Source organism: Balaenoptera physalus, assembly GCF_965194825.1.
Source record: "Balaenoptera physalus genome assembly, chromosome: 4".
NCBI lineage: Eukaryota > Metazoa > Chordata > Mammalia > Artiodactyla > Balaenopteridae > Balaenoptera > Balaenoptera physalus.
Window position 1 is genome coordinate 130,302,754 of NC_138891.1, and position 144,179 is coordinate 130,446,932.

Here is a 144,179-nt window from a genome sequence, read left to right on the forward strand (position 1 = left end):
TTTCTGAAAAAAATCACTTTTTCCTATCATATTGCATTTTGGGTTAAATTTAGTGTTATTTAAAGAATCATAAATTAGAACTTCAAACTATCTCAGGAAGACAATATTGTTGAGAACACGTCATTTAAACTTCTCTGAAACTACTTAAATTTCTTTCAAAAAATGTATCCGTTTAAAACCAAATAAAAAATTTTTTAATATTAAAAAAATTAAGCCTCCATTTCAGTAATTCCCTGGTTAAAATCGGGAGACACCCTGAACCTCGAAGGTGCCACCCAGCTCCCAGAGAGCATCATTCCTCCAATCATCCCAGCTGTTAGCAACATCCGGGAAATCCCAAGAGAGTAAAAGATAAGTTTTAAAAAACAACAACAACAACCACCACCACCCAACAAAAACCGTTATCTCAGCACCAGAGCTGCAACTGGCACGGCTGCAGGAAGCCCGTCCGAAAGACAAGCGCAGGACTCAGCCAGGGTCAGAATCCTTTCACCAGATCCGAATCCAGCTGTCCCAACTGCGGTTACGCTACCTGCCCAACTGCCCAGCGCTCACCACGTCTCCGACCCTCACGGGCTAGTGCTTCTGGGGCGCACCGACGAAGGCGGGGCGCATGCGTGAAGCGTCCTAGGGCTCCTCCCAGCTGCGTTCTGTAGCTGCACGTGCGGCGGTCCTGCACGGGGGAGGTGCGGGGTTGTAGGAGTCGGCCGTGGTGTCTGTTAAGGCCCAGCGCTCTTGGGAGCCGCTCGGGACCCCGGTTTCCGTAGGTAGCCGGGCACCTGCCTTTCATTATGAGCCGGAATCCTCCCTCGCCAGGCCCTGTTCCTCGAAGCAGTCCGCAAAGGGCATTAAAGCCTCCATCCTTACTCCACGCGGTGGGATCAGATTGCCAGATTGTGCTTCAGTGGAAGCACATGCTCCTTGTACCCCCTCTTGCAGAATTTTTGTGGGCCAAGTTTGTACTATGTAGTTGTAATCATTGTTTCGGGGGGCAGCGGACTGGCAAGTTATGTACGTGCACCTGTCCTTGTATGCCTTTAACTCTTGGCTGCCTTGTAGCTTTAATGGAATTCACGAATGATACATTATGTCGGGCTTCCCTGGTACACAGCTTTCTAAAACCAAAACCAAAAACGAAACGGTGCCACAGTTATTTTTATACAAGTACCGAAAGTAATCATCAGTTGTGCACCGCAGCAGATGCAGTTTTTTGTTTGTTTGTTTTAATGCAGTGTATCAAATTAATGTGCAGATGGTAGGACTGGCTTTGACTTTGTTACTCCAATCTGAACATTTGGGCTTGTGGGATTAATTTTAGAATGTTTAAATTTTGTTTTGTTTTACTTGACTCAATAATACTATTGTTTGTACAGGAATTACTTTTACAAATAAAAATGGACATGTAGTCAATGTTTCCTGCCCCCACTCTTGCGTTCTATAGATCTTTTAATTTTTAAACATGATTTGATTTGGGACTAAAAGTTTCTTTTAAGGGTTTATCATTATTTCTTTATAGATGATTCCAGTTCAAGATATTTTTCAGATTAATACATGACAAACTGTCACTGTGGAATAAAGATACATACTGAACAATTTTATATTTAAGGATGTCTATATATGAAGTACATAATCATTGGTAAAAGTCTAAGAAAGCTATATTGCCTCTAACATTTAATTATAGTTTCTTACAGCTTTTATTGTGTCTCTTACATTATATAATGTAGGCAGGACCACCTAATTTGCTGTTTTCTAATACTTCCATCCACTCTCCAAAAAAATTTATTAATCATGAGGTTGGAAAATCTGTACTTCTCTTGGTCACTGTGTTAATAGTCCAATGTCTAAATTTGACAGGTCTGTCTGGGAAGAAAACTTATAATGCTACATTATTGTAGTCTATGTTTTTATATTACACTTGAGATCTATATATTTACACATAACAATGTGTTTTTTATTAAAATAATGTACAAAGACTAAAAAAATTATAGCAATTTAGTCCTGCTGAAAGTAACATGTGCATCACCTGGCCCCTTTGGTGGCCTCTAGGGATGTCAGTCTCATGCTCTGTGGGGTATTTCACCCAAATCTGGAAGTGGCCGGAGTGAGTCAGAAACTAAACGACCAGCTGGTTCAGCTGGCTGTGTGGTGGCAGCGGAGGAAGGACTGGCATTTCCAGGGCAACTGACAGGGCACTGGGGAGGTGGGCAGCATGGAGGGAATCTGAGGAAGCACATAAGATTTGCAGCCAATATAGGCACTGTGCTATGAATACCATTTGGATTCTTATTTGTGTTTATATTTAAGATCTATCCACATTGCCTTGTTAGTTCTACTTTATTACTTTCGATTTTTACTTGGATAGTACGTAGCATAATGTCTTTACTGATTCACTTAGTGATGGGCACCTACATTGCCTCCAACTTTTTACTAAGATAAACAATGCCTTATGTCCCCCCACGCTCACCCCTCTACCCAAGTCTGACTTTTCAAGGAATACCCAACACACAGTACCAAGCTGAGTGCTAGCAATTAGTAAATATTTAATAAACACTTTGGAAACTGATTTATGGAGGGCCTCAAAATCCAGGTAGTGTGTTGACTTGACTCTAGGTCAATTTGCTGAAAATAAATTTACAGAAAGCCACTTCCAGAGAGAAAAATGTGTCAAAATCCAATTTTCCAAAAACGAATGCTCTAAATTACCAGTTTGATGAATAGTTGAGGCCTATTAAAAAGTTTGAGCTCTGCTCGTGCTTCAAAGCCTTCTGTGAGGTGAGCCAAGGAGCAGGGGCAGAGCATACGTATACAAAAATAGAGATGAACTGAAAACTCTGTTTAAGAAAAATTTCACTTACCTTTGTATCAAATGCCTGGGGCAGATGCAAAACTTATGCTTTGAAAAAAATCTATTTGGCAATCTTGCTTTTAACTGCTAGTAACAGGCAGAGAAATATACATAAAACTGGTTTTATTTCATAATAAGCTGTCTAGAGATAGGCAGCGGCTAGTGTTCGTCAGTAGTTTAACAGCTTGAGGACTGGCATCTCTGTGGCTCTCTTGGCCCTTCCTTCCCTCGTGGTTGAAAGGACTACTGCAGCTCCAGCCATCACTTTGGTATTTCGGACAGAAAGAGAGGGAAGAGGTGCCCTAGCTGCATCTATCATTTTAATCAGGGAAGCAAAAGTTTTCCCAAAGGTTCCCTGGCCCCCCCACCCAGCTGCAAGAGAGCCTGGAGAGAGTGAGCATTAAACTTTCCCAGGTTCTTAGTGGAGGCAGATAAAGGGGAAGGGGATTGGGAATAAGTGGCAAGTTATCACCAACACTATCGTCCTCAAATATAATTAACTTCTCTCTCAAAATAGGTAGTTTATATGTCAAGACATGTCTATCAACAATTTTAAGATTATAAAACTCAGTTCTGCATTCAATCATGAATATTTTTAACAGATGCATTTCAGCTATACTACTTTTCCTCTTTTTCCCCCTTAACATTTTAGAATGGGACTAAAGTGAAATTACTTAATCTTTCAAGAAAGAGTCGGGGAGAAAGTCAAAAGACCAACAGCAGCAAAACACTTTCAACTACTCCTCTGCTCATTGTCCTTCCACACCAAAGAACATCTGGAAAACATCCCCACATCCTTTGCCATTTAAAAACTGATACAGTTGACCAAAGTCCATGTGGTTTCCTCTGGCTCCATTAACACTGAATACTTTTTCTTCAAAAACTGAAAATTTTCTTTGTCTTTCCATTTCCTCAGTTGTACCATCAAAAGCAATGTCTTCTCGATGGCGAATTAAAATTCTCTTCCAGTTTAATTTTCTGAGTCTGAAAGAAATTTTCAGAGTAGAAATTTTGAAAATGTGTTGTGTATTCTAAAGCACTGAAAATAGAAGTTATAAAACAGATTTCTCAGTGCCTTTTCCTAGAAGTAAAGAAATCTACTTTTATCTCCCATGGATTTTATTTTAATCAAATATGATTCTGGTTATAATCCCACCCCCAAACTCACTTATTGCCATTATCACTGCCTCGTATTAGCATTTTAGAAATGTGGAAATTGCTGAATCTCGACCTCCCAAAGGGACTTCTCAGAAATGAGAAGATTAGAAACCCCCTTGTTTCACAGGGTTCACACAACTTACAGCATCACTAAGATGAGGGAAGAACCAGATCCATAGACATGGAGGGGACAGTAGACACCATCTTGGGCAGGGGCTCGATTTAACATCTATCTACAGAACATCTTCTTTGCGCCCTGTATCAGGCGAAGGGAGTGATGCTGATCATATGTGAGTGCTGTTTTAGACTGAGTGCCCATACATACTGATTTCCACATCTCTAGTGTAGTGTTTAGTACTAAAATTATTGACAAGGCATACAAAAGTCGTGAAAGCCAACCTTGACCAGAATTCTTCACAGGCACTTTGTGGGCCTTCCACACAAACAACACCAGGTTTCCCAGGCATGCTAAACCCGGATAGGGAAAGCTCCTTTGCCCACTCTAGAATGTTCTTTCTTTTGCATTTGTTGTAGATGTGATGGCTGTAGATCCAGAGTCTTGTGAGAATGAGGTCAACTGGCTGGACTGTACTTCCTGGAGCAGGGGAAGGTGTGGTGTCTTTGCTGACATAGCCAGAAGCGTGTTCTCTAACCCACTCTGTGGCATTCAATATACAGACATCTCCGAGACAATTCTTTTGTAGGTATGTGGTCAGATCTGTATTCAGCTGAGCCTGCTGGGATCTACTTAATAATACTGATCTGATGGAAAAGATACGGGATTAAAAAATTATATCAATTTTCTTGGAACAGAAAACAAACTTGAGAATTGCTTTTATTCTCAGATTAGTTTTGACCTCTAGAGTTGGCCAGTTTCTGTACCATACCTGACAGTAATTTCAGGCAGAACTGCAGGGTATTTAAAGGGAAGAACACAGGCCAGAGAAAACATCACCTGATTAAAAAAAAAAAAAAAAAAAAAAGGGGGGAAAAAATGCCATAAGTGCTGTTTTAAGTTGAGACATGTTTCAAAAGTAAACATGAAACATGCTTCCAAAAGTAAAATTGAATTACCATTGCTTCCTCAGATATGTCCAGGTTCATAGTGATAGTAAAGTAAAGTTTTGAAGATCGTCCTTCCATTGTCCTCTTTTCAATACAATCTTTTAGTTCTGCTAAAGCCAGCTGGTCATTCACTATGAGCTCATTCACACCGGGGAACATACTGGCTAGCAGGTCCAACTCAGAGAGCTGGGCCTCTGCCTGTTCAATCTCAATCATTTTTGGATATCTGTAGGTTTCTAGGAAGATAGGATAATAGAGACATTTACAAGTATTATACAATCTTGGGAGAACTCAATATAGGTACTTACTGAATATGGATACTTATTGAAAATTTGATTTCTTCATAAAATATGAAATTTAATCAGAGTACCTTCTGGTTATTCTACTTTCAGATGTAATATGCTAAGGACCCAAAGAAAGGGACAATCCAATGTGAGCCATAAAACTCTAATAATAAGCAGGCACCAAATTCCTCTGTTTCTAGATAGTTGATGTGGCGTCTTGAGCTGCCACAATGAGCAATTACATTGAAGTAAACTAATTATGTAGTCAAACGCCATATCAATGATATAACAAGGACAGAGGCTCTGATTGGTTACCTTGGAAAGTTAGAATGAAAAGAATAAGAGAGTTAGTTATGTGGATGGTTAATTTTTCCCTCTTAACTTAATATTCGTTAGTTTTTAAAAAAAGTGGAAGAATGTGAAAAAGAGAAAACAAAGGCTAATTATCCCACAGCTCAAGTAACCCATGTTAACATTTTTAAAAAAAGTACAAGATTATAAAATTCAAATGGCACAGAAAGGTTAAAAAATGAAGATACAGTTTGCTGCTGGTGATTGCTTCCCCTATCTGTCCAAGTCCCTGATCCAAGGCAGAGTTTTTGGTGTTTCAGAAACAGAAAACATTTTAGGCATTATACACATATGGAAAACACATGTTGGTATAATGTGTAAATAAACGTAGAGAATGAAATATATAATTAAAATGTATCTACAGGGGATCATATATACACATCTTTTTTCCTTACTTCCTATCCCTCTTCCCCCCGAATATATTTTGGAGATCTATTCATTGTCAGCACATATTGCTCTATCTCATTCTTTCTAGTGGTTGACTGTCATACTGAATCATGTAGATATGTCATAATTTATTGCGTTTGTTATCTACTGATGGGCACTTGGGTTGCTTCCAGATTTTTTCTATTATGAACACTTCTATAATGGTAGTTTATATATATGTATATATATATACATATATATATATATATAAGCATGTTGAACTGTGAATACTGTATATTCAAGAATCAGTTTGTAGAGGTGGCTGGTTGGTACAGCATTTAAAAATTTTGGTAGATATTGCCAAGTTGCCTTCCAGAAAGTTGCTACATGGAAGTTTAAAATTTTTACACAGTCCCCTCCTTTAAAAAAAATTCTTAATACATAGTCTTTTTATGGTGTTCTGTGTCTGTGTGTGCCATTCATGAGTTTTTATTTGTAAGGAGGCAAACTCACCAGCCTTTTCTTTTACACATTCTGGACTTTGAATCTTTGTTAGAAAAGTCTTCCCCACTCCAAGGTTATAAAGGTTACCAAGCTGCTAATCAAAATATGATTTAAAAAAATTTTTAGAATTTGATAAATTGATTTTAATTTCATTTGCAAGAAAAAGTGTGGGGCTTTCTAATAAAACACGAAGGCTGAGCACATGTATTTATTTCTCTTTCTCTCTTTTTCCCCCATTAAAACTACAGTAAAGGAACAGATTCTTAAATACAAAGGGAGAGGAAATAATAGATAAAAGCTGTCAACAAAATTCTGGAAGATGGAAAGGGGTGAATGAATTATAACTAACAAATTTCAGCTTTCTTCCCTCTGTTAACTGCTTGGTCAGGTGGGGAAGGGAGCTGCAGAACTTCAGAAAGGCTCAGTACTGTCAACACCAGCTACCTTGGAAAGCAGCAGTGTGTATGCAGTAGAAAACATGAATTTGTTGAAAGTCTAGAGTCTAGACTTTAATTAGACTCTAGTTCAGCGTCTCTTAATATTGGCACCACTGACATTTTGGATGAGATAACTCTGTGTGTGTGTGTGTGTGGCAATCTCTATCTTTTAATTATAGTATTTAGACATTTACATTTAATGCAATATTCATATGTTAGGTCTTAAGTCAACCATTTTGTTTTCTATCTCTTTTCCATTTCTTTGGGGTTTTTTTTCCTGCCTTTTTGAAAACATTTTGTCATTCCATTTTGGTTAATCTATGTTTTTGCATGTATTTCTTTTTTTTTTTTTATACATTTATTTATTTATTTTTGGCTATGTTGGGTCTTCGTTTCTGTGCGAGGGCTTCCTCTAGTTGTGGTGAGCGGGGGCCACTCTTCATCGCAGTGCACGGGCCCCTCACTATCGCAGCCTCTCTTGTTGCGGAGCACAGGCTCCAGATGCGCAGGCTCAGCAGTTGTGGCTCACGGGCCCAGTTGCTCCGCGGCACGTGGGATCCTCCCAGACCAGGGCTCGAACCCGTGTCCCCTGAACTGGCAGGCAGATTCTCAACCACTGCGCCACCAGGGAAGCCCCATGTATTTCCTTTTATAGCCTTTTTAGTGGTTACTCTAAATTATATATATATAACATTATATATATATAATTACACACATATGTATATACAAATTATAACAGTCTACTGGTATCATATGTTACCAGTGTCAGTAAAATACAGAAATCTTATGTCACTTTTACTTTAACTTCCCTCCATTAATAATATAGTGATCTTAAATTTTTCTTCTATATATATTTAGAATAACAGTGTAATAATTTTTGATTCAGCCATCAAATATGATGTAGAAAACTCAAAGAAAATCCATTTTATTCATTCATATTTTTGCTCAGTCATGATATTTCCTCCATAATTCCTTTATTGTTTCTCTTCTGTTTAGAAAACTTACTTTAGCCATTCTTTTAGGGTAAGTCTTCTAGTTACAAATTCTCTTAGTTTTCCTTTATCATAGAATGTCTTGATTTCTCCTTCATTCCTGAAGCATATTTTCACTGGATATAAGTATTCTGGGATGATAGTTCTTTACTTTCAGCATTTGAACAGTATTATGCCTCTTCCTTCTGGTCTCCACAGTTTCTGATGAAAAATGCTCTCTTATTTGAATTGTTTACCCTTATAGCTAAGGTTCATTTTGCTCTTGCTGCTTTCAAGACTTTTTTCTTTTAGTTTTCGGAAGTTTGACTATGATGTGTCTTGATGTGGATTTCTTTGGGTTCATCTTGCTTGACGTTAATCTGGTCTCTTGAATCTGTTTATACCTTTTGCCAAATTTGGGGAATTTTCAGCCATTATTTCTTCAAGTACATTTTCAGTTCTGTCCTCTTTCTCCTCTCCTTCTGGGATGACATGAATGTCAGATCTTTTGTTATAGTCTCACATGTCCCTAAAACTCTATTTATTTTTGGTCTATTTTCTCTCTGTTGTTCAGATTGGGTAATTTTTGTTGTAACTTCCAGTTTGCTGATTCTTCCTTTGCTCCTTTCCTTCTGGTGTCGATTCTATCTACTGTGTTCTTAATTTTGGTTGTTGTATTTTTCATTTCTAACATTTCTTTTTAGTTCTTCTTTATATCTTCTGTTTCTCTACTGAGACTCTATTTTTTATCATTTGCTTCAAGTGTGTTTGTAATTGCTTGTTGAAAACTTTTATGATAGGGGTTTTAAAATCTTTGTCAGATAACTCTCCCATCTCTGTCATTCTGGTATTGGCATCTATTGATTTTCTTTTTTCATTTAGTTTGAGATTGTCATTGTCCTTGGTATGATGAGCGATTTTGATTGAACCTTGGACACTTGGGGTATTAGGAGACTCTGGATATTATTTAAATCTTCCATTTTAGCATGCTTTTTCTGATAATGCTTCAGGAGGGGAAGAGGTGGGTGCTGCTTCATTACTACCAAGTGTGAAAGAAATCCAGGTTCCCTACTCAGCTTTTATTGACATCTAAGGTGAGTTGGGGAGTGGAGAGAGTTCTTCATTACTGCTGGGTGAGGCTGGGAGTTCTAGTGCCACTGTAGGCCTCTAAGGATACCTCACTGGCTGGGAGTGATAGGAGTGCCTCATTATTGCTCCCCAGGTGGCCTCCACTAACACCAGGGTTAGGGGTGGCTTTGTAAATGGTAGGTGGTGTTGAGAGCTCTGACTTTCCACTAGACCTCTCTGACAACACCCCAGAAGGATAAAAGAGGGTCCCTTGTTATTGCTGCATCACGTGGACGTACAAACTCTTCATGTGGTCTGACATGGACCTGACATGGGGCTGACACTGACACTGTAGTGCAGTCCTTGTTACTGCCTAGCAGGGAAGAAAGTCCTGGGTCCCAACTCAGACATTTTGGCCCCTTTCTGACAAGGGGTGGGCATTAGGTGCTTATTACAGTTCAGTGAAGATGGAATCTAGGCTCCCTTTGCTGGTGTTAGTAGGGGAGAGGCCACAGTGTTTTCGTGGGATTTGCCTGGTATACAGTATTTATTATTTAAATGTTTTCTGTCTTGCTAGACTGTACTTTTCTTGATACCTTATTAGATAGAGCAGACTTTTGTTAGGGCTTAAATTTTTCTTTTTTTTTTCCGGTTGGTACCCTTGGATTTCTGGATAACAATCCAAATATGACAGAGAGACACAAAGTGAGCAAATGCTGTTGGAAAAATGGCACCAACAGACGTGCTCAACGGTTGCCACAAACCTTCAATTTGTAAAAAACACAGTATCTGCAAAGTGCAATAAAATGAGGTATGCCTGTATACCCAAACAGTAGAATATTATAATTTAAAAAATGGATATTAACATTGATGTTCATTTTATATGGTTACCTAAAATAGTAGATTGTAGAGCAATATAAATAATCTTAATCAATAAATAATGATATTACTATTCATTCTTATACCATCACACATATTTGAAAAAAAATCACAAAGAGAAGTCACCGAACTATTAACAGTTGGCTAAATGTGGGTAGAGGGAAGAAGAGAAGGATTTTCACTTTTTAATTTGTGTGCTTCTATATTGTTTGATGTTTTATGATTAGCATGTAGTACTTCTAAATTCACCAGAAAAAAAATAAGGGTTACTCTTCCGAATGGAGAAGAAGAACTCAATCCCACTGTTGCAGAGGCAAACATGGCTTACCTTCTCAATAAGAATTTACTCCGTGAAATCAAACACCATTATTTCAGCTAGTGGTGCCTTCATGGAATTCCTTTTAATCGTTGGTAAAGGTTTATTGAGCAGCTACTATATGTAGAGTTTCATCCTTCATTCCTTCTTGGAACTTTCTATTTAGTTCGAAGATCAGGACTTATATCTAATAAAATACAGAACAATGAAGGTAAAAAGGCCAAGTGTTAAATGACCAGTATAGGTATTATCATGAGGATTAAGATGAGAGCATAATCAATGAAATAGGTCATCAGGAAAGATTTGAGGAAGGCAGCAGGATATGAGTTGAGCCTTGAAGGAAGGGTAAGACTTAGACAAGGGAGGAGGAGGCATAGTGGGGAGAGAGAACAGGTGTGCAAGGCAGGAAAGCACAAGAAAAACAGATAGGCCTGAACCTGTCCCTTCTTCACAAGCCCAACTACCAAGGTCTAATTCAGGGACTCATCATTTGGAATATTTCTTCTTGTGCTGGTTACTTTCTGATTATCCTCTAAATTCATTCTTGGTCCTTCTTTTCCCTGCCCTGGACTCTGGACAGCTGACCTCTATAGCCTATAGCACCCAAGTCTTCTGCCTTTCTTGTGGTTGGGTTCAGCCAATGCTCTGGCAGGAAGTGGGAGGATGGGAGGAGAAAGAGGCTAGGGTATTTCCTCACTACTCCTTCCCTGCTTTGGTGGTATTCTGACAATGGCTGTGACCCTCTATGACCAAGCTTCTGCAGGCAGCCCTTCTTCTTTAGCTCCAGCAGAACTTACAGCCTAGGGATAGTCATGGTTCCTTTAAACCTGGGCACACCTCTGTAAATAGCCCCTTTATTAAACAGCCTATTCAAAGTTTCAAAGTTGAGTGTGTATCTATTTCCTTCCAGAACCATGACTCCCCTTACCTGGCCTCCGCCTCTAATATCTCTCCATCAACCATCAATTCACACTCCACATTGTCATTATACTGATTGTATGCAGTATCTAATAGAAGTATACTGAGACAAGCAAGAGGGCGCCAACTATCTATTAGGGAAAAGTTCACATAATCGGTGATTGGGCAACAGTGTTGTGGTCTGGGAGAATGGGGTGGAGGTGTGTTAGGTTCCCGGGGGGAAAGGCATACTGGCTGATGACCCTGAGAGCTACCCAATAGAGTTGAGACAGGCTGGGACCTGGGACCTTTTGCTGCAGTGCTTGCACGCGGACAAATGTCTCCTTGAGCAAAAAAATACAAAGAAACTAAAAGGGACTAAAAATGACTACATGCAGGCGCAACTGGGGCAAATTATGAACAACATACAAAAAGACCAAAAACCCACACAGCACCACCAATGGGGTGGGCAGACCACCCCGACCCCTGGACCCACCGCTATCCTCACCCCATATAAGGAAACAGCTCCCCCTGCCCCCGGAGTGAGCAAGGGAACTTGTTACTTGTTTTCGCTCCCTCCTGCTGCAGCAGGGGTTCCAATAAAGCCCTGCCTGAATTTCTTGTCTGGCCTCTTATCAATTTCTGTTGATTAAGGAGGCCAAGATCCCTGGTCAGTAACAGAGAGAATTTATCCCAGTTCACCATCTGGCTGTTAGTTTCAAAGACACAGTATCACAAAATGCCAGCGTATTGAGAGCAGATCTACTTCCCAAAGGGTGCCTTGCATCATCCATTATAAGCCCTCTGAGAACATGTCTCTCTATTTATTCAAGTCTTCTTTATTTCATCCAATGTAGTTGGGTCATTTCTTTAACATCAGAAAATGGTATTTGGCCAACAATTTAGCTAGTTCACTCTATGGTACTTTTAAAGAGCAAAAAAAGTTCTTCCACTTAAAAAGAAATGCAAACTACTCAGAGGTGTCAGGTCAGTAGCTGCAATGGGTCCTGTCAAAAACACACCAAAGATTATGGGAATGATTAATGTGGTGGGGTGTTAACTTCACTAGGATTAACTGGACACGAATCAGGAAAATATGAAAATAACGTCATGTATACGATAGGCAGTCTCCACAGATCAGAGTATAAACCAATGCCAACACCACCTAATCATTCCCAATCCCAGTGGTTCTCAACTCATGTCCTTAAAACGCCTTACCAGGGTGTCAATGCCATGCTGGGAAAAAAAAATACATAAAGCATTGTGTGCTTAAATAAGTTCTTGAAATGCTGAATGACACAAAGCTCAATAGGTTTCTTTAGGGTGACCATGGGTCATCTTCTTGTCCTGACTGGTTTAGTATTTATCCTAGACAAAAGTGACCCCATTTGTACAATAAACTTTTTTTTTTTTTTTTTTTGGCCATACCTCGCTGCATGTGGAACTTCCCCAACCAGGGATTGAATCTGTGCCCCCTGCATTGGAAGCATGGAGTCTTAACCACTGGATCACCAGAGAAGTCTAGGACAATAAATTATATGGCACACTTTTTGTGTGTGATTTCTCAGAGTCTTTATTGTTAGATGCCAATATGCACCATGAATTTCTAACAAGAGGGTTTAGTATGCATAGTATCCCAAACCTTTCTGACCCTCAAACATTTTTTCCTAATGATATTTGCTCTTCTCTACACAGTTAGAACTGCACATGCCTCCCTCCTTTAAATATGTTTGCTTTACTCTCTAGTGACTTTGTATATTTTTATATCCTACTATTTTCATTTGACATCCTAACTTAATTAAGCATTTGCTCAGTTATTAAAAATATCTTCATAAATATTTAAAATTCCTGGATTATTGGAATTCCGTATCTTTTCTAGTCGTGTTGGAGTTGAGGAAACTAGGAAACAACTTGTTACATGGTTATTAGAGAAGGTGAATTTACTTTGGTTTTTTTATCATAGTGGTTTAAGTATGTACTCTGTTACCAGACTGCCAAGGTGCAACTCCTGGCTCTGCCAATTACCAACTGTGTGACCTTAGGCAGGTGGCTTAATTTTCTGTGCCTCAGTCTCCCCATCTCCAGAATGGGAATGACAGGGTGGCTGTGAGGATTAAATGAGGATGTGTGGAAAGTGCTTAAAGTAGTGCCTGGTAACAGATTAAGTGCCATAAAGTACTTGCTATTATTATTATATTCATTCAACAAATGTTTCTTGAGCACCTATTGTGCTGTCAAACACTAAGACTCTAATGGACAAACGTAACAAAAAAACTCCGCTCTCAGAGATTTAATCTAGTGGGAGAAGACCATGACAACAAAACCCACACATATATGTATGTCCAGTGAATAACGGTTATGAAGAAGATAAAGAAGGTAAGGCTCAAGTTGCAGGGTGGGTGGTTGAATTTTACACGGGGTGGCCAGGGACAGCCTCTCTGCTAAGGTGACTGCAGGGAAGAGACCTGAAGGCACTGAAGAAGAAAGCCATGTGTTTAACTGGGCAAAAAGTTTTCCAGGCAAAAGGAACAGCATGTCCAAGGTCCATGAAGCAGGATGGTGCTACACCAGGTGGCTGGAGGCGAATGAGCCAGGGGAAGGGTTTTAGGACACAAGGTTAGAAAGGAAGTATGGGGCAGTTCATGTTGGAACTCATAGGGATGGCTAGGATTTGGGATTTTATCCTGACTGATATGGAAGGCCACTGGAGGGGTTTGACTTATGAAGAGGCCCGCAGTCACTGCTGGGAAGAGGGTAGGGGAACAAGGATGGAAGCAGGGTGACCAGGTTAGGCACCACAATGATAGGAGGAGAGGTGATGGTGGCTTGGATTAAGGTATGGCGATGGAGGTGGTAAGCAACTGTTCATGTTCTGGACATAGATTTAGTATAGAACCAATAGGATTATTGATGAATTATATGTGAGCTGCAAGAATAACTCCAAGGCTTTAAGAAACTGGAAGAATGGATCTGCCATTTACTTAGATGGGGAAGATGATGGAAATGTGAAGTTTGGTTTTAGACATACTAGGTAATGAAGTGCCTATCAGGACACCTATTAAGCAGAGATGTCCAGCTATGAGATCCGGCTGAAGATATAATTTGGGGAGTAATCAACATTTATTTAAAGGCACGTTTGTTTACTCAGTCAGGGAGTGAGTGAATTTGGGAGGAGGCCTCATTGAGTTTGGAGGTCTGGAAGATGAAATGGAACCAGCAAAGTGTGGGACTAATAGACCTACGGGTGGACAACTACAGTGATGTCACAAGTAAGTGATTTGTCAAATTATTTTCGTAGATGAGATTTCAGTCCCAGAAACACCCTTATGAGAATTTTCTGACTCGAGATTTTAATGAATGCTGTAAGAACGCAGAATTAATCTTGAGTTTCCTGAGCGGAATCCTTTTTCCCCCCCTAAGTTTTTTTTTTTTTAAGGGCGGAGCGCGTCTCGCTGCCCGACTCCTAACCGTCTCATAAAGTTGCCAGGGCCACTACCGAAGCCAGACTCGCAGGGGCCCTCGCCCCTAACGACTGACCAGGCCGGGGGTGGGGGTGGGGGTGGGGGTGAGGGTGAGGGTGAGGGTTGGGGTGGGGGTGCGGGGAGGGTAAAGGGATGGGCGGGGCCAGAAAACCCCGAAGCCAGCTCTAACCAATGAGCGGTGAGAAGGTCGTGGGAAGGCGGTGCCATCAGGTCGCCAAGTTCCCGGGACGTGGAAGGGGCCGCTGCAGCGACGGACCCCCCTAATCCCGCTGAGCACCAGTGGACAAGGACTCACCTCGAGCCATGGACCCCCTCGGTGCTGTAACCCCGAGTTTCCCGGCAGTACGGACAGCTCAATTCTCATCCGGAGGGAGCCTCAGAATTCTAGGGCTAGGCAACCGGAAGTCTACAAACCGCTCTGGCCCGGCAGCCTGGGAAAGTGAGACCGAGTCCTCCAGGCTGGCGCATGCGCACTCGCAGGCCCGCTCATCCCGGAAGCCCAAGCAGAGACCAGTGGGATTCCTGGGCCCAGCTTCTTTCGTCTCGGTCGCGCAGTTTTTGTTCTACCGGATTGGCGTTTCCCAGCTGCTGCCACTGTCAGTGAGACGCATAGCCGGCAAGTTTCCTGAGTCAGGAAATGGTCCATTAAAATAACACTCCTCAAATTTGAACTCGCAGCGGAATCTTTCGAGGATCTTGATATAATGCAGATCGGGATTCGGTAGGTAGTGGTGGGGTCCCACTTTCTGCATTCCTAAGATCTTCCCAATCAGTAACGATCCTCCTGGTCCCTGAAGGACGCTGAGTAGCATGGCAATAGGAACAGGTGAGCGTGGATGCTGGCCTTGGCGACCTTAGGAAGGACCCTCTGCATGCACAGAAATTTGTCCCGGCTAATAAAAGGACAGTTTGAACGCGACTCCAACACGAGAGTAATTAAAAATGTTTTTCTTCACGAACTAAATATACACAATGCACTTTTTCCTTTACGTTACATATTCATTGTAGAAATCTCATAAATTTATAAGATTTGTAAACTGATATCCATTGATGTCAGGTACTATTGAAACTGCTAGGTGGCGTTTTTTTTTTGGGGGGGGGGCGCTCCCAGGAGCTCTGCTCCTTTATGTCTCAGAGCAGAAAGAATTCAGCCAGAGGCAAAGTGATGGATAAGAAGTGATTTATTAGAATAGGACGTTTGTGAGGCTTACAGGCGGGCAGGCGAGCGTTGTGCTGCTCCGAGTACTTCGTGGGTTACATTTTTATAATCAAAGGAAAAGTGGGGAGGGGGAAAAGACCAGCTTCTTCCTCATTCTTGAGTAGATGTCATGTTTCCATCATCAGCTCCTCCTCCAGGTTGGGCAGGGGCGTTTTTCTTGTCCCTACATGGTCAAGCTGGGACTGTCATGGCACTGTGGAAAAATTATTTCAGGTCTCAGTACAATGAGGGTCTTTCACTTTGAAGTGTCACCTTTCCATAAATTATTGTTTTTTATGTGTGCAGAGAGCATGTCCTAGGGGTCATTAACTTACTGAGCTCACTGGGCAGGATGTGGGTCTCATGCTACCATTGTTTTATTGTTTTGAGGCATGCCTCATTCTTCTGTTGCATGGTTTTGTGGTTAGGCAAACCTGCGTTCTTGAGTGATCATTAACTTACTGTGGTCTCCCAAAGCCCCCTAAAGTTCCCTCTTTATCTACAATCCCCTAATGGGGTTTCTGAGCTATTTGATTATCCTACTCTATCCCTATCAGTTTTTTTTTGAAGTAAAAATGAAATGAACATCTTAAATGTATATTTGCTGAGTTTAGACAAATGCAAACACCTCTGTAACTCAAATCCTGTTAAGATATAGAACATTACCAGCACCCCAGAAAGTTCCTAAATGCTCCTCCCAGTCAGTCCCCACCCAACCCAAGAGGCAACCACTACTCTGATTTTTTTTCCCACCACAATTAGTTTTGCCTGTTCCAAAATTTCATATGGATGGAATTACACAGTAGGTACATTTGTGTAAGGCTTCTTTCAGTATAGTTTAAAGAGTCATCCATGTTTTTGTGTGTATCAGTAACTTCTTTTTTTTTGCTTAGTTGTATTCCACTGTGACTATACCACAGTTCTTCCATTCCTCTTTTGATGGAGATGTGGGCTGTTTGCAGTTTTTTGACTATTATGAATAAGGCTGCTATGAACATTCTTGTACAAGCATTTCTCATGACTATATTTCTTCAATAAGTATTTATTAAGCACTGTGTTCCAAACACTTCCAGGTACTAGAGATACAGCCATGAACAAGACAAAGATGTCCCATTTCTCAAAGAGCTTATATTTGCTTGTTTCTGTGTATCTATGGAGGCAAGGGGATAGGCTGGGGGAGGAGGTAAATGTAGGTAACTATGAAAGAAAAATACCAGATAGTGATAATTGCTGGGTAGAGAAGTAAAATAAGGTGATGTGAGTGATCGGGTAGCTATGTTTCCTAGATTGCTCAGCCAATTTCTTTGTGAGGAAGTGACTTTTAAAGTGTGAACAAAATTAGAATAAGATCAAAAGGGAACAGCATTCTAGGAAGAGGAAGCAGGTGGTACAATGGCCCTAAGGCTGTTTTAGAATAGAAAAAAAAAAAGCCTATGTGCTGAATGAAGAAAACTTAAATTATATCAGCAGTAAAGAGCAGGAGAACCAGTTTCCCCTCAGATTTAACCATCGTTACTCTGGCCGATTGGACAGATTAGGATGCCACTTTCTTTTTATTTATTTACTTATTTATTTTTGGTTGTGTTGGGTCTTCTTGATGCGCGCGGGCTTTCTCTAGTTGCAACAAGCTGGGGCTACTCTTCGTTTCAGTGCGTGGGCTTCTCATTGCAGTGGCTTCTCTTGTGGAGCACGGGCTCTAGGTACGTGTGGCTCGCAGGTTCTAGAGCGCAGGCTCAGTAGTTGTGGCTCGCAGGTTCTAGAGCGCAGGCTCAGTAGTTGTGGCGCACGGGCTTAGTTGCTCCGCGGCATGTAGGATCCTCCCAGACCAGGGCTCGAACCCGTGTCCCCTGCATTGGCAGGCGGATTCTTAACCACTGTGCCACCAAGGAAGTCCCTAGGATGCCACTTTCTTAACCTAGTTTTATCAGATTACTAATAAGGATGAATATTTCTTCACATAATGCTCTTTTATTGTGAATTACCTGTTTATATCCCTTGCCTGCTTTTCTGTTGGCACCTGCATCTTTTTTTCCTAGCAATTATTGTGTCTTCTGCATAAGACAATAGTCCAGGGCGATGAGGCCCATGTTTCTTTCACTTTACAGAGGGCTTGGCACTTACCTATTTCTAACGAGTAAACAGTAAATATTTGTAAATTTTACCCTGTGTCGGCAAGGTTAGTTCAAGACTATTTACATACTCAACTTTAGAAATCGACTGGACAGAATTAGGGGAAAATGCGTGAACTTTAAATGTCCCCCTCTTAGCCAGCCTTCAGATGCGATGTGTTTGAGTAAGGTAACTATCCTGGAGACTCCAAATGTCTGACCACCACCAGGTACCCACACTTTAGAAGTATTTCAATAACCCCATAGCCACACGCGAGCGGGAAATACTCATTGACAGCCAAGCTTCCAGGGACTGCCGCGTTCAGACTTCCGGTGTGAGCCCCGCGCAGGCGCTGATTAACTGGCGTCAGTGCCGCCGGACCCTGGGGCCAAAGCCACTTCCCATAATGCTGCATAGCGGAAGTTGTTGCTTTCTAGGGGTCGCGCTGGCTTCCGCTCTGTCGCTTTCAATTCGTCACCGGGAGGAAGACGGAGCAGGCTGACCAGCCCGAGGGCCCATTAGGGGATGCAGTTATGGGCGCTGTCGCCGTGGGTGAGTTCTGCTCCCACTGCCTCGCAGTCATCACTCGCACGACTTCCTGCGCGCCGGGAGTCCGAATTTCCTGCCCGACTTCGTTCTCCTCTCGAAGGCCCTCGTCCTTAAGCACGTTCCCTGGCCTCGGCCGGGTACCGCGTTCTCATTGGCGTCATGTCCTGTCAGTTCCAGGAGCTGACCAATGAGTTGTTGGTGCGGGCGCCCTCCTCGACCCGGTGGACCCCGAGGTCCCCCCGTGGGTGCGGAGCAGTTGGGAAGGGGAGGTGTGGCGGGCCCACGCGGCTAGGGGCACCCTGTGGGTTGGGGCTGAGTTCGCTGCCGCGTCCGTGTGGTGGTTAGTAGGATAGGCAGCATCTGTCACCTAACCAAATCAGTGCTCCCAGGGTAGGATAAATCTACTCAAAACTTGAAAGCCGTGTTCTAGTCTTGCAAAGTTTTCCAAACGCTTGCATTTTTAACGGAACCGAGCAGGCATGGGAAGACTGGGAGGGCGGAGAGGGAAGGGAACTGGATAATATGAGAGCCGGCAAAACCGGCTATGATTTCAATTTTGTGTGGAGTCCTGCAAAAAGTAACGCTCATCTGAAGACTTGTCTGAAAAATTTTATAGATTTATTGATGTTTTATAGCTGATGGTACTCACAGTACTCTCTTCTCAACGACTCATTAGATGCCCTTTATAGTTGTCAAAAATTTATTGGAGGGTCTTCCCTGGTGGCGCAGTGGTTAAGAATCCGCCTGCCAATGCAGGGGACGTGGGTTCGAGCCCTGGTCTGGGAAGATCCCACATGCCGCAGAGCAACTCAGCCGGTGCACCACAGCTACTGAGCCTGCGCTCTAGAGCCCGCGAGCCACAACTACTGAGCCCACGTGCCACAACTACTGAAGCCCGCGCACCTAGAGCCCGTGCTCCGCAACAAGAGAAGCCACTGCAATGAGAAGCCCGCGCACCACAACGAAAAGTAGTCCCCGCTCGCCACAACTAGAGAAAGCCCGCACACAGCAACGAATACCCAACACAGCCAAAAAATAAAAATAAAATAAATTAAAAAAAATTTATTGGAGCTCTTTCCACATCATTGAAGCAACCCCCTTGCTGTCCTCTGCCTGCAGCAATTACAGTTCGTCTTTCAAGTTTTACTTTGGAGTCTGGGCTACTGCAGTCCTCAAACCAGATTTGCTAGTGCTGTCTTCACTACTGAAGATTACTTCATTCTTTACCTTTCTCTTTTTCACCGGAACTTGTGTGCTTCATTCTTATGTACCTACCTTTGCACCTAATCATCCTTAATGCCTCAGGTACTATTCTCTTTTTCTATTTCAATGCAAGAAGTATTTCTTGACCTACTATGTACTAACACTATGCTAAATGCTATAGGCGGTTCAGAAGTAATGCCGAAAACCATTTCTTGCTCCTAGAACTTCAGATTCCAGATAGAGAAATAACACATGTTCAGGTTAAAGATTTAAGAAGCAGCCCACTTATGTATCTGATTAGGGTACAAGATGAATAGTACACACTAGCTGGGGAAGTAGAGTTGAGTGGTTCATTTAGAGTAGAATGGTTGCCTAAGGCTCCATTGAAATGGAAATCTTGGAGAAATTGGGAAGATTTGGATAGATGGAGAGAACTCCTATCTGGAGATCAAAGGCTTAGAGGTAGGGGCAGGGTGTTTTGGAGTGGAGGATACCGAAGAGACTGGCTTGATTCTGTCTTGGAACCAAAATATCGGCGTTTTAGTTCCATCTCTGCCACCCTGTGATCTTTCATCGTTTTGCTTGAGTTGCCTTCTTTAGCGAAATGCTCCATTTAAAGGGTTTTGTGAAAATCAAATGAGATAATACTTATGAAAAGGCTTTGAAGATCAGAAGCACTATATGATCAAACGTTAGTGATTCTTTGTTGAGAAGTAATGAGAGTCAGGATTACCACAGCGGTGGGGACAATTTATAAGGGACCATGAGTGCCCAGCATAGGAGGGTGGGTTGAAAAACTGTTAAATACTTTGAATCAAGAGAGTGATACGACGAAAATGGCGTTATTGGAAGATATGTCTGGTACTGGAATGCAGCACAGATTAGAGGGAGTTGGATTGGAGGCAAGAACTTGGATGCTGTTTCTTTCCCCTAAAATCTGCAATTCTAGATAAGATAAATTATGTTAAATATTATTTTGGGGTGAGAAAATTACATAAAATATACCCTCATTTTATATATACCCATATAGTTGTGTTCTTTTGTTAGTAGTTAATTCATTTATTTTGTAAACATGAAACTGTTACGTTTTATATTATCTTTGAAAAGATTAACAGTTATTTAATTTGCCGCTCATTCTTCATACAAACCTTTTGGAATTACCTTTAGTTACCCTAACCCATTAAGAGCTAAAGGAGGAATACTTCTAATACTCCAAGCCAGAGCAAGATGACAGCTAAGTATCAGAATTAATTGGGAAGTGTTTTAAAAACGTATGTCCCAGGTCCTACTTTCCATTTATGCAATCAGAATTTTAATAAGCATCCCAGGTAAAATAATTATTTTAATCATTTAAGTGATTTTGACACTAAGTTATTCTAATGTATGTAAAATATACTTTTCATAATCGCTATTAGGTAGACCTGTATGTACTTTCAGTATTTTTCATGTTTTCTAATTTTTAATTGTTGACTAAGGAGGTGATTTGATATGAACTAGATTTATCATAGTAGTCCAAACTGATTTTGTCAAGAATATAATGTAAATGGTTGAGAATGCATATGTAATCAATTTTCAGCTAACATCCATAGGAAATCCTGGTGTGGAAAAATGCAGAACCGTGTGTCACTTTTTATATTTGGCTTTGAATTATTTTGTGAATTTTCTAACTCCCTCTAGGAGATTGTTTTCAGAATTATTTTTAATTTTCTTTGAGAAATATCAATCAAATTGCATTCCCTGCAGGAGCTAAGAAAGATGGCTTTGAAGGACGAGAAATTATCTTGTTTCAAAGTGCCACCACCATTCCACATTTATCTAGTGAGAAGTTGAATTCCTAATAATATAAGGGGCTGAGACTTTTCAAGATCTGTGTCAGAAGGTGTAGGTTCTCTCCTGACCTTTACATTTATTGAAAACCTTTTAACCTTACTAAGAATCAGTTTCCTAGGCTATGAAAAACAGAGGTAATACTCTACTTCAGGGTTCTCACTGAAAACTGGATGATACATGTGAATGGTTTTTGTAACTTAATAGACACACAAGATTATGTGGTTTAGCTATGTAACTGTCTCTGAGAGAACTGTAAAACATACTTTTTTTTTTGTCAAGCTAACTTTATCTTGTTTTCTAGATTGTTATTTTGTGTCAGTAAGTAATCCATAAAGTGCCAACATGGGAAAGAAACGGACAAAGGGAAAAACTGTTCCAATTGATGATTCTTCTGAATCTTTAGGTATATTTCACCAACTAAATCTTTAAAGTACTGTTTGTATCCCTAAATGGACATCTATTTTATTATGTAAAAATGGGATCAAAGTGTACATTATTCTGTAATTTGCATTTTAACTTAATCTTTGTATAGACATGTCATTTAATAGTCTGCACAACATTTTTAATGGCGTGATGTTTATTCCATTGATGTAAAAGACCATGGTTGCACATTTCATAATTTATTTAGGTAATCCCCTACTGTTACAAATGTAGATAAATCTTTAACTTTTCAGTGTTATGAATAGAGTCATAGTAAGCATTTTTATAGCTAAAACTGTGCACATCTGGTTATCTTCTTGGTACAGATCCTAGAATTAGAATTGCTGAATAAAATGGTATAAATATGTTCAAGGCTCTTTTGGATCTATTGCCAAATTGCCCTTCAGAAATGTTTTACTAATTTACAGGCCCCCTTGCAGCGTAACAAAGTGCCCATTTCTCTGAACCTTTATTGACACAGGTTAGTATCATTTGTAAAAATCTTTCCTGATTTGCTAATTGAAAAAGAGTATTTTCTTTTTTCAGTCTGTGTTTTTTTGACGACTTACTGGGATTTAGTAGTTTTTCACATGATCTCACTTGGATTTATATTCTCTTGGTGCACACTCAGTGGACATAAAGCTAATTGTGTCACTTGATGAGTTTCTAAACCTCCAGGGGCCCTGAAAGAACTGAAGCCCTTTAGAGTGGCTTGCGAAGCCTGTTAGTGATCTAGCCCCAGCGGGGGTTTTCAGTTTCAGGTCCAGCTGCTCGTTTTTAAACGTGTGTGACTGCCATTCTCAGGAGACAGCATGCACTTTTACATTTTACACCACCATCCCTTTGTTCATGAGATGTGGCCTTTTCAGATTGTTCTTTACTCCATGAGGTCATAGTTTAAACTATGAGCGTGAAATAAGAAAGACTTGAATCCAAATTCTGGCATAGCTGCTCAGTAGTTATGTGACCTTGGGCACTAACTTTGAGGTTTCTCATGTGTCATTGGGCATAGTAGAGTCTTCCTTCTGGGGTGGTTGTGTGGATTAAATGAGATAATGTAGCACAGTGTCACACTCATAGTTAAGTGCTTAATTAATATGAGTTTTTGTTACTGTAAATATCTTCCAAGATTGTACAGACATTACCTCCCCTGTGAAACTTTCGTTGACGTCAACCTTCTCGTGCTGCTATAACATGTTTCAGAGATTCTTGTACATTTATTTATTTATTTGCTTCTCCTGCTAGAATGTGTGCTGCTTAAAGAAAGAGCTGTGAGTTGGTCACTTTTTAGGTTCCCTGGCATCTATCACAGTGCCGGGTGTGCAGTAGTTGTATTGTTGACTGAATGAGGGACCTTCTCTACAAACCTTTTAAAATAAAGAGAATAATAGATGTGATAAATAAATTGAAGTGATTTGGGGTGGTGGTAGTTATACCTAGGACTTCAAAATTTGTATAAAATCTCTTTCTTACATAACCATCTTACAATCAAGTATCAAACAAAAATTTAACTTTTCAGGTTATCTAAAAATTTGTTTATAAATTCATTTTTGAAGTTCAAATCAAGTGTAAATTTTGAGATTAACTGAAGAAAGTCATATTTTACCTCACGTACTCCTTTATTATTTGTTTCAATAGAACCTATGTGCAGACACATTAGAAAAGGATTGGAACAAGGTAATTTGAAAAAGGCTTTAGTGAATGTGGAATGGAACATTTGCCAAGATTGTAAGACAGACAATAAAGTAAAAGATAAATCTGAAGAAGAAACAGAAGAAAATCCTTCAGTTTGGCTGTGTCTTAAATGTGGCCATCAGGTATGCTTAGATTTTGATTGATATGGGATTTTATTATTTAAGTATGAACTGATAAATTTATATAAGTATGAACTTATTTTAGAAGATATTGCCTAAAAGTACAGTATGGGTGACCGGGATGTTAGCTGGCATAGGTCATGTTCCCTGGGGAACAGATTCTGAGAGTGAGATTTGTGTGTAGGTGGTTTATTGGGGGGTGTTCTCAGGTACCACCCAAGGAAAACAGTGAGGGAAGCAAGTTTAGGCAGAGGGAGAGCAAAGAGGCAGTGCTACGGGGCCTCAGCTGATCCCACAGTGAACTCTGGCCTTCAGAGAGGTCCTGAGTTGAGGCAAGAGGCCAGGCCTTTGTACTTGTGCAAAGACCAGCCATTGGATATGGGCTCACTCTGGGGAAGGGGACTAACCTTGGGCAAGGCAGCTTCCTTCCACTGAGGATAATTCTTGGGGATGGACAGACTGAGCTGTGAGCTGTCACCAGGCCACATTTCTGGCTGCTGGGGGAATGAATACCTTGGGGTTGGGTGGTATGTGGGTTGCAGAACAGCTCACAGGTATTACCTTGGTACTAGAGGTCAGGAGAACCTCTTAGTCAACCTTAGTGGTGGTAAGTTTATATGTTAGGAAACTGGACTACAGGGCAGTGGTAACATTTTATAAAACTATAGTATAATATCACAACCAAGATACTAACATTGATACAATCCATCAGTCTTAATCAGGTCTCCCCAGTTTTACTTCGTTTGTGTGTGGGTATACGTGTGTTGTGCATGTGAGTATGTGTGTATTAAGTTCTGTACAGTTTGTCACCTATGTAGTTTTGTGTATCCACCACCACAGTCAAGGTATTGAATAGTTCCAACATTACATGGACCTCTTGTGTCGCCTTTTAAAGTCATACTTCTCTACTGCCATCCCTCCCCCCAGCCCCTCGCAGCCACTAGTCTGTTCTCTCTTTCTAAAATTTTGTCATTTTAAAAATGTTATATAAATGGAATCATGTAATATACAACATTTGGGGATTGGCTTTTTTCACTTAGCCTAATCACCTGAGGGTTTACCCAAGTCGTGTGTATCAATAGTTCTTTTTTATTGCTGAGTGGTATTACATGGTATGGGCGTACCACACTTTAACTGTTCACCTGTTGAAGGATATCAGGGCTTATCTCACTTTTTTGGTGATTATGAATAAAGCTGCTGTGAACATTTGTGTACCCGTTTTTGCGTGAACTTAAGATTGCATTTCTCTGGGGACAATGTCCAAGAGTGCAATTGCTGGGTAATATGATAAATAAATGTTTAGTTTTTTGGTTTTTTTTGGCTGCCCCACATGGCATGTGATCCTAGTTCCCGGACCAGGGACTGAACCTGTGCCCCCCGCAGTGGAAGTGCAGAGTCCCAACCACTGGACCACCAGGGAAATCCCCTTAAATGTTTAGTTTTTAAGAAACTCCCAAACTTTTCCAGAACGGTTGTGCCATTTTATATCCCTACCAGTAGCATGTGTGATCCACTTTCTCCACATCCTTGCCAGCATTTAGTATTGTCACAGTTTTTTATTTTAAACATTCTGATAGGTGATACCTTATTGTGGTCAGACAGTTAAAAACATTTTATATGCTAGTAAAGAACATATTTATTGTTTATTTATATTTGAAAAGTTTTCATTTAACCTGTTAGATACATGTGATGAGGATGAATATATTTTACTACTTCAAATTTTCCACAATACATTTCCTGCTATAAATTTTATCTATTTTGCTATCTTTTTAATTCCTAAGGGTAAGACAATGTCAGTATTAACTGTTAACTTTTATCCTAGTAGAGTTATCTTTTGCAGTGTTAGCAAGGGATTCTCAACTGTTGTCTTACGATAACTCATGTCATGTTTAAGTTTCAAATAATCTCAAATGGTGTTATAATTTTCAAAATTAATATCAAATGTTAATTAGTTTATTTTAGATTTAAATGTTGAGCGGGATAAATTAAATCAGTAGGTTTGATATCATAGTTAAAGGATTAGAAGCCATTGATAAATATTTCCCCTCTGAAGTATATTTTTATTAGCTACAATAGAAACAGGACCACTTATTGTAGTGCTATCCAAAGAGTTGGAAGCCTGGTTCAGATAGATACACAGTGAAGATGTATTTCTTAGCTGTGATTTAATCACCTGGAGACACACAATATGGTCGTGTTCTTTTATGAATATGCCTATGCAGATGTAGGTGAAATCTCCCATTTACTTGTTCAATTAATGCTTATTGACCTTCACTTTGCTAGGTTTTTGGTAATAGGTTAATTCTGTTTTTCATGCCTTCAGGATTTACACTCCAGGGGAGGAAGGATATCAACATTAACAACTTTAATATAAGGTAGAAAATAAGGAATGCCACCAGGAATTTATACCATGTTTTGTAGGAGTTTGTTTAGAGGAAGAATATAGTGTTTTCTCATCTTGAAGGATAAGCACAGGCTTCTGAGAGGAAGTGGCCTTTGAGCAAGATCCTGAAGACTGGGTGGGATTTGATCAGTGGCAGTAACGGTAAAGAATTTCAAGGCAAATGGAATAATGTGAACAAAATTGTATTGTGGAAGGGCTGTGGTTTTAGCTGGTAGATGATATTCAAATAGGAGATTATGGGAGATAATCCTGAAAAGGTGGATTGGGATCGGAGGGTATCAATTTTGGTGAGTAGGAGTTTAAGAGCATTTCATCCCTTTTGAATTGAGTATATGAACAGAGCTTTGTTTTAGGAATATTATACTGAAAAAATACGTATATGAAGAAAGGTTGAAGTTAGGAAAATACTTAGGAAGATGTTAAGGAGTCTGAACTAGAACTAGTGAATGACTACATTAGCATGGTTTAGTTGGGACTGGAAAGGACAAGTTGGAGTGCAAGAGTCCTAATGCTTGGGTTTATACACACCTTCTTCCTGAAATGTCCTCAGCTGCCTATTCATATTTAAGTTTTAACAAAATCTGGACTCTCTAGAGTCTAAAGTTTTATTTTCAAAATTATAAGAATGGCAGAATTTCTTGACCCACTTCCTTATTCATTGTAGATTATGAATTCTCTCCTGGTGAATTTTTGTGGCTTTGAGGTTTATGATTGTGATTCTCTAGGGCTGCGGCAGAAATTCTCAGGAGCAGCATGCCTTGAAGCACTATATGACGCCGAGATCTGAACCTCATTGTCTGGTTCTTAGTTTGGACAACTGGAGTGTATGGTGAGTTTCAACTCCTGTGCCCATTTGCTGGAAATCATTTGAAATGTTGGAGAATGGATGGAGGTGTTTGAAATGTTTAAAGAGCAAGAAAGTTAAAATTTTTGTAGTATTTGTTTAAATACCATCACTTTCAGAAGGCTAGAGAATGTGATGTTATGAGAAGCTTTTGCTTAGTATTGTACAAACACAAAAATTATAGCATGGAGAAGACATAGGAATTTTCACACTTGTTTTTCTTTCTTGTGATATTACAAAGTGAATGGTAGATTGTTTTTAGTTTAAAAATTGGGGGCTTCCCTGGTGGCGCAGTGGTTGAGAATCTGCCTGCCAATGCAGGGGACACGGGTTCGAGCCCTGGTCTGGGAAGATCCCACATGCCACGGAGCAACTGGGCCCGTGAGCCACAACTACTGAGCCTGCGCGTCTGGAGCCTGTGCTCCGCAACAAGAGAGGCCGCGATAATGAGAGGCCCGCGCACCGCGATGAAGAGTGGCCCCCGCTTGCGGCAACTAGAGAAAGCCCTCACACAGAAACGAAGACCCAACACAGCCATAAATAAATAAATAAATAAATAAATAAAAATTAAACTTTAAAAAAAAAAAAAAAAAAAATTGGGACACTCAGAGAGAGTGGCATGGACATATATACACTACCAAACGTAAAATAGATAGCTAGTGGGAAGCAACCGCATAGCACAGGGAGATCAGCTCTGTGCTTTGTGACCACCTAGAGGTGTGGGATAGGGAGGGCGGGAGGGAGGGAGATGCAAGAGGGAAGAGATATGGGAACATACATGTATGTATAACTGATTCACTTTGTTATAAAGCAGAAACTAACACACCATTGTAAAGCAATTATACTCCAATAAAGAGGTAAAAAAAAAAGAAATACTTAGAAAAAAGCATCAAAAAAAAAAAATTGGGACACTAAGAACAAATTCCAGATAAACTGAGAATATAGTAAATTTTGGCAGTGAATTTGCATGAAAATGTCAGGCTGGCATTTCTTTTAACCTCATTAAAATAAAATTTTACATCTTTAAAAACCATTTACACAGCAGTGTTCACTGAACATTTGTCAGTTGTAAAATTTGTTAATTTTGATTATGTAGGTCTGTAATTTGAAATATTAGAAAAAACTTTCACCTTAATGTTATAAATAGCCATTTCAGTAAAATGTTTGGAGTATTTTCACAGTATTTATATGTAGCTATAATTCAGGCTAACCTTATTTAACAGTAAACCAGAGTTAATATGTATAGTCTCCTTCAAAACATAGAATTTTCATTTTCAGTTTCTTTAGTAGAATAATTTGAGGGTTACACACTTTGGGTTCCATGAATTAAAATTAGTGCCCTTTTGTGGTTGTCAGTTTGTTACTTTTCTTCTCTGGGATCTTTTGGGACACAGGTGTTACCTATGTGATGATGAGGTCCAGTATTGTAATTCAAACCGATTGGGTCAGGTGGTTGATTATGTTAGAAAACAAGCCGGTATTACAGCTCCAAAATCAGGTAAAATAATTTGTTTCTTAATATATACTGTAATGTTGATTTATATAATCTGCTGATATTTAGTTTAACATACCGTAGCATTACATATAGCTGAATAACATTATGATTGATTTCAAACTATTTTTGGTTAAGAATGTAAAACAGTGAGAATATAGATAATTATAAGGAGTTAGAATTAGAAGGGAATCTGAGAAATAATATAGTCAAATGTGATGCAGAGTCTGGACTAAGTAATGGGCAGTAACACCCTATTCCCATACCCTGGCACAGGGGCTTAAGGGAGACCTGCCTTATAATGAATTTATTTTGTTACATTTGTTTGGATGATGTGAAAGTAAAGTGCCTGTAACTCCTTCAGAAGGCCAGATACTTCTCAGGTTTTTTTCATACATAATTAAATTAATTGGGTTGGCTTTCATCATTTACTTTAAAAGCTTGTTTAGATTTTTACAGTCACAGTGGTATCTTTTGCCAAGCCAGAATTGTTTGTTCCTAACTTCAGGATTGGTTTTTGACCCTCAGACTTCATTTAAAAATTTATTTCATGTCCACATTCTTTATTTGATTGCTTTATACTCTGATTTCACAGGGTAAGATATGCTCATTTGTAGAAAACATTTGTGCATTAAAAAGGGATTTATATTGAAGCATATACTGTTTGGTTTCATTTGTCAAAGTAATGCTTACATCGGTTCTGAATATTTTTTGTTTATTGGTTTTTCTCTCTTGATGGTAATTTACTTATATTTGTAAGAAAACATTTAAAATCAAACAGGTGGCAAATCATGTTATTAGGTAAAATTCACAAATTCTGGTCCCCAGTATAACTTTGCATTTGGTATGGCTGTTATACATTTTGCTAATAAGTCTTTTCTTCTTCTTCTTTTTTTTTTTTTTAAAGCAGCAAAAGATAGTGGTAATATTGAACTTGAAAATAAAAAACTAGAAAAGGAGAGTAAAAATGAGCAAGAGAGAGAAAAAAAGGAAAACGTGGCTAAAGAAAATCCTTCCATGAATTCTACTTCCCAAATAACTGTGAAAGGACTCAGTAATTTGGGAAATACATGTTTCTTCAATGCAGTTATGCAGGTGCCAATATTAATTTTTCCCCCTTTAAGGAAATCTAGTGTTTTCCTCGTAGGGTGTTTTTGCATATTTGCTACTTGTAGTCTTGAGCTTTTCCCTTGTAAGTAGTTTATTTCTGTGTTTTCAAAAAAGAACTCAAGGGAATGTTTACTTTGCATGACAGTAAAACACTGTGCTAAGCACTGGGGTGCAATAGGGCTCAAAACAAACATGGCCCTTGCCCTCAAAGAACTTTCACTTGGGTGGGGGAAACAGGAGAACCAAGTACAGAAACAAACACCTAGTTACACGTAGTGGTAAGTAGTGGTGGTGGTAGGGTAGCTACTTCATATTGGGTGGTTGGGAGAATGACCTTCTGAGGTGATGAATCAGCTCAGAACTGAAGTATTTATGAACCAATTAGAGTGGGGGGAAGAGCATGATACTACTTTTTGTTTGACAGTCCCAATAAAAGTTGCAGTGTTGATAGTGATTTTCTGTTTTGGTAGAATAGGCACTTAAAAAACATTTGAATGAATTGGTTTGCCTTTAAATAATTTTCCCTTTCTTTTCCATCCTACATTCCAGAATTTGTCACAAACACCCGTGCTTAGAGAACTACTAAAAGAAGTAAAAATGTCTGGAACAATTGTAAAAATTGAACCACCTGATTTGGCATTAACAGTACGTACTTTAAAATTTTCTTTTATTCAGTACTTTTCCCCTCTGAATAGCAGCATTTTAAATTATTTTTAAGAATTGATGCTCATTTTCACCTCTTTTGTTTATTTTGTTTTAAGCTACCAAGTTAAGGATTTTCAGGCTAATGGAAATTTATAAGGGGCCTTTGCATTTATTTGCTCTGTGTATGCCATGTACTGCTGTGCTGAGTGTTTGGCTTTCTTCTTGGGAATGCTGTTGATGTTTGTGAAGCCCTAGGCATGCATTCTTATTTTTAACATCTTTTCAGGTGACTTAAATGCTATAGAGCCAAATGAATTTTACCTTATCCATTTTTATTATTTACATTTTGCTTTGGCTCTTTCAGTTCCTAGGTAGTAAGTTCCTGATAATCTAAAACAGTAGAACTGAATTCTTTATCAAAGTCTGTGACCAGAAGCCTTCTCCATCTTTTGATGTACATTTTGAGAATTTAATTGGGACAGCTCTGTCAGGAACATAGGAATATAGGTTGACTAGTTACATTTTGATAAAATAAATGATTCCAAAATTTGACTGAAGAAAGTAATTTTTATTCCCATATTCAGGAACCCTTAGAAATAAACCTTGAGCCTCCAGGCCCTCTTACTTTAGCCATGAGCCAGTTTCTTAATGAGATGCAAGAGACCAAAAAGGGAATCGTGACACCTAGAGAACTCTTTTCTCAGGTCTGTAAAAAGTGAGTATCTGTTTTGATTGTGCTTTCAGTGCATCAGTAGGATGCTGGGAAATAATATGAAAAAATTATTAGCTTTAGAGTTAATTTGGTAGATATATGAAAGCATGGTTTATTTCATTTGGATTAAAAAATATGTACTTTGTATGAAAATTAAATCTACTAAGGATGTTGTTGGGCTAAACAAATTTTTGAGAAACTAGAACACGCCAAGATTTGGGATATGATCCTGAGATTTTATAAAAAATAGTTTCATTTTAGTAGACTCACCATTGGTTTTCTTTTTTCTTTCTTTTTCTTTTTCTCTTTTCTGTAGAGCAGTGCGATTTAAAGGCTATCAGCAGCAAGACAGCCAGGAGCTGCTTCGCTATTTATTGGATGGAATGAGAGCAGAAGAACATCAAGTTAGCATATTTTGACGAGTGTATTTTATAATCTGATCTTCATTAACTTCTTTGTCATTTGATGTCTTAAGAGTTATTAGAGCAGTCGAGGCCATTATATTAAAAAATTTTTTTTCTTCACCAGCCTTTTCTAATATACTTTAATTATTAGAATGAATGAAGGGAATTAGAAATGAGTCTCCTTTTCATAATGCTCTACTTTGCTTGATGTTTACAGCGTTATTGTTCTTTAAGGGTTCTATTGTACTAGCCTATACCAGGAGAGCTATAAGGTACTGGAAAATGTGTCTCCCCCAAACGACTCCCAGTTGCAGCGCACCCTTAACTCTTAATTCTGAGTGTGATTTAACACTGCTTTTTGAATCTAGGAAGTATTTTTATTTTGTAAGAGTCAGGGAACATTTGTTGTATTTTAAATTTTTTGTTAATTACCAGGATGTAAAGTAATTTGGGGGAATGTGGATATAATTAGTAATAACACAGTGATAACAACTAATATTTATGTTGTTCTTATTTTTTGTCAAGCACCGTTCTCAGTATTTTGTAAGCATTACCTTACTCAGTCCTCACAACCATGCCGTGCGTCATTTTCTCACTTCATAGATTATGAAACTAGGGTATAGAGAAGTTCAGTGCCTGGTTCAAGGTCATCCAGTAGTGATGAAGCTGGGCTTTGAGCACTGGAGTTTTTCCCTGTAGCTCTCATTATCCACTCTGCTTCTAGGACATGGTATTTCAGTGGTCTTTTCAAAGGAGGTGGGCATGTTCTGAAAAGCTTTGGTTTGCGTAGGTTAAAATCTTGAAATGATAAGATGGTGCCTTTGCTCAGGGGTTAGTGATTGTTTTTTTAAGTATAATTCTTTTTAGCTCCTGGAATTAATTTTGAAAATGTGATTTTAGAAATATTAATTTTTATTCAGTAAGTTTGGGGAGCTAATTAATTCTTGATCACTTTCTTGACTTGATTACATACTTTTTAAGGAAAATAACTATAAAATTTAATGGTATATATATCTATTTTATTACTTTTAGAGAGTGAGTAAAGGAATTCTTAAAGCATTTGGTAATTCTACTGAAAAACTGGATGAAGAACTAAAAAATAAAGTTAAAGGTAATGTCTGAATTTTTGAACTAAAGCACTATAGTTGAATTCCTCTGTGCTTTAGGACAAGATTGCTAGCCCATGTATTTCAAATCCACAGTTATTAATAATTTATATTATTTATATTATTATCCACAGTTATTATAATTTCTCTTTATCTTCGTTGATTTAAAACAATTATTCAATACTCCAAAGGTAAAATTTTATTTTTCAAAAAGTTAGACTTTATTTATTTATTTATTTGGCCACGCCACACGGCTTGTGGGATCTTAGTCAGAATGGCTAGTTCTCCGACTAGGGACTGAACCTGGGCCCCGGCAGTGAAAGTGCCTCGTCCTAACCACTGGACCACCAGGGAATTCCCTCAAAAGCTTAGACTTTAATTAGCAGTGATTGTCTTTGAGAGTTGTCAGCTGGTTTATTAATCATGGAGACAACTTTATTCTTATTATGTGACATTTAAAGATTTAGAAAAGGTCTGTCCAGTAGAACTTTCTGTGATGACGGAGCGCTTCCGTCTGCTGTCCGATACAGTAGCCACATGTGGCTACTGAACCCTTGAGATGTGACTGGTGCAACTAAGGAGCTAAATTTTATTTTCATTTAATTTTAACTAATTTAAATTTAAGTGGCCCCAGTGACTAGCAACTACTGTATTGTAAAGCACAGTTCAGAATCAACACATAGCAACTGTTTACCTCCTTGGTGCCCTTGGTGCTGGCCTGGCCAGCAACAGAGAGACAAAATCAAGCCTGTTCGCACTGTCTGTCATAAAATGTGTTTCTGTATAAATGACACCTGTCATTTGAATAAGGCCTACACATTTCATGTAATTAGAAAGTTGGACTACTAGGTAGTAAAGTTATGTCACCTTATGCTAAACTTAGCAAGGTTATTTCTGGGAACATAGAAAAATAAAAGGAGGATTTTGTCTGAAATACTCTCCTGAGGGCTTTTTGTTTTTGTTTTAAGTGGAGTTCACAAAGCAAGTGACTCCCAAACTTGCTGCCAGTGTTAGAATGTTAGAGCTAGAAGCGAGCTAAAATAGCATTCTGTCTATAGCTCGATCTGCTTGTTTTACTAGGTAAGATACTGATATACAGAAAGTCTCACTGAGTCGCAAAATTTATTTTCCACTGACTAGATCTTGGATAAGAACTTTTTTTTTCTTTTTCACAAGATGTGGTTATGTTCAAATGTGTTATGCTTAGAAGTGGAGTATATGCTGCTGACTGTAGCATAAAAATAAAATTGTGGTAATTATGAATAGAGAAAAACAAGTCAATAGGATAGGAAATTAAAATTAAATTTTAGGGTTAGATAGGTAAGTAAGTAGTTTTGATTTATTTCATTAATTATATAAGGATAATTGATAGACTTTTTCCCCTTATAGATTATGAAAAGAAAAAATCAGTACCAAGTTTTGTGGACCGAGTATTTGGTGGTGAACTAACTAGTACAATCATGTGTGATGAGTGCAGAACTGTAAGTAGATGTAGTGCAGACTGGATTTATGCGTTAATATTAACAGTGTACAGTTTATCAATTGTTTCTTTCGAAAACAGAAATGTCTAGTTAGTTTCATAAGACACTCTTTTTGAACTGTCCAAGTATGCATAGTTTTTTGCTGGAACTATGAGCACTCCTTATATCAGGAAGAAGTTATTTAATATTTTAATTGATTTCCCCTAACCCAGAGTCCTCAACACTGTGTAATTTTTCATTTCATTTTCCTAAGCCTTTATTTTAAAATTTAGCACCCCCACCCCCATGATTTTACTATATAATGTTTAAAGTGAATCTTTTCCTCCTTTTTACGTTTTCTTTTTTGGTTGGTTAAGGTCTCCTTGGTTCATGAATCGTTCCTTGATTTGTCTCTACCGGTTTTAGATGATCAGGTAAGACTATTGCGTTTATTTTATTTAAGTAGATTTTTTTCTTTCCTGTGCTAGATTTATGGGTGAGGGCTTGCTACCTTTTCCAAGCTGTACATTACTAGGCCAAGCATGGAGAAATATTTCTTAGTGTGTATGAGACAGAAGAATTTTAAAGATTTGAAAAGAGAATGGGATAAATATATATATATTTTTAAAGAGTGTGTCTAGAATTATTTATAGATAATTAACTTGATTAGTTTACATATCGGGAAATATTTACTTCATATAAATTACTATTTATTTTCATTATTTAAGATTAACCACAAATCCCTTACAGACTTAAGTTTATAAATGTTAAGAGAGTATCTCAGTTTTAAGCCATATTAATTTAGTTCCTATCAAGTAGTCATAGGAAAAAGAGAACATATTATGAGTATTGGATAAATCATTATTCAACTTAATATGAATTGGGGGTCCCTTTAAATCACTGTTACTTAGTGATTAAAGTCTTACTAAACTTACTCTGTTTTTTCTTTCTTTAAAACTGTCATTTGCGTGCAAAGAAAGAAAAGAATAAAAAGGAATACCTGTAGTGGGACATGTAAATCACTTACCAACAGAAAGTGCATTTAGAAATAGACGTAATTACAGCTTGATACAGCATGTGTCTAATACAACTCATTAAATTCCTTTCTATTACACTCATATGTTAAGTTCCCTTTTTTACTGTTTTATTTGTTTGTTTGCTTGTTTTCTCAGTATGTGAAGATTGCTTTCTGGTGTTTGAGATGAATGAATTTTGTCCTAGACATGTTTCCAAACATTGTGAAAAATAAATCTGGTGTAAAATAGGAGTAGAAAACTATTTAGGTAACATGAAATCTCTTCACCAACAATAGTAAAGTTTTATTTTTGGCCCATATTCTCTCCATATTTTAAGAGTGGTAAGAAAAGTATAAATGATAAAAATCTGAAAAAGACCATGGATGATGAAGATAAAGAAAGTGAGGAAGAAAAAGATAATGACAGTTATATAAAGGAGAGAAATGATATTCCTTCAGGAACAAGTAAGCACTTACAGAAAAAAGCAAAGAAGCAAGCCAAAAAGCAAGCCAAGGTGGGTAATTAGGAGGAAAACCATACTTTTCTCATTTTAATTTTTTGAACTATTGAGTTTAAAGTCTGAGTGACATTGGTAGACATGTCTGTTATTTTATATACAGCACTTTCATTGGGCAATTACAGAATTAGCTCATTTAGTATTCTCTGCAGTGAAGTTTCTCTGAGAATATGTGAAGAAAATGTGCTTTTTAAAAAAAATTCTGCATTACTTGTGACAACTTTAAAAAAACTTTAGTTCATTTTCAGTAATTTTTTGAGTTGCTAATACATTGACATTCAAAAAATTTTAAATATATAAATGTGTACAATAAAAGTTTCCCTCCTTGTATGACCTAGATACTACTTTCATTAGTTTCTTATGTATCCTCTAGGTTTTTTTGGAAAATATGATCAAGTACAATACAAATATGTAGTCTTGTTTTTCACTCCTTTTAAAAATTATGCACAGTGTTCTGGACCTTGCTTTTTGTCTGTTTCTACTTAGATTGTTGGAGATCTTTACATTTCAGGACACAAAGATTCCTTTTTTAACAGCTGTATGGTATTCTATTTTAGTAGTAAACATACTACTAAATATAGTATAATAGATGTACTATAGTTCATCTAACCATTTCTCTTTTGATTTAGGTGTACGAACACCTATAGTCTTTTGCTATGATGGCCAGTGCTGCTGTGAATCACCCTATACATATGTCATCGATAGGGCACATTTTGAGAAGAGGGATTGTATTTGTGGTTTGATAAATTAATTGCCCTCCACAAAAGTTGTACCAATTTATATTCCCACCAGCAACATATGAGACGTGCTTTTTCTCCTTATCCTTGACAGCAGAGTATTATCAAACTTTTAGATTTCTGCCAGTCTGATAGATGGAAAATAGTATCTCAGTGCAGTTTTATTTTCCATTTATTTTAATGTAAGTGAAGTTAAGTATGTTTTTATGTTTAAGGGCTGTTTGTATTTCCTTTCCTTTGAAGTATTTGCTTATATCCTTTCCCCATTTTTCTTTCATGTGTACTATTTTTAACTGAAGCATATCAGAAAATTTTTGTGTCCAGAGCCCTATGTGCTGCCCTTCAGCTTTCTGGTATTACGAATTAGCCTCACAGGGACTATCCTTTTAGTGACAACTCAAAATGCTAACCCCTTGAGTCTTTAGGAATTACAGTAACAGAAATCTGCGTAAAATGCAACCCCCCCGCCCCGCACTTGGACATGGGCAGCAAATGGCAAAGAAGGTGATTTAAGTGGGTAGAGTATTTTATTGTCGTCTGTATATGTGGCTTGCTTGCTTCTCTAGTTTTGGGCCATTTGTTTCCTGGAATGTTTTCCTCCATCCCTCTGCCCATCCTTGAATTTTTGGTTTGTTTTTATACATCCTTGAGTTTTCAGTTTATTTTTATCTTTTAAGTGAAACCTTGATCTGGTAATTATAACTCACATGGATATATCCCTTCCTGGTGTGTGTGTAGACACTTGCCCCCTGCTTTAATACATGGCTACTTGGGTTCAACAGCCTTACTGCTCTGTCTGGATCAGAGACCATGTCTTGCACATTTTTATTTGGCCCTGTGTGACAATTTTTTGATGATTGGTGATGTTTTATCCCTGCTTTCAATCAAAGAACTTTTCTTTTAAATTTATTTATTTAATTTAGTTATTTTTGGCTACGTTGGGTCTTCCTTGCTGTACGTGGGCTTTCTCTAGTTGCAGCGAGTGGGGGCTAGGCTACTCTTTGTTGCGGTGCACGGGCTTTTCATTGTGGTGACTTCTCTTGTTGCAGAGCGCAGGCTCTAGGAGAGTAGGCTTCAGTAGTTGTGGCATGTGGGCTCAGTAATTGTGGCTCGCAGGCTCTAGAGCACAGGCTCAGTAGTTGTGGCGCATAGGCTTAGTTGCTCCGCGGCATGTGGGATCTTCCCAGACCAAGGCTCGAACCTGTGTCCCCTGCATTGGCAGGTGGATTCTTAACCGCTGCGCCACCAGGGAAGCCCCAAAGAACTTTTCTCTATAATTTATTTGATCCCTGATAGTAAAGGAACTTTTAGGGTCGGAATTCTGGGAGTGAACTCTTCCTTATTAACTTATTTATTTTTGATTGATAAACAGGAAAACCTGATGTGATACGTGTACGCTTTTCCTCTTCCTCTCTCTCGTTGTTGTTTCTTTTTAATGTTTTGTACTTTTTACACAGAACCAACGAAGGCAACAAAAAATTCAAGGAAAAGTTCTTCATTTAAATGATGTCTGTGCCATTGACCATCCTGAAGATAATGAATGTGAAGTTGAAATGTCACTTCAGCGAGAAGTGGATATTAAATCCAACCATATTTCACAAGAGGAAGTTATACATAAAGAATATTGTGTTAATCAGAAAGATTTGAATGGCCATGAAAAAATGATAGAAAGTATAACTGACAATCAAAAATCCACAGAGGAAGTAGATATGAAAAATGTCAACATGGATAATGATCTGAACGTTTTGGCCTCTCCTGCTGAATGTACTAGGAACTTAAATGGTGCCTACATGAAGGAAGGGAGCAGTGGAGAAGTGGACATTTCCAGTGGATTTAAGAACCTTAACTTGAATGCTGCTCTTCAACCTGACGAAATAAATTTAGAGATTCTGAATGACGCTCATACTCCCGGGACGAAGGTATATGAGGTTGTAAACGAAGATCCAGAAACTGCTTTCTGTACTCTTGCAAACAGGGAAGCTTTCAGTACTGATGAATGTTCAATCCAACATTGTTTGTATCAGTTCACCCGAAATGAGAAACTTCGAGATGCTAATAAACTGCTTTGTGAAGTGTGCACACGGAGACAGTATAGTGGACCAAAGGCAAATATAAAAGGTATTCAGATTCTTTCACAGAAAGTAAAATTAATGTTTAGGGGTACATTTTGCACTGTATCAGTAGAGTACTACTGTTTAATTGTATCAGGGCTTGGATGGTGTCAATAAGTTCCCTTTTCCCAAAATCCTGTGTAAATATTTTTTTTTTAAATATTTATTTATTTATTTATTGGCTATGTTGGGTCTTTGTTTCTGTGCGAGGGCTTTCTCTAGTTGCGGCAAGCGGGGGCCACTCTTCATCGCGGTGCATGGGCCTCTCACTATCGCGGCCTCTCCCGTTGCGGAGCACAGGCTCCAGACGCGCAGGCTCAGTAGTTGTGGCTCACGGGCTTAGTTGCTCCGCGGCATGTGGGATCTTCCCAGACCAGGGCTCGAACCCGTGTCCCCTGCATTGGCAGGCAGATTCTCAACCACTGCGCCACCAGGGAAGCCCCCTGTGTAAATATTTTAATAGAAGGACGGATAAGCAGAACTTTGTTGATGTGGCTAGTACTCTGTGGCATCCAGCAGCAGTTAAAGTGGGGCAGTTTGTGCTCTGATACCACTCCCTGTAGGGAAATCATCCCACTGAGATGTTATCAGAGCAGGCTGCTTAACAGATAGGGGCTGTTTCTTTGTATCCTCAGTTTCCTGTCATTTGTGATGACCCTCATCTCCCCTGCATCCAGAAAACCACACTTTAATTCTTCAGCGGGCTGAAGTGACGTGCCCAGTGCAAGGTACTGGGAGGACAGTGCTTTCTTACCACCTTCATCAAATACAGAACAGAAAGATATTGATAATTCCCCTCCTACCCCTGCCCCCACCTTGTGTTTTATTTGATCTTGGGTAAGTGGGATAGGGAGGCATCATAGATTCCTAAGGATTCTTACTAGAATTGTTGAAACATTTAAAAAGTCTAGCTTTTTATTTATTTACTTGTTGATACAAAAAGTAAATTGTGTTGATTTTATAGCATTTCTGTCTGCTTTAGAGCCGGTGTAAGTGAACTGTGGTTTGCAGGCTAAATTTGGCCTGCTTCTTGTTTTTGTGTGATCTCCGAGCTAAAAATATTTTTTACAGATGAACATTTGAAAATGATTTTGTAGTAGAAAACATGAACTTTGAACCCTAATTGTTACCTCTCCAAAAATGATTCCATTCTTCTTTTCAGTAGACTGCAATCGTACTCAATTATTTTATTATAGTTTGAATTCTATAAAATTTGTGGAAATTTCCTCTTGTGTATTAATACCTACAAAATATCCTTGATTTTGCCTCTTGGTCCAAAAAGCCTGAAATATCTATTATTTGGTTCTTTCCAGAAAGCTTACTGATCCTTGCTTTAGATGTTGGAAATGGTTTTATAGCAGATGTGAATGCTATATGGGGGTCTAAAATGGTCCTCACACTGCTAAAATTACTTTCCTTCTGTAGGTGAAAAGCAGCATGTTTACACCAATGCCAAGAAGCAGATGCTCATTTCCCTTGCTCCTCCTGTTCTCACTCTTCACTTAAAGAGATTTCAGCAGGTACCCCTTGTTTGTTACCTAAAATTTGTTCTAAATATGTGACACCTGCTTTATTTGTTATTGTCCCAACATATTACTGTGTTTTTTTTGGCTTTCTGTTATTTCTTAATTCTAACTTCAAAGAAGTAGGAAAGTAAAATAATACATATGTTTATGTTACCACACAAAAGGGGTTTGATGAAGATGCATGTCAAGGTGGAAGAGAAATTTAGGCACAATCACGCCTCAGTTTTACTAGAACTCATGTTACTCTTTTTAGATATATTAGCATTTTACTCTAATCATATTTTCAGGTTTAAAGAAAAAAGACCAGTTTACTAGTTATATCTCACACTTGGGAAATTTAGTGATCTGTGTGGTATCTTATTTTTACTGACCCTTGATAAAAAGGCATTGATTGGTACCTTGGCTTTTCATCATTTTGGTGACTCCATCTTTTCTGGAAGACTTTTTCCTATGAGCAGTACAAGTTGTAAATTCAGTTCGAGTCCCAAAGTACCTTCATAGTGTTTTCTGTTCTGTGATTGGTATGAGTTTGACTAATTGGGTGGGTCTCTCTGAACAGTTCACCAAGCTTGGTTAGAAAGTGAGGCTGAAAGTGTGTGCTTCACAGAACAGTATTCTGCTGTTGCTGAGGGGTTTTTTTTTATGTTTATTTTTTACTTATTTGTTTTATTTTTGGCTGCGTCGGGTCTTAGTTATGGCACATGAGCCCTGTAGTTGTGGCACACAGGCTCAGTAGTTGTGGCGTGTGGACTTAGTTGCCCTGTGGCTTATGGGATCTTAGTTCCCTGACCAGGAATGGAACCTGCGTACCCTGCATTAGAAGGCAGATTCTTAACCACTGGACCACCAGGGAAGTCCCTGCTATTGCTGAGTTTTAAGCACTCGAAACCTCTTGTCTAATCTGGCTTTTCCAGATGCCTAAAGCAGAAACATTGAGAGTTTTCTTATAGGAGCAGCTATCTCAGTGTGTTGGACTGTGTGTGTGTGTGTGTGTGTGTGTGTGTGTGTGTGTGTGTTGCTCTTAGCAAAAACAAATCAACTGGAAATCAATTAGTAGTCAGGGAGATAGTCTTCTAAGCAGATTGAACGAGGGCTAGATGTTAGTGTTCTTCTGGGCATTGGGGTGGGACTACAGTTTACTTAACATGTACAGCTTTTCCAGGAAGAGAACTTAATCTATTATCCTTCTTTTATAGGCTGGTTTTAACCTACGCAAAGTTAACAGACACATAAAATTTCCAGAAATCTTAGATTTGGCTCCTTTTTGTACCCTTAAATGTAAGGTAGGTGGAACTTGCCTTTTTGGGAAAATCCTTTAAAGGGAAATCATAGCTTATTACCAAATACTCCAACAGCAACTCACATATCTATGAAGTTGATAGGAACTACTGAGTAGACTGGGTCTTTGATCTTTGTACCTTTATAATGTCAAGATCTGTGATGAATCATGTTGAACATTAGGTTGTTATTGCAGTTCAGCATTTTTTTGAACCCCCATTATTGTGGCAGACGTCTTAGGAGCTGAGGGCATATAACTAAAGATGAGCAGATATATTAATGGATAATCTCAGTTTAATATGGTTGAGTGCTAAGATTGGTATACACAGAGCCGGGGTGATACGCACTTAACCCAGCATGTTGGTGGTTCAGGGAAGGCTCTGGAGGTAGAACATGCCTCAACTGCGACTTCAAGGAGTAAGACTTAGTATGATGAATCAAGAGGAAACAAGTTTTCCAGGCAGAGGGAAGAGCAGGAGCAAAGGCAGAGCAGTGTAAAGTGGCACGGTGGGTGCCGGGGACTGTCTGTATAAGCAGGTCTAGAGCTCACAGTACAAGGTCTTGGGAATGTTAGGAGATGAAGCCAGAGAAGTGAGAGAGGAATGAGGCTTTGGAAGATGATTGTGATGAGAAACTTGGGCTTTATTAGGTATGCGGTGGGGAGCCACTGAAGAACTTAAAGCAACAGGGTGACACAGCCAGGTCTGTATATTACATAGGTTACTTGCTGAAGCAATGGAGGCTGGATTTTAGGAGGACAAGACTAGAGGCAGAGAAGTTAGGAGGCTGTTGAGTTAATTCAGTCAGTAGATGATGACAGCTTAAATAAACTAGGGCTGGAGATGGGGAGATTGAAGGAATATTTCAGGAGGTAAAATTAACAAGACTTTTTTTTTTTTTTAAACATTGCTTCCATTCCTAAATGTATCCACTTTAAGTATTTATTATTATTATTATTATTTTTTAAACCCCACATTTGTTTATTTATTTATTTTTGGCTGTGTTGGGTCTTCGTTTCTGTGCGAGGGCTTTCTCTAGTTGTGGCAAGTGGGGGCCAGTCTTCATCGCGGTGCATGGGCCTTTCACTGTCGCGGCCTCTCTTGTTGCGGAGCACAGGCTCCAGACGTGCAGGCTCAGTAGTTGTGGCTCACGGGCCTAGTTGCTCCGCGGCATGTGGGATCTTCCCAGACCAGGGCTCGAACCCGTGTCCCCTGCATTAGCAGGCAGATTCTCAACCACTGTGCCACCAGGGAAGCCCCTAACAAGACTCTTGATCTCTTGCCTCTGGAAGATGAGGCAGAGGCCTTTAAATGGATGCTGAGGGTGCCACAGAAGGAGTTGAGTATGATTCCCAGGGCCTGATTTGAGTGTCTGGGCAGTTGGGAGTGCCATAAATTGAGGTAAGAAATACAGGAAGAAGAGCAGGTTGGGAGGTGGAGAAAGGAATAATAATAAGTTCAGTTTTGGAAACACTGAGTTTCAGATTGTTTTGAGATATTCATGTGGCTATGTTTAGAAAACATTTGGATGTACATGTCTGAGGGCCAGAATAGAGGGGTTAGGGCTGGAGATAAGGATTCGGAAATCAATACATAGGTGGTGGTTAAAACTATGAGAGGATAGGATCTCTTGTGTAAACAAGGAGAGAGAAAGGAGAGATACTTAATGACAGAACTCTGGCGAGCATCAGAGTGTAAGAGGCGTAGGTTGGAGAAGACACCACCGAGGATATCAGCGAATCTCCATGTTGAAGAATTTGGAGAAGAGAAGAAGCTAAACTGTTGTTCTTTATTCAGATTTTAAATACTTCAGTGTAAACATATTAAGTCTTTATGTGCAAAACTTGAAATGATGGAAATTCCCCCTTCCTCTCTCCCAATTTAAAATTCTCCAAGAAAGGTATTTCAGACGTGGTGGGTAGAGTGAATTGTTATTATTTTTATGTTACTACCATAGGCTAGGGCCACTTTTGCTGGTATATGCATACTTCAGATATTTTGGGTTCCGTTCCAGACCACAATAAAGCAAATATGGCAGTAAAGCAAGTCACACGAATTTCTTGGTTTCACAGTGCATATAAAAGCTATGCTTACACTATATTGCAACCTGTTAACTGTGTAATAGCATTGTGTCTAAAAAAACAATGTGCGTACCTTAGTTAAAAATACCTTATTGCTAAAAAATGCTAACCATCATCTCGGCCTTCACTGAGTTGTAATCTTTTTGCTGGTGGAGGGTTTGAGATATTTTGAGAATTACCTAACTGTGACACTGAGACACCAGGTGAGCAAATGCTATTAAAAAAATTGGCACCGATAGACTTGCTCAGTGCAGGATTGCCGCAAACCTTCAATTTATAAAAAAATGCAGTCTCTGTGAAGCACAATAAAGCAAAGTACAATAAAAGGAGATATGCCTGTAAATAGAAATAGCTCTGGTTGGATTAGTTTTGAATACAGGGTCATCAGGAATCCATCTTTTGCCTAAAATGCCATTGTCCTGTGTTCAGGTTTCAAGGAAAGGATTAAGTGGCCTCAGTATCAGAATATCAGAGAAAAAAACTAGAAAGTGTTAGACAGTATAGAGGTCATGGTAAGTTTTTTAAGAAGTGTTGGTAACTTCAGTAGGTTGAGAAATGAATGAGAATATTGGAGATAGAGCATATAGATACATTAGAGCTTTTGCTGAAAAGGAAATGTGCATCAATGAAGTTTTTTTTTTTAATACTAGGAGACTTAATTAGGTTTGTAGGCAAAGAGGAAAATCTAGAAGTAAAAGACACAGGAAAGAGAGATAACTGAGGAAAGATCCTGGAGGAGGCCAGGAAGGCTGGGATAAGGACACTAAGTGGAGAATCTCTGAACCAAAGGGAAGGAGACTTCATGTTCCTGAGAGTGGGCAACATGCAGCTGGGTAGGTCATGTCTCAATTTTCCTGAAGTGGGAGGTGAGGTCAACTATAAGGAGAGGCTACAAGAGAGTGGTGACAGTTTGGTCTAGTTGCTGTGAAGGACATCCATGGAAGAGGCAGCTAACTGAGGACACATTATAAAATTACACAGTCACATTGAGGACCTGGTGAGGTAGAAAATCATGAATTTTCCAGGCTGCATGGTTACAGAATTTTGTTTCGTAGCAATAGCAGCTGTGTATGGGGTCGGGGAAGGTACGCTGTGGAATTCAGAGCTGGGTTATGTGATGAGCTGGATGTGGTGGCTGGGCTGGTGGTGGGCGTTGAGAGGTTGTCTGTAAGAATGGTATGTGGGGCTTCACTTTATCGTGCATGTGAATCACACGGGAATCAGTAGATGTGAGGTGGGGTCTGAGACTCTGCCTTTCTAATAAGCTCTCAGGTAATGTTGCTGTTGCTGTTCCATTACATTTTGACAAGTGAAGAGACTTTTTTTGGGAATGAGGCCAAAAGAGGCCTCATAGGCCAGGAGAAAACGATGGTTGGAGGATCCTGTTAGGTTGACTAGTATAGGTGAGGTGACAGTTGGAAGAATGGAATTGTAGACTGAGACTAGAAAATTAGTAAGATTTTTGAAGTTAAAGGGTTCTGAGTGATGAACGATTCCAGAACGTAGTCCTGGCTGTGGTTGGTTAAAATGGAATGGCAGGGAAAATCCCGTGAGGTTCATTGGACACTGAAATCCCTGAGGAAGCTGACAGGATTTGGGATGACGTAATAAGAGTTCTTTAGCAAATAGGGAGGCAAAGATTAGAGAGTGTAGTGACAGTACTGTTGAAGGGCAGTGATGCTTGTTCAGGAAGACTTTTTACAAGAGAACGTAAGTGGAGTAGTTGTCTGCAAGTGGCCCCCAGCTGGAACACCTGTCCCTGTTGCTGAGCAGCCCTACGGCACATGTGATCTTAAAATAAGCAGCCTCCATGTTCGATGGGGAAAGTGAGCTCCTGAGAGGTTGCATGTCCTTCTCACCAGATCTGCAGGGGGTATTTGAAAACGTTAAGGGGTGGTCTTGGGTGTGACCTAAATGCTCTCCTCTTGCTGTTAAAGGATTCCATTTGGGGCTGGAAATAGGATGATGCGTTGTTGAGGTATTCTGGAATGATCTGATCCCAGATCCCTAAAGAAACTTTGCCAAGTTCAGTTACCTAAGTATCTGGGCCAGGAAACTGTGATTCTAGCAGGTGGACCCTAGTTTATGGTTCTTCCAGCGGGGCAAGAGCAATGGCAACTTTTTAGTAAAAACATAAGCGTGATACCACTCAGTAGGCTGAGAAAAGGTGGGGAGAAAATAATAGTCCATTTCAGACTCAGGACTTCTGCATTCTCGAAGGTTAGAGACCCTCTGCATAGTTTAAAATTGTCTTGCCGATGGCATCTGTATAAATGGGACTAGAACTAACTTTTGATTTCTGTTCATTTTTAAAGAATGTTGCTGAAGAAAATACAAGGGTACTATATTCCTTATATGGAGTCGTTGAACACAGTGGTACCATGAGGTCGGGGCATTACACTGCCTATGCCAAGGCAAGATCTGCAAACAGTCATCTTTCTAATCTTGTTCTCCACGGTGATATTCTACAGGGTAAGAAAGAGGTCTTACAGAATTCTGGTATTCAGCAGATATTTATGGCAAAACCAAAAAAGGATGAACTTGAATCTTTCCATTTATATATTTAATTTTACACTTCCTCTTGACAGATTTTGAAATGGAATCAACCAAAGGACAGTGGTTTCACATCAGCGACACACATGTGCAAGCTGTGCCTACAACTAAAGTACTAAATTCACAGGCTTACCTCCTATTTTATGAGAGAATACTGTAACAATTTCAAAAAGTGCTTTCTCTGGAAACATGTTTATGGCTTTTATAATGGCTGTAATAATAAAAAAGTAAAGACTAACTGTAAATCATGTTCACTTAAAATTAAACACATGCCAGAAGAAATCATGTTTATTGAAATACTGAACGGAAAATACCTAAAAATTTACAATGGTTTTGTATTGTCACAGTGGTTTTTATTCCTGCTTCCAGTTTCTGGAAAGGATTCTGAATTACTTAAGTCCTCTGTGCTTATTAATACGTCTGGGTGGTGGTTTGCAACACGTCAATAAAATGAATTACCCCTAAAACTTGTTTTATTACTTAGAAGATTTTAAGTTGTACTGACATACACTACTAGAAAACATTTAAAAAAAAAAGTTTCAGACTGAAACTTCAAGTGTGTTAGTTAAAGCAAAAAAGTGTTAATTTTATAAGCACAGGTATTTGACCTTGGTAGTAACATATATAATTGTTCTGATGCCATGCAGTGTGCATAAGCTGGGGTGTAGGCTGAACTCTGCACTTGTTCTGTGCAATTGTTAATCGACCCAAGGAAGACATTCATTGGAATCCCCTTAATGCCAGCCTCTGGCCAGAAAGTCTGTGAACTGTCCTAATAAATTCCTTTTTTTTACCCAAGCCAGCCACTGTTTCCAAGTTGCAAACAACCCTAAGAGCCTTAAGAATACCAGACCTGTCTAAACTTCCTGTAAGGTTCTCTATTAGAATTTCCTTTATGAGTTTACCTAAGACCCAGTCAGCCATACTGCATCCAAATTCCTTTGAAATACCAAAAACAGTATAAAATTTCAAAGTGTTATTCAAAGACCTTATATAACCAAAACATATAGTAGTACATGTTCTGTAAAGTAAGTTAAATTAACGTTTCACTATGGTCTTTGCTTTTTTCAAAACTTCACTGTATAAAAACTGACTTGCTTCATTTATATGTCAGGAGGCATGTTTTCAGCTGCATCACAAGTATCTTTGTTCTTTGCTACCAGAATATATGTGTTTTAAGTCAGCCATTTAACACATCATTTAATGTTACTGAAACAAGTCACCTCAGTCTTAGGGATTTTCAGAGCTGTGAAAAAATACATCTAGTCCAGGGACTGACAGACTTCCTATATAGTAAATGTCTTAGGCCTAAGTAAATGTCAAGGCCTAAATGTCTTAGGCCTTGAAGGCCACTTGGTCTCTGTCACAGCTACCCAACTCTGCCATTCCCTTGTAGAAAGCAGCCATAGGCGATATATAAATACCTGATCATGGCTGTGTTCCAATAAAACTTATTGTATAAAAACAGGCAGCAGTCCAGATTTATATTGCAAACAGGCCCCTAATAACTTAGGTGACTTGCCTTAAGTGCCAAAGCTCATTTCATTAACAAGGCTGAGACAAAACAAGTCATCCAGATCCAAGAACAGCGGTCCTCAAAGAGGCTTTGATAGTAACAACATGTTTATTGTATCATCCAGCCGAGAATACAAGATACACAAAACACTTCTTAATTTAGGAGAATATGAAAACATCGGGCAATTCCTAGAGTACTACTACAAACACAGCCTTCACCTACAGTAAAAATCTAGCCATTCAGTCATTTTGGTCATCATCCCAGTCTTTCTTCCCACTTGGAGGCTTGGGCCCACCGGCTGGTTTTGCCATGATGATCTGCAAAACAAAATCCACAAGAGTATACTCACAAACTCAAGCTTCGGAGTGAAGAGAAAGAATATTTCTCTATTACCCTGCTTCATTACTGAGCAATCATCACCAATAAGCAATCTGTTATTACACTGCATATGAAACACTAGCATAATGTTTGTTATCGTCCAGCAGGTGAGTTTTCCGCTTCTGTGGACATTAACAGCAACAAAATTCACACACGTTAGCGACGGGCACGCTAAGACATGCACTTCAACATCCCAGTGCTCGGAATGTGAAAAATATCTGCATGCATCACTGGCATAAATCAGTCAGTTTGGCACCTGATCTGCTATTTATATATGAGATTCGTCTTGCCAACCATCTTTATCCCAATTTCCTTGTGGTTTAGAAGCTTTAGGTCCACCTGCCAGTTTTGCCATTATAATCTAAAGTGGTCAATACGTAAAATATATATATTAAGTTCAACAATGACATTTTCTAGTATCTATAAATGAGAGCCATTCAAATACAGGAAATGTGTGTTCATAAAAAAATCCAAGCACCTAGTTGCCTGGAAACTTACATGCCAGAAGCCTCATTTATCTAGAATGCACTAATCCAGCATTTTCCAAGTATAATCATATAGCATTTTTAAAGGATTTATGTTTGGGCAAAAAAAAAAAAAAAAAAAAAGGGGGTGTGTGGTAGCTTTGGGCTCAGATAAATTTGGGAGAAGTTAAAGTCAGTTGGCTTTCCCCACAGTAGAATTCTAAAACTCTGATATACATTCTAAATCTCAAAATTGGATACAGTATTCATTGCTTCCCAAATTTATAATTAAGAATCTCTCTGTATAACATCAAGGGGTTTGGCTTGAGCCTTATGCAACACAAACCGTAAAATATCTTCACTACCACCTTCAATAGATTTCCCACCCCTTTTCAGAAGCTGCTTTCATAAAGAAACCTACCCTGAAATTCTTGGAGAAACATATTACCAACTGAGGATAAATTCAGATTGAATTAGAGGCAATAAGTATAATTTTAGAACCCAAGTATAGTTTAAGAAAAAAGTACCTAAAAACAGTTCTCAAACTTTAGTGGGCATCATAATCACCTGAAGGGCATATTTAAAACAGACTGATGGGCCTCTTTCCAGAGTTTGACTCAGTGGGTCTGGGAATTTGTATTTTTAGTAAGTTCTTCAGTGATGTTGATGCTATTGACTAGGAGACAATTTGAGAACTAGTGAAATAAACACTTGAACAAAGATTAATCCAGCCCTACTACATTTTCCAGTGCTTAAAACTTGATTTACAAGTCCTTTTCCAGAATACATACTATGCAAAATAGGTACAACTATATTGAAGAGTGTTCGTTAGACAGTTGGATGGGTTCTTCAGATACATATTTCATGTACAGAGTGCTAAGGGCACATAACAATGAACATCCTCCCCTAGGGTAAAACAAAACAGCCTTCCCAGTTTAAAACCGAAATTCAGAAGTACCTGTGTGAGCAAGGCACTTGTGTTATTAACATTACTGTCTTGCTTGGACACTGACATTCAACAAGTTCCTTAGGAACTTCTACTATTAGAATTTCTGCTTACCTCATGCTTCAGTCTACTTAGCTCCTCCTGTCCCCTTCTACTTTTGGTCCTCCTTTTTATTCTTAGCCACATGTTAACTTATAGAACAAACATTTCCTTGAGGCATTTAAACATTATCTTTGTTTAAAAACTCCAAAAACATATTCTTCTACTGAAAACTATTTGAGGCACTGATATAAAAATACACTATTAATAAATCCAGTCTCTGATTATTTTCAATGTGTTGCAACTGGATCTCCAGATTCCATTTTTCGTCATCTTACCTAAGAAAAAGTTCTTCCTTTACTGAAGTGAAATTTGTTTTGCTATAATTACAACCAACTGATCTGAGAATAAGTCTAATTTCCTTTCCATTTCTACCTAAAACTTGCTTCTCCCACGATTTATTTGGCATGATTTTCATTTAATGGATTTATACTGTGCCCCTAGCAATTAAAATTTTCTACTATTTAAAAATTATTCATTGGTTAATAATCACTTCTAGAATTTTGTAGGAAAATACATTTCATTAAGTTTAGAAAACACCTTTTTGAAAAACTATGAATTCTGGTTTATCTGTGAATCCAAAATAGTCTTCACCACTTTTCTTCTCTGCCATAATTCCTCAAAAATATTGGCAGAAATACTGATTTTTTATACCTTAAGATCTTAGTACCCCAAGACATAATCTGTCACAGAAGAAAAAAATTTAAATGCCAGGTCCTATCATCTCCACACTTCCTTGAAGGTGGTACAGTAGTTCCCCCCTTAGATGCCTTCCAAGAGTCCCAGTGGATGCCTGAAACTGAGCATAGTAATGAACCCTATATCTGTGCTTTTTCCCATACATACATACCTATGATAAAATATATAAATTAGGCACAATAAGAGAATATCTGATTGGTAGCATCACTACCCTTGCACTTTGGGACAAGTAAAATATGTTGACCTGATAATTGAAATGGCTAACAGACAGTGCACACAGCGTGGATATGCTGGACAAAGAGATGATTCATGTCCTGGAGCAGGACAGCATGAGATTTCATCACGCAGTATACTTGTAATGGCACACAATTTAAAATTTATGAATTACTTATTTCTAGGATTTTCTTACTTATATTCTGGGATTGCAGGTGACTTGTGGGTAAACTGAAACCACAGAAAGTAAAACTGCAAATAAGGGAGGAAATACTGTAGTCTGCAATATCTGCCTCCACGCTTTATGGCCCTTCCATATTCCATATTAAAATTCCTCTCTAGATTATGTGTACAAAGGGGTTCTTAGTCTAAAAAGTCTTGAAAACTATGAATCTATATCAGATTTATTTTACCCATTCCAGTTCCCAAATGGCAAAGGATTCTTTCACTGGCAAAATCTTCATTTTAAATTAGCTGAAATACATTCAAAACAATTTAAAACTGTAATAGAAGAAAATTAAAACAATTATTTTTTGGGGGGGGGGGCGGGTATTTTGAATAGAATGAGAACTGTGCTATGTTCTAGTTCCATGAAAATATACTTTGAACTATATAAAAGTAAGTATTTTTAAAGATCAAAATTTCACTTCTCACTCACCTGATCCACTCTAAGTACAGTGACAGCAGCATTAGTAGCCAGTTTGATAGCCCAGTATTTTCCCAGGTAAGTATCTAGAACGCCAGCTTCCAACATGTCCTTTACAGCAGGAACTTCAGCCTGTCAACATAAAACTATTTTTATTCTTTCACTTTAAATGTTTATGTGAAAGTATTTTACTCAATAGAAACATGGCTACTTAAATAAAACTAGAGTAAGTAGCTAGGAAAAAGTACTACCCCATCTACACTACAAAACAAATTTTAATAAAACAAAGAATACTAAATTCTCTATCAGACAAACTATGAAAAAGCGAACTGTTATGAAAATCATTTGCTCACAAATCAGAACATTTTCTGATTTTCCTCTTAAACTTAATACGTCTATTTTTAGGTTGTGCATTCACAAAATAAAACAAGTTCATAGTATTTTTTTCAAATACCTCAATATCTAATCCAACATTTTTATTTCCTTCTTGATGTACTGCATAAAGTTTAGAGATTACTTCATTGGCCTTAACTCCAGAGTTTTCCGCCAGTGCCCGGGGAATAGCTTCAAATGCCTCAGCAAACTTCTTAATGGCATACTGTTCAAGTCCAGGACATGTCTACAACAAAAATGTGCTTATTACTCAATTTTATTCAAACAATGACAAGCAAGTCAGTTTGTACACAGAAAGCCATATACCTCTCCATACGATGTGATCTGTTTGGCTAACTCAATTTCTGTTGCTCCACCTCCGGGCACAAGACGTTTATCCTATAATACGTAGTTTAAAAAAAAAAACAAAACAGAAGTCACCAAGAAGCAATTTCCAGTTTTCTAAATCTTTTCAGATTCCAGTACTCCACCAGACTAGAGGTTTTAATCAGATTCAATTACAAATTTTATAAAATTCAAATTCCAATTATTAATGTCATAAAAATGGCATGATTTGAACAAATTACCTTACTGCACCACAGTGTCTGGTATACGAAAAAGAAGGACCAAAGTTAAGAATGGGAACATCACTATGCAGTTATCTGTATTTCCAGATATAGCACTAAGAAGAGCGCTGAAGCAACTGAAGGTATATTATAATTGAAAACCACCATAAACCATCTCTTTAAAAGTTATAAAAAAATAAAGCCTTGATTTGCTATTTACTCCTTTTCATATTTCATTTTAGAAAATTCATCAGCAACAAATACTTAAGTGGAGTCTTAAGGAAAAAGGTGCTTTGCTCTACACAAGCCATTCATTTTTCATTTTCAAGTTCTCAAAATGTCTGCCAACTGTGTTTTTGAGGACTTACAAATAATAAATTAACATGAATACTGATACTGACCCTTGTGAGAACTTTGAAAGTATTAACACCATCATCTACTGCCCTCTCTATATCATCCATCAGATTGTCTGTAGAGCCTCGAAGCACTATGGTAGAAATGGCACCATCTTCCTTTTCTGTCAATGAATTAAATATATTTGGGGATTAGTAAAAGAAAATGAATTCCCCACACTTCATACACATATAGTTTACCACTACTACTTACCATGTTTAAAAACAACCACCTGCGTATCTCCAACCTCTGAGAGGTAAACACTGTCACAATGTCCCATTTCTTCAAGGACAGGAGGCGTCTGCGAGAAAATGACTCTTGTAATAAAAATAATTCAAATAGGTTCAACTCTCTTTTAATATTGTCCAAAATACATACCAATCTAGGAAGAGCTGTAGCACCAACTGTTTTACATAATCTTCTGAGATCCCATTTTGAGTTCAGCCTTTAAAAAACAAAACAAAGACCTTAACAGAAGTTTTAATTCCATGAGATACCATAGTAAAACACAAGAGATTAAACAGGAAACTGTACATTGGGCCTCAGGTCACCTTCTTTTGACCCTGAAGGTTCAAGCTCAGAATGGGTCTGGACTGCACTGTGCAATCCAGTCACAGGTGTTTAGGGCATTATTCTAGAACTGGGAGAGTTCCAGTCTCCTTAGGATGTCAAGGGTTCACAGTTCATAGTTCTGAAACACGAAGGAAGCCCTGGTATACAGAAAACTTTTGCTGTTACTTTGGGCAACTGCGTGTTCTGTGAGGAGGAGAAGAGTGATTTACTCTGCACGTTATCTTAGGTGCTCGGAGAGGTGGGAACGGGTAGGTGAACTGTCTAGTGTAACCCACAAACGTGTTCATGAATTTAAAGCTATGCTCCGGACCCCACACTCCAGCTGACAGTGTGTACCAGGTTTGTGTCTGGTCTCTTAAGCTCTTCCTCTTGCCGGGAACGCTCTTCTCTCTCCCCCTTCAATTACCATCTGTTAACTGATCCTTCAGCTCTCAGCCTAAAGTTAAGTTTTCCCAGAGGTGTTTCCTGTTCCCGTAGATCAAGTTAAGTCCTCTTGCCATGTGATCTAACACCTCATACTTTCCCCCTTTTAACAGTCTTCATGGTGTGTTGAATTTATTTGCTCAGTGTTTCACCACCCAAAGCCATTTACAATCCAGGTTAACAGAATACAGTCCCCTCTTACCTCACCAACATGATATCGTATTTGTTTGCATAATGAAGAGCCATGTCTGCCACTTTGCCACCTGTTACTACGACATTTGCACCAGTACCAGCAATAGCTCTGATTTGCGTATCCATGAGATTTTCTTCTCCCTTACTAAAATTCATCAATTCTTCAGCAGTCTTTATCAATACCGTTCCCTAGCAAAATAAGTGAGGATTTTCTTTAAAACCATTTCACCACGTTGGTGTTCAAAGTCACAGAATAACATTTTATTGAAGAAATAATTTAAAGATTTGGGAGAAAAATATGAAGATAAACATGCACATTATGAAGCAGAATACAAAATTTGTATGAAATTAACAGAAATTCAGCTTGTTCCTAGACCAACGCCCCCACCCCCAACACTGACGCATTTGCTCTTTGACAGGCACTTTGATGGAAAAATTGGAGAAATACACTGTACTTTTACATACGTTAGGCAGGTACCCTGACATCTGTCTTCTGATGAATGTCAACCAAAACAACGTTGTGGTTCTCAAACTTTTTCTAAAACGTGGACTAAGTGACCAGCCCCACCCCACCCCATACCTGCGAAACTTCAAAACCCATCCACAACTCAGATTTCAAGAATTCTAGGGATGCAATCAACAGTGACCTATAAACATATACTTCAAACTTCTTAACATCTATTTTTAAAAACAAACTTCAGGGACTTCCCTGGTGGCGCAGTGGTTAAGAATCCGCCTGCCAACGCAGGGGACACGGGTTCGAGCCCTGGTCCGGGAAGATCCCACATGCCGCGGAGCAACTAAACCCGTACGCCACAACTACTGAGCCTGCGCTCTAGAGCCCGCGAGCCACAACTACTGAGCCCGTGTGCCACAGCTACTGCGCCCGTGCTCCACAACAAGGGAAGCCACCGCAATGAGAAGCCCGCACACCACAACGAAGAGTAGCCCCCGCTCGCCACAACTAGGGAAAGCTTGCGCACAGCAACAAAGACCCAATGCAACCAAAAATAAAAATAAATTTATTAAAAAAATTTTAATGAACAGCACACAAATACTCATTTTCTTCACTGAACATTTAACCTGCTGAAATGTGTAAGTTCTACTAGAAGTCAAGAGCTGTTTATCAGAATACAAACAATACTGTCACCATCTTAATGTTTCAAGTTTTGTATTTAGTATTTGAATTAGATATTCAAATATAAGTCTGATTAAAAAATAAACATGACCTGGCAATTTTCAATAATTATGCAGTATTCACTGCATTAAGAGGAAACTCTACTTCAAAATTTTAGAATCATTAAAACTGTCTGAAAGGAAAACCGCAAATTTTTACCTTTAAGGTTCTGAAATCTACATACCTTAGTTTCTGTTATCATTCCATCAAAAGGACAAGAGTACACTGCTATTTTTGCATCTTTGACAGATGTTACATCACCTTCAGTTTCCTTCTTAAAAACCATGCCATGCAATACTGAAGAGGAATGGATACCAGAGCCCTAAGGAGTTGGATACCAAAATCACCAGTGATTTCATGAAAATAACATCAGGGCTAATTTGTTGATTCTGCATGCACCAAAAATATTCATTTCTAAATAATGTAATATACAAAGGCAGTGACTTCTGGGGATGAGTACGGTGGTGGACATAGAGCATACCAGTCTGCTCAATGCAGGAATCACTGTGGCAATGAGCCACTGTTATGGACGGGGGTCCTTCAGTGTACTGGGAAGAATCAAAGAACAACTGCTCTAAGCCATTCACTCACTCTGTACCAATGTACCAGGCAGAATAGGGATCAAAGCCAAGTTTCTGATTTCACAAGCTTACCATGTAATGGCGAAGGGGAAGGCAGTGCATGGATAAAGTCAGAAAACACCCAGCATGTATGTTAACACATACACACTTATAGCTAACACATGTACTTATGTAAGCTAAACTCAGCTACATTAACAATCACATGTGTAAAATCACTAGTTATAGGTTTTACTGTATCAAGCACAATATTTTTATCAAATACTCTTTAAATATTAAAAGTATGAATTTTATTATTATAGAGCAACAGAAAAACTTGAACCTCATTCAAAATTGCCTTCTAAGCTCCTTTTTATAAGTCAGCATATATCAAGATTGCAAATAATTAATATTTTGTTTATGCACTATTCTCAACCTTCCAGCTGTCATGGAAAAATGATGACTTAAGAAGATAATATGTTGATATCCTTTTAAATTTAACAAGTGGTAGTATTACAATCTAGCAATATCCAAATGTTACAACAAAAGCAGGAAGTCCTAAGTGCCTAAAACCCACAAGGTAAAATTTAGATTAACAGAAATTTTTTTTTTTTGTAAAAAAAAATCTGATCTATCTAGATAACATTAATGCATTTTCTAAACTTACCAGAATCTTACAAACTCTGATGTTATCAACATTGAAGTGGCCAGAGTCAGGAAAAATAGATACTGTTAAGAAAACGAGACATATCAAAAGATATATTGGGACAACAGAGAAAATATCTTAATCACATTAAGACATTTTAATTTTGGATCTTTTCATTTACTGATATTTACTCACCACATGCCTGAGCAATAAGCTTGGCCAGAAATGCTTCATTACCATATTGTTTACTCATTATGGAGGTATGAAGTAGAGATGACACTTCATCAACATCCCGAAGATTTTTTGCAGAACAACATACCAAGTCAGGAAGAATCTCATGGGCTTTTTTGCAGGCTATTTCATAACCTTCTATGACCTTAAATGTAAAGAGCAAAAATGTTTCTTCAAAAGACGTAATTTTGACATGACTTAAGGTAGCTTTATTTTGGTAACCCAATGAATACAAACCTTTATTTTCAATAGAAAAAGACAAAGCACACTTCCAGAATAACATTCACGGCAGAGCCTACTATTTAAGGGTACAGGCTTTGGTGAGAGCCCAAATTTGAATCCTAACTGCCATTACTAGCTACTTGCGCAAGGTTTTTCTAACTTAAGGCTCACTTTCCTTATCTGAAACAAAACAGGATTACTTCTAATAGGCCCCACTCATAGGGTTCTTGTAAGGATAGAATGAGATACTGCATGTGAAGTATATGTACTACAATGCCTGGCACAGAGAAAACTGCTCAAAATCAGCTATTTCTAATGACTTTATTTAGTAGGTATATATACATAAGCAAATATGAAACAGGAGTAGATTATAAAATGAACGCTCACCTCTGAAACTGACAGGCCGAGTCTCAGAAGCTCTTCAGCTAATTCTAGAAGAGCTCCAGCAAAAACCAGAACAAAGTTTGTGCCATCTCCAACCTCTTGCTCTTGCATGTGAGAGGCCATTACAATCATTTTTGCAGCAGGATGCTGTACCTGGCAGAAGGGGTTTGAATTTGAATATCAAGCTAAAACATTTGATCCTTAAAGCAGAATAAAATTGTTCATTTCCATTTCTTCTTAAATTAATAGACTCCAATCTCCCTATGGGCCAGGTAACTCATTTGACCACACTGCTACACACTACTTATACTGTGGTCACAAGAAGACAATCCAAGTCCGCCTAGGCCTATGAGCACGAATGCATCACCATAAATGGAAATAACTTCACAGGGCACTTTCTTTTAATGGTCAGTCACCCAGTATGTACACCTGCATACATAAGGTTCATAACTTTATTATATATTCACTAAATTAAAAAACAAAGTAATTCCAACCACTAAACCTAAGGCACTTTTAAAAAAGCCTTCAGAAGTGCTAAAATAGATGTCATTTAACTTCGTCACAAGTCTCAATTTTTATGTACATTCTTTTTGTAAGGGGTTATCAATTATAGTTTAAAAGAAGGGGAATATAAAATATTTCTTAAAAAAAGCGTATCAAAATTTTAAGTGATCACTCCTTAGGATTTAGATGCTTTTTAAGAAATAATCAGAGTTAACAACTGATAGCACTGAGAAAACTAAAAAGCTGACACTATAGTTTATTAGGAAGACAGTATCCCCATCACCCTTGAACAACTCCTGAGAACATCAGAGTACAACATTCACATTCACAATGACAAGCCCCTCCACAAATATCTTGTGGAATTAAATTTGTTTTGTTCAGTATTATTACTTCAAGACTATACTGTTATTTAAGAAATTGGAGAAATGTTAACTTATCTATGGAGTTCTGTCTAAAAGCATTAAGCTCTGGTGCTTTAAGAGCTAAGTTCAGGAAAATTCCGAGATTGAACATATGCTTCAATTAGCGGCTGGCTGAGGAATGGTTCTCTATGTGTTCAGGTGCCAGACTGTGCTCATACCTTGGCTGGCAGTATCTATTCTACAGATTCTATAACATCAAAACTGCAGGTGAACAAAGCAAAATTCCACAAACTGATGTTTTATCTTCACAAACACAATTAAAAAAAAAAACACTACTATTTTGAAGTATCAGCTGTTTCTACATTATGGAATAATTCACTTAAGTGTCACACTCTATAGAACAAGATGACATATTCAATTTGATATGATTATAAGCAAATATATTTTTTTACCACAACCAATCATTCCATAAATTAATAATTTAGGAGATTTAAAATTTGAGTTGCTAAGATGTTAAAACATAAAGAGGACTCTTTATAGTTAGGAAAACCTGTATAATGAATTTTCAAGTTGGGAATAAAAAAAATCCCTTATTATCCAATTTGAAATAAAGGTTCTTTTATGTTAAAACATACTGATTTTTTGATGTCACCAAAACATTTCTTGGCTTTTTTAAAGAAATAACTTACTTCTAGCTCTCTTAAAACAGTTGCTGCATCATTTGTCACAAACAACTTCTCCAGGTGGTTGATAATCATTTTGTTCATTCCTCAAAAGTAACAATTAGAAAAAGAAATCCATTATTACTCAAACCCTTCTCCAAATACCGGGAAAATCTAGTCAAGAAATATAAATTTATATCCATTCCTAAAAATAACTTTGTAAGAACTCAAAACATATTATCTATTCTTTAAGGTTATCTCATAGCCCTATGGCTTTGCCTAACTGCACACCTGTACTCTTTCCTTTTTAATCTCCTATAATGTTTATTAGCGAGGATGCCAATTTTGTCATATTTTTGTTCAATCAACACGACATATTAACATGTACAAAGACTAAAATAATCTACTTAAAAGTACACTTACTTTTTTGCTTATTCCATAAATCTGTATCAATTAATTCAGTCGATGGTAGGAGACAAGAAAGAATTTTTCTCCCTTAAATTATAATGTCACTCTATGTAAAAGATCTGTTCCACATCTGCAACCGTGAACACTAGGTACTGCCTCAATGGTGAAAGCACCATAACTTTTCTATCCTCTCAACAGGACAAAACATAACATTTGGATTCCAACTTTTCTAAAAAGATCTGAATTGCTGATTAAAGATTAGAAACACTGTACTGGTGTCACTGAGCTATGAAATAATTTTCAATGCCATACTATATTATGGCTAAAACTCTCAATTTACATATAATATCTTCAGAAAAAGTTTGAAAGAGCTAGTACACAAAATTCTATTACAGTACTGTATCTTTTAAAACATGAATTTAGAAATTACCATTTGGTCCATATGCTGTACGAGTTGTCTGGGCAAGCTCCTTGCAAGCCTGTATGTTCCTGTACACAGCCTCTTCTAACCCTGAAAAATGCTGTCAAAGAAAACTTCTGATTAGGCAGGACAGTGAATCTCAATAATTTCTTCATCTGTAAAATGGAGAAATATAATAGTACCTGTTTTCAGAGGATTGTTGAAACTATCAAGCAAGATTTACATATGTAAAGTGTGGTGCTTGGTATTCACAAATGATCCACAGATTTGTCCACTAGTCGAATGAATAAAACATCACATTTTTAGGGCCCACAGGTACCTTCTTACACATCAAAACATAAAGCCTATACTTTTTAAAAAATATAGTGAAAAGTGCAGGGAAGAGTGCTAAGATTGATTACAGAAAGCAAATGAGCTCTTGCAGATAAAAATACCTTTTCAGAGTTCATCAGTACTTTCTAAAAGTTGAAATGTGATCATATTTATTGTGTTAAAACCTGAGCATTGTAAAACCAGCAGTTCTATGTTCACTGGGAATTAACATATCTGCCTCACAAATTTTTAGGAACTAAAACATACAGATTTTGAATGCTCATTTGAACTGCAATATAATTCCAGCGTGTACACATTGAAAACTGCTGAATTGGTCACAGTACTAAAATTCTCAAGTTTTACACTGGACTTCTTTTAGACTTGGCATTTACCTGTGGTCTCAGATAAATTTCAAGAGCCTACTGTTCATGTGAACATTTTTCTAGAGCTGCTCTGCCCAAGAGAGTAGCCACTTGCCACAAGTGGCTATTTAAATTTTAAGTAACTAATTAAAAATTCAGTCCCTCAATTGCACTAGGCACAATTCAAGTGCCCAGTAGCTACTTGTGACTAGTGGATACCATACTGGACAGTCCTGATATAGAATACTTCCATCGCAGCAGACAGACAATACTGTTCTAAAGATCTCCTGCTTTACACTCTTGTTTTTCCCCCATCCCCATTCTCTGAGGGACAGTCATATCTGACCATAAATCAGATCCTGTCAAACCCTTTAATGACTTCCCATCACTTAGGATAAAATGTAAAGCCCCTGTCAGGGCTAAAAGGCCCTGCACATTCTAACCCTTGCCTACAACTCTTCTCAATTCATCTCTTACCGTTCCTTCCCTTGGTAAGCTTCAGCCCTATCACCTTTCTTGTTTTCTTTTAGCAGGTCACACTCATTCCATCCTCAGGATCTTTGTACTCACTGGTCCCTCAGCCTGGAACACTTCTGCCTTTAATCTTGGCCACTAAGCACCGAGCTGAGAGTTCTTTCCTGAACATCTTAATTGTTCTATCTACCCCAACCCTTCCTTTTTAATTTTTTTTTTTTTTTGGAGGCAGACTTTCTTATTTCCTTTATCATTATTTGAAATTATCCTTTTTGTTTATTTGGCCATTTATTATTTCTGCCTCAGAAAAATAAAAACCATGGATGTTCTTCAGCCTTTGAAAAAAGTGAGCAGTCAATGTCATTTTCAGCGAAGCTCTTTCACCAATATTTTCATTAAACCTTGATATTTACTATATTCACAACATCCCAAAAGTGCATCATGCCAACAAGAACCTAGTTCCCTAAACCTGTTACCATAAATGGAACCACACTATCTATATCCCTTTAACTAAGCACAAAAAATATGGGAGACAAATAAAGGAACACTACCATTTGAATACAAGAGACACATTTATCAGTAGTGCTTTAAGATATTTTTAAAAAAACTAAGCTTCTGAAATTACGTCCAAGATCTCGCCATTAAACAAAGCAGTTTTAATTAGGCCAGGGTGTCACTTACCTTGTGGGTTACAACTGTGCTCGTTACAACCCTTTTCGTCCAATCTGCTCAATTTAAAGATGAGGAAAGCAAGACCCAGAGGGATAAGTTTTACATCAAGCTAGCTAACCTAAGTTGGGACCAGAATCCATTCGCATTGTAACCATTGTTTATCCTACTATAACGCACTGCTTCTGCGAACTAAGTGGGGAGCCCGCTGTTTCTCATTTAGATAAAAGTTGCCAAGACAGGCCCTTGTCCCTCTCTTAACCGCGGCAATCGGCTTCGCAGTTCCCAAAGCGACTTCACCTACGTTGTTTCACCTATGTCGCCTTCTAAAGGAGAGACTCATCACCCCCGTTTTACGGATGGAGGAAAAATGCAGGAGCGGCCTTACATCTATCTGTCTGACAACAAGTACAGGACGCGGTGTCTGCGGCCTCGTCCCCCACTCGCCGTCTCTGCCCGCTCGACCCTCCCCGGGGTCCGTAAAGAACCAAAATGCCCGCGGACCTCTGCGGCAGAGCCCTCCCGAGATCGCCTCCATTTCTGGAATCTTCTCTCCCTCCGACCGCTGTGTCAGGGGAGCACGCCGACCCGTTAGTACGCCCTTCTCCTTCGCTGCGGCCGCCACTGCCCTACGCCGACTCTCCCTCACTCCTCCTTCCTCCTTTGCTTACCTTCGCTCCCTCCTTGAGCATCTGGGCAAAGCCCGGGGCCTTGGGGACGTGGAGAGCCATGGCCACTACGCAGGGATCAGTTCACGCGCCCGCTCAGAATATTCCGGAGGAAGCGAGGGGCGCGCACAGCCTCCTGGGAACGTAGCGTGCGGCGGCTTCACGCTCCTCCTCTCTCTCCAGCTGGGTCCGCCCCTTCCCCCAGCCTCCTGGTCTGAAGCCTCGCGAGAAGGAGCACTTGGCGCAGTCAGAACTGACTTGACGATCCTCGATCTGGTCGATCGATCGGGCGGGTCGCGGAGCGCGCCATCTGTCTTCCGGCCGACGCACGCGCAGCCAGCCAGGGCGTTGTGGCACGCTGCCGATTTTTCCCTTTGAGTAGACTCGGTGCTCGGGACGTTTGAATTTTGCCGGTTCTGACCTGGAAGCCGCACCTTCCAAGATTACCTTCCTTGTAATCTTCCAGACCCTCGCATAACATCAGGGCAGGTGTGCGTCGCCCCCGCCTCTTTTTTTTTTCCAAGGCAGGGCACCTGCCTTCATCCCCCAAATCTGTCGTTGAGCGTGTGCTCTGACTTGGGTGCTGTAGCAGCTCTGGGGACTTGAAGGTGATAATTAAAATCTGTAAGGATAACTGTATACTGAGTACTCCTATGTGCCAGGCTCTGTTATTTGCTTTATGTGCAGTATCTTAACTAATGGTCAATCTTACGAGTTAATTCTTATTATTTCCATTTGGTAGAAGGGGAATTTGCGATTTACAAACGGTAATTTGTACAAGATCACAACGCTAGTTATGTTAAAGCTAGGATTCCTACGCAGATCAGACTGACTGCAAAATGCACGTTGTTAACCAACTACATTCCTCTTTCCTGCTTTTTCTTGGAAATATAACTCCCTTTTACTCTCCCAGAATCCTTTGAAACCTGACCTCTGTGTCATCCCACATCAGCACATGACTGATTTCAAAAGAATTGAATGGTAATAGAATACTTTAAAGAATAATTTCACACGGTGAAAGTAATCCACTTTCCTTGTAGAAAATATGGAAAACTTGAGCAGAACGTTTGACTTGTCTTTTGTTCTTTGATTGGACACTTGCAAATGACTTATTTTCCTTAACTTGGGACAGATTTAATGTGTGTTAAGGAATAATCACGTATCAAGTGTATTATAACTTTTTCTAATGAGCACTTAAAATACATAATTATTAAAAAATACTCTTGCCACCTCAAAGCAAATGGTGTGTGCACCACCTGTGGGGAAACATTACAAGAGATCAGTGATTCTCAAAGTGTGGTCCAGGGACAACACAAGATTTTCTCATGGATTAGCTAAGAAATAAATAAAAACTCATTCATCTAACTCAAAGAGAGCATTGCTTATAAACATAACCAACAACAACAACAAAAAAAACTGAAAGGGATTAAAGATGACACTTGATGAAATTTTAATAAAAATGATTAAGGTATCAAGTCTTGATAAGGACCATGGAAGATAACTTGAGGATAAAACTATTGATGAATCAAGTTTCCATGGAAAATTTATAATAAAAAATGGATCTTAATTTTAGTAAATTAAAAAGGAAATGGAAATCTGTATGGTAATTTATCAAGAATTAAATTGATTTAATTGCTAAGAAGACTGCCTTTCAGGTAAAAATTCATTTATTTTGTATTATTTGGGTTAGATGGTGTATTCATAATTACAGAATCAAAACATCAAGGGCAAAATTTCCACTGGCTCCAAATAGTAGGTCAAATATTCCTCACCCAGAATAGAAAATAAACACAAATCCTCAATGTGGCTTCAAGGACTAGGTTCTGGTCCCTGCTTTCAGCACATGTATCTTTGCCCTCTTGGCCTTCCTCTCTGTGTTCTGGCTGCAATAGCCAGAATAGTTCATCCTGTCTGCTTTACCTCTTCTGCTTCAGGGTCTTAGCCTCTGCTGTTCTCTACCTAGAAAGCTCTTCTGGTCCCTTTTGGCTGAGTTAGTTCTACTTCAGTAAACAAACACTTAGGTTAGAAAGCCTTTGATGACTCCCAAGACATTCCCTGTTAGTCATTCTCACAGCTTCTGTGCTTCTCCTTCAGAGCACTTACCATAGTTATAATGACAAGATTAGTTGCAATCTTTCGCAGCTGGTAGGTAGGTGCTGTATTGCCAGCATCTATCACTGGGCATTGCATGAAGTGGAGACTTAACGGATGACTAAATGGGTGTCCGAACAGAAGACCAAAGGACTGGGAGATGAGGTCTCTATTCATCCCTTCCAGATGTACTTGCTATAAAATCAGTGAACAACACAAAGCAATCAAGAGGGCTTGCCCAGGAGCTTGCAAAAGGCCAAGGAGACACAGTTCATCCCTAGTATTCTCCATGCTCATAGTAGCGTTTTTGTCCTGATTAATTTATCTGATAAATCGATGAGATCTGCCTTGATGAATGTATTGCCCTTATCAGATCACCCACTGTCTGCTTAGGTGTTGGACCACATTTCTGTCATTTGGGAAATTTATTCTGTGAACCCCATAGCAGGAAGAACCATTTAAACACGTGGTCTGTTAAAGAACAGATGAAGACTTTCCTTAAACCTTAAGCACCAAATGACAGATTTACCTTCCCATGAGTCACTTCTATGGGGATTTGTTGAATGGTAAATTCCTCACCAACTTCATTTGCATACAGAGACTGCTCATTCGAATGGGATAAACCTGGAGAGGTCACTTCCCTCTACTCTGGGAATAGTGGTATATGAGTTCCTCGAGGTTGCAAGGAAAAGAAATGCTGACCTACTAGAGAATGGACTTGAGGATATGGGGAGGGGGTGGGGTGAGATGTGACAGGGTAAGAGAGTGTCATGGACATATATACACTACCAAATGTAAAATAGATAGCTAGTGGGAAGCAGCCACATAGCACAGGGAGATCAGCTCGGTGCTTTGTGACCACCTAGAGGGGTGGGATGGGGAGGGTGGGAGGGAGGGAGACGCAAGAGGGAAGAGATATGGGAACATATTGTGTGTGTATAACTGATTCACTTTGTTATAAAGCAGAAGCTAACACACCATTGTAAGGCAATTATACTTCAATAAAGATGTTTAAAAAAAAATGCTGAGATCACTTTAGAGGGTGTGGTTTATTAAGGATCACAAAAAAGTACAAAATTGCACAATCCTAGAGCCAGATGACTTTTCATGTATATGGCCATAGGTTGGGTGTCTCTAAATTACCATTTTCATATCTTAGTTTATCTCTTTCTATGGCTTCCACCAAGGTGGCACCTGATTCTCTTTACCTCTTTCAACTGCTTTTTCTTCTTTCTACATCTTAGCTTTGGCTGGCATCCTTTTCTCTGTGTCCCTTAGTTTCCTGACCCCCTTCAGGTGGGCCTCTGTGTGTTTCATACTTAAACATCCCAAGAAAAAAGATCTGGTTCATTCAATTTATTGCTATCTAACAAAAAGCCCCTAGGTCCTGTCAGATTCTCATCAAGGATACTACAAATCTCTATGGCTGCCTTGGCTGAAGCAGGAATTCCTGGTGCACTTAATGGTGACCAGGGGACCAGGATCATCTGTGACTTTGGTGTAAGGAATGCTTTGTGGCTGTTTTGTATGAAAATGACCTGTAAACGTGGCCGACATTCAGAGTTTCATCAGTAGTCTAGTCAATCTGTCCAAGGCTATGCTGTAGTTAGTAGCTCTCTTAAAGCTTTCTGGATCAAGGCAAAGTAAAAAGAAATGAAATGTATAGTTAGTTAATTACTCCCTGGTTATTACCATTCTGAGAATGGAGATCTTGGACAGGATGAAAGTGATCATTTCCCCCTCACTTTAAATGTTGGCTTAGTTGTCCCAGTGACTATTGGTGCCTGGCCATGATTGAGCTGGTTAGGTTATGGGGATGAGAAAGGTGAAATGGAGTGAGATAGTGCATTTAAATTCTATTAGTGATGCCTTAGATCTCTGAAGATTGATGAAATCTCTTAGAGGACTTCAGAGAGAAGTTTCCCTTCAGCTGTTATGAATGGATTGTCGATAAACTAAAACTGTGTTTATCAGTCCCTCTTTTAGTAAAATTAGAAGTTACTGCCTTAGTTCCTCTGTTGGATGTGCTAGATTGGCACACTTGTGCAGTCCTGTATTGCAGAGGCCAGAGAGCTGAAACTATTTCCCAGGTTCCCTTGCTGTTATGGTTCAGGATAGAAATAAGTCTCCACCAGTTAGATACCTTCATGTGAGGGTTGGAAGGTGGTAGGGAGAGAAAGTCTGTTTTCAAGCTGCTTTGGTAGTTCTTCCAGCAAGCAGAATTATGAGAGGATGCTGTTTTGGCCTTACTATTCCAGTAGTTACTCTGTGTGGAGGGGCAGCTGTGGCGATAGCGAAGGCTTCTTATCCTGTCTGCCTGCTCTCTGCATCACAGCTGTGGTGCTGTGTTCTTGATCGCAGGCTGTCCAGTGGTGATTCCTGATTCGCACCTTTCCAATCATACAGAAAGTATGGCTCCCGAGGTGGGTCAGTTCTGTGACATTTGGGGTTTATTCCTGGAGGCCCACCTGAGAACTTGTTTCTCCATTCATCCATGGTAGATTTTTGAAGCATCTGATTCCTTGTATGAAAACCCTTTCTGCTTCTAAAACCTAGAGTGGTTTCTGTTTCCTACACGGGATGCTGATTGAGACAATTCCTGTGTTTATGATTGTTAGGAAGCTAAAAACAGTCACGGCCAGGCTTGTGAGCTAACATGTGAGATGAAATTCAGAAGTCATTCAGGATCTTGCCAAATCTAATTTTTACTCTTGATTTTGTTTTTAAAAAAAAGTTTTTAAAAAATCAATTCTTTTTGGCTGGCCCAGAACTGAGAGTCAGAAAAGATTTTGAGATGAACCTGATGAGGAAGATTGAGGAAGGCCCAATATCGAGGAAGATTGAAGAAGGCTCAATATCAAGTGATATGAGAGACCACCCCTTTTCTTATGTTTATAATTTGAAATAAATTGCTTCTCTCTAGTACATGCAGAAAACATTTCTTTTCATAGTCTTACTGATTAAAAAGGTTAAATTAAATATGCTACTCAGTGAAGATTTTCTGTTATTAAAATTGTTTATGGTCTGCTGGTAACTAGCCTTTCTAACTTTGTTCTAATGGATCAAAGTATAGCATATCACTCCCCACCTTCCCCCCTTTTCGAAAAAATAGATTATTTATTATTTTTGAATTATGGCTTTATCAGATCACTTTTTTTTTTTTTTTACATTTTAGCCAGTTTCCCATGACAAATTGCAAACCGGATTTCTCAAGCCAATATTTTAAGCAAGGAGCAAGATTTTGACAAGGCTATTCCACAGTAAACTACTTTTTCCCTTCTGTATGTTTTATGCAGAAATTTTCAAGAACAAGATAAGATTGTTTATAACTTTTATTGCTCTTTACTCAGTATTTGACTCTGTGGTTAGGAACCAGCTGTAGCCTAAACTGTATAATATTGAGCTTAGTCCTGATTCTTATGTAGAATTTACATCTTTAACACCAGTGCAAAGATCTGGGTTTGGAAGAACAGTCTCCTGAAAAGTAATTATTTCAAGATGAGTAAAATAGAGATTTTTGACTACCCCCTTTCCTTGTACTTGTTTCTTAAGATTCAGTATTACTTTTAGATAAGCCAGTTGAATCCCTCCCTACTCCCACTGAGAGTAAAAGTAATACATATTATCTGCTAATATTATCAAGCTCTAGAAATGACTTTACCAGCTCTTGATTCTCTTTTCCATTACCTAAAGGATTAGCTTAAATTCAGGCACTGTAGCTGTTAGCAACTGCTGTATCAGTTAACAAAAACAAACCACTCCACAACTTAGTGGCTTAAAGCAACAGCCACTAATTATTCCTCACAAACCTAGGACTGGTTGGACACTTTGGCTGATCTGGACCAGATATTGCTGTATTAGGTGGGGATTGCTTATGTATCTGCAGTCAGCTGGCGGGTGGGCTGAGAATTGGTAGGTTAGGAGGCCTCAACTGGGACAATCCTCATCCTTCAGCAGCCTACCTGGACTGGTGCTGATGGAAATGAGGGTTCCAAGAAAGCCAGCAGAAATGTGCAAGTACCTTGTCAAATTTGCTACTATCCTGTTGGCCAAAGTAGGTCACAAGGCCAAGCCCAGTGTCAGTGTAGGAGGGCAGTATCAAAGAGTGTAGGCACAAGGAGCATGAAAATTGAGGACAATAGTGCAGTCAATCTACCATAGCTATTCAACCCCAACTATCCTTTTTGCAAGAGTTTTCCAATATTGATTTTCTTTGTATTCAACAATTCCACTCAGAAAGTTATCTTAGGAAAATATCGGAATCAATTTACCTTGTAGGATTCACTAGAAAGCAGCATTACTTAAATTAAAATTTTCTTTTGGTGTGCTACTGAGATTTTTTTTTTTTTAATCCTTGAGCCACAGTGAATGGCTGGTAATATCTATATTGAAAAGATTCAGGCTAAAAATCAGTGTGGTCATTCTTTGCGTTGTAGAGCTTTGGTGTCTTACTTTTCCTTTTATTTGTAACTTGAAATAAATGAAGAACTTTTGGGAAGGCACAAATTGGTACTTTCTAAAGATATTTAGGTGTTTGCCTCAGTTAGTTCCTCAACTTTCTCGACTTTACTGCACAGAATATCTGCACCCTGTATTCTAGTTTGAGAATATAACTTTTAACCATCTTTTATCAAGTTTTTATCAAAAGCCTAATTGCAAAAATTAACATTTGAGGGAAATTCCCTAACTTCCATGCACTCTCATTTAGATAATAAATTTTGCCCTTGGATCAAGCCAGAGCATCAACATTCTAGTTCTTTGGAGAACTGAGTTTGACAAAATGCATTTTGATATCTTACCATTGTCTTATAACAAGGAATAGTAAAGGAATGGCCAAAGGTAAGGGACTCTTATCTTTACTCTAGGCCTGTTTTTGTGGATGTCAAACATTTCGTTACACAGTATCCTTTTTATATGACCTGTGGGGAAAACTTACCATCCAACCATTGTTTTTATTTTGTGATCTCTATGAATCCTACAACTTCTTTGTTTCTCTTTTAAATTACTAGAAACTTTGAGGCAATATGTAGCCCAGCTCTACCACCTATATGACTATGGTGTGACATATCTGTGTACTACTCACTAGTTGGTTTTATTTTCTTGCTTCTTCTTTCTTATTTTGCCCATACCGTCTCAACTTAAAAAATTTTTTTTATCAATTTTATTTGTTTTATAAGTCACATCAAATCCTTTATGGAATGAGATGGGGTATAAATATATTTTTTAAAGTGTTAATTTATGGATTTACAGACGGTTTGGGGATAATTAAAGGGGTTAGAAGCTTTACTGTAGAGTGACCTTTCCCCTCCCTCCCTCCCTTCCATCCTCCTTCCCTCCCTCCCTCTCTTTTCCTTCCTTCCTTCCTTTCTCTCTCTCTCCCTTTCTTACTCTCCCTCTTTCATTCTTTCTTTCTTTTCTTACTAATTTAAACAGAGGAGTTTACATTTTTGCTAGAAACACAACCACACTGCAAGTAACACAAAACCAAAGTATAAAACAAGTCTGAGACCTTCTTACATTACTATACATTGATTCCATTAAAAACAGTAAGGGGAATCAAGGATTGTTGTAGAAATGTTTTCCTTAAGGTACACACATTAATTGATTCATGTAAGATGGTCCCCGATTTCTTTTAGTTATTTAGCGCATGAGCTAGTACTTATTTTTGTGGTTGGATTAACAAGGATGCTTGATGGTTCAAATGTTTATCAGCCATTGTCATTCTCACGTGTCCTATTCTTAATGTTTTGGCTATTTTTGTTACAATGATTTCTACTAGGATTTTCAATAGGGTCAGTCATTAGTCTCAGGGGAATAAAATTAAGAAGGATCTTCATGTCTATTTATGTAATGGTTGGCTAGAGCAATTATGTTTTCTCATTGCTATCTGACTGAGCTGTTTTCTGTTCCTTAACAGATATTCACTTCTCTGACTCTGTTCCAAACTGCACCACTGAGGTGAAAGTTAAGCCACATCAGGAATCCTGATGAAGAAGGAGGGGAATGGCTACCAAAGATTCCTTCCAAGAGATCTTTTTATACCCCTACGTCATCATAACAGGTCTTTTGACAACTTAGGAAAACAGTCAAACAACAGTTAGAAATTAACTTCCTGAGATGAATGAGAAAATTTATTTAGAAAGAAGAGATAAAGGCAATATGTATTAGAAAATACAAGGCAAAATTTAGAAAATGTGAAAATACGCAATCACTTATCTCAAGATGACTCTCAAACTTTGCAAAAAATTACAAAGGAAAAAGGAAAAAAAAATTAGCAAGGAAAATACCTGTCTCCAAGCCCATGCACTTTCTCCTTATTTGAAATATGGAATGACTCTTAGGCCCTTACCTGGGGCCTTTGGACTGAGAATTGTGAAATATTGCAGCTCATTCCCATAAGCTTTATCATCTGTTTTCTCAGATAGAGCAAATGGGAACAGGTGTGAGAAAGCACAACCTAAGAACAGTCAGACCGACAGATAATAGCCAGACAGACAAGGGCCTGAAATACTTAAAGGAGACTTGAAGAACTAGAGCAACATAATTGGTGCTGTTAAGAGAAGCCACTGTGTGTATCAGTGTTTTGCATTTAAAGTGATCATTGGCTATAAGTAAGCAAAATAAATAATGATGTTGTACCTTGTTTAAGTGGTCATTGAATATGTGAAATACGTTTAAGTTCTATCAAAAATGATGGCAAAATTTGAACATCTTTTGGTTCTTGATGGGGGAGCTTCATTTGTCTGGAAAATTCATTTATAAAAACAACCTCATTCCTCCGATATTATTTATGACTGAAAGGCCATTATATTTAACATTAATTGAATGCTAATGGCATGGTTAGTGTGTTGTTTGAAGCAATGTTGTGATGGTTTTGATGCAGAATCATAACTCTTTATCACTCTCTGTGAAAGACAACTCAGGTAGTTAAATTGCTTCCGTGCAAGGTAACCGAACATTTCAGATACTTGTATTCAGTAGTTATGTGGGATGTGGCGACAGATTTTACCCCATGCCCTCCTCCAACCTCTTCCTATAAGACTGACAACTGTATTTCATCAGAAATAGGGTAAGGAAAATGTAGAAAAGTAGCAGAGGGAAATGAACCTTGGAAGTCTCTGAGTCAACTACTGCTGTTGGCAACCTCTGGGCAGTCTGGGGCAGGTCATTCGCCTATTTGTTGATGTGCTGATTGAAACTCTGGGACTGGTTCTTTCCCTTAATACAAAACCAATTTTGAGCCAAGCCATTTAAGACCTTTTGAAAACTGACTCTAGAATAGCATGTGATATCCTGAGGAAAAAATAAACCATGATTTAGTAAACAGAATGATCCACGGAGTAAGGATTGCTTTATATGGTGTTCTCACAGAAACAGAAGGCACAGATGATCAAGTGTGGCCAGGAAAAAAAATCCTTGATGCACCCATGTGAGTTCCAACTTGAAATGGATTTCTGGAAGTCCCCAGCCTAGCGTTTGCTGCCCACCTGCTTTGGGAAGTGGGTGGAAGAATTCTCACCAAGCCTGGGAAATAGAAAGTCCACTTACCCGATGAGGTGCTAGGAGAAATTAAGAAATGTTTGTGTCATTTCATAGTGACCACGGTGTTTGGGATTGTTCCTTCAAATTCCTTTTTCCATAGGCAGATGGCAAAAATCAAGAGTGGTGGAGAGTGCTGGCCTAAGATTTGACTTCAGTTTGATTGATGATAATGATGACAAGAAAGATAGTACAGTAAAACATGCCCCACAGTGATGAGAATTTGGCTTTATGGTGATTGGCAATTGAGTCCTATCCCCTGCTTGAGCCCTGTTCTTGCTACATTAATTTTGCTATATCTTGACTCTGAATTGTATAAGAATGACTATTTTGGACCTCCCAATATTACATGTCAGGGTTTAAGGGTGATGATGATGAGGTCACCTCTTGTTGAGTGTTTACGCTGTGCCATGCGTTCCTTGTACTGAGCCCTTCATGTTTGTTATCTCATTTAATCTTCACAGCCAGCCTGATGGAAAGCCTATAATGACTTCACATTGGACTTAAAATAAAAACCACGCTTTACACCAGGGCTTCTAAGGCCCAGCATGATCAGTCCCCATCTACTGCTTGTCCTGCTTCTTTTTCACTCACTCTGCCACAGCCACATAGGCCTCTGTTTTGTTCTTGGAACATGCAAACTCCTTCCCTCCTTAGGGCTTTTCTACCAGCTGTTCCCTCCGCCTGGACGTCTCTTCTCCTAGACCTAAGCATGGATGACTCCACTTGTCATTCAGGTCCCAGATTAAATCTCACCTCCCAGAAAGGGTTTCCTTGACAACTCCAATCTAAAGCATCTCCTCTATACCTCCTTCACATCGCTCTGTTTTATTTTCATCATAACACCTAATGGTCCCTGAAAATTTTCATGTTGCTTAATTAAAACTATTTCCACCAATGTAATGTAAGAATTACATTCTCAGGCATGTAATCTTTCTGAGAATTTGGACCAAACATGTTCTTTGTTTTTATGTTTCCAGCTCTTAGAACAGTGCTCGGCACACAGAAGGTATTCAATCAATAAATCAATGAACCCCAATGTTTGGATCAGGAAGCTGAAGCACAGAGAGGTTGTCTATTTTAGGCCACCCAGCTTCTAAAGGCTTATGCAGTATTTATTCAGGCTTAATCCCGAAGCTCATTTTCTTAACCACCATGCTTTAAGACACTGATTAAGAGATCTCTTTACATCAAACCTGGACTCATGTAGAGGTAATAGCTGAAAACTAAACTTCGATGCCCAGGAGAGGGATTCTGGTTGTGTTGTAATCTACTAACTAAGTTAATTAGTTAACTTATTGAACCACTTTATTGAACCACTATGCATTAAATAGTGCCCATATTTCTCAAAAGTGCTGAACTTCAAGACTATGCACTCAGGAGAGAGCAGAGCTGGAAAAATATTTCAATTTTGTTCTAATACTTTTGATCAACATAGATGCTTTTATCTTCTTCAGCAGTTTAACTATGAAAAGTGAAGCTTAAATAGACACACAATTTAGTCTGTTCTAAATATGATTAAGGAGTTTAAGCATAAGCATAAACAGCAAGTAACAAATACTGTCACTTTTTGTTATGTGCTCCTGCAAGTGTTTATTTTAAAATACGTAATCCATTTTTGACAAAAAACACACAAGTTTGCAGGCTTGCATTACGTTTGCATCATTGCAAATAATTTGTTTTGAATTATGTGTAAGGAATAAATGTAATTTCTGGGTTCCTGTAAGTGCCCTGTTATAAGCTCTCCTTAAGTTATTTCACACCCTGCAAAGTTTAATTTAAGCATGCTAGTTTTATTTGATAGGTTAAAAGGAATTAAATTAGTTTTAAAATAAATTATGCTGCAAATAATATAAATGCTAATAGGAAATGTATTCCATAACACTAACGCTATATTTCTTGAGGCTGCTGAAGCCCAGTTATTACAGGCAATCTTAGCCTACAATTGATCAACTTAGGAAATGAGTTTTGGTGACACAGGGGAAAGCATGTGTGTGTGTGTGTGTGGGTGTGGGTGTGTGTGTATTGAGGAAGGTAGGGACAGTCCACCTTTTGTGGTCCTGCTTTCTCTGACCTCATGATGATGTGAACTTTCCTTTGTTTCCTTGTTCTTTAGTTTGGAATCTTGGGGTGTGACTGTCCTAGTGAGTTAGCTACCTTTTTTTGCAACAGAGAGAACCAACAAGATACTGGTGCTGGTGCAGCGGGAACTAACAAGATATTGGAGTATGGGGCGTGGGTCTCCCAGAGATACCTCTCCTCCCTAAATGAAGAAGCTGTGGACGGCTGCTCATACTGCTTGGGGAAAGTCGGATGGGCTCCTCAGATCCCAGGTTGGAACTTTTATGGGTCTTTTGTCATAAAAATACTGTTGTATATTATTTTGAGAGAGTAGAAATAATGGTGTTGTTAGTAGTCTGTCTCAGATACATTCTAGGTTAATGTGTATTTGTATATTTGCAAACTGGCCCAGGAACAAATGAGAAAAAGATGTCTAATTCTAAACAACCAGCATATAAACTGCCTCTGGGAAGATAACCCTTTCCTAAGTTGATGGCTGCTTGTCATTCTGTACTTGACACCATTAAGTTAGTAGCTGGTGAATGTTTGTGGTCTTATAATTTCTTTTTTTTTTTTTAATTATATATTTGGTTGCGCCGGGTCTTAGTTGCGGCCCGCAGGATCTAGTTCCCTGACCAGGGATTGGACCCGGGTCCCCTGCATTGGGAGCGTGGAGTCTTAACCACTGGACCACCAGGGAAGTCCTAAGTGGTCTTATAATTTCTTGACCTTGTCTGCCAGGTTGGTCTTTGACACAGGAACAAAGTATTAACCTCATAAAGAAATCGTATTGAAATAAGCAGCATAGATCTCTAAGGTGAAACCTCGTACTTTCTGTCTTTACATAGGATTTACAAAAAGGGACTTACAAAAAGGGTCTGAGCTATTCAAAGGGTGAAAGGAAAAAAAAAGATGGAAGGGAGGAGGGAGGGAAAGACCCAAGGAAGGAAGGAAGGAAGAAAAAGATAGTAGGAGGGAAGGAAAAAAAAAAGAGTTGGACATGGCCTAATAATAGTTTTCACATTATTAAACCTGTTTCCTTGCCCTAATTTCCATCATCACTGAATCCATAGTGAAAGATGTAAGTTCAATAATGTGAAATGTAACTCATTCATTCGTTTGTTTATTCTGTATTATTTTTACAGACTCCTCCGTGCCTATTTTTCTCTTAAAATGTTACTAAGTAGCCAGCAGAGGGTGCCCTTTCCTTAATTTAAGTCTTTCCAACCACTTCCCAAAAAGGGAACAAGCTGTTTTATAAGATCAAAAACTGTTATCCAGTGAAAAGAGCTGAAGGACCTGTAGCCTCTCTTTTCTTTCCTCTTCCAAATGTTACAAAATTGAATATGTAAAAGGCATAGGGGATGCAGACTCTTTCAGCTTTTTCTGCTAATAGTAAAATCTAATTTTGATGCCTTCCTTTCTTTAGTGGAGCTAGGATTATCAAGCCTGTGTCCTCCTTCATGAACCGATGTTTTTTTCAGTTTGCTACATTCTTGGAGATTCCTTTTTCCCTCAATCTGTGTGTGTGTGTGTTTGTATTCTTCCTTTCTTTCTATACCAACGTTGTCCAATAGAGATATAATGCAATCTGCACGTGTAATTTAAGTTTTTCGTAGTCACATTAGAAAAGTAAAATGAAACAGGTGAAATTAATTTTAAATATATTTTATTTACTCTAGTGTATCTAGTTTTCATCATTTTAATGTATAGCCAAAATAAAAATATTAATAAGAAATTTTATATATATATTTTTTGGTACTGAGTCTTTGAAATCCGGTGTGTATTTTATGGCACAACTTACGGCACAACTCAACTTGGCCTGTCACTTTCAACTGCTCAATAATTACATGTGGCCAATGGCTACAGTATTGGACAGTCCAGCTCTACACCTTCCCCCTTTCTTTCATCATTTCCCCATCTCTACCTAAACTGGCAGAAATCAGTGTATTACAAAATGATGCTATGTGTGCAGGGACCCTTTAGGTCTAATTATCTACTAATTTGGATCATGTAGGAAACATGGCAAATGACCTGCATTGCTTTGAGAGACTGTCATCTACCAGTTTTGAGATCTTTTAATAGAATGTAAATAATATTTCTTAGCCTGTTGATTTTTAAGTGGCTCTAATTCTCTCTAGCACAATAGGAGGTGTAGATTTGACTCAAAACCTTCAATTTTATTTTTCTGAGTTTGTTTTCAAATACATGATAATAATTACAATCTACTGTGTATTTCCTATATGCCAAGGACTGTGTGCTAATTATTTACCCAGATGATTCCATTTAATTGTCACAATAGCCCTTTGGGTTAGTTACTATTATTATCACTTCTATTTTAAAGATGAGGAAACTGAGGATGGGAAGGGCTAGGGAGTTGTCCAATGTGACCCAGCTAGAACACAGCAGAGGAAGGCTTTCATGCTGGGTCTGCAGGGCTCCAAATCTCAGCTTCTTTAACTTTATGCATGGTATTTTCCCAAGTTGTGAATATATTAACTGCAAGTTTAGGATGTCGGTAAAGAGTAGAATTCTGCAAATGGAAGTAATCCTAGAGTTCCTGTAATCACACCTTTCTGTTTTATAGGAAACACACATACACACACAAAACCAAACCTGAGGCTGAAGGAGGCTGAGTAGTTTCTCCTTTGAATATTCAGGTCTAGAACTCAGGCCTTCTGATTCCAAGCCCAGCGCTCTTTCCTCTGATTAGAAATGTTTCCATATTTGGACTCCAGTTTATAGGACCATTAACAGTCCTCTCTAAAAATGAGGCAAGAGGTTTCAAATTCTTCTCAGGGCAAAACAGAACTGACATCAAAAGGTTTGTTTGGGGTCATTTGTTTCATCGTGACTTTGATTTGGCCTTGGTCTTTATTTAGCATTTCAGTTTTATGCTCTGTGACAAGTTTGGCCATGTTGGAGGACCGTCCAAAGGTCAGCGAGCTGGCTGCTGACGATTGGATGCTCCCTCAGAAGCCAAAGTCTATTACTGTGCAGTGGAAATCCCCAGCTCACCTCTGCAGGAGTATTGTGTCCACTCTCTGGAAGTTGTGGTCATTGCAGGCTTTTCGCACCCTTCTCCCTGGGAGCCTGATGCTGGTCGTCAGCACTTCATCCTGCTGGGACCTGGGTCACGGCAGGTCGATGGCTCTCTGGTGTTCTGGGCATCCTCTTTCTCTCTCGTTCAGTCAATGATTCTGATTCTCTTTCACTTTCTCATCAGAGGCTGTGGTCTAGAGGAGAAAGACTATTCCTGAATTTGTTAATTGTGCTGTTTTTTTTTCTTCTCTGATTTGAGTACAGATCTCCCCAACATCTTGCCTAAGGCTCCTGATAACTGTCATAAAGCTTTTGTTTCCAAGTAATAGCTCATGCCAACATCTATAAATAGGCTTCCTCTAATCTTGGATATACAACACATTTTTCATATTAAACAGTATATTTAAGTATTCCTACAACTATTACTTCTCAGCTAATATTGAATTTGTTCCAAGAGAGACTATATTTTTCAAGGCTAGAAATATCCCATCCATAACGTGTTTAATAAGATAATTCTCTTTGTCTTTATGAAAAAGGATGATCTGGGTTTAAGTTCCAGCTCTGCCACTTAGCAGGCAATGACCTTGGGCACATCGAGTAACCTCTGTGAGTTTCAGTTTCCTTACCAGTAATATGAGACTGATGATAATTACCTTCCTCACAGGATTAATGTGAAGAACAAATGACACATATGAAAGTGCTTTGTAAAGTGTAAACTATTCAAACCTTAGTTTATGTCACATTTTCACATATCTGTGAACACATGAATACATATATGTTATGGACATGATTGTTTATATGTCATGATGTAGACTTGGACCAGTCTAGGTCATAGTTATCACTCTAGGGCAGTGGTTCTCAACTGGGGGCAATTTTGTATCCCAGGGGATACCTAGTAATGTCTGGAGATATTCTAGAGTGTCACTTTAGGGAGATGGTGTAGAAATTTAGTAGGTAGAGGCCTGAGACTCATCTAAACATCCTACAATGCACAGGTTAGCTCCCACAACAAAGAATTATCTGTTTGAGAAACCCTCCTTTAGGGCATTGCTTCTCAAACTTTAGCATCTATCAGTGTCACCTGGGAAGCTCGTTACAACACAAATTGCTGGACTCTATCCCTACATTTTCTGATTCAGAAGGTCCAGGGTGGGTTCCAAGAACTTGCATTTCTAAGATGTTCCCAGGTGATGATGATGTCGCTGGTCCAGGAACCACACTCTGAGAACCACTGCTGGAGATGATTCTATCAATATGCACTGGTTGATTTCAGAGGCTGCTTTGCTTAGCCTACCAAGTAAGCTAGTGTTTTTACTTGTTAAATGGTACAAAATTTGTACCAGCTAGTGGAAGAGTCTGGCTTCAGGTCCAAATCCCTTGTGTGATCTCTGTGTGATTAGAAGCAATTACAAAGCTTTGTTTGGCAGGCCTCATGGAGGGAAGCTGCCTTCCCCACTCCAGACTTGGTGCATTACAGTTTTCTGGAGGGAGTTGCATGCAAGGACTCAGGTCCCCCCACCTCTCCATGATCATAGACATAGCTGCCTTCCTAGCCCAGGTGCCTCCATTCTAATGCCTCTTTACTGAGGGTCTTGGCTAAGACACTTCTCCCCTCAACTCACCTTTTCATTCCTAGCCTTTCCCCTTCCCCATTTCTCCAGCTTATGGAGTCCATAAAGAGGGAGGAGCCTTTGGTTTAGGGCTCCTTTTGCTTGTGAGTTGATTTCTCTGACTGTCCTGCATGTCATATGAGCCTCACCTGTGTTGTTTCATGGCGGAAAATGGAACAGAGGGGAGCTGAAGCCTTTCTCTTTTGCCTCTTACTTGCACTGTCATAGTAAGCGAATAAAGCCTTGATTGTTACTCTCAGTTTGACTCATTGTCCTAATTGACCCCCTTGAGACCTGATTGTTCAACAGTAAGTATTAAGTATTTTCCTTTACCTATAGTCTCCCCTCAACCCGTGTGCTGTCAATACAAATGTTATAATAAAAATATGTGGTGTCACTGCCTACTCCAGAGGAGCAATTCTCAACCTTGGCTGTACATTGACATTACCTGGGGATCTTATTAAAATGCAGTTTCTAATTCAGTAGGTCTGAGGTGGGGCTTGAGATTCTGCATTTCTGCAAAGCTCCAAGATGATGTCAATTCTGCTGGTCCAGGGACCACACTTTGAGTGGCAAGATTAAAGTTTCAAGGAAGTAATGATTTCATTAAGAGAATTACAGTAAATACACAGCGACATACAAAACAATTACAGTGATACCACTCAGTGGTATCAGCTGTTTCTAATATTAAAAAATGAGGTGATTTTAGAACAGAGGTGCTCAACCCAGGTGCATTTGAGGAGCTTATAATTTTTAGCACGGAAACTCAAACAATGTTTGAGTATGGCTGGAGCCTGGAGAGTGGAGGAGAGTGTGAATTCTTATGAATCTAGACAGGTACTATATTCAGGACTCATTTGGTTACAGGCAGTAGAAGCCCAGCTTAGGGAGTTGAAGTAAAAAAGAGAAATTGTTGGCTGGTTGAAGTCCATGAGTGGAGCTGGCCTCAAGGGCAGTGAAATGAGATCATCAGGTCTGTTTCTTTGCTCTCTTACTCTCCTCTACTTTCCTCTGTGTGTTGGTCTTCCTCTCCTCCGTTTCGGAGGCATGTCCTTCATATGGATGGGGAATGGCAGGGCATGATTAGAGGCAGATCAAGGTTTACAGCAACCCAGTTTAGCTACCAAAAAGGAAAGCGAGGTCTTCTTTCTTCCAGAATATGTATAAAATCCCAGATAAGAACTCTATTTGCAACATATACCATTCTAGCCAATGACTGTGGCTGGGGATGGAAGACTTACTGTGATTGGCTGTCCACCAAAATCACAGGTAGTGGGGAAGGGATATTACCTTAGGGAGAAAAGAGTGGCTTTTATCCAGAAAAAAAGGACAAGGGGAGGCTGAGCCGACAGAACCAAAAGATATTCACTAGAAATATCTAGTAGGAATATGGAGGGAGTATACATACCACAATAAGACCTTGAACTTTTCCCTAAAGGTGGCTTAGATGAAAAGTTTAGTTTTGAATACATTGTTGAGCTGTATGTGAACTGTATGGTAGCCGGAAGATATTTGGAGCTCACCTAAGGAGAATGGGAAAAGAAGAGAAAGGAAGAAAAGAAAAAGAAAAGATTTTTAAATAAATTGAAAATATTACTATCTCACACAAAATATGAGATAGAACAAAATTAAAATTTGTTTTCAATTTTAATAACACCACTGCAATTCCCATTACGTTGACCTTGAGATGTTTGCTATGTAACTGTGGTTTGATGACAACTCCAGTTCTTAGGCTAGAAAACAGTCAGATTTATTATCAGTTAGTTTAGGTCATAGCCTTCCTTCTGAATCCTTTTGAAATTAATCATTTCTCCTATAGGCCTATGGTCAAGCACATGATATGTAGTTACCACAGCAATTGAGTTCACATGAATTAGGCAGGAGAGCAATATTCCAACTTAATTAAAACATGCAAGGATATCATTTATATGATGTGTACAGTTGGTCAAAATGGATTACCCATTAATGTTATAATATTGGGATTAATAGAAGCAGAATTGTCTTTTTTAAAAAATTTATTTATTTTATTTATTTATTTTTGGCTGTGGTGGGTCTTCGTTGCTGCGCATGGGCTTTCTCTAGTTGCAGCAAGCGGGGGCTACTCTTCATTGCGGTGCGCGGGCTTCTCATTGCGGTGACTTCTCTTGTTGTGGAGCACGGGCTCTAGGCCCGTGTGCTTCAGTAGTTGTGGTGCACGGGCTCAGTAGCTGTGGCGCACTGGCTTAGTTGCTCTACGGCACATGGGATCCTCCCAGACCAGGGATCGAACCCATGTACCCTGCATTTGCAGGCGGATTCTTAACCACTGCACCACCAGGGAAGTCCCATAAGTAGAAGAGTCTTGCTAATTTTTTTCAGGTTTTAGCTCAGTCAACAGAAACTGGTCAAGTAGTTAAGATTAGATAAGATCATAAAAATGTATGCAAAAGCAAATTGTAGGTTCTGTAAATTGTGTCTGTGTAACTTGAAGGGATTATGCAGGAAAACATAATCTAGTGGGTCTATTACCTAGAATTGTGCTGTCCAATATGGTAACTATATAAATTTAAATTAAGTACTATTAAATAATATAAAAAATTCAGTTCCTTAGTCACATTAGACACACTTCAAGTGCTTAATAGGCATATGTGGCTACTGTCTAACATATTGGGCAACACCTGTAAAGAACATTCCTATCTTCATGGAAAGTTCTACTGGACAACACTAATCTAGGCACCATCAATGGGTCAAGTTCCCTTTCTTTGGGATGAAATAAGCCAAATACAAATTTTAAAAGGGATTTTTCTCTCTCTTTGTGCCCCAAAGTAAGTTCTGTCAACTCCACCTTAAAACACACTCCCAGATCTAACCTCTTCTCTCCTTTTTTTTTTTAATTAAACAAAATTTTTTTTGGCTGCACTGGGTCTTCGTTGTGGCATGTGGGCTCCAGAGCACATGCGCTCAGTAGTTGCAGCGTGCGGACTTAGTTGCCCCGCGGCATGTGGGATCGTAGTTACCTGACCAGGGATTGAACCCACGTCCCCTGCACTGGAAGGCAGATTATTAACCACTGGACCACCAGGGAAGTCCCTTCTCTCCTCTTCTGCTGCTGTCCTCTGAGTCCAAATCATTATTACCTCCCATTTGCACAACTGCAGTTGCCTCCTGAACTCACCTTGTTTCCATTCATTCCATTTATATGTCGTCTCCATAGACCAGCGGGGTGGTTTTTAAAAAATAGATCAAATGTAATTTTTTTTTAAAAAAAGAATGCAAAAGAAGGAAATTGAACATTTATTGAATTCCCATTATTTGCACCACTGTGCGCTGTTCTTTTAAGTAAACTATCTTCTTTAATCTTTACAATCATACATGAGGGAGATATTTCTTTCTTCTTGCAAAGGTGGAAATTAAGGTTCAGAGAAGGCAAATACCTTGTGTGTGTTTACCTAGCTGGTAAGTGGCAGAGTTGTTGAAGAAATGAGTGAATGATCAGACAGCAAAGTCCACAAGCTTCCAATGAGACTGACTTGCCAAACGTTGTTAAACCCTAAAGGAGATTTGTTATTGAGCTTCTTTCTTTTGAGGAAGAGAGGGACTCTTTGTATCTTTATCTACTGTATCTCTTTATTTATCTGGACTTTGCATCTTTAGTTGAGAACACCAGTCTCTTGATCAGATTAGAGTTGAAGGTCTCCATTCCTTTAACTTCCAAATATGCCAAAGTGACAGGTAGAGTTGGTTTTTTTTTTTTTTTTTTTTTTTTACAGGCAGAGTTTTGACATGACTTATACTGAAAGGGTTCTCTCCCTGACATCATCCTAGGGTTTAAAGCAGTGGCTCTCCACTTTTCTGGGTTTGAGGTATACTAGAATTTTTGAAAGCATACAAAAAGAAGTTAAGAGATTAAAAACAGCATACACACAGAAAACCAGTAAAAATGATAATGAAGCATAATAAAGTAAAACATCTCAATATATGTAAGTACAACCACAATTATCACACTGTCAGTCATGGCGTCCCTCTTTGACACTATGCCACCTCTTTCTCTGCATTGGACTACGTGTTCCATCTGTCACATCACTGTGTTCAGAGCATGCATACTGCAGCAAAAGTAAGTCTTATTACTGTTATTATCTCTGTTGTTGCTGGGGGATCTTTGTTGTTGCTATGAAGAGACTGCAACATAGCAGTTGGTCAGAGTAGGAGGCTCTTCGTTTTCTCCTAAGAAATAGACCTCACCCCCATTTTACCCTCTGAGTGGCAACACTGGGATGTACAGGAAGCTGTCTGCATCAGCTTCTCAAACAATGGAGATTCCCAAGCCTCAGTGGTCTTGGACTCATGTCTTGGGCTGAATTTTAACTCAAAACCGCTCTGTGGCTCTTTCTCTTACAAAAGACATCTCTTGCTTGTTTTCCCAGTAAGAGACCCTGAGTTCCAGGGGTCATATGATAAAATCAAGGTAAAGAGGATATTTCTGTATGTCTCTCTTAGGTCCCTTTGCCAAATTCCTCTGTATTACATAGGTTCTCATCCTCCCCAGGTTTCCAACCCTCTGGCCATGCAGCGGCTCTAATTTATGTGGAGAGTTCCCATCAGCACAAACTCTTGCCATGATGCTGTTTACATTTTTCTTCCTTCTTGATACACATTTTCCTGCAAAGCAGTCTCAGACCTTGTATCTCCCAAGGCCATGCTACTCAGAGGGTGAGTGTCAACATCAAGTCAAATGATCCTGTATAAACAACAGGTAATTCCACCTGGGTATTTATTAGAAGGACATGAAAACACTAATTCAAAAAGATATCTGTACCCCCAAGTTCATTGCAGCATTATTTACAATAGTCAAGACATGGAAACAACCTAAGTGTTCACTGATGGGTGAATGGATAAAGAAAATATGATATATATTATGGAACATTATTCAGCCATAGAAAAAAAAGAAATCTTGTCATTTGTGACAACCTGGATGGACCTTAAGGGCATTATGCTAAATGAAATAAATCAGACAGAGAAAGACAAATACTGTATGATCTCACTTATATGTGGAATCTAAAACGAAAAACAAAATACAAAAAAACAATTGAGTTCATAGATACAGGGAACAGATTGGTGGTTGCCAGAGGCAGAAGGAGAGGGGTGGGTGAAATGGGTGAAGGTGGTCAAAGGTACAAACTTCCAGTTACAAAAGAAATAAGTCCTGGGGGGCTTCCCTGGTGGCACAGTGGTTAAGAATCCGCCTGCCGATGCAGGGGACATGGGTTCGAGCTCTGGTCCGGGAAGATCCCACGTGCCGTGGAGCAACTAAGCCTGTGAGCCACAACTACTGAGCCCATGCTCCACAACAAGAGAAGCCACCGCAATGAGAAGCCCACGCACCACAAGGAAGAGTAGTCCCTGCTCACCGCAACTAGAGAAAGCCCACGCACAGCAACGAAGACCCAATGCAGCCAAAAATAATAAATAAAATAAATAAATTAAAAAAAAAAAGAAATAAGTCCTGGGGATGTAATGTACAGCATAGTGACTGTAGTTAATAATACTGTGTTGTATATTTGAAAGTTGGTAAGCGAGTGGATTTTAAAAGTTCTCCTCATACACACAAAATTGTAACTGTGTGTGCTGATGGATGTTAATTAGACTTACTGTGGTAACCATTCCAAAACATATACTAATATCGAATCATGTTGTCTACCTGAAACTAATATCATGTTATATGTCAATTACATCTCAATTAAAAAAAAAAACACTTTTTTCCCCCTCAAGTTTCCTTCTGTTCTACTTTCAGAAACATTCTCCAGGTCTCCTCTCAACCAGAGCTATGGTTTACATTTAAACTCTTGCTGTCCCAGTAAAAAAACCCCTTTGCACCCCTTTAAATGCGTTCACTTTTCCCCACCCCATCATAAGAAGTGTGAGTTGGGAAGCTCACAGCAGTCATTGCATTTCCAACGGCACCGCAGACTGACCCATAAGCAAATCCTCCACATGGAGGCGAGCTTTGCTGTTTTCCACTCTGCGCTGACCAGACTTAGCCGCATACGCTAATTTGAGAAACTCCTTTGCTCAAAGGGAAAGCTTGTCTGGATTAGAAAAGTCCTGTGTAGAAACTTGACACTGTCCCGGGCCGGGAGTATTTGGAATCACACACAGGAAAGGGCTGTGTATTTCTTGACCTGCCTACATGACGGAATGTGTGTGTGGCCGTCTCTAATTACAGCCCTCCAGGAAGCTTCACCCCCAAAGTACGACTGCTATGAACTCCGGCTAATCCTCATTCACAGGGGTGGAGATTCTCTTTCTGCCTGTATTGTCTTCTAAACCGTATCCTTCCTGCAGTCGTTTCATGCCTTGGAGACTCACTGGCCATCCTCTGGGGGCACACGGGCCTAGCTTTGCCCCGATCAGATACATTCAATAGTTATTCAATAGCTTTTGTGAATAACCAGCTCTCCTTAGTCAAACACTGGGTCCCATTGAAATACCATGCACAGGGCCCTAGAGAGCCCCAGGTATGATTTCTCACACTGAGAAAAATGTTTTCTGAGGGGAAGGGAAGAAGCTAACCTGTAACCATTTGATTTCCACTTAGATATCCAGGTCCAGTGGGATTCCATTGCTGATTAGCCTCTGGGCCAATCCTGATCTTCTGGTTTGTCTCTAGGACCCCAACACTGGAATTAGAGCTTGCCCTGGGGGATTTTAGGTTCAAGAGAGGCCTTTCTCTCTGATGCTTCTCAATCCTCCTGTAGGCGGTCTGTCCCTTCTCTTCCACCCCTCCCCCTCACGCCATGCTAATTTATTAACCTTCAACAGGTCAGGTGCTGCCCTTCGTTCTGATCCTGGCTCAATCCATGGACCTTCCTGTGCTCTGAGCTGAAAGCTGAAATGATAAGGATGAGGTCTTTGGCCCGGAGGAGGGCCTGCTTAGTTGTTGAGTCATACCTGTAAACTCATAATCCCAGAGAGATCTGATTAATGATCTAAAAGACATTCAAGTTACATCCTTAAGGGAGGAGCAAGTAATTGTTTACCTGGAGGAGAAGTGGGGTAGGGGGAGAAGATTCCAGGCCATGGGGATAAACATCACATATAGAGGGACAGGGGCAAAAAACACATGGTACACTCAGGAAAGAGCTATAAGAAGTTCACTGACAGGGGCATTCTTTTCATAGATCTTATTCTGGAAGTTCAGTGTAGATGGGCCAGTGGAGGAACAGGGGTGGTGACATTCAAGAGTGCTTTAAGTCACCTACCCATGCTGCCTAGGACTGAGGGTGTGTCCTGTCCAGAGTTACCCCTTGGCTGGAAAGCCTATGGCCCTGCACTCTAGCTTTGTTGGAGGAAGGCTACATGGAGGGAGATTCCATTTTACGGTAGCACAGAAAGAAATTTTTTTCCTTAAAATATTACTGAAGGTAGCTCTGTGAAAGTAGGCTCTAGACAGTCCTGGCCTGGCTCCTGGCCTTTTCTTCTCACAACTGGGGTCCCTTGAATCTCCCTGTCTTCCCATCGGTAGGCTCAATCTGGTCCCCAGTCTCTAGGATCAAGCCAGACAGGGCTCCACGTAGCCCATATGGAATCTCCACTAGTATTAGAAAGAAGCACTTTCCTATGGGTGGTCCAGGGCTTAGCAAGCCTAAGCCTCCTTTGTGAGTACCAAAAGGTGGCCCTTCTGAAGAAGAAGATGCTCCCTTCTTCAGGTAGAAGGAGCTCAGCAATGGGGTCATGGCTTAGAGAGCAGAGCTGAGCTGGGTTTTGGTCCCTACCCACTTCTTTTGGCCTAGGGCCCTTGTACTGATCACAGTCTGCACAGCTACACGAGGCAGCCCTGAAGCATGACCTCTGGTGGAGAGTCCAGAATCGTAAGACTTGTAATCAAATCACCCCTGCCACTAGTTCCCCTCTAGTCTGATGCCCCAGCTTTGAGCAGGATTTTGCACTAGGATTTAGGGTAGGTGTGTGATTCAGTTCTGGGGAAATCTGCTGAGGGCTTCTGGGGAGGATTTTCCTCCCTCAGCACTTAACTTTGGAAGTTGTCATGTGGGGATGTGGGCTATAGAGCTGCAGCAGCCATATTGAGACCATGAGGAAATAAAGTTATTAAAAACAGCAGCAAAGCTAATAAAAAGCCCTGACTTTACTGAGATGCTAAACTAACTAATCCTGTTTCTGGACTTCTTGTTATTTGAGAGAATAAATGTCCATTGATTAAACCATTTTTGTTGAGTGTTCTGTTAATGGCTAATGAAAATATCTGATAAGGAAACTATGACTTGCCAGGTACTGTACTAGAGCTTCATAATATTCATAACAACTCTAAGCAGCATGTACTGCTATTATCTCTCCTTTTGGATATGAAGTTCAGAAATATAGTGTGTTTCGCCCAACAACCCTGAATTTCTGTTGTTTAAGCCCCTCAGTCTATGGTATTTTTTTTTTTTTTTAACATAGTCTATGGTATTTTGTTATGGCAGCTCTAGCTAAGACACCTATTTTTTTTTGTTTGTTTTTTGGCCGTACTGCACGACTTGCAGGATCTTAGTTCCCTGACCAGGGCTGGAACCCAGGCCCCCACAGTGAAAGCTCAGAGTCCTAACCACTGGACCACCAGGGAATTCCCTAGGCACCTATTTTAAGGATGTTGATACCTATTGCCAAATTGTCCTCCAGAAACATTGTAGCAATTGGCACCCACATCAGTAGCATATAAAAATACACATTCCCTGTACTTATACCAATACTGCATGTAATCTTAGAAGACCTGAATTTGAATGGCAGTCAACCTTCCAGCACCTGGGTATGCTTGGGCAAGCCACTCTCCCCTCTGAGTCCCAGTATTCCCATTTGTCAAATTAACATAACAATAATTATCCCAGCTTTATTAGTGCCATCTCACAGGCCCATTGAGAGTGCCAACAAGAGAAAGAATGAGAAGACATTTTGTAAACTGTAAGGTAGAACACCTGTGATAGTGGTTGTATTAATTCATCTTACTGCCTCAGTAAACAAACCATAGAATGTTTTGGAGGTCAAACAAAATAGTCTGAAATAATATTGCAGTGTTTAATTGACTCAAATTGTGTGGAAAATTAGTCCAAATGAAACATGAAAAAATACTTAGGTAAGTCCCAAAGTTCAAGTTGAATCTGAATTCAATGTAGGCTGGCCCAAACCATTTTCTGACTCCAGAAGAGTAGCACAAGAGTCCAAGAACTTCCCTTTCTTCATTGAAGAATTATATTCCTGTGCTGCTATTTTGTATCTTCCTTCAAGGCTGACATTCTTACCCTCCATGGACCCCATCCGAGAAGCTTCATCTGTCATCCCATCTCCAAATTACAACCACCACTGGGCCTGGGAGAGGATGCTTATTCCCTCCTCTTTTCTAACCCCTTTTGCTCTAGACCTTTCCTGGAAAAAGCTCTGTGGACCTAGGAAGGGGTCTGGATGAGTATTAAGTGCTGTGAGTTCCAAGAAAGAAGAAATCCCATTACACACAATGACAATGCACATTTGAGTAATGCTTATTTTACATCCATTTAATTAATGTCATTATTACTATTTCCTCTAGTAATTAATTTAATTTTGATTAGTAATAGAAAGGTAGGCTAAGTCTATTTTCCCTTGAAATTGGAGAACTCTTACAAATTAAAAAAAATGCTTGACCAGGAGGTGTAAAGTCTTTCATATGTGTGAGACTTTGGGCAAAACCCCATCTTAACAATTGTTCTCTCTTGGTCAATGGGTGTAGACATAAATTTAGGAATGGATTTTGATTGGTGATTCCATAAGACTCTCACTTTACTGAAATGCATTTGTTGATTTACAAATTGCATATCTAACTTAAATAACGCACTTTTCCTTTACACACAGAATTGGTATAGTAATGGTGTGTGTTTATAAGTGATAGTACCCTGAATTTGAGGATAAACTGCAATTTATACAGTTGGCCCTTGAACAATGCCGGGGTTAGGGTGGTCAATCCTCTGCACAGTTGAAAGTTCGCTGTTGGCCCTCTGTATCTGAGATTTCTCTGTATCTGAGGTTCTGCATCTGCGAATTCAACAAACCACGGATCATGTATACTAATGTAGTATTTACTATTGAGAAAAATCTGCGTATAAGTGGACCTGCACTGTGGACCCTCAACAGCTCCTGTTGTTCAAAAGCCAACTTTATAAACAGTTGTGCCTCAAGCTGGTCCTATGCAAAATGGTAAACTCCTTCAGCTTTAGTTTTCTCCTTGTCTTTTCTACACCTCTTCTGTTATTCATAATTCCTCTTCTGCACAATGCCCAGGGAATCCTCTAGATCCCAATATTAAAATAAGTCATCTGAGACATGACACTTAAACCAAATCCTCAGCCTTTACCCTCACAATCGAAACTTACCAAGTCAGGATGTCAAATCATGAGATGCTCTGTGCTTCACAAAGTGACAATGAATTCATCTTATCGAATCAGTCTCTCCCTTTTTTGAAAATAAAGCAATTTTTTCCTATAAATTAAAAAAATGTATACACCTGTGCATAAATGTATAAATGTGATCAAATGTTGCTTCTTTTTTTAAGTGAATTTCTTTTCTTTTTTGCTTGGTTTCCCCTCTCCCCCTCCCTAGTATCCGCACATTACCCACTTCTCCCAATCCATGTTAACAAAAGTGTCCTTTCACATTTTCCTCCAACCTCACACAGTCCTACTCAAATATATGCATGCAGAAGCCCACATATCTCTATGCATATATTTTATACAAAGAAATCATACTATACATGCTTTTCTGCATTTGCTGCTTTTCACTCAACAGCTCCAGGGACTGATCCCTCCAAGCCAGTTTCCATGGCTTGGATCCATTCTTTCGAATGGCTATAGACCATTCCCTCATATAAAAATAATATGAATGAATCCACTGTTCCGTTACTGATGGGCATTCACTTTGTTTCTATTTTTGCCATCAGGTACTGTGCTCCAATAAGCTATCTTTCACATAAATCCTTTGTACTGCAGCTTTCTGATTTTATAATGCAGACTCCCAGGAGTGAGGTTTCTGGGCCAAAGGGTATGGAGAATTAAATTTTAATTGATGTTGTCAGACTGCTCTCCAAGAAGACATTAATCTGTCAATGCATAACTGTGTGTTTTCCTTGTAACCCTGTTAACAAGAGCTGTTATCTGTTTTCAAAGGTTATCAGTCCAGTGATGTATAGAGTGATATTGTGCATTTAATTTGCATTTCCTTGACTCAGTAAATTTGAGCATATTTTTACTTTACTTCAAACCTTCTACAACTTGTATCCATTCAAGTTTTTTTTTTTTTTTCTTTTGCTGTCTTCCATTAAATGCTGGGATGAGACATTTCACCTTAAATACAAAATTAATCTAGTTTTTCCTTCATAAAAAATCACATCCATTATATGAACATATATTCATATTTCTCTGCAATTATATATTTCAATCACCCATATTAATTACAAATTTTAACTAAAGTCATTAATTTTGAGGTACATTTTCTACTTTTTCACCTTCTGAAACTCCTTTATTCAAAGTTGGTGGCACTAGTTCTCAGATTTTCTTATGTCCCCCACCTCTGCTTTTCATTTTTCATCTCTGTGTCTTTTTGCTCTATTTGCTGGTAGGCCTTAACCTTTCTGTTCCACCGTTTCTACTTAGTTTTTTCATTTCTACTTTCATGTTCTTAATTTCAAAGAACTTCTTTTCCTTCTCTGAATGTTTCTTTTTTTATGCTATCCATTTTGTTTCATGGATGGATTATCTTCTTTTAAATCTGAATATATATATATATATGTATAGAATATTCTCTCTATATAAATATAACCTAAATGTGTGTGTATATATATATGTATATTTTAAAGTATTTTTTCCTCTGTCATCACTCATCTGTCTCTGTTTCTTCCAAGATGCCTTCTTTGTGTGTTTTTTTTTTTAAGAGTATAGCTGATTTACAATGTTGCATTAGTTTCTGCTGTACAGCAAAGTGTATCAGTTATACATATCCAACTTTGGTCTTTATCTTCCACATTAGAGATGTTCCTCAGGTATCTGGTAATCCTCCGTGGTCTGCCCTTGTTTATAAATTTATTTATTTATTTATTTATTTTTGGCTGTGTTGGGTCTTCGTTTCTGTGCGAGGGCTTTCTCCAGTTGCGGCGAGCAGGGGCCACTCTTCATCGCGGTGCGCGGTTCTCACTGTCGCGGCCTCTCTTGTTGCGGAGCACAGGCTCCAGACGCGCAGGCTCAGTAGTTGTGGCTCACGGGCCTAGCTGCTCCGTGGCATGTGGGATCCTCCCAGACCAGGGCTCGAACCCGTGTCCCCTGCATTGGCAGGCAGATTCTCAACCACTGAGCTACCAGGGAAGCCCTGCCCTTGTTTAAAAGGGAGGAGCTGAAATCCTGAAGGGAAACTCCGAGTGCCCTCTCAGGCTGGCAGACTGCAGGTGATCTGGCTGTGGAATTTGTTGGGAACTCCTTCTCCTCCTGATATCACTATCTTTAGATCTGTCTTCTTGGGCCCGTCAGGGTCCCCTGAGAAGACTCTTCCAGTCTCCTGCCTGTCTGGAGAGCAAGGGCTCATCAGCATTGTGGAAGTGGAGAAGGGCAGGAACCCTGTGTACTTTGACTTAATCCCGCCGTTGCCAGTTCGTGCACCCACACAGCCTCTCTTCTCCCTTCTCCAGAGAACAAAGCCCCACTCTTCCACTAGGTGGGGGACAGGAGTGTGGAGTAGAAAAGGGACTTCAGGGCCTGCCTGTGTCTCAAGCAGATTTCAACACATCCTCTAATTTTAGTTTCTTGCTTTGTCCCCACTTCCAGAGGTACCTGCTGCCACCAATTCCTGAGCCTTTGGAGGATTCTGCACTGTATCAAGTTGGTTCTTCTTTTTTTCTTTTTTTAATAAATTTATTTATTTATTTATTTATTTTTGGCTGCGTTGGGTCTTCGTTGCTGCGCGTGGGCTTTCTCTGGTTGCGGCGAGCGGGGGCTGCTCTTTGTTGCGGTGCACGGGCTTCTCACTGCGGTGGCTTCTCTTGTTGTGCTTGTTGCAGAGCACCGGCTCTAGGCACGTGGGCTTCAGTGGTTGTAGCGCACGCGCTTAGTTGTTCCGTGGCATGTGGGATCTTCCTGGACCAGGGCTCGAACCCATGTCCCATGCATTGGCAACCGGATTCTTAACCACTGTGCCACCAGCGAAGTCCTCAAGTTGGTTCCTGACCTTCTCTGCTGATGGCTTACCACTTCCGGTGAGCCAAGCCATCTTTTTCTCACATCTGGATACTTCCAAACCCAAACTTTGTGTTGCCGCCTCTCCAATTCTCCATCTCCTTAAGGTTCTGTGCTCATTCATTACAGAACCTTTTGCTGTAGTTTTGGAAGAATTGAAATTAGATGTAATCCTCTATCCTTATAGAGGCAAACCTTTCTTAATCACTTTGCTTTGTGTGTCTTTCTTGTAATTAGTATACAGCTAGGATTTCTTTTTTAACCAAATCTGACAATCTCTGCTTTGTAGTTTAATGATCGAGGCATTCTATTTATTCCACACCTGATTTTACATTTTTTATTTATTTTAGGTTTCTATTTTTTTCTTTTTTGTTTCTTTGTTAGATCCGATCATATTGCAATTCATTCCTTTTCCTTTGATAATGACTATACTTTTCCATTGTATCTTCTCTATGTGGTCCTCATAATTATATATGCACTTCTTTACCATTGTTGGAAACAAGATATCACTTATCTCTCTTATCAAGATGCTCCTTATACTTTACCATACGTCCCTCCCATCTTGATTAGCTGACTCCTCCAGAATATTTTACTCTTCCTTCCACTTTCCCTCCCAGCAAATGAGACCTTTGGAAGTTTTACTCTAAATCCTCCCTACCTCCCAGCTTTAATTCTCAACTCCACTACTTTGGGGTGAAATAGTTGAGAACTTTTGATTTTACACTCCTCTTAGAATTTCTCCTTGCCGTATATTTCTTCTTCAAGTGTCCCTTTTTGAGAATGATGCAGGGTTGTTGTGTTTAAAAACATGGGAATCCTGGTTCTGCCCCTTCCTTGTTTTGTGACTATGGTAAAAGTCACAAGTTAAGTAAACTTAATCATTCTGTGCCTCAGTTTCTCCCTTGGTGAAGTGGGGGTAACACTAGTGCTGTCGTCATAAGGGATTTTGCAAATGTTTAGTTACTGCATGACAAGAACTTAAAACAGCACCTCTTTCATAGGTAAGTAAATGTTAACTTACTTTTTTTTAATAAATTTTATTTATTTATTTATTTATTTATTTTTGGCTGCGCTGGGTCTTCGTTGCGGTGCACGGGCTTTTCTCTGGTTTCAGCAAGCGGGGACTACTCTTTGTTGAGGTGCGCGGGCTTCTCACTGCGGTGGCTTCTCTTGTTGCGGAGCACGGGCTCTAGGCGCACAGGCTTCAGTAGTTGCAGCACGCAGGCTCAGTTGCTCCGTGGCATGTGGGATCTTCCCAGACCTGGGCTCGAACCCATGTCCCCTGCATTGGCAGGTGGATTCTTAACCACTGTGCCACCAGGGAAGCCCAAAGTTAACTTATTAATACTTTTAACTCATTCTTAGATATTAAATCATTGTTCATTTACATATATATTATCAAGATATATATGTATGTAACTACATGTGTGTGTGTGTATATATATATATATATATATATACACACATACATATATATAATGTTTTAGTGCTTATATTGACCTATCTATATTATGTATGTATGTATGTATATATTCATAGTTTATTACTCATTTGTTTTTCCTCTTTTTATCTCCCTCTCTGCCTTGGAACCTCTGTTATTGTTTTTACTGGCAGGATATTTGGTTATAGAATTCTTGGATTGTAGCCATTTTCTCTCCAAATTCTTTATTTTTCTTTCATGATTTCCACCTATTTATGTTTTTGCTTTGTGCTTTAAGATATTTATTCCATTAGATATTTTACACCACTGTTTTGAATCTCAACATGGCCTTCTTTTCCTGCAACTCATCTCATGAAATGTCAGCTGTAAATGATCATTTTTAGCTTCAGATTGTTTTTGAACCTGATTTGGGACTTTTTTCATTTTTTTCCCCTAGGCATTCTCCTCCACCTCTGTTTCTCTTGGCCTGTACTAAATCGGAACAATCCAATTGATTGCTCTCTCTCTCTCTCTGACCGTTAAGCCTCTTATGTGTGTCAGTTTTTCTTCATTACCCCCTGTGGCATAGTTCTGCTTGTGGAGGTCTCCAAATGGCAGCAGCCAAGCCTCCTAGGAAAGCAGAATAAATGCAGGCAGACCACTGGCCCACTGCTGAGACACGCAGAAGGACAGTCCCTTCTCCTTCTGTCTCATGCTTTCCCAGCTTTGTGATCTGTGAGTGCTTAGCTCACCTCTCGAGGGCCAGGGAGACGGTCTCCCTGGGGTCCATAGATCCCTGCAGGCCAAGCTGGGTTCTCCAGCTCTGATTGCCAAGTCCTCTTCCAACCCACAGGAAGAAAGCCCTGCACCACTTCTCTCCTCTGCAACCCACCACAGAGCCCAAGGCTTTCCTTGTATCCAGTTGCTTATTACTCAGCATCCTGTGAGCAGGGGAGAAAAATGGGTTGGAGTTGGTAGTGGAAGGGAAGGGAATATTGATTACTGACTCCCTGAAAGGAGCCTCCAAAAATGTGGATAAAGCAAAGCAGAGTCTAAGAAGCTTCCTAGGGGTAAGATGGTAAAGGTGGGATATTTAGGGGGTCTGGGGTAAGGCAGGTCTTTCAACGCGGCAGGGGTTGACTGGGCTTGGGCAAAGTTTGTAATATAGTAACGGAGAATTGGGAGACATAAAGAGAGTTGTGAAACCAGTCAGGAAGCATAGACATTCATCTGATAAACCTGGTTAAGGGAGCTGTTGTTCTGAGAAGGGGATATTTGCTCTGACGAGGACCAGTGAATGGTCTAGTGCTTGGATAAATGAATTTTTTGAGGAGGTTCCTGAAATGCTCAAGTTATTTGCAACTTCATCTTCCAAGTTTCCTGGAATAGTAGAGTGATGTTAATGTAGATAGTGAGCTGTGTGGTTGCAGATGGTTCCTGGGTTCAGGGGTCAGGATCAGACAGCCATTCTCCCATGCTTGTCTGCTACCAGCCACAGCCTTCACAGGTGTGTCTTCAGCTCTGCTCTTTGAGGGTCAGTGTTTCTGACTTTTGGTTGCACACAGAGCAATGATGCCACTAAAAGGAATTCTGGGCCAGATTGGAGGGACAGGTTGTCTCACAAAAGACAAACGCAGAATGGATTTGAGGATGGGGAAGACACTTACGGAATCCTTACTTGGTCCCTGGTAGTTCTAAGCAGGGAGACAGGCTGGGAGACCTCCTAAAGGACACTGCTGTTGGTTAATTGACTAAATATTAAAAGTCATAGAGGCTCTGTGCTCTAGAGCCCACGAGCCACAACTACTGAGCCCGTGTGCCACAACTACTGAAGCCCGCACACCTAGAGCCCAGGCTCTGCAGCAAGAGAAGCTGCCGCAGCAAGAAGCCCACACACAGCAACGAAGAGTAGCTCCCACTCGCCGCAGCTAGAGAAAGCCCGTGCACAGCAATGAAGACCCAACGCAGCCAAAAATAAATAAATAAATAAATAAATTTATTTAAAAAAAAAAAAGTCATAGAGGCTCATATCAACTAAGCAGAAAATCATAAAAGAGTCTAAGAACTATGGGATCCCATTGCCTTTACCGAATCCAATCAGAAGATAACATGATTGGATTTATTTATTTAATATGGTTTATCAGAGAACACTAAGATTCTTTAAAACCATTCGTTTCATGTAAGACTACACCATCAATTTCTGGGTCTGTTCAGTGTTGCTCACACAGTCTAGTCTACACTGGGCAAGTGCACTTGGCAATGAGGAGTATACTTGGTTTAGGATAGCAGCTTCCATGGTTCTCCTTGGAGATATCATTCTTGCCCAAATCTGGGTGGCTTTTTTTTTTTTACACTAAATTATTTTTTACTTAAAAACTTGGGTGGCTTTTTTTTAGTGGACTATATTTGGAAGTTAGTTTTACAATTAATAAAACAAAAGATTTTTATTCTGATTTAAAAAAAACAGAAGCAGAATGCGGATAGAAAACTAAACATTAGCAAATGCTGCTGCTGCTGCTGATGATAATAACTTTCAGAGCTTACATGATGTGGATCAGGCCCTGGACTCGTGAGGAATGTCCGCAGTCCATCCCCTTGAGCTCATAGATTTTAGTCAAAGCAAAACACCCACAGTTTCCTTAGATAGAAGATGAAGATGGAAAGGGTCAGGCAGGAAACTCTGAAAGCCGAAGGATGCAAATGCTTCGCTCAACGGGTTACTTGACCTTTGACTCGGAGCCCTCAGGCAGTCTTGACTCTTTTCTTTAGTAGTTGATCCTTAGCTGACGCAAGCCTTTTATTTATGTTTGTCCGTTGGACCACAGGGCAGTTAGGCTGTTTTCACCTCTATAAAAGGAAGCGCAGAGTGTTTCCTTTGATCTGACCCGCCCCTGCTGTGGCATCGCCATTCTCAGCTAACTTGGTCTTCCCCATGTAGGGCTCTGGATCCCACTCCTAAGAGCTCTAATTTAGGGATCAGAGCTTGAAACACCCAAAAAGTATCCCGTTTAGCTGGTCATTTAAATAGCTAAGCCCCTGCCATGGCCATTTAAAACCCTCTCACCTTTCATTTAGCTAAGCAGTTCTTTTTTCAAATTAGGCTTTTTTGTGAATGCAGCATCTCTTTTTCTTTATCCACTGCAATTCTGCATCTATAAAAAGCATTGATTGAAGGAGGAGAGAGTGAAATCAACATTCCTTTTAGTAAATCACCTTAGTTGGAATTGTAGAACTAGCAGGGAACTGAGCATAATGGCTTCCAATGTCTCCCCCGTGAGTTCAGAGACATGTAGGGTGTGAATCCTGGCTCCAGTAATGACTAGCTTTTTGACCTTGGGCAAGTTACTTAACCTCTCTTTGCCTCAGTTTCTGCATCTATAGAATGGGAGTGAGAATAGTGTTAATCCTCTAGACAGGACTGGTTACATAACTTGCAGAACCCCTTGTTCAAATTCCAGTGTTATGAAAATGCTGTGCTCATTGATCCAATTTCAAGATGGCGGGAACAGAGCATTAAACCAAGTATGGGGTCCTTTGGAGCATGAGGCCTGGTGTTGCTGCCCAGGGAGCTGGCCCTGCTCTTAGGACTGTTGTGAGGATTAAATGAATTATTGTATTTAAAGTCCTTAGAGTAGTGTCTGGCACATATGCAATCTATGTAAATATTAGTTAAATCTAAAAAATGGCAGTGGGTTGATCTGGGAACTGAAGAGCTTGTTACCAGCTCAGGGAAACAGTGAATTGGTGGTAAAGTGAGGCTTAGCAGGGTCTGTTCTATGGCTCCCTGCCTAGTTTATTTACATATACTCCGTGCTTTCTTCAGTGAAGTTCAGTCATTCAATCAGTATTTTTGAATGCTTTTAATGTTCCATACACAGTGGTAGAAAGTGACAATATGTAGCTCATGAGTTTTTAAAAATTTATTTCGCATTTGTCCTTTATTGACAGTGCTGTAGAACTCTAGAATAGACCTCAAGCTATTCTAACTCTGTCATTGGACAAGCCATGAGATTCTTACCTTATTAAGCCATAAGAATTTAGAAGAGTCAAGGAAATGACATTGGGACCTTGTCATTAAAATATGAACAAAAGTTGTGAGTATAAATTATTTTAAAAATAAAAATATAAATTATGGATGCATTTTCTCATAGGTTAAACCAGGGGATAATTTAGGCGATCTAAAAGAAATCTTCCAATTGCACCGCCTCTCAGAGTCTTGGCGCTCCTGGGCGCGCGTTTCGCCCTTACCCGCCCAGTTGTTGCCGCCTCGCCCCCTCCCTCTTCCGGGTACCTGGAAACCTCAGGCTCGGGAACCAATTCTTGCTGGGGACGTGGGCCTGGGAGGCTGAGGGAAGCCAAGGATACAGCATTACATTTAGTTTTCATGTCTCAATAGGCTCCTCTTGGCTGTGACAATTTCTCATACTTTCCTCATTTTTGATGACCTCGACAATGTTGAGGAGTACTGCTCTGTTCTAAAGCCTCAGAGTTTTCTGCTTCAGTTGGCAGAAAGGGAAAGAGACAGTGGAGGAACCACTTCAGATTCATAAAAACCCAAGCTTGGAGGTAAAGATCAAGATTCTCCATATGAATAGCCAATTATTTCTCCGCTATTTGTTGAAAAGACTGTCCTTCCTCCCATTGAATTGATTTTTGCCTTTGTCAGAAATCTTTAGAACATATAAGGGAGCTGTCCTTCCTTTTTTTTTTCTGGTATGGAACGATGGAGATATCCTCTAGCACCCAGTGCTAAGGCAACATTTTCAATTTGAATATTCCATTGGTCAGGCTGCTGCAGGTGGCCTCACTTTAGAAGACCAGCTGGGTGGCTGACAGAGTCATGGTGCTCCAGCTGGGTGTCAGGCCTGAGCCTCTGAGGTGGGAGAGCCAAGTTTAGGACATTGGTCCACCAGAGACCTCTCAGCCCCACGTAATATCAAATGGCAAAAGCTGTCTCAGAGCTCTCCATCTCAAGGCTAAGACACAGCTCCAATCAATGACCAGCAAGCTACAGTGCTGGACACCCTATGCCAAACAACTAGTAAGACAGGAACACAACCCCACCCATTTGCAGACAGGTTGCCTAAAATCATAATAAGTTCACAGACACCCCAAAACACACCACCAAATGCGGATCTGCCCAACAGAAAGACAAGATCCAGCCTCATCCGCCAGAACACAGGCACCAGTCCTCTCCACTAGGAAGCCTACACAACCCACTGAACCAACCTTACCCATTGGGGGAAGACACCAAAAACAATGGGAACTATGAACTTGCAGCCTGTGAAAAGGAGACCCCAAACACAGTAGGTTAAGCAAAATGAGAAGACAGAGAAATACACAGCAGATGAAGGAGCAAGGTAAAAACTCACCAGACCAAACAAATGAAGAGGAAATAGTCAGTCTACCTGAAAAAGAATTCAGAGGAATGATAATAAAGATGATACAAAATCTTGGAAATAGAATGGAGAAAATACAAGAAACATTTAAAAAGGACCTAGAAGAACGAAAGAGCAAACAAAAAATGATGAACAAGACAATAAATGAAATTAAAAATTCTCTAGAAGGAATCAATAGCAGAATAACTGAGGCAGAAGAACAGATAAGTGATCTGGAAGATAAAATAGTGGAACTAATTACCACAGAGCAGAATAAAGGAAAAAGAATGAAAAGAATTGAGGACAGTCTCAGAGACCTCTGGGACAACATTAAACACACCAACATTCGAATTATAGGGGTCCCAGAAGAAGAAGAGAAAAAGAAAGGGACTGAGAAAATATTTGAAGAGATTATAGTTGAAAACTTCCCTAATATGGGAAAGGAAATAGTCAATTAAGTCCAGGAAGCACAGAGAGTCCCATACAGGATAAATCCAAGGAAAATCACTCCAAGACACATATAAATCAAGCTATCAAAAATTAAATACAAAGAACAAATATTAAAAGCAGCAAGGGAAAAGCAACAAATAACATGCAAGGGAATCCCCATAAGGTTAACAGCTTATCTTTCAGCAGAAGCTCTGAAAGTCAGAAAGGAGGGGCAGGACATATTTAAAGTGATGAAAGAGAAAAACCCTACAACCAAGATTAGTCTACCCAGCGAGGATCTCATTCAGATATGATGGAGAAATTAAAACCTTTACAGACAAGCAGAAGTTAAGAGAATTCAGCACCACCAAACCAGCTTTACAGCAAATCCTAAAGGAACTTCTCTAGGCAGGAAACACAAGAGAAGGAAAAAAACCGACACAAACAAACCCAAAACAATTAAGAAAATGGTAATAGGAACACACATATTTATAATTACCTTAAATGTAAATGGATTAAATGCTCCAACCAAAAGACATAGACTGGCTGAATGGATACAAAAACAGGACCCATATACATGCTGTCTACAAGAGACCCACTTCAGACCTAGGGACACATACAGACTGAAAGTGAAGAGATGGAAAAAGATATTCCATGCAAATGGAAATCAAAAAAAGCTGGAGTAGCAATTCTCACATCAGACAAAATAGACTTTAAAATAAAGACTATTACAAGAGGCAAAGAAGGACACTACATAATGATCAAGGGATCAATCCAAGAAGAAGATATAACCATTGTAAATATTTATGCACCCAACATAGGGGCACCTCAATACTTAAGGCAAAGGCTAACAGCCATAAAAGGGGAAATCGACAGTAACACAGTCATAAGAGGGGACTTTAAAACCCCACTTTCACCAATGGACAGATCATTCAAAATGAAAATAAATAAGGAAACACAAGCTTTAAATGATACATTAAACAAGATGGACTTAATTGATATTTATAGGACATTCTATCCAAAAACAACAGAATACACATTCTTCTCAAGTGCTCATGGAACATTCTCCAGGATAGATCATATCTTGAATCACAAATCAAGCCTTGGTAAATTTAAGAAAACTGAAATCATATCAAGTATCTTTTCTGGCCACAATGCTATAAGACTAGATATCAGTTACAGGAAAAAATCTTTAAAAAATACAAACACATGGACGCCAAACAGTACACTACTAAATAACCAAGAGATCAGTGAAGAAATCAAAGAGGAAATCAAAAAAATACCTGGAAACAAATGACAATGAAAACACAATGACCCAAAACCTATGGGATGCAGCAAAAGCAGTTCTAAGAGAGAAGTTTAGAGCAATACAATCCTACCTCAAGAAACAAGAAACATCTAAAATAAACAACTTAATCTTACACCTAAAGCAATTAGAGAAAGGAGAACAAAAAAACCCCCAAAGTTAGCAGAAGGAAAGAAATCATAAAGATCAGATCAGAAATAAATGAAAAAGAAATGAAGGAAACGATACCAAAGATCAATAAAACTAAAAGCTGGTTCTTTGAGAAGATAAACAAAATTGATAAACCAGTAGCCAGACTCATCAAGAAAAGAAGGGAGAAGACTCAAATCAATAGAATTAGAAATGAAAATGAAGAAGTAACAAATGACACTGCAGAAAAAAAAAGGATCATGAGAGATCACTACAAGCAACTATATGCCAATAAAATGGACAACCTGGAAGAAATGACAAATTCTTAGAAAAGCACAACCTTCTGAGACTGAACCAGGAAGAAATAGAAAATATAAACAGACCAATCACCAGCACTGAAATTGAAACTGTGATTAAAAATCTTCCAACAAACAAAAGCCCAGGACCAGATGGCTTCACAGGCTAATTCTATCAAACATTTAGAGAAGAGCTAACACCTATCCTTCTCAAACTCTTCCAAGATATAGCAGAGGGAGGAACACTACCCACCTCATTCTACAAGGCCACCATCACCCTGATACCAAAACCAGACAAAGATGTCACAAAAAAAGAAAACTACAGACCAATTTCACTAATGAACATAGATGCAAAAATCCTCAACAAAATACTAGCAAACAGAATCCAACAGCACATTAAAAGGATCATACACCACGATCAAGTGGGGTTTATCCCAGGAATGCAAGCATTCTTCAATATATGCAAATCAATCAACGTGATACACCATATTAACAAATTGAAGGAGAAAAACCATATGATCCTCTCAATCGATGCAGAAAAAGCTTTTGACAAAATTCAACACCCATTTATGACAAAAACCCTTCAGAAAGTAGGCATAGAGGGAACTTACCTCAAAATAATACAGGCCATATATGACAAACCCACAGCCAACATTGTTGTCAATGGTGAAACACTGAAACCATTTCCACTAAGATCAGGAACAAGACAAGGTTGCCCACTCTCACCACTATTATTCAACATAGTTTTGGAAGTTTTAGCCACAACAATCAGAAAAGAAAAAGAAATAAAAGGAATCCAAATCGGAAAAGAAGAAGTAAAATTGTCACCATTTGCAGATGACATGATACTCTACATAGAGAATCCCAAAGATGTTACCAGAAAACTACTAGAGCTAATCAATGAATTTGGTAAAGTAGCAGGATATAAAATTAATGCACAGAAATTTCTTGCATTCCTATGCACTAACAATGAAAAATCTGAAAGAGAAATTCAGGAAACACTCCCATTTACCATTACAACAAAAAGAATAAAATACCTAGGAATAAACCTACCTAAGGAGATAAAAGACCTGTATGCAGAAAACTATAAGACACTGATGAAAGAAATTAAAGGTGATACAAACAGATGGAGAGATATACCATGGTCTTGGATTGGAAGACTCAACATCGTGAAAATGACTATACTACCCAAAGCAATCTATAGATTCAATACAATCCCTGTCAAACTACCCATGACATTTTTCACAGAACTAGAACAAAAAATTTCACAATTTGTATGGAAACACAAAAGACCCCAAATAGCCAAAGCAATCTTGAGAAAGAAAAATGGAGCTGAAGGAATCAGGATCCCAGACTTCAGACTATACTACAAAGCTACAGTAATCAAGACAGTATGGTATTTGGACAAAAAAAAAAAATATAGATCAATGGAACAGGATAGAAAGCCCAGAGATTAACCCATGCACACATGGTCACCTTATCTTTAATAAAGGAAGCAAGAATATACAATGCAGAAAGGACAGCCTCTTCAATAAGTGATGCTGAGAAAACTGGACAGCTACATGTTAAAGAACGAAATTAGAACACTCCCTAACACCATACACAGAAATAAACTCAAAATGGATAAAAGACCTAAATGTAAGGCTAGACACTATAAAACTCTTAGAGGAAAACATAGGCAGAACACTCTATGACATAAATCACAGCAAGATCCTTTGTGACCCACCTCCTAGAGAAATGGAAATAAACACAAAAGTAAACAAATGGTACCTAATGAAAGTTAAAAGCTTTTGCACGGTAAAGGAAACCATAAACAAGATGAAAAGACAACCCTCAGAACGGGAGAAAATATTTGCAAATGAAGCAATGGACAAAGGATTAATCTCGAAAATATACAGGCAGCTCAAGTCGCTCAATGTTAAAAAAACGAACAATCCAATCCAAAAATGGGCAGAAGATCTAAACAGACATTTCTCCAAAGAAGACACACAGATTGCCAACAAACACATGAAAGAATGCTCAACATCACTAATCATTAGAGAAATGCAAATCAAATCTACAATGTGGTATCACCTCACACCAGTCAGAATGGCCATCATCAAAAAATCTACAAACAATAAATGCTGGAGAGGGTGTGGAGAAAAGGGAACCCTCTTGCACTGTTGGTGGGAATGTAAATTGATACAGGCACTATGGAGAACAGTATGGAAATTCCTTAGAAAACTAAAAATAGAACTACCATATGACCCAGCAATCCCACTCTAGGGCATATATCCTGAGAAAACCATAATTCAAAAAGAATCATGTACCACAATGTTCATTGCAGCTCTATTTATAATAGCCAGGACATGGAAGCAACCTAAGTGTCCACTGAGAGATGAATGGATAAAGAAGATGTGGCACATATATACAATGGAATATTACTTAGCCATAAAAAGAAACGAAATAGAGTTATTTGTAGTGAGGTGGATGGACCTAGAGTCTGTCATACAGAGTGAAGTAAGTCAGAAAGAGAAAAACAAATGCTGTATGCTAACACATATATATGGGATCTAAAAAAAAAAAATGGTTCTGAAGATCCTAGGGGTAGGACAGGAATAAAGACGCAGACGTAGAGAATGGACTTGAGGACACGGGGAGGGGGAAGGGTAAGCTGGGACGAAGTGAGAGAGTGGCATGGACAAATATTCACTACCAAATGTATAATGGATTGCTTGTGGGAAGCAGCCGCATAGCACAGGGAGATCAGCTCAGCGCTTTGTGACCACCTAGGGGGGTGGGATAGGGAGGGTGGGAGGGAGACACAAGAGGGAGGGGATATGGGGATATATGTTTATGTTTAGCTGATTCACTTTGTTATACAGCAGAAACTAACACACCATTGTAAAGCAATTATACTCCAATAAAGATGTTAAAAAATTTAAAAAAATAAAAGAAATCTTCTAGTTCTAACATTAGCAATATACTAACATGAGCCCTAATTCTTCTTTCTTACTGCCCATGTAGACACAAATGGAAAGGCCTAGTTAAAATTACTCTACTTTTTGTTCTTAATGTGCCCTTAAAGAAAATTATTAAAAACATCTCAGATCAATGACAGATAAAATTTTCTTAAAATCTTAGTTTAAAAACTTAAACGGAGTGAAAAATACTATTCTGTCGACATTCTTATTAATCTTCATTTACTTTTTCTTGGTAAAAAGGGAATGTCATTCTTCTTCATTGTGAATTTGAGAATCTAAATTTGGAAATAGAATTCTAAAGGCATGTTAATTGGACTCTGAAGAGAGTTCTTTAAGATTTTGAATATATAAATAATTTTACCATTCACAGTGTGAATTAGCTATAGTTAGTCCAGAGGGCTTTTTAACATAATACACTTTTTTTCATGTTCAGGAGTGTTTTTCTGCCATTTTTGTGGAACTCAGACCATAAACAGCCCTGTAGTACAGACTTGTCTAATTTGAATTGTTTGGATTAATTTGGCAGTCTGTGAAGTATCACTTTGATTCTTACCTTGGTCATGCTCACCTTAAGGAAGGCTTTTTGTTGGTTAATAATGCAAGCTCTGGGCTTCCCTGGTGGCGCAGTGGTTGAGAATCTGCCTGCCAATGCAGGGGACACGGGTTCGAGCCCTGGTCTGGGAAGATCCCACATGCCGCGGAGCAACTAGGCCCGTGAGCCACAACTACTGAGCCTGCGCGTCTGGAGCCTGTGCTCTGCAACAAGAGAGGCCGCGATAGTGAAAGGCCCGTGCACCGCGATGAAGAATGGCCCCCACTCGTCGCAACTACAGAAAGCCCTCGCACAGAAACGAAGACCCAATACAGCCAAAAAAAAAAAAAAAAAAAAAATAATGCAAGCTCTCATTTTATCACAAAAGCATTTGTGAACTCTGTCCTAACTATTGATAGATTTCTTATATTTAATGTATTCTTAAATCTCAAAAGGAGGTGATCTCCTGTCCTTCACTGGGATATGTCTGTTCCAAGAAAATGTCAGTTTCTATTTGTAGACTCTTATAGGAAATCTTCATTCTCCTTTAGCTGGAGCAATGATGGGAAACTGCCCCTTCTCTGATGGACTTAACAATGCTATTTCTGCAACTCATTTGAGAGGCTGGCCAGCCATTCATTTGTGGTTAATACTGTAATTCTTAAAATGTATTTTTAAGAAGGGGATGGAAATAACTGAAACTCCATTTTAATTTGAATGCTATCACTGCTCAAGCACATACAGAACTGTCAGCAAAATGTTGTTTGTGTTGAGCAACTCCTATGAATTGAAAGTAGCTAAGCTAAAAAAAGGGAAATTGACAGGTGTCTTATTAGGCCTTAGCTATTAGTCATTTTTGTATCTGCACAAGTAATTGACACTCCACTTCTAAACTAGGAGTGTGCATTTGCATGCTTTCAGGAAGAAGTCCTGCTGGGTGATTCTAATCCACTATTTTAGGATGTGATGGCTTAATTTGAAAAATGTTTTGATGAACAAAACATGATCTCTTCCGTGTCACTTTTCTGGACGTCCTCGGGGTTCACAATATAATCAGGGACTGAATGGATTTTGCTCGGGTATGAAATATCTGATGACTAAGGGAGTTTAGCAGTAAAATTGGGGGTTGTGTTGGTAACCGGCTTCAACAGGAAAAAGAAGAAGGATTATCTTCATTCTGTTCTTTTCTGGACGATTGCTGTAAATGTATTTTTAGTTTATTACAAACCATTTGACTCTTTACTAAATCAAAACTAGGGAAAGAATTCTGAGGCTAATTCCTTTTTCAATTAGAGGCTGTTCCACCTCCTAAAATGAAAGAGTTTAGAATTGTAAAGAATTTCAGAGCATCAGTTTTAAATCTCTCCCTTCCAGATGAGAAACTGTTGTCCAGAGACATGAAGTGACAAACTCGATGGGGCTAAATGAGTTAGAGACAGAACCAAGATGAAAAGATTACTAAACCAGTTTGATGCCATTTATGGAACTAGACTCCTCTTTCTTCTGTCTTTGTGTTTTGTGACTTTTCCCACAAATAGATGAATTGCTAAACCACATCCCACTCTCCACCCACTGCACTTCTGTGTTGTTTTGCTTTTGATCCTACCTCTGAAAACATGGAGTATATCTAAACTGATAATCAAATGGAAAAGTTTGAGTTGGTGATTTGATGAATTAAATACCACTGCCTCAACGATAAAATGTTTCCCTACCAGCAGCGTCTCATTTAGTTGATTGTTGCAACTCGCCATGCTATTGGTCTTTGTGACACTATTCAGGAATCGTGTCATACCCAAAAGTGACTGTGCCCTTTGGGTAATCTCTGTTGTCTCCCCACAACAAACCTATAAGGGGGGGTGTGGGGAGACAACAGAGGTTACTCAAAGGGGGGGAAAGGGTTCAAACTATAACGAAATCACCAATGCCCTCTAGGACACATTAATACTGATGAGCTGACTGATGGCCCTGAACCTCTGTGCTGTCATATTGTATGAGTTGGCACAGTGGGCAGTGGGGTAATTTTGGTAGGGATTTCTACACTGGCTTGAGCAGCAACACCCTCTATACTGACATAGAGAACCACATAAATATATGGACAGTAAATGTATCCCCAGCTCAACTTCCATTTAGCCAAATTCTCACACCTTCTCCATTTTCACCCAGTGCAGGTGTGGAAGTGTGACAGAGGGGAAGTTGGAATGGTAAGAGACAAAAGTCTTAACCCATGCAATGAAAATATCTTACTTTTGCAAAGTTTACAAAGACATATGACCATCTGAACCCATTGTAAGGGTCCCACCCAGGGCTTTGGAAGGGGTCTGTGTGAGTGAGGGTCCCTGAAAGCTGCCTCTGCTCAATAGATGCTTTCCACAGGGTATGATAGTGACCCAGTCCTCTCTTTTTAAAGAAAGGTAAACAATGGTGGCTGTGGGGAGAATGATCTAGAAGAGAGTCAAGGTACAAGTTTAGTGATGAAGTCATCACCTGGATGTTGTGAAGACCTCTGAGGAAGAATTCACCTCATTCGGTTGCCAATTCTGCACGCAGAGACGGTGGAGAGGAAGTCCTGTGTGAGAAAGATTGGTGAGATTAGGAATTTTTCCTACCTCACTTCTACCTTTCTTTCAAAATCTAAATGTTATAAATCCCTGCCTTCTCAGAGTCTCATTCTGCTTTCAAAGGTATTATTTGGATAGTATTACTGTACTTCTGTATAAATTAAGCTAAAATACGGAGAATGATGCCGCTGCAACAGGCATAAACTTTTAGCACTGATCTCTTTCCTTTTTGTTCTCCAGTTCAAAGGCATAACAGTTTTGCTGGGCCTGTTTCCTCAAGAAGGAGTTGGATTAAAATCCTATTCTATTCTAATATTCTGTGTTTTTCTGATTGCTAATTATATGGACTTCATATTAATTCCTTGCACAAGAAATAACTCAAGGTCTTATTCATTGGATGAGGTGATCAGATTTGTACCTACTGGTATTAAACTACAAAAATAAACAAATCTCTTTGTATTTCCTGAGACTTTGCACTTCTCTTTCCTAAAGAAATCGCTTTTTGAGACTCCCAGTCTGGCAATAGGAAAAGATATCTCTTACAAAGGCAATTTTAGCTGTATGCTTTAAACAGATTTTTGTTTGTAGATGAAGAGATTTATTTTGGCAAACAAATTGGCTCCAATGCTTTATTAGCTCTGGAACTCTGGAGAAATTACTAAACCTTTCTGAATCTCAGTTTGTTCTTCTATAAAACAGGAATGACAGTAGCTATTTTAAAGGGGTGTTTTCAGAATTAAATGGTGTCATATGTATGAAAAGAGCTTAGCTGAGTGTCTGGTCCCATCAAGGTCATTTTTTATCATCATCTTGGAGCTAGAATATTTTCATGGGACACTGACACATCCTACTTATGAGGATATTAGCATAGGATTTTTTTTAATAGATCTTTATTGGAGTATAATTGCTTCACAATACTGTGTTAGTTTCTGTTGCACAACAGAGCAAATCAGCCATATGCATACACATGTCCCCATATCCCCTCTCTCTTGAGCCTCCCTCCCATCCTCCTTATCCCACCCCTCTAGGTCGTCACAAAGCACCGAGCTGATCTCCCTGTGCTATGCTGCTGCTTCCCACTAGCTACCTATTTTCCATTCGGTAGTGTGTATATGTCGATGTTACTCTCACTTTGCCCCAGCTTCAGCCTCCCAGCCCACGTCCTCAGGTCCATTTTCTATGTCTGCCTCTTTATTCCTGCCCTGCAACTAGGTTCATCAGTACCAGTTTTTTTTTTTTTTAGATTCCATATATATGCGTTAGCATACAGTATTTGTTTTTCTCTTTCTGACTTACTTCACTCTGTATGACAGACTCTAGGTCCATTCACCTCACTACAAATAACTCAATTTTGTTTCTTTTTATGGCTGAGTAATATTCCATTGTATATATGTGCCACATCTTGTTTATCCATTCATCTGTCGATGGACATTTAGGTTGGTTCCATGTCCTGGGGCATAGGATTTTTAAGTGGCCTTTTCTTTTCTTCCCTCCCTCCTTCTTTTCCTCTTTTCTTCTCTCCTCCCTCCCTCCCTCCCTCTCTCTCTCTTTTTTTCGTACGCCCAACATTAATTTATCAATTTGGAGAATTATTCTCTCTCTACTCATGACACTGTCCAAGTGCCCTACTCCTTTTCCACAGCAATGGGCATGGCACTCAAGCTTGACCAGTGACTATTCTAACCAAGTGTTCTGAGGAAAAGGATATTCTCTTTCTATTGGGCTTTTGAGCTGGGAGGATGTAAGATTAGTCAGCTGGTAGCTACCTCATGGGGACACTCCATCTGAGAACGAAGTTAACATAGGAGAAAGCTGACCCAGGAGGTGGAGAAAGACAGATTCCTGATGTCTTTGTGCCTTTGAATAAATCCATTTCTGAAACAAGAAGCCTTCCGGATTTCCTAGTGATGTGAGCCTGTAAATACTCTTTGTTATTCAAGCCAGTGTTGAATTGGCTTTTGACTCTTGCAACTAAAAGAATCCTAAATCAGATCTAAAACTTTTTTCTTACCTCTCATTCACATGGGAGGTTTGCCTGGCATTTGGTCCTGTCTTGCACAGAAGGCTTTCGAAGTAAAGACATACACTAAAAGGGCAGAAGGCCACCATATTTATTGGATCATGCAGCTCAGTATTTGGGATTTTTAGAAATAATTCAATGAGTTTCCTTAATAATTTTAGTAAAATTGTGACCTTAAAATTGAAGCTCATTTGAGAAAGGTCAGAAGGGCATTTGGGATACATCGCTTTAGGCCTTTTGATTTTAACAGGCTTGTGTTCATGTGTTAATATGGTACAAATGAAGCAGTTGTGGTTAGAAAAATAAAGGAGGCCAACGTTTACAGACCCCAGGTGTTCAGCGCTTTCCTTAAATGTGTGCTTGTTGTATGAAAGCCAAGAATGTCATGGGTACCACTCAAACATGGGTTTCAAAGCAGGTCACTGAAGAAAAGTCCCACAAGGAACCAGTCATCATGCCCGTGGCAGTGTGGAGAGGAGGAACCCTAATGTATCAGCACTCGAGAAGGAGTCCTATATTCAAGCTCTGTGTACTTGCTTATTTTCAGGAAAGCATTCTGTCATGTTAAATTAATGTGGTCAAATTCTATTTTAGCTTTGGTGTTTTATTTGTATTCAATTTGTAAACTTGGTTTTATGAGCCTTATAAATTTGGTTTTATTAAAGTTTTGTAAAAGCTTACACATAGTTTTATGCTGTTCTTACTTAAATAACATTATTATCAAAATCATCTAAGGTCTTCATTGCTGCATGCGGGCTTTCTCTAGCTGCAGCAAGCGGGGGCTACTCTTCGTTGCGGTGCGTGGTTTTCTCATTGCGGTGGCTTCTCTTGTTGAGGAGCACGGGCTCTAGGTGAGCGGGCTTCAGTAATTGTGACTCACTGGCTCTAGAGCGCAGGCTCAGTAGTTGTGGCACACGGGCTTAGTTGCTCCGCAGCCTGTGGGATCTTCCCGGACCAGGGATCAAACCCGTGTTCCCTGCATTGGCAAGCGGATTCTCAACGACTGTGCCACCAGGGAAGTCCCCTGTTTTCTTTTAAGAATATTATTCACTGCCTATGAAGTAGTCCTGCAAAAAAAAAAAAAAAAAAAAAATCAAGCTTGAACCTGATCAAGTTTCTGGATCTCATTGTCAATTTACAGGTAATCTAGAGGACAGAGAGGCATGTTAAATGACATGATGGGGGTGCAATTGTGGGAAACTCTATGGTTTTTAAAACAAATAAATTGCCAAAAACTTAGTTGGAGGTGGTGCCTATAGATTTTTAAAAATGTAAGAAGAGTAGCAATCAATTATATATTTGAAATTGTTTGGGCCTTGATTGACCTAAATGGGAAGGAAATCCAAAAAAGAGGGGATACATGTATACATATAGCTGATTCATTTTGCTGTACAGTAGAACCTAAGACAACATTGTAAAGCAACTATACTCCAATAAAAATTAATTAAAAGCAAAACAAAAAAATCCTAAAAACAAAAATGATAACCCCCCAAAATAATTGAAGACATTTGTGAGAAAACTGGAGGTTTGAATGTTGTCTGGGTGTTTGATGATGTTGCGGAGTTATTGCTGTGCTGGTTGTTGTTTGGTATGACAGTGTTTTTGGTTGTGTTAAAGACGGGAGTGGTCTCGCCTGTTGGGGTGCACGATGGGAATTTTACAGATAATAAATTTATGTTTTCCTTAGGATAACATGAAAACAGTAAAATAAATCTATCTGTACTATAGTGACAAGTTTTAAAACTTGGTTTTAGTAATCCTTCCAGATTGTATTCTTGGGAAACATGCAAATGTTGAAATATAAGATAAATATGATTTCTCATAGTCAAGAATATTAAAGGAAATTTCATTCTCTCTCCAAGAGCCTGATGGCTAAGTTATTTTAGAAATAGGAACATGTAAGTCAAATCTAATCAACTATATATGATAGGCTTATAATATAAAACCATTCAAATTCTACCTAAGGTTAAAAGGCAAAACAATGGCTACACACACACACACTATATTATTCCAATTTGGGAAACCTTAACTTTTCCTATGCTTGCTTGTTGGCGAATTCTATAGGTTAAGGGTCTGAAAACTATGGACCTGGGTTCAGATCTGGCCCACTACCTGTTTTGGTGTGGTCCATGAGCTAAGAATGCTTTTTTAATGTTTAAACCATTGACAAATATTAATAAGAATAATATTTGGTGACATTTGGAAATTGTGTGAAATTCTAATTTCAGTGTCTATAAATACAACTTTACTGGAATACAGATGTGCCCATTTATTTTCTATTTTTGTAAATGAAGTTTTATTGGCATCCATCCATCCATTTATATATTGTCTATTGCTGCTTTCCACAATAGAAATGGCAGAAATGAGTATAGTCTTATCCCTCAGCAGTGGATTGGTTCTAAGACCACCCCCCCATACCCAAATCCATGGATGCTTTAGTCCCTTATACAGAATAGTGTGGTACAGCATCTGTATCCATGGGTTCTGTATCTCCTTGTTCTGCATCTGAATCCACGTATGTGGAACCCAGAGATACGGAGGGTCCACTGGAAATGCCACAGAGATTGTACAGCTTCCTAAGTCTAAAATATTTACCCTCTGGCCCTTTACAGCAAAAGTTTGCAGACCACTGGTATAGATGAAAAAACAGGTCCCAGAGATGTAAAGTGTCTGTTCTAAACTCACACAGCTTTTGAAGGCAGAATCATAATTCAGACCTAATCTTCTAACTCTTCTAATACTGCTGGGTGTGGTTTTCCCTACGTTTTTTGCCCCCATGAGTTCATAATTTCTACTTACATAGTGCTTATTGTCTTTCCGGCATTGTTGTAAGTACTTTACTTATACTGTCTTTTAATCATCAAAACCACCTATAAGAGATACTAAAATTATTCCCCATACTTGTGGAAATTGAGACACATTAGTTGAGTAACTTTATGAAAGTCCCACACCAGCAAGAGACAGAGCCAATACCTCACAGTGTTCTGTCTCTTTCAACAAGAAAAACACCAAGCCCAGGAAATAGAACTCTTCGAGTGGTTTAAAGCTTCTAATCCTACTCACACCTCTCTTGAGCTTTAGGGCAAAACTGATAGAAAGTTGGTCACTCCGCTATCTTAAGGCTGAAGTGAACTTGGACTACGAAAGTGGCTCCCGGTCACCTTTAAAATGAAAGGCTGTGGCAGTGTATGATCAGAAGTTCTCGGAGGAGGGCTACCTTGTTTTTGCTTTGGAGCTTCAATCTTCGCTTTGGGATCTTTCACTGTATTACCCTGACAAGGAGGTTTGGGAAGGAATGGCAACATCACTGGAAGTAAGGATTGCAAAGAGACTTCTTTGGGACTGTGGGAAATCTTAGCTGAGGCCTGACTGGGGTCAGGAGGAGAGGAAGAGACCACCCAAAAGAACAGTAGCATGAGACCATCTCACAGCACACAACAGGTCCTCACAACGCTTTCCCGCCCTTCCACTCTCAGTCCTGTGAACCAAGGGAAGAATCTCATCGCCTGAATCTATACAGCTTTATTGTGGTGCATCTCATAAAAGTTTGCCTTCCCCTCATCAGACCAAGGAAACATGCTAAATCCTTGTACTTACTTGCTTATTGAAGTATTTATTCCCCTGTGTTTGTTTCAAACAGATGTATCAGTGCTTTATAGAACAGCAGGGTTAAGGAAGAACTTTGGGAAAACCGTAAATCAAAAAGAGACATGTACCACAATGTCATTGCAGCTCTATTTACAATAGCCAGGACCTGGAAGCCACCTAAGTGTCCATCGACAGATGAATGGATAAAGAAGATGTGGCACATATATACAATGGAATATTACTCAGCCATAAAAAGAAACGAATTTGAGTTATTTGTAATGAGGTGGATGGACCTAGAGACTGTCATACAGAGTGAAGTAAGTCAGAAAGAGGAAAACAAGTACCGGATGCCAACACACATATATGGAATCTAAAAAAACGGTACTGATGAACCTAGTGGCAGGGCGAGAATAAAGACACAGACGTAGAGAATGGACTTGAGGACACAGTGGGGGAATGGGAAGCTGGGATGAAGTGAGAGAGTGGCGTGGACATATATACACTACCAAATGTAAAATAGATAGCTAGTGAGAAGCAGCCGCATAGCACAGGGAAATCAGCTCGGTGCTTTGTGACCACCTAGAGGGGTGGGATAGGGAGGGTGGGAGGGAGACATAAGAGGGAGGAGATATGGGGATATATGTATATGTATAGCTGATTCACTTTGTTATAAAGCAGAAACCAACACATCATTGTAAAACAATTATACTCCAATAAAGATGTTAAAAGAAAGAAAGGAAGAACTTTGGGGCTGTTGTGAAGAAAAGTCTGACATATAAGAGTTTTTCTGTGGGGATGGAGTTGGGAGGGATGAATAGAAGAGAGGCTACTGAGAGTGGCAAAAAATGAAAAGTTAATTTTCTCCAAGGAGACTCTGCCCTGCCCCTCTGGGAGAGCTATGTCCACTGGAGCTTCAGACTGTGGTGAGGTGAGATAGGAGCTGGTAGACTATGGCTGTGGACCAAATCCAGGCTGCTGTCTGTTTTTGTAAATAAAGTTTTATTGGAACACAGACATGTCCATTTGTTTCCTGTTTTTGTAAATAAAGTTGGAGCCCCTCCATTCAAATGCATCTCATCTGTGGCTGCTTTTGTGCTACAATGGCAGAGATGAGTAGTTCTGACAGAGATTGTAAGAGCTCATTCAGTGTAAAACATTTAGTATCTGATCCTTTACAGAAAAAAACTGCTGACTGACGGTTATAAGGGAAGACTAATTACTTCACCATCGTGAAACATTTCTTTTGGAGATTATAGGCTACATATGTCACACAGCAGTGGAGAGCTAACTTTAAAGTATTGATGAAAATGTCTTTCAAACCATTCTCTAAATGCTGTACACAAATATTAGCACTTCTTGCTTAAATTTATAAAACCCTGGACCTACCCCAGCCCTACTGAGTCACCCCATGGCAGAGCCTGGGAATAGGTAGTTTTAAAAGGCATGAACCCACAATGAGGCAAATTTGGGAAATGCTAGACTGGCACATACCAAGTCTTCCCAAGATGCTTATTGAATTGTATCAAGAAATTGAGATCACATTAATTGTGATGACAGTCTGTACCATGAGCTGCTGTGTGCATTATAGACCATAATTCAGAAGCAAGTCAAGGGTTCATCATTTGAAAAGCTCCTTGAATTCCATTAAAAATAACTTTCCGTGTAACAGTAAAAATCCATTTACTGTTGAAAAGGAGAAAATAAAAATTTTACATATTGCTTCTATCCAGAGACATACTGTTAATCTGTTAATATTTTGATGTACACACACTATCCTTTCTGGATTGAATTAGTATAATTCTACTGAATTCTTAAAATACCATGTAGTTATTTTGGGTTACAGTTGTGGGAAGGGATTTCACTTGAGTTTCAGATTTGTTACCCTCTTGGAAGTGTTTAGATAAAGAGCCAAGAAATACATCACTGCTCCCATGGGAACAGAAGAACTGGTGAATATTATTATTAAAGCCTTGAATTTATGTGATCAGGCTTGGACAGAGCACATTTAGACTATTTATATGTATTCTTTTTGTTCCTTTCTTGTTGTTGTTGTCATATTATCCTTTAATGACATCTCTTCCTTTGTATCTCTTTACCAACTGGCATCACCATACCACTGTTGATGTCATGAGGATGCAGCCACTGACATTGCAGCCCACACAATGAGTGGTCCCCAGGATTGCTGTAAAGGTGCTGGAGAATTCTCTGGATAAAGATCTATGCTGCATCTGTCAGGTGCTTTTGACAATATCATAAGAGGTGATATTTCCATTGTATTTAATGTATAACTGCCGTGTTCTATCTCTGGTTGGTTCGCCAAGGGCTTTGATGATCAGGGCAGAAGAGGAAGGTGCTACCTCATTCTGGGCCTTTCCATTCTGAAGGGTCAGTTTCACTGGAATCCAGATGCTTCCACTTACTGATTTCCTTGGCAATGTCCTTGTCACCACCAGCTTTTCTGAAGACACACCCGTGGGCTGATTTGGGAGCCAGTGCAGAATTGGTATCCACTTCCCCATCAACACACACAAGATCCACAACTTCGGTTTCCTTGAGGTTGAATTTAGGTGTCATGGTAAAGATGGCTGGTGTCGGATGAACCTGGATGCTAATAGATGATGAAGAAAGTTATACCTTTGTCTCCTTCACTCCAAAAGTTGAGTGTCAGACATCGATAATGAAACAACTCAATTTGATATTTCATACACAGTGCATCCTGGTATAGTGGAAATAGCACGAACTAAAAATTGGAAAACCTGGATCTTATCTGGGTCATTATTCCATAATGATCATTTATCCTTGAACCATTTACTTAAATTGTTTGAGTCTCAGTTTGCTCATCTGTTAAATAGGGATGACAGTATTGGCCATGTTTATTTCATAGGATTATTGGGAAGATGAAGATAAGCTCTTTTGAATAAGACTCTTTCTGGGGCTTCCCTGGTGGTGCAGTGGTTAAGAATTCTCCTGCCAATGCAGCAGACACAGGTTTGAGCTCTGGTCCGGGAAGGTTCCACATGCCGCGGAGCAACTGAGCCCACAAGCCACAAATACTGAAGCCCGCGCACCTACAGCCTGTGCTCCACAACAAAAGAAGCCACCGCAATGAGAAGCCCGCGCACCCCAACGAAGAGTAGCCCCCGCTCGCCGCAACTACAGAAAGCCTGTGCTCAGCAACGAAGACCCAACGCAGCCAAAAATAAATAAATAAAAATAAATAAATTTATTTTAAAAAAGAGTCTTTTTGATCAATTTTAATGCAATACGTAAGATGATATTATTATCCATAAAATAACGTCAAACAGTAATAATAATTCCTGGAAAGATTTGCAGTCAGGAATGCAAATAGGTTTATATGTGAATGTTTTTAATCATCTGAATCTATGCCCCTTATTACTGTGGATAGCATGACAAATTAGCCTTTTATTCATTAGACCAAGGAAACCTGCTAAATCCTTTTACTTATTTAACATTTTTTGAGCAGTTTAAGGTTTACAGAAAAAAAAAAAAATGAGTGAAAAGCACAGAGTTCCCTTCTATCCCCTCCCCCCCAATTCTCCTCCCCGATTTCCCCAATTATTAACATCTTGCATTAGCGTGGTACATTTGTTACAATTTATGAGTCAATATAGACACAGTCTTATTAACTAAAGTCTGTAGTTTGTAACTCTTGGTGTTGTACATTTTATGGGTTTTGACAAACATATGACATATATTGACCATTATAGTGTCACACAGAATAGTTTCACTGCCCTAAAAATCCTATGCTCCCTATTCATCTCTCTCGCCCTCTCCACCCCTCTCTCCCTCTCTTTAAACCCCTGGCAACTACTGATCTTTTTCCTGTCTCCGTAATTGTGCCTTTTCCAGAATGTTGTATAGTTGGAATCATACAATATGTAGCCTTTTCAGACTGGCTTCTTTCACTTCACAATATACATGTAAGTTTCTTCCATGTATTTTGTGGCTTGATAGCTCATTTCTTTTTATTATCGAATAATATTTCATTGTCTGGATGTACCACAGTTTGTTTATCCATTCACCTATGAAAGGACCTCTTGTTGGCCTCCAAGTTTTGGCAATCATGAATAAAGCTGCTATAAACATCTGTGTGTAAGTCTTTGTGTGGACATAAGTTTTTAGTTCCTTTGGGTAAATACCAAGGAGTGTGATGGCTGGATCCTAATGGTAAGTACATGTTTAGTTTTGTAGGAAGCTGCCAAACTGTCTTCCAAAGTGGCCACACCATTTTTCACTCTCACCAGGATTTGGTGTTGTTAGTGTTTCGGATTTTGGCCGTTCTCAGCGGGGTGTAGTGGAATCTCAATGTTGTTTTAATTTGCAACTTCCTAGTGACGTATGGTGCTCAGCATCTTTTCATATGATTATTTCCCATCTCTATATCTTCTTTTGTGACGTGTCTGTTCATATCTTTTGCCCATTTTTAAATTGGGTTGTTTTCCTACTGTTGAGTTTTTTGTTTGTTTGTCTTTTTAATCTGTAAACGTAACGTAATTGTTTTTTTTGGGGGGGAAGGATTATTTATTTATTTATTGATTGATTTTTGGCTTGTTGGGTCTTCGTTTCGTGCGAGGGCTTTCTCTAGTTGCGGCAAGCGGGGGCCACTCTTCATCGCGGTGCGCGGGCCTCTCACTATCGCGGCCTTTCTTGTTGCGGAGCACAGGCTCCAGACGCGCAGGCTCAGTAATTGTGGCTCACGGACCCAGTTGCTCCGCGGCATGTGGGATCTTCCCAGACCGGGGTTCGAACCCGTGTCCTCTGCATTGGCAGGCAGATTCTCAACCACTGCGCCACCAGGGAAACCCTGTTGAGTTTTAAGAGTTCTTTTTATATCTTGGATACCCATCCTTTACCTGGTATGTATTTTGCAAAGATTTTCTCCCAGTCTGTGCATTCTCTGGATACTTGTTTATCTTTAATTATTTAACCTCAACATCACCTTCCAACTCTTTTAAAGTACTACCCATCTTCAGGTTGATAGCTATTAAAAAGTTTGAACAGTTTGAGCTTTCCCTTCCTGTTTACCATTGACTCGGTTTGCGGTCGGTTGCATCGTAGATGGGATCAAGTCACCAAGCCCAACAGCAGCTCAACCTCAGACCTCACGTTCTTAAGCCGAATCATCGCTGCCATCATCTGAGAGTCGGCTTGTGGCCTGTCCAAGTTGGCTGGGTCCCGGGGAGCTGACTGGAGCGGCCGACATTTTTGCTGACTGGAGTCATGCTATCTTTGCCAGTTTGCTGGAATAGACACAGACACCGATTGGGTCACGCTGAAGACATTCCTGTCTTGTGAAGCAAGTCTGTTTGTATTTTAGGTTTGCCAGGACTAATGAATTAAAACATTTGGACTCTCCACAACTTGCTGTTTATCAATGCCTCTGACAGGAGGAGGGATTTCTTTTGCTCTTGCTTTTTCTAGAAGCATGACAACATCCTGGCTGTTGGAGAGACAAGGAAAGGAGAGAGGGGTCGTGGAGGGAAGCGGAACAGGGAGGCCCCGTGGGACGCCGGGGTCCGGGGGACAGCAGGTAGCAGCGAGCCGCCCTCCCAGCTGTCACTGCTCCTCAGATTGTCAGCGGCTGCTATGCGGCAGGTGCAGCCGGCTCTGCCACTAGGTCTGTGCTCCACAAAGGCAACGACCGGCCAAGGCAGTGGCTGGCCCTGGATTACACAAGTGCAGACACTCAACTAAGTGAGGTAAGGCGACAGGTGTGAAAACCCAACTAAACGCTCAGAGCACCAGCAACTTAACCAAAGCTCTGCTACCGCCGAGAGGAGGAATCAGTGGCCCATTTCCCCCGGCGGTGTGATGAAAAGGCAAGTTGGTTCAGGGGCTCTTGTGGCTGACACCGTGTGGAACTCAAAATCCACCCAACTTTGCCGCCGCCATCCTTTGGGAGGCAGACAGATGTTCTCTGTTGTGTGGAGGGGAGGGACTCTAATTAGCTGTGTTGATCAATTCCATTTCCCGTGGCTGGAAACCCTGCCAGAGATCTATTTACAAAATCCCAGGAGGCAAATTTCCGCCTCTTGTGGTTTATTTCCTGGTGCAGGAGAGCATTGGGAGATTTAGCCAAAAGAGGAGTGAAGCTTTTCATCCTCAGATGTTACGATAAAATGGTTTGGTGATGGTACAGGGCGTAACAATAAGATTTTTTTCTTTTGGCTACAACTTTAAGGGGTTTTTTATTGTCTGTTTTGTTAAATTTGAGACAGTCTGTTCTATTCCCTAGGAACAGGTGGCTAACGAGATGGTTGATTCTAAGCAGACGAGACTACACAGAAATGTATGTCAGAGCTAAGATAAAGCAAATTTTGAGTCAAGTAACAGTGATTTTATATTACCCTTTTCTTGAGTCGAATGTTTCACATTAATACTTTTTTTCTAACTTAGAATGACATGACTTGGAGTGCTTTATGGTTCATTGCTACTTGTAGTGTTAAATGAATGGGCCAAATATGATTCTAACTGGGTGATGAACAGTTGCCGGTTTTTCTCCAAAGCTATACTAGGTGTTTAATATAAGCATGTTCTTTTTTCATATACTGGTGATAAGATGATTCCATATGTATGTATGTCTAAATATATATATATATATGTATGCATTCGCTTTGGCTCTATAAATAATTGTAAAAACAAAATTCAGTGTTCTAGACACTATTTTTAGATAGAGAAAAGTTATGGGAAAGAATCAGAAACCTTGCTGTGAGAAAATGTCCTGCTAAAGCAGTTCCCAGAATCTCGCTAAGGATGGTTAAAGAGATGATTTATATTTTGCCATTTTTAGAGACATTTTCTTTAAAATGTCATTCAGAGTTTTTGGTTTACTGTCTCCGTGAGAAGGAAAATAGAGGGCTTAGGGGGAAGCATGACTAAAAATAGAAAAGTTAAATATATGGACTTAAATGACAAAGATATCTTGTGTTTGTAATAATATCTTTTCCTAGTCCCATTGAACAAAAATTATCAAATATCTTGGTTAAATTATTATACAAAGAAATATTCATGTATTTTCACCCACCCCAACCCATATTATCTGTAGCATGCTTTTCCATTCATTCTATCTTATTTTATTAAATGGTAATTTAGTAGGTGATGTAGATCATCAATAGGATGTTTTTAGGATGTGTCTTTTGCTCATATCACACAACCTTAGAAATGTTTGGTAGATTAACAGGTAGTTAATCAGATATTTAAAGCACATACTATTCATAATATAACTGGGGGATATTTTAAAATAGTCTTTGGTATTCTTGAAATAATTCCATGATAGTTATTTGTTACCACTCCCAGATCAATAATTCAGATCCAATTTAGGCTTTTGAGTGTGAAAAGATGTCTGATGCCTTATTAAGACTTCTTTATCCCCCTCAATTAAAAATAAAATATTATATAAGACCTCAAAAGGCCAGGGTTGGACTGGTCAGTGTAAGGGATACTAAAAAAGTGAGGTGGGTGGAGATTTTGCCCCATCTTTTATATTTCGTTCTAGATATATTTCCAAAGCACATTTTTTTATAAGCCAGAAAAAGAATTATAAATGGGGCAGGTGTAGGGAAAGAAAGCTAGGAGCTAGGAATATCTTTAAAATAAGAAAGCAGTGCTTACTAACTTTCCCCTCTAAGTTCCAAAGGCCTCTGAGTATTCGAGGGATAATGTTGGGTAAAGTGACAATGGCTCTCTCTTGTCCTTACAGCTGGAAGACCAGGAGGAAGGCCAAGGCTCAGGTGCCCACATGATCAGCACAGCCAGGGTACCTGCGGATAAGCCAGTACGCATTGCCTTCAGCCTCGATAATGCCTCAGGTATGCTCTGCTTTGAGGGAAAGGGTTGCCTCCCCTGCCTGCCGCCTTCTTACCATCATTTTTTCTAGTTCCACAAAGGACATTTAAAAATGCATGCCTGGGGACTTCCCTGGCGGTCCAGTGGTCAGGACTCCGAGTTTCCACTGCAGGGGGCGTGGGTTCGATCCCTGGTCGGGGAACTAAGATCCTGCAGGTTGTGCGGCCAAAAAAAAAAAATGCATGCCTGGCATGACCCAATGATGGGGAGTGTGATTCTTCATCATGCATCGTTGGAGAGTGGCTTCCAGAAATGCCTCTGGTGATGCTTCCATCTCCAAACCTTTGGTTTTTGAGCACATTTCTTCTTCTTCTTTTTTTAAAAAGTATTTATTTATTTAGGCTGTGCCGGGTCTTAGTTGCGGCATGCGGGAACTTCCTTGCAGCATGAGGATTTTTAGTTGCAGCATGCGGACTTCTTAGTTGCAGCATGCATGCAGGATCTAGGTCCCCCACCAGGGATCAAACCCGGGCCCCCTGCATTGGGAGCACGGAGTCTTACCCACTGGACGACCAGGGAAGTCCCTCTTCTTATTTTTTTACTTTTTCCATTTTAGTTTTCTTTTATTTTAAAATTCATGGAGCTATAACAATTTCTAATGAGAACAAATTATGTCATTGTTAAAACTGCATGAGGAAATGTTTATTAAGAGCTGGCAGTTGGCTAGGTAATATAAAAATATCACTGTCCCGGTTCCAGCATCATTTCCTGAAGCCTAAGTTCCAAATGCTGGTTTCTCACTGGTGCTCCCACACTTCCGGCTAAATAAACAGACTTCAGCGGGAGTGATGAATGGGACAGGTGAGGCGGACCTTCTTGAAATAGTATGGTCTGAGGTGAGGCTGCCATACTTAGAGCCCTTTGTCATGGCTTCCTTCAATGACCTCTCAACACACATACTCAGTTCCACCGTCTTTGACAGGGGACCTCAGGTGGTGTGAGGTCACAGTAGTGAGGAAGGGAAGGCTTGGATCTCTTCCACTGGTGTCATCTTTTGCTTTCAGTCTACTGTCACCTGTTAAAATCACATAGTCATATGCTTAAACAACATTATCATTTAAACCTTGCATCTTCTGAGGATTGATTCCCTCCTTCCTTCCTTCCCTCCCTCCCTCCCTCACTCCCTCCTTCCTTCCCTTTCTTCTCTCCCTCCCTTCCCTCCCTCCCTCCCTCCCTCCCTCCCTTCCTTCCTTCCTTCCTTCCTTCCTTCCTTCCTTCCTTCCTTCCGCCTTTCCCTCCTACAATGTTCCTGTAGGAAGGAATGCTTTAAAAAGTAGTGATTGAAAAGGGACAGGTTCCGCCCCAAAATAATGCAAAGTAAGGATCTGGGCTCTGTGAAGTCTGACACTACACAACCCATTTAGACTTTACTATACCAAGTGATTATGGTGGTGACACCTCTGCCCTGGGGTTCCTGGACTATGCAGCCCCCAGTGGAGAATTCGTTCTAGAGCAGGAAGAGGTGAAGCCTTGACTCTTCATCATCTTTTCTTCCAACACTCTTCCCATGGCCACTGTTATATTTTATTCCCAATCAAGGTTGCCCTGCAAGACAATGATGAAGGGGAAACCTCCCAAAAGGCAAACCAATCCGTCTCAACTAAGAAATGACAACTACCATTAATTGCATTTGTCATTGCATTAGATCTTCACTTATATTATTTCTGATCTTTAAAATAACCATGCAATGTAGGCATTAGTATTTCCAGTTTGCAGAGACAGAGATCAAGGTCCAGAGACCACACTGTTAGTGAGTAACAGAGTTATGATTTAAACTCAGGTCCCTAGACTGGACTGTCTGAATTCATTATCCCATCATGCATCTCTAGGAAGAAAAGGAAGCTATGTTTGTAGGGAAAGAGAGTATGTAAGAACTCTCTGTACTTTCTGCTCAATTTATCTGTAAACCTAAAACTGCACTAAAAAATAGAGTCTATAATTAAAAACAAAACAAAAAAGAAAAGCTCCTTCTGTTTTTACGCATTTCATAAATGCAAGATTTTGAGGAATAATCAGTGCTTGAGTGGCTAGCTCTCAAGACAGACACATGTAAACCCAAAATCCCAAGGGAGAAAGAAGATGTACAATTTTCTTCCTTGTGCTCATGTCCCACATGAGCAGGACAAGTCCTGTCGCAATCAACAGTGTTACAGAGAAAATTTAGTATATAAAGCTTGGTTACTTCAAACAATATTATTATATCATAATTTTGGGCAACACAAATAAACATATTGGTCCCTCATATTCGTTTTAACAAAATTTAATTTATGTACAGAAAAGAACCATGGAGAGGTGGATCTTGCTCTTTGGGCTACATGAATAGACTCTCCCTTGAAGTACAAGATGTACAACTTGTAATTAATTTGCCACCATCCTTTGAACCCTCTTGGCCCCTGACTGGGAATTCCTGCATGTTTTTCATCAGTCATTTTAGATTGGTTTGTTCCAGTCTCTTTCAAATGTCCCAAGAATGCCCACTTCTGAAATTCACAGTTTTTTGATACAGTAGCTTCAAATAAGGGTTGTCATTTATTTCAAGTAATTCCTGACTTCTAGTTCTACAGAAAGACGCTCCTGAAGGCTTATGAAGAACCTTCTAAAATTAAATTTTGTAAAATGATCAATGTGTCCCCATATCTCTCGAAAGGGCACCTAACTAGAGAATCCAAGACAGGAGCTGGGGTTCTGTGTTTCTCTGTCTTTCTTAAAATAATCACCCGAGAGCACTCATCAAAAACGTATGTTCCATGGCCCCACTCCTCCTGCAGTAGGCTCGGACTGAAGCCCAGCAATCTGTATTTTCCCATGCACCTGAGCTTACAAGTGCACAGAAAGATGCCTTGCAGATATCTGGGGCCACTCCCTCTGAATTCTCGAATAAGGAGTGTGTGGAGTGTCACACCAAGCAACACTTGCCATCATACACACTGTGCATGCCTTTTGAATTCCACTGCATGTGGCCCATAGACCACACACTTAGGGGGAAAACAAAGGAAAAATCCTAGACTTTTACCATAAATGGGAAAACTAAGGTAAACTTTTAGGGAGTAATTCCTTATTATTGAATTTAATCTTGAGGAGTAAGCAGAGTCCATGAGAAAAGGAGATGTCTTTGCCTGTGAATGTTGACTTGTTCATTTCTTACGAGCCTAATACGGTGTTTATCCCTCTGGTCATGTTGGGACCGTTTCTTTTCTTTTCTTTTTTTTTTTTTGCATATTTATCTGAGACAATTTAGTGTAGAGGTTAAGGGAATATGGCTTTGGAATCAGTGAGCTGTGGTTTCTAGATCTATTTCCATCACTGTTTGTGTGATCTTGGGTAAGTCACTCAACTTTGCTGAACTTCAGTTTCTCATAAGATGTGTATGGTAATAACTCACAGAGTTGTTGTGAGAATTAAATGACACTATATAAATAAAACATGTAGCATAGCACTTGACATAAATTAAGGACTCAGCTAGCCCCTGTGTTTATGATGATTGCTTCTGGAAAATGAAGGAAAGTATAAACCATGAAGCAGCTTTGTGTTTCACCTACATCTCACACTTCTACTTCTTGTCAAGGCAGGGTGTATAGTATAACTGAGCTGCAATTATTTAGGGAGTAATTATCCAGTTGGTGGATTGTGGGTACCTCTGCTTCTGCTCTTATCAGTTAGCTGAGCTTTACTTAGTTTCTATATTTCTAGCATTCTGCCAAAGGCTGGTGATATGTGCAAAGAGAAGTACAATATGATCTCTCCTATGGGTTTTATAAGGCAGAAGTACAATATGATCTCTCTTATGGGGAAAAATCTGTCACCCAGAGCAGATGGGAACAGCTTCTTGGAAGATGTGATAGTCATCCTGGGCTTGAAGGCGGGTAGTGTATAGAAAGGTAGTGTAGGAAAGGTGCCATTTCTGGATGCCAGGTATAAGAAAAGGAAGCTACACATCTTCTAACAATTCTTCTTCCTTTTCCCTTCAAACAGAAAACGTGAGCAAAACCTAAGTCAGGAAGAGCACAATTTGTTCAGGAAATACTAAAACTCTCTTCAGCTGGAACAGAGGTCTGAACTGTGGAAGAGTTCCTGCCATTTACTGGGCCCCACTCTGAGCTGGGCATTGTGCTGGAGTCTTAGGTAGAATGTCTATTTTAGATAGCAGTAGACTAGAGTTCCCAAGTCAATCTTAAAAGTTCAGTGAAAGAGTTTGGATTTGATCAGAAGCAATAGAGTTTCAAGAGTTCTTGAGCAAGGGAGTAATATGATGAAAATGGTGAGTGTTCAATTGGGATAGTCTAGAATGTGGGGAGATGAGAGAATGCAAGGGGCTTTTTATCATGGTACACAGACAAAGTGATGAAAGCCTGGATTAGAGAATGGAATGGGATGATTGAATTCAGAGTACATTTGGAAGGAAGGGTTGAAAGGACTTGGTGACAGACTGACCTGGGAGATGGGGAATTGATCATTGATCATTGATAGCAGAATGAGCCAGAAGTTTTCAAAAAGACTAGGGACCTCTAGGGGCTTAATAAAGGAAGCAAGTTGTTAGGGGGAAAAAAAGCCTTTTAAAATACAATCAACATTTCTAGCCTACCATTAGACCCTGTCCTTAAGTAACACTTAGCTAGCCATAACTCCCAGAGGCAGCAACGCTTGTCTTTTTTTTTTTTTTTTAAGAATATATTTTATTTTATTTATTTATTTTTTTGGCTGCACCGAGAGGCTTGCGGTATCTTGGGATCTTAGTTCCCCAACGAGGGATCAAACCCGGGTTCTCGGCAGTGAAAGCATGGAGTCCCTAACCACTGGACCTCCAGGAAATTCCCAGCAATGCTTGCCTTTAATAAACTATGATATGACTGGTATTACCTCCAAACGGGGAATTCCAAAGAGGTGACTTTCTAAATTGGGGCCGTCATGAAGTTAGTTTTCTCAATAGAAAATGTGCAGAAGAGAAATAGGAATCCCACTTCTTGGGTTATTAGAGACTCACTGGCCCTTCTCCAATTAGATAGAATTTAGAGTTAGACAGACGTGAGGATTTGATGTTAATTACTTGAGAATTTTCTTTATCTTCAGCAGAGCCAAAATCTGGCACATTCTTGTGTAAATCTAGACCTTGGCTTTTAAAAAAAATTTTTTTGGTTGTTATTTAGAATCAAGGATACTGGTATCAGCCCTAGCTGGTAGCTTTCAACAATTTGTTTAAAAAAATTTTTTTCAAGCTATTAGAATTTTTCATATCTGGGCATGAATTAATCATAAGACCTTTAGTTTAAAAAAACTAAAGACCCACTCTGCTTAAGTAATACTATTTTGTCCTCACACATCTGGTGTTTTGTGTGGCAGTGGGAATTATGTGGAGTAGCTGAAGTAGCTATCCTTGAATCTAGTTTAACTGGGTATCGTGTGAATGTCTTTCTGCATACATGTGCAAAACTGGCTCTCAGCAAAATTGTGATGCAGGTGAAATGTCTCTTGTCATTGTCCCCTTCCTTCAACTTTTTTCTCCCTCTGGTTCCTTTTGGTGTTACATCTCTCTCCCTCTTCAGGGCCCCAAAGTTTCCGTACTCTCTTCTCTTCACGGTCTCAATCCTTGCTTTTGGGAAAGACTCTGGAAAACCTCATTCACACTAAGCAATAAGTGTCGAGGTTTACCTTTTTATCTCTCTCAGGGTGTATTTTTGTGTATCAGTAGGAGGTCTAGGGATAAAGTTCCCACTGGAATTCTACCAGCCAACTTGGTAAGGATGGCATTTGGGGACATGGGCTGGGTGAGCCTCTTTGAACTCTCCCAGGTCGCATTCTGTCCCAACTCTGACCCTACCTTTAGGGCTGCCTCAGCATGTACTGATAACAATAAGCTGAAAACCACTCAAGAGTGGGGTGGGAGTAGGGGGGGGTCTGCTATATTTACATCCTTTACAGAGCACAGAGTTGAGAACCACAGTAGAACTTAATTATCAAATACTATAAAATCAATAATACAGTATCTATAACCCCTTTGAGTTTGTTATTCTGATATCGGGTGAAGATTCTTTGAGATACAACTGGATTTATTGGTTGGAATCTGTTGCTTAAGGCTGTAAAGAAAGGTCAAAAAGGAAATGAATCCTTATGGAGTCCTTAGGTGCTTTTACTTGTACTATCTCATCAATTTAGTATAGGCGACAACTCTGCAGGAAGATGTTATTATACCCATTTTACAGATGTGGAAACATTGGCTAAGGGAGGTTAAATAACTTGCCTCTAATCAAGCAGTTAATAAATAATGGGAAGGGGTTCAAAGCCAGGCCCTTGGGGCTGTTTTTACTTTATTGCCCATTTGGAGGTAGGATCCAAGTAATAAGAGAAAAGAATGATTGTTCCTGTCAGCAGATAGCCTCCCCAGTGGTCCTGGGAGATCATGGAGGAAAGTTAGTTCTGATATGTTTCCATAGAGTAGGAAAGAAGAAAGGGAGAGGTAAATTTTATTTAGTGGTGTCTGACAAATAATTATACTTCCAACGAGTTCATCTTGAAGCAGATGTTTCTGGGTGAGGGAGTATGCTTTTAAGCTAAATAAGTCAAAATATTCTTACAAAAGGATAAATCAATAAGATTCACAAAATGATAGCTACAATAATAGTGACTAGATGACTGTTTCAAAGAAACATAAAATCTGTCTTTAAACTGAATCAGGTCTCTCCATGCAGAGAAAATCATTCAGTCTATTTGATGTATGATCTTGTTTGCCTGATTGTTTTAGCTGCTGGTTATGGTAACATGGTGATTTTTATTAATTATAAACAATTGACAATCTGCTAGGTATCATACGAAAGCTCTACCTTTATCCATATCCATATCTATAGTTTTAATTTTATGGTCCCTGAAAATTCAATGTGTATTAGATTCGCATCTCTAATGTTTAACAAGCAGAAAGTAAAGTTTAAAAAAGCTTTTGATGTGTTTCAAAATGATATTATGCTCTAACAAGAACCAAGGTATCCAGAAAGTTTAAAATAGTTTTTTGATATATTGGTAATGTGATTTGCAAACTTATGTCACTTATTTTATTTCTAAAAATAAAATGTGAATCTTGATTTAGATTTAAAGGGAAAGTACTCAAAGACCTTTCATGTGTAAGTTAAAAAAATTTTTTTAAATAATATTTTAGATAGAAAGTGCCTTGATAAGGAAGTAAAAGAGAAACGCTTTTAAAATTCAGACTTAAATGAAGAGAGCTGAAGTTATGGCCACACCAGGGAAATCTCCCCTTAACTTGGCCTGGGGAGAACTCAGTAATTAGAGTCAGTGATCTTGACCCTACCTGTTCTCTTTGGATTATTCGGATGATGAAGATACCCTTAACCCCCATCATTAAACACATACTCACATATGCGCATGCGGGCACACACACACACACACACACACACACACACACACACACACACACGTCCCTTGCCTCCCCATTACCACTTTGATTGAGTTTATGGTGAAAAGGAATTTAAACTCGATTATATTAAGCATTCATTATTACTACTGATTATTTCCTAGGTGCCAGGCTTTAGGCGAAATGGTTGACATATGCATTCCTTTACTAATAAGTTTCTGAGACGGGGAATATGACGTCCATTTTGCAGAGGAGAAAACTGAGTCTCAAAGAGATTATGTTGATTGTCCACATTCACCAATTAAAAATTGGTCAACCCAGAGATTCAAAGGCAGTTTTATCCATCCTACCAAATGGCACCAACCTGCTGTGTCCTTAGTGGTTAGGAGCCTTCACAGGCAAACAGTCACCAGGAAAGGTTTTTCATGAGCCTCTGCAGTGCAGCCACTGCCCCAACTCACTTGCCTCTTAAGTGTCAGTTTGCCCCTGGTGCCCTGAAGGACAGTCTCCAGGAGACCAGCACTCAGGGGTTGTCCTGGAGGCAGGACCATAATGTGTCACAGTGCAAACATTCTGGGGCTCTTCAAAAATTATTAAGAATTTCAAGACGGTGTACCCGGATCGTTAAACCAAGCGCGGGCCCACCTCGGAGAAGAGCTCCTGCGACTGCGCAGGTGCATTCCCACGAAGCCGGCTTCGACTGCCGGAAGTGTAGACGGGTTGAACGGATTCTGGGCCAGCTGCCTCTCCAAGTTCCTGGTTGGGGAGTGGAGTGAGGTTTGGGGATGTTCTCTGAGCGTGACTTCTCCCTCTCCTGAGGTCTTCTTCTCTGTGTGGAAACCGACACTCATTCTACCAAGGATTTGGAGTTTCCCAGCGTAGACCCAGTTGTACAATATTTAGGATGGAGGGCACAGTGGGAGGGGGAGAGAGTTGACTCCAAAGTCCAGTCAAGATGTTGTCTAGAGCAGTTGTTCTCAAATGTTGGTTCTCAGACCTGGTCTGGTTCTGATGAAGTTTTCCTCTCTGATGTAAAACAAAAGAAATAAGGACAGCACAGTGAGGTTGTGTGTGTGTGTTTGTCTATAAAGCTAAATTTATCCATTATGATGGATACACTTGCATTCTAAGATTATATTTGTCTTATAATTTTGGTGTTAAAATGTTCTCTGTCATAAAGAGATGTTAAAGATACATGGTCGTTGTTTTGGAATCTTCACTAGCTGAATAAAAATTTGGACAGTCTAAGGGCATGATTCCCAATATTTTGGGGAAAATTTTACTGGCTCATGAAATACAAATGCATGGGAACCCATGAAGCCGAAGGTGAAGAAGCACAGGGCAGCATGAAAAGAGCCCTGGGCGGGGAGACACCCTTTAGTCTTACGAGACTCTTCCTTTCGTGGGGCCCTTGTCCTCAGCTCTGCTCTGAGAGTCTGGGACCAGATGACCACCAGTTCCTTCCAGCTGTAGCATTATCTGAGAGCTCTGGCTGAATAATTACTAAATAACAGTGAGGATTTGGATTACAGACCCAATGGGCCTCCCTTATCTGATTCATGGAGAAGCACAGGGCAGACAATTTAAGGAAATCTGAAACAGAATAACCACCAAAGCAACCCAACAGCTGCTAAATAGACACTGAGACAAGCCCATCATAAAATGTACTATGGTATGTCATAATGGTTGGGATACCAATCAGAAAGTTCTATATTAAGTACCATTGACTTAGTCACATTGTGTTTGCAAAACAAGCAGTGAACATCTGCTTATTAAAAAAAAAAAAATTCCTCTTTCATTCTTTCCTTTATCTTTCGTCCTTTAACAAATTCCTGAGGATACATTTTTCTTGGTCCATCAAGCCCACAGTGCCATTTTGGAAAGGAAGCCTATGAATTATTTTCTTAATGCATTAAAAAATGTGGTAAAGTGATTGGCCAGTTTGGCATAGAACCTCAGTCCCTGCCTTGAATGTAATAGACATTTAATAAATATTTGATTGATAAATAAATTTTAACAAAAAAGTACTTGCATTCTGATTTTTATCACATTATGAACATATCTAGCAACTACTCTCCTTTTTTCAAAAAAGCCAGATTTTTCAAGGGGGTGTCTTGCATAGCTACTGTACAATTTACTTTGTGCTTCTGGAATTGTCAAAACAAACTTAACTGCTCTTAGGAACTCCGATCTGATATCACTGTCAAAATGTTTTACAACGATTTGGCCAAATGTTTGTGGAACAGCTGTGCTACTAGTCTGCCTGAGTCATTTTCCTTCTTTCTTTTTGGCCCAATCCTGTGATTCATCATTCTGCTTTTAGAATATTTGCCTATTTTTAAAACCAGTCAAAGAAGGCAGCCACTGTTTAAAAGTAAACACACCACACATCAACTTGGAGCAGCTTTGTAAGCAGCTTTGCAAGCACTGAAATTTCTGGCTGGCAGGGATGCCAGCTAAACCAGATGGCATCAAGCAGTGAAATACAGGACTGGCTTTCAAACTCAGTCATCTCCTTACATCTGTCTTTGGTTTTCTTGTTTCCAATGCCATTTCCTGCTTGGATTAAATCAACTTTAACAAAACTCTTGCTTTTATTTTGTCTTTCTAAAATATTTATTATATGTTTATTTCTATGTCAATCAATTAGACTTTTTTTTTTTTCCCAACTCGAGGAATCTAATCTTAAGCCTTTACTTATCTGCAAAATTATCAGCTTGGTCCCATATATATGCCTTTACATGGTGTGACTATCAATAATGACAGATTTTTATAATGGGCTTTATTAATTCTGGGTCATACCAGATATTTGCTATTTACTATAGTAATGCAAATGAATATCTGTTTTCCTTTTTTTTAATAATTAAGCAGGAAGGAGCGTGACTTCACAGAGAAGAAGGTGGATTAAGTCCCAGGAAGCCTTGAGTTCCATTCCTGGCTATCTTAGAATTCTAGAATGTACTATCTTTTCTGTACTTTGTAGAAGTGGTTTCTCCTTCTAACAAGTGGCTGCTCATCTGTGACTATTAAGGTTGGGGTGCCAAAGTATAATATGTTCCCATTTACCCGTACCAAGTTGTTCCAGCCTTGAACTCACATGAGCGGAAATAATCATGATGTTTGGGTTATTGATATTTTATTGAAGTAAATTGAAATACACCTTAGACCAAAGTCCATTTTATATACAAACTATAGGTTTTATATAAAGGCTATCTCCAAAGGGTCAGTAGAAACAAATGATTATTTCTGTCTTTTTAAAAAAAAATTTCTGTTTTTTTGTCCAATTCTTTGCAAATGATGGGGTGGATTGAAAAAGCCACAGTATTTGGCAGAAGTTGTCACCTCCGAGTAGAAGAAAGCATTCCAAGGGCCAAGGGATTGACTCTCCTTGTTTCCTTGTGAGATGGCACTCCAGCCTGCAGCGAGAGTCTTGGGAAGATTTCCCTGTTTCTACTTGCTCTCTGCAGCTACATAGCGTCGGTGAACCTGGGGGCATCCATTGTCTGGCAGGTACAGGAACAAATGGATTCACAGCTGGTGCCCCATTGCCATTGTCTGAAGCCACTCAAGTGGGAGTATTATTACACTACTCGACTAAAATATAGCAGAGGCCCTTAAGGTGTTTGGAAGAGGTCAATACTGTCCTTGTTTGAATGATATTTCTGGTGATTATCTTCGGTGCCTTCAAAGAAACGTAATCTCTTAGAAGCCAGGAGCTCCTCATGTGCTGTGTTTTGTTCCGGATAATACTGTCAGTGAGTAGGGAGAAGATGCTTGCTTCTGCGTTGTGTATGGCCCGTATTACTTCTTCTGGTTCAAAGAGAACTTCAACAGTTTTTATACATAAATTTGTTTATGGTAGTGAGAACATAAAAAGCATGATCTTTCTTTCTTATAATTTAAAATAGATTTGGTATTGAAATTATTCGTGTAGCCTGTATTTCATTGTATTCTCGTAGTCATACCTGTGGTAGATGTTGTCAACAAGGAGAGGATTGGAAATCTATGGCCAGTGGACCCACAGAGCCAGATACAGAGGTTCTGCTGACAAGAGGGCTGTCCTCTAGTACCAGAGCTAGGTCAACAGTATGTTCTTTTTTTTTTTTTTTTTTTTTAAACTTCTAAGGACAGTCTTCATTAGTGCTAAAATTACTTAGTTAAACCCCAACTTGAACTGCTATACTTCTATCTTTATCTGTAGAAAATAATGGAATAAACACCAATAGCTACTCACTGCTCTAGATCCCATAACTCTTTAAACTTCCTAGTGAGGGTCAAAATGCTCTACTTCAAGATCATTTTATTCTTGAGAAGCACTTTATTCTGACTGTATGCACAGCTTTTCTTCCTTTTCTTTTTCTTTCATTGCAGCATTATTTATTATTACAAAAAATTGGAACTCAATATTCACCAATAGGAAAAGGACAAATACATTCAAATAATAAATGAATGAGTGAATACTGTATATCAGTTAAATGAACAAACTAAAACTGTTTATTTAGTTCAATCTCAAACACATAATGTTCATCAAAAAAAAAAAGAACAAATTTTAGAAGGATATCTACAATGTGATTCAATTTATAGTTTAAAATCATCCATGCATAGTAATACTATATTACCTATATTGTTTGTGGGTGTATACATACATAATAAAAATATAAATACATACATATGCATGATAACCTCTAAAATCAGGATAGTGGTTACTTCTGAATATGAAGGGGTAGAAAGGGAATAGAGTTGTCTCCACTCACCTTATTTCTTAAGCTAGGTTCTTACCTTTTCTTACCATATGAATTCAATTGGCATGAATTCCATTAGAAATTCTGCAGTAGAAAAACTCTCCTCCTTGCCAAATAATTGAATGGTACAATTCTCATCATCTTTTTAGTCTAAGGAGGTCAGCCTTATGGCTATGGCAAGGATAGCAGAAGTATGTTCTTGAAGAGATTTGGATAAACTCCTCTCAGGTTTCCTCTGATGCTTCTGTGAACCACCTCTTTTGATCCAGCTACACCTGCCTATTGCCAGTCAGCCAGATGAAGGCAGCTGAGGACAGAGTTGCGGGCTCTCCCGCATCAGGACAGTATATGGGCCTTGGGTTGGGATTGCTGCCTGGTACGTTGGGAAGAAACACCCTGATCGGGTTACTGCCTGTCACCCACTGTAACCCAGAGGAAGCTCTGGTCAACTGCCTGTCAGTGGTGGTTTGTGGTAAGAGCCGAGGGAAAACCCATCAAAGCTTGCCACCCTTGGAGTCTTTCAGAGCAGAACTAACACTTTTTTCCACTAACACATTCTTCTGTCCCAGTGAGGTTGTTCTGGTCACCTCATTATTACCTTGTTAAATAAAGCACTTTCCTGCATATCATATTTTTTGGTTTTGGCTAACGTAGGAGTCTTGAAAGATAAGCAGTACTTCTTAATTGGAGAACTACTAGACTGAACATTTGAGGATTCTGATACTTGTTTGCAAAATTTTGGTCAAACCAACTACGCCTTCTGTGCTTCTGTTTGTACCAAAAAATGAGCAAAATTGCCTTCTGCATTCTTTCTGTCCCTAACTGATGTATACTGACGGTGCAAGTCCAAAGATGGTAACAGCAAGAAAACTCTCCTGAGAGAAAGGGCTCTAATAGTGAAGAATCATTTTATTTTCATGTTTTAGATGATACACCTCCTGAAGATGCCATTCCTCTGGTCGTTCCAGAATTAGACCAGCAGCTACAGGTAAGGATTTTTCTGCAGTTTTTCCTCTTTCCTCCGTAGTTTCACAAAATACATTGAGTGGAAAAGTCACTGTATTTTGCCTAATTGAGAAAGACTGACCTGGAGACAGAGTGGGGGACATTTCACGTCATCAAGGTTTGCATTTCTAGGGTTTCAAGGTCATGAAGCCCTCAGGTAATGCCCCTGTCTGTTTATGTGGCTATAGCACGAGAATAGCAAGAACTTAGGGGACTTCCCTGGTGGCACAGTGGTTAAGAATCCGTCTGCCAATGCAGGGGACACGGGTTTGAGCCCTGGTCTGGGAAGATCCCACATGCTGCAGAGCAACCAAGCCCGTGTGCCACAACTACTGAGCCTGCGCTCTAGAGCCCGCGAGCCACAACTACTGAGCCTACGTGCCACAACTACGGAAGCCCGCACGCCTAGAGCCCATGCTCCTCAACAAGAGACACCACCACAATGAGAAGCCTGCACACTGCAATGAAGAGTAGCCCCCGCTCGCCACAACTAGAGAGAAAAGCCCTCGTGCAGCAACGAAGACCCAATGCAGCCAAAATTAAATTAATTAATTAATTAATTAAAAAAAAAGAACTTAGGGTGTAAGCTCCTACTTTTAAGGAGTTTTGGAGCCTGGGGACCGGGCTGGTCCCTGCTCTCCTTGGCTGTGGATGTTTCTGGGCTATTACAGTTTTGGCCCATTTTGGATTAGTGATTTAGTGATAAACTACAAGGGACACTTGTTATGTGTGGCGAGACTTCAGAATAATCTTCCTTTCTCTACTCCACGCTCACCCTCTCCCCAGTTCTCTGACAATTTGTAATAGAATGTAATTATTTTAAGTTAAGCCTTCTGAATACTGTCTGGTTTGACCTATGAGAAAAATATTTTGTGTGTGTAGTCTATGGATGACCTATCAAAGATATCTCATTTTAATACACCAGAATTATTTGAAAGAAGCTAATTTATGACACTTTAATTTTCTTTAGGTGATATATGGTGATTCCAGAAAAGAAGGCTTTAGGAAGAGGCTCTGCCTAAAATACCTGGATATTGGCATTGGGTCAAATATTCGCCTGAGTACTTCACTTTGCTGTCACATTTAGACCAGTCTAATAGGGGTCTTGAATCCTGTGCACAGATATTTGCTTAGTCACCACTTTTTTCTGTAAATACTGGTTCTGAAAGCCTTTAGGAGGGGTCTGCCACCTCCAGTTCCCAACTGATGTTTCCTCTTGTCTTACACTTGGTAGCATTTCCCATTTGTGGGTGCGCTTGGTGTCCTGAAGTCATTTGAGTTTGGGACCCCTGGACCAGAACAGCCCTTGACAGAGGTGGGAAGAACCAAGAATGAGCCCTTACGCAACCCAAGATAGAGTCCTTTTTTTTTTTGGCTCCAGTTCTTGTCTCTGTGCCCAGTGCACTGAATTAAAACCTGGAAGCGACTAGGTTGGGTCTGAAGAGCTGGTGCACCACTGCTTGGGTGGTCCCCTGAAAATCTATCCAACACAACTCAGGTGTGACCAGACCTCTTGGAGGAGCTCTTATCTCATCTCTGCACAGTCCTGGGCATCGTCACAGCCCTCAGACAGAAAGCCTGCCAGCAGAGCAATATCAGTAATGTAGAGATTATGGAAGACTGTTCAGGAGGTTATACTAATGACCTTGCAGCTGCCAAAAGACAGCTCTGTTCTCCTCTAAAATTTCCTCTGCAGCTATAAGCCATCGTATCTCCTTCCTCTCCCGTCCCCCATGCAGGGTCTTCAACCCAGCTCTCTGGTTCCTGCTGTCTAACCATATCCCCCAATCTCTCTCCTTCTCACCATGGAGGGCAACTCAGCTGTTCCTCTGCTTTTCCGCCTGGCGTGCTTATGCGACGTACAACCTTCCTTGCTTGGGTTCTGTCCTCACTGATGGACTGTGTGTGCTGCTCATGGTGTAGTTGGGATTGCAAAATAATAACTATATTTTCTTCCCAGTCAGTTTTTCTCCTTTATTTTACTGTCACCGCAAGGCTATTTTATTATCTTAGGAGTCAGCTGAAAATAAGGAGTTAATGCGTTTTGAAAATAGAAGAGGGAAAGCATGTTTAGATTCACATTCCCCCACCACTATTATGGATCATTAATTCTACTTTCTTGTGCTGACAGTTTTCTTCCTTTGGGAACATTAATGGTCTTCCCTGGCTCGTGGATCATTCTTCCCAGGATTCATAGCACCCCTGGCAATTATCCAGATAATTTTTCTGTTAAAGCATCGCAAGATCCCTTTGAATTTCATAGCTTTAATTCCATTTGACATCTATTAGAAATTAAGTCTACTTAATTATTTTAATCTAATGAGACTATTTCATCTTCATTGATCCTTAATGAATTAGTCAGTTGAGAAGCTGATTTCAGACTCAGGGGTTATGATACCCCCAACTCCCCCACCCTAAAATATGGTATTGCTTTGCCTCTTCATGAACAGAGAGGACATTCCCAGCACTACAACTAAAAGCATTTAAGTAAGGGCTTGGTTTTTGGCTGAACGATATGATTGAGTTTGTTATAAACATTTACCAGTGGTCAAGCCATTTGGTTAGGGTTGCCTCTGTCTAGGGCTGTTGTCAGTTACGTTTATTCTACACTCCAGGGTGTGAGTAACTAAAATATAAGATGGAAGGGATTGGGAGGGGAAAGATATCACAGAAAGCTACATCTAAAAGCAGACTCTTGTTTCCATGCTTAGCGTAAGCATATAAATTTAAGACATTCTGCAGCAGGAAGTCTCTATTGAAAGCAATGAACATGCTTTATGTATGAAAGGAACAATCCATTCCACGGAGCAGGCTGTCTTTACAGTCAGTCTGGTGTGCTTTTATCACATAATAATGGCTCTTGGCATTTAACCAACCATCATAATCCTCTACAGAAAAATAAAAGTTAGGTTACAAAGGCATATGAAGTGCCTTGTGGTTGTCACTATTTGCTTGAAGATGAACTGACTCTTACTTATCTCTGCTAGAGCCTTATAAATGTGCCCAGTGAAAAATAATTGATGCCAGCTGATTATTGCCAGCCTTACTCTCTGAATACCCTCAGATTTAAATCTTACCCATGCATATTGAGTACCGCTAGGCAAGGGGGGTTTCCACACAAATGACCTCATTTGATCCCTGCAACAATTGTGTAAGCTAACTATTATGTCTCCACTTTAGGGATGAGAAATATGAGGTCAAATTTTGGTCTACATAAATTTGCTAATTCAGACTAGATCTCTGATTCTGAATCTAGGTAGCCTTCATCTCTTTACAGCTTTGGTGGAACCTATGGCCTGCTTAAATTATGTTGATAGGTGGAGAGTTTTTGGTTTCTGGCTTGCGCAGTTGCCATAATGTGGTTATAGAACAACCTAGTAAAATCTATTCTGGCTTTCTGATATCCATTACATGTTCTTTCATAGTTTATAAAATGCAGCTATAAAGTATCTGTTTGGTAGATACGCTATCACCAATTTGACCCCCAAGATTTTTCGGTTGCTTTGCCAAGAATGTGGACATGTTTAAGCATGTAATTCGTGGGGCATCTATTTTCACAGAAGCCAAAAAAAGCCTTGGGCAAGAATAGCAGTGACACGCATTTTTCTCAATGTCTCTATTAATGCAAAATGTTGGGCAAGAGACCTTGGGGTAAGGTAGGTGTTAAAATGAACATCTCTTTATAGGCCTCAGCCCAGGGGCAGGTGGTAGGTTGGTTCTATTTTGTGCGGATTCCTTTCCTGGAATTTGGTTTCTAAATTCTTCATGTCCATTAGGGGCAATGTTTGGGTAGAGCTAGTTTAGACCATACAGTCAAAAGAAAGGAGGTACAATTCTATGTCCATTTGTAAGAATGAATGAAAAATCACTACTCTTCTTTAGGCCTCAGTTTCCTTCTATTTGAAGAGGAGGTAATGATTGACCTCTCTCCCTTTTCTGAAGGATGGCACAGTCCTTTAATAGTCCCAAGGTCTGGGTCAGAACCAAATTTGTCTTAAAATTTAACCACATTGTTATGTTTTGGAGATTGTGGTTTGACCTATAGATGATCCAAAGCTAAGCTTTGTTGCCCCGGAAAGAAGAATATGTTTTATTTGTAATCAGGTGGAGGACATGCTGATGACTAGATTGTAATAAACTTGGTAGTGGGAGTGACAGTGACCGGGGCATAGGCACGGGCGTTAGGCTGGCATGAATTTGGACCTCAGCTCCACACCTACTAGTTTTGTGATTTGGGGCATGTTATTTACTTTCTGTAAACCTCACTTTTCTGACCTGCAGATTGGACATAATATCTCACATCGTTGTGTGAATTAAACGTGATAATGGATAGATTGAGCAAGGTGCTTGGCAAAATAATTGCTCAATTAATGTTAATTTCCTTCCCTAGTGAAATTGTTTATTGAATGAAATATTTAAGCACTACTAGTATCTTTATATGTGTAAAATGAAATGAGAGAAGCATCTCTTTGGATTTCTGAGTTAGGAACAGAGATGCTGATGCCCTCTTCTTTAAGCTAAGGTACTTGGAAAACAATATGACTATTTTTTCAAACCAAATTGAGCAATAGCTTCAATCCCACCTAAAGTCCTCCCATCTAATCTGAGAAGGCAGTAACAGGTGTCTCTGTGGTACACATTGAATTACTTTTTTCTCAGACAGAGTTTGGTAAGTCCAGAAACTGATGTCACCTCCACAAATAAACAATTTCGTAGCTTTGGTTGTGTACTATAGTATCTTGTTGTCCTAGCAGTCACTCCATAAACTTCTTTTAGGTCTTGCATCAGTGTATCACTTGCTATCTGGGAAACAAAAATGGTAGAAAATGGAGGAGTCTTAGCATTCTAGGATTCTACTGCACTAGTCTTGAACATCCAGAGAAAACACTGAAAAAATGTCTGCCATTTTCTCTCTCACGCACATGTTGAAAAGTATCTTACAGTCGTTTTTTTGGCTGCTGGGACCACACTGAAAACATATATAGATAACTTGGAGCTTAATTTGATCCCTTTAAATTTTTTTTTTTTTTTTTTTGAGAAGCCCAGTTCATTAGGATACGCATTGTTAGAAGCGTTTGGGACACTCGAGTTCTTGCTCCCTTTAATATTGCCTACATCGATAGAAATGACTTAAATATCCTTCATTCCAATCTTATATAATGTATAAGATGTGTAGTATAATTATTACTAGTGCTGACTTTGACCATAATGTAGATACTATAGAAATGTCAATTCTTAAAATATTTAAAAAATATTTACAGTTCTTGATAACAGAGTTTTCAAATATTGCAATTAGTCCTGTCTGTGTTTTTCCATTTAGTTTTAACAAATTATGCTTGTTAATTTGGGGACACTAAAATGCAACATAAATTTAAGCCAGACACCCCCATTCTGCCCCCAAAATAAAGATAACACTGAAAATCAAGGAATACATACAAATACAGTCTGCTCAGCAACTGTAGAATATTTAGCTTCCTAAATATATCTTCTGTGTGGGAAGCTGGGAGAGGAAAATTAAATTCTTACATTTTTGAAGTGGATGGGGCCAGTAGTATTTGAAGAAGCCAAGTAGAAAACGGAAACGCTTAAGCTGGCTTTGCCTCTTGCGGAGAGATGCTTGGCTGGGTCTTTTCCCACGGGGCTCCTTCCAGAGGACAGAGTCCATTTCGGGAGGAGCTTTGCTATAAACCGATGGATGGGATGGTGTGGCTCAAGCCGGCATTCTTGGAACAGGAGCCTGTGGTTTCTCTCTTACTTCATCTTGTTAAATTGGTCCAGATGACTGGGGTGGATACCAGAGATAGTAGCGGCTCTCTCACACTGCCATGTAATTTAAAGCCCTTGCAAGCTCCATCCTCAGGCAGTAGCAGGATGAGGGGGGATAGAGGAAAAGGGGTGTGGAGGAAGTGCCTCCTCCTGGGCTCTGACCTCATCCAAACCCCAATCTGTGTCTTGGGAAAATGTGTTTCAAAGTTGCCTTGAGACACTGTTAAGGGAAGGTTTTAATTTAACCTTCTTAGAACTGGCTGGGTTGTGAGTAGACCAGATGCCATGGCATTGAGTGGACCAGAAAAGTTGTTTCTGTGACCCTACAGAGTTTGTCCCCTAGTGCCTGAAGAATACTTTTACCTTTTCATTTTCACATGAAATATCTTTGGCTTCGTTTTCTTTGAAACTCAATATTTCATTCTTTAAGCAAGAGCGTGTGATAAATGCATCCAAACCATGGGAGGATGTAGGGTAATTGTGGAAAAAATAACAAGGAAACTTTCTCTTCCTGAAGAGAAAAGAAATTCACTATCAACATGGAGTTTATTTATTGCTTGCCCATTCCCAGCACAGGATTATAAGTATGAAAATCTCTTGGATGAAATAGTCAAAATCAAGCAATGAGAACTGAAATAAAAAGTTTTATAGGTAAACAAGGATTTACTGTACAGCACAGGGAAATATATTCAATATCTTGTAATAACCTATAATGGAAAAGAATCTGAAAAAGAATATGTGTGTGTGTATATATATATATATATATATATATATATATATATATATATATATACACACACAACCAATCCACTTTGCTGTACATATCTGAAACTAATAAAATATTGTAGATCAACTATACTTAAAAAATTTTTTTTAAAACTGTGTTAATTTTTATTCCAAGGTGTTAATAGTTGTTTTCATCTGGGTTATCACAGGCATTCTTTTATGTTATTTTTTGGGTTTTTTTTTAATGTGAACACATGTTAAATAGTATCTTAAATCCATGTACAGTTGATTAATTCATGGGTGCCAGTGTTTTAAATGTCACATGATGTAAGCCTACTAGTAGCTCCAATTTTAAATTGGAAACCTGATTCTTGTGCTTGAATTTTAGGAATCTATTTCCTCGGGTAAACACTTTATTCAGTGAACCCTGTTGGTCATATATTTTCTCCTGTTTTCAGGGCTTATAAGAAGGTAAGAGAGAGTCACTCTCAGTGAGGACCTTATGATACAACACACACACACACACAAACCCACATTATATCATGAAACAATGAGAGTGTGCTATGTCATGCAGGACAATACATTTCATTACTCTGTAGTTCTACTTTTTATATCAGGTAAATTCCTGTTGGGATGAGAACAGTATGTGTTTAAAAAATTCTTTGATGAGTTTCCTGAACTGGAGTAAACATCCAATGATGTCAAATGGCTTTCTAGGAACAGTGGGTCCTGCTGACCAGAGGGCACTTTGATTTGTCCAGCAACGTTTGGGTTTAGTGGTACATGGCTTTGAATTATAAAGGGGTGAGAAAATTTAAGTTCCCTGGGGAGAAATTTGGGAAGGAGAGAAAGGTAGGGTGTGAATGAAGTGAGTCTCAGATAGGGAATCCTGGTAGCAATGCTTAGAAGATGGGCTGGGGGCAGCAGAAGGATCTAATGATACTTTTTTTTGCATTAAACTTTTTTTTTATCGTGGTAAAAACACATAACACAAATGTTATCTTCTTAATTTTAAGTGTACAGTTCAGTAGTGGTAAGTATATTCGTATTGTTTTTTCTTTTTTTTTTTTTTTAATTTTTTTATTTTTATTTATTTATTTATGGCTGTGTTGGGTCTTCGTTTCTGTGCGAGGGCTTTCTCTAGTTGCGGCATGCGGGGGCCACTCTTCATCGCGGTGCGCGGGCCTCTCACTATCGCGGCCTCTCTTGTTGCAAAGCACAGGCTCAGACGCGCAAGCTCAGTAATTGTGGTTCATGGGCCTAGTTGCTCCACGGCATGTGGGATCTTCCCAGACCAGGGCTCGAACCCGTGTCCCCTGCATTGGCAGGCAGATTCTCAACCACTGCGCCACCAGGGAAGCCCTGTTTTTTCTTTTATTCGTACTGTTGTGCAACCAATCTCCAGAACTTTTTCATATTGCAAAACTGAAACTCTATACCCATTAAATAATAATTCCTCATTTACTCACCTCCCCTCCACCCCCAGCCCCTGGCAACTAATGAGATAATTTTACAGTGTTGTGGTGTGTTGTGCAATATAACTTCCCTTCTTGCTTAAAAAATAATTAATTGTGTTCTTTAATGCTTTCATACGAATTGGAAGAACATATAGTTCTTCCAATGTAACTGCTGAGTTACATGTCAGGCTGGGTATAGACAGAGCTTTTAGGAGCCGGAAACTGAAGTGACACCTGGCATCTTTTTACTCCCTGAAACACTGAACACTAAGTATTTTTGGCTTTTTTAAAAATTGGCACTACTTCTTAATTGTGGGCAATCTTGAAAATATTGTGACGTATAGCATGATCTTCCTGCTGAGAACATATGAGGATACTGAATATATCCTGAAATACTCCATATTCTAATGTCCCCTTAGCATGATCATGTTACCTGTACATAAAAACATCTTCAAATTTCCCACAATTAAATAGTGCCAATAAAAAAAGAAGTCATGAAAACATTTCCCCCTTAGTAAAAAGCATTGCGGGTTGGCAAGCCAAGGGGGAAAAGAGGACTCTCTCTTCTTAAGAAAATTATTATCTGTAATTTTCAGTTTTTCTTTTAAATTATAGCAGCAAAGGGCATTTCTCCCTTTCCATGGCTGCTCTCATCTGTATCCTCTTAGGCATGCAAACACAGACTCCTAAAATCTTCTGGCTGTCACATAGGTAACTATGCTGAATTCGTGGTTCAGGTACCTCCATGTGGCAAGTTATGGGCTGAGCTGAGTGTAGTTTATGAGTGTTCAAAAGGACAGGAAATAGGATGCATTGAGTCTTGGGGCTTACCAGTATGTAAATCCTTTAACAGGGCACAGATGATTTAATAGCAGCTTAGTGAGGGTGCCCAGAGTAAATTGCTTTCATTCCCCTTACTGTTATACCTGGTCATTTGCCAGTGTAACAGGTGAAAATTGATGAGGGGGTGGTGATTTCTAGGATTGGAGGAGCCAGGAGTTCGGAATGCCTTTGGCAATGGCTTTATATCCTGGGGTGAGTTGTACTGTAATACTCCTGGGCACTACTTTTTAATTTATTTCACTATAGAAAGAGATAATGGCTCTAACAGGCTGAGTTTATGCTGTGAATCTGTTCATGGGACAGTAGGGAAAGATGCTACATAATATAATTATTAGATGAATTTCCATGGATTAGAACACAACAGATGTTCCACATAAAGGTTAATTTCATCCAAGTCTATTTCAAATTTTATTTCCTTTAGAAGATCTCTACTCAGAGGCTTCATGATAAATAGGAAGGGTCATCTTATTTATCAATCAGATTTTATAGAATTTTGTAGAACTTTCTAGAATTTCTTTTGCATCCTGGATGAGGTCACTAAATATGACACCCAAAGAAATCTGTGTCCTTGAAGAATATATTGTGAGAGGAGCAAGTAGTAAGAAATTCATTAGTTCTCATTTACTAATATAAAATTAGTGAGACTATGACCTAATCAGACACATAGTTTACATATAAAGACTATTGTGAAGAGAGGATTAGACAGAAGAACTATTTAACAATTAAGTCATATTTCTCAGATATTATATAACATTTTTCTATAAATAATTGAAAAAGGTGATTAAAAAGCTCTTTAAAAGACTATTAGCTAGTATTTCTCCAAGTAATGCTTTTAATAATATGCCACTAATTAGAACTAAGGATTACAAACTCAGGGAAAGCTAGTTCTTTAAAAATAATTTCTGGAAAGAAGATTTTCAACATGTTTCGGTTAGAAAGTCTTGCATGCTGGCCTTTGTTTCCCTCATGGATGGGAGAGAAGCAAAGACAGGAAGCCTTGTTCTCTTTGGCCACACACTTTATAAGCACCGTTTTATTTGGGGTTTGGTCTTTCATATGCTTTGCTAATTCTTGCAAGGATTATTTCCAGGCCAGCATCATTTTTTCAGTTTGGATTCCTTTCTTTTTTCTTTTTTTTTTTAAATAATTTTTAGTGGAGTATAGTTGATTTACAATGTTGTGTTAGTTTCAGGTGTCCAGCAAAGTGAATCAGTTATACATATACAAATATATCCACGCTTTTTTGGATTCTTTTCTCATATAGGTCATTACAGAGTATTGAGTAGAGCTCCCTGTGCTATACAGTAGGTCCTTATTAGTTATCTATTTTATATATAGTAGTGTGTATATCTCAATCCCAATCTCCCAATTTACCCACCCCCCGATTCTCCCCTCGTAACCATAAGTTTGTTTTCTATATCTGTGACTATTTTTGTTTTATAAATAAGTTCGTTGGCTTCCTTTCTTGTAGGGCTCCTCCACTCTACAAGATGTGATAGAGCTACAGGAACAGAAAACAAGGGGGGATTGAAACAGACAACTGAACTGTTTCCCCATCACTAATTCTCTAAAGCAGAGTTTAAGATTTCTGGGGAGAAGTGCAGAATTATTAGGGAACTTATTTTTCCTCCAGCGCATGCCAGGTAACTGACCTGTAATGGGTCTCATGGCTCTGGCTTGGGCCTGAGAATGCCCCGGAATAACACTGGAAGATGCATTTGGGGAGGATCAGACCGCTTCTCTATTTGCAGTCAAGTAGAATCAGCTGAACTCTGTCCAACGTGGATGGACAGTGCTATTCTCATGCAAAAACTCTCCTTCTAAAGAACATCAGTAGAGCAGGATGGTTGGTAATTTATTCTGCTACAAGGAAATGGACTGATTTCTTCTTCTTGTTGTTTGTGAAGCCTCTGCCGCCTTGTCACGACTCCATGGAATCCATGCAGGTGTTCAAACAGCACTGCCAGATAGCAGAAGAATACCGTGAGGTCAAAAAGGAAATCGCCCTGCTTGAGGAAAGAAAGTAAGTACTGTCCCCCTGCGCACCCTCAGCCCTGAATACTGACTGCTGGTCATGGACCAGGGGTCATGGACTGGGAACGGCAGGGGAGGAAAAGGCTGAGCATGGGAGCAAGAGGGAGGGAGACATACCGGGAGGAGAACTGACATTCTGTGGTTCAGAGGTTACATGCATGTCATGTTTGATTCTAGAAATGATCCAAATGCAACTGCGCTAGATGAAATGCTTTACAGTAGTGCGAGGAACCACAGGAGTGCTTCCTACTCAAATTTAATTTTTTAATAAGCATTCTTTAGTTCGGGAAATTAAAGATACCAAAATACCACCTCGAGGCACATTATGTTCCATGTGAATGTGCCCAAAGGCCCCAGAGCACTTTGTCTTGGGGTGAATTTTAATTAATGCTTGAATGGTGGAGTACCCACATCAAGTAAAGAAGCCACTGTGATGGCTCTTTGGAATAATGTAAATGGATTAGTTGCCTAACTACATTTTATAGCCCAATAGTCCAGTAAGTTTTTATCTTGATAGCTTCTATTACCATTACAGTTCTGCTATAGGGAATTAGGCAGTTCTATTAATTAAAGCACTATCACTTTACTTACTCATAACTTTATGCTTCAGAATTCTCCTCCTTTTGATTGCACTAAATTCTGCTGATGTCCACCCAGTGATCCCCATTCTTTCATACTTTCAAAGCATCATAGCACTGGCCGGTTTGTACTTACACATTTATTAGGGAGATCTTTTGATGAATATTTGCATCTCCTGCTAAGTGGTAAGTGTCATAAAAGGGAGGATAGTCAGGTGTCTCTCACCATCATATTTATGAAGCCTAGCACAGTGCATGGCATGTAGATACTGAATAAATTTTTGTTGAATGAGTGACACATAATCCAAACATACTGAGTCTGTAAGTTTCTGCTTCTTCC

The 144,179-nt window shown here is 39.4% G+C and overlaps 4 protein-coding genes across 19 annotated transcripts in view; 2 read left to right on the forward strand and 2 right to left on the reverse strand.

The window, feature by feature from the left end:
• Positions 1-2,523: 2,523 nt before the first annotated feature.
• Positions 2,524-15,072, reverse strand: RWDD2B (RWD domain containing 2B). Its single transcript, XM_082460592.1, has 6 exons — positions 14,919-15,072; positions 10,257-10,431; positions 5,078-5,304; positions 4,891-4,958; positions 4,403-4,765; positions 2,524-3,829 (listed from the first exon to the last, which is right to left on the reverse strand). The coding sequence occupies exons 3-6, from the start codon at positions 5,282-5,284 to the stop codon at positions 3,595-3,597; spliced, it is 873 nt and encodes a 290-aa protein (XP_082316718.1). The 5' UTR covers positions 5,285-5,304; positions 10,257-10,431; positions 14,919-15,072; the 3' UTR covers positions 2,524-3,594.
• Positions 15,073-15,143: 71 nt separating this feature from the next.
• On the forward strand, positions 15,144-45,979 carry USP16 (ubiquitin specific peptidase 16). Of its 12 annotated transcripts, none has more exons than XM_082460396.1 (19): positions 18,395-18,482; positions 19,599-19,784; positions 21,814-21,915; positions 23,571-23,749; positions 26,876-26,979; positions 28,389-28,492; positions 29,394-29,581; positions 30,146-30,241; positions 30,826-30,956; positions 31,270-31,357; positions 32,390-32,468; positions 33,853-33,944; positions 34,301-34,357; positions 35,277-35,453; positions 37,651-38,311; positions 39,730-39,824; positions 41,027-41,113; positions 45,504-45,660; positions 45,777-45,979. In XM_082460396.1, exons 3-19 carry the CDS (start codon positions 21,855-21,857, stop codon positions 45,899-45,901), a joined length of 2,481 nt encoding a protein of 826 aa, XP_082316522.1. In that variant the 5' UTR covers positions 18,395-18,482; positions 19,599-19,784; positions 21,814-21,854; the 3' UTR covers positions 45,902-45,979. The 12 variants fall into 12 exon arrangements, with proteins under 12 accessions (XP_082316525.1, XP_082316528.1, XP_082316523.1 ...); XM_082460403.1 differs by lacking the exon at positions 19,599-19,784 and adding an exon at positions 22,361-22,413 and having other exon boundaries at positions 29,397-29,581; XM_082460401.1 differs by lacking the exon at positions 19,599-19,784 and adding an exon at positions 22,361-22,413 and having other exon boundaries at positions 18,466-18,482.
• Positions 45,980-46,008: 29 nt separating this feature from the next.
• On the reverse strand, positions 46,009-61,456 carry CCT8 (chaperonin containing TCP1 subunit 8). 2 transcript variants are annotated; one of them, XM_082460450.1, is made up of 16 exons: positions 61,284-61,441; positions 58,805-58,895; positions 57,994-58,073; positions 56,442-56,591; positions 55,797-55,977; positions 55,623-55,684; positions 54,583-54,720; positions 53,232-53,410; positions 52,412-52,478; positions 52,247-52,334; positions 52,042-52,157; positions 51,402-51,473; positions 51,157-51,321; positions 50,715-50,834; positions 47,892-47,996; positions 46,272-47,574 (listed from the first exon to the last, which is right to left on the reverse strand). In XM_082460450.1, the coding sequence occupies exons 1-15, from the start codon at positions 61,341-61,343 to the stop codon at positions 47,904-47,906; spliced, it is 1,662 nt and encodes a 553-aa protein (XP_082316576.1). In that variant the 5' UTR covers positions 61,344-61,441; the 3' UTR covers positions 46,272-47,574; positions 47,892-47,903. The 2 variants fall into 2 exon arrangements, with proteins under 2 accessions (XP_082316577.1, XP_082316576.1); XM_082460451.1 differs by lacking the exon at positions 47,892-47,996 and having other exon boundaries at positions 46,009-47,574; positions 61,284-61,456.
• Positions 61,457-112,337: 50,881 nt separating this feature from the next.
• MAP3K7CL (MAP3K7 C-terminal like) overlaps positions 112,338-144,179 on the forward strand; it is a 44,081-nt gene continuing 12,239 nt past the window's right edge. The window contains exons 1-5 of one of the 4 annotated variants that reach the window (XM_082460642.1): positions 112,338-117,182; positions 117,719-117,772; positions 119,183-119,291; positions 132,357-132,418; positions 143,135-143,250. In XM_082460642.1, the coding sequence (XP_082316768.1) occupies positions 117,737-117,772; positions 119,183-119,291; positions 132,357-132,418; positions 143,135-143,250 (323 nt within the window). In that variant the 5' untranslated portion in view covers positions 112,338-117,182; positions 117,719-117,736. The other 3 variants (XM_082460641.1, XM_082460643.1, XM_082460644.1) reach the window with 3 other exon arrangements.

Coding starts and splice junctions, on each gene's coding strand:
- RWDD2B (XM_082460592.1), bottom strand. CDS start 5,284: ATGATTGAGATTGAACAGGCAGAGGCCCAGCTCTCTGAGTTGGACCTG. Junction 4,959..5,077: donor ACATATCTGAGGAAGCAATG/GTAATTCAATTT, acceptor TTTTTTAATCAG/GTGATGTTTTCTCTGGCCTG. Junction 4,766..4,890: donor CTGCCTGAAATTACTGTCAG/GTATGGTACAGA, acceptor CTTTTCCATCAG/ATCAGTATTATTAAGTAGAT.
- USP16 (XM_082460397.1), top strand. CDS start 21,855: ATGGGAAAGAAACGGACAAAGGGAAAAACTGTTCCAATTGATGATTCT. Junction 30,242..30,825: donor CACCTGATTTGGCATTAACA/GTACGTACTTTA, acceptor TCCCATATTCAG/GAACCCTTAGAAATAAACCT. Junction 33,945..34,300: donor TGTGTGATGAGTGCAGAACT/GTAAGTAGATGT, acceptor TGGTTGGTTAAG/GTCTCCTTGGTTCATGAATC.
- CCT8 (XM_082460450.1), bottom strand. CDS start 61,343: ATGGCTCTCCACGTCCCCAAGGCCCCGGGCTTTGCCCAGATGCTCAAG. Junction 56,592..57,993: donor CTGTTTTAAGAGAGCTAGAA/GTAAGTTATTTC, acceptor CCCTTCTGCCAG/GTACAGCATCCTGCTGCAAA. Junction 54,721..55,622: donor TCAGAGTTTGTAAGATTCTG/GTAAGTTTAGAA, acceptor CCAACTCCTTAG/GGCTCTGGTATCCATTCCTC.